This window comes from Pyrus communis, chromosome 2 (genome assembly GCF_963583255.1).
Source record: "Pyrus communis chromosome 2, drPyrComm1.1, whole genome shotgun sequence".
NCBI classification, from domain to species: Eukaryota; Viridiplantae; Streptophyta; class Magnoliopsida; order Rosales; family Rosaceae; genus Pyrus; species Pyrus communis.
In genome coordinates this window covers 368,134-504,590 of record NC_084804.1, presented here as the reverse complement: position 1 = coordinate 504,590, position 136,457 = coordinate 368,134, and the positions used below count along the sequence as shown (strand labels likewise).

The 136,457-nt window shown below is 36.6% G+C and overlaps 22 protein-coding genes and 1 pseudogene across 28 annotated transcripts; 13 read left to right on the top strand and 10 right to left on the bottom strand.

Annotated features, from left to right (window-relative positions):
• Positions 1 to 3,215: 3,215 nt before the first annotated feature.
• LOC137722376 (uncharacterized) lies at positions 3,216 to 4,458 on the bottom strand. Its single transcript, XM_068461365.1, has 2 exons — positions 3,926 to 4,458; positions 3,216 to 3,794 (listed from the first exon to the last, which is right to left on the bottom strand). Exons 1-2 carry the CDS (start codon positions 4,338 to 4,340, stop codon positions 3,283 to 3,285), a joined length of 927 nt encoding a protein of 308 aa, XP_068317466.1. The 5' UTR covers positions 4,341 to 4,458; the 3' UTR covers positions 3,216 to 3,282.
• A 3,970-nt stretch (positions 4,459 to 8,428) lies between these two features.
• Positions 8,429 to 10,927, top strand: LOC137725176 (alkaline ceramidase). The gene is made up of 3 exons (XM_068463769.1): positions 8,429 to 8,602; positions 9,302 to 9,637; positions 10,207 to 10,927. Exons 2-3 carry the CDS (start codon positions 9,384 to 9,386, stop codon positions 10,718 to 10,720), a joined length of 768 nt encoding a protein of 255 aa, XP_068319870.1. The 5' UTR covers positions 8,429 to 8,602; positions 9,302 to 9,383; the 3' UTR covers positions 10,721 to 10,927.
• A 246-nt stretch (positions 10,928 to 11,173) lies between these two features.
• LOC137725175 (phosphatidate cytidylyltransferase 1-like) lies at positions 11,174 to 16,591 on the bottom strand. 2 transcript variants are annotated; one of them, XM_068463767.1, is made up of 12 exons: positions 16,455 to 16,591; positions 15,297 to 15,454; positions 14,661 to 14,914; positions 14,396 to 14,547; positions 13,991 to 14,132; positions 13,751 to 13,907; positions 13,232 to 13,279; positions 13,047 to 13,133; positions 12,246 to 12,374; positions 12,096 to 12,152; positions 11,730 to 11,813; positions 11,174 to 11,624 (listed from the first exon to the last, which is right to left on the bottom strand). In XM_068463767.1, the coding sequence occupies exons 2-12, from the start codon at positions 15,378 to 15,380 to the stop codon at positions 11,541 to 11,543; spliced, it is 1,278 nt and encodes a 425-aa protein (XP_068319868.1). In that variant the 5' UTR covers positions 15,381 to 15,454; positions 16,455 to 16,591; the 3' UTR covers positions 11,174 to 11,540. The 2 variants fall into 2 exon arrangements, with proteins under 2 accessions (XP_068319868.1, XP_068319869.1); XM_068463768.1 differs by having other exon boundaries at positions 16,427 to 16,559.
• A 9,950-nt stretch (positions 16,592 to 26,541) lies between these two features.
• LOC137726194 (mavicyanin-like) lies at positions 26,542 to 27,996 on the top strand. Its single transcript, XM_068465078.1, has 2 exons — positions 26,542 to 26,886; positions 27,499 to 27,996. Exons 1-2 carry the CDS (start codon positions 26,697 to 26,699, stop codon positions 27,867 to 27,869), a joined length of 561 nt encoding a protein of 186 aa, XP_068321179.1. The 5' UTR covers positions 26,542 to 26,696; the 3' UTR covers positions 27,870 to 27,996.
• LOC137725168 (transcription initiation factor IIF subunit alpha-like) lies at positions 27,980 to 32,458 on the bottom strand. The gene is made up of 10 exons (XM_068463759.1): positions 32,345 to 32,458; positions 32,026 to 32,207; positions 31,754 to 31,912; positions 31,309 to 31,460; positions 30,762 to 31,141; positions 30,167 to 30,282; positions 29,345 to 29,479; positions 28,830 to 29,048; positions 28,517 to 28,726; positions 27,980 to 28,377 (listed from the first exon to the last, which is right to left on the bottom strand). The coding sequence occupies exons 2-10, from the start codon at positions 32,197 to 32,199 to the stop codon at positions 28,282 to 28,284; spliced, it is 1,641 nt and encodes a 546-aa protein (XP_068319860.1). The 5' UTR covers positions 32,200 to 32,207; positions 32,345 to 32,458; the 3' UTR covers positions 27,980 to 28,281.
• A 2,340-nt stretch (positions 32,459 to 34,798) lies between these two features.
• LOC137726065 (V-type proton ATPase subunit e1-like) lies at positions 34,799 to 36,602 on the top strand. Its single transcript, XM_068464927.1, has 4 exons — positions 34,799 to 34,904; positions 35,038 to 35,195; positions 36,061 to 36,108; positions 36,265 to 36,602. The coding sequence occupies exons 2-4, from the start codon at positions 35,098 to 35,100 to the stop codon at positions 36,329 to 36,331; spliced, it is 213 nt and encodes a 70-aa protein (XP_068321028.1). The 5' UTR covers positions 34,799 to 34,904; positions 35,038 to 35,097; the 3' UTR covers positions 36,332 to 36,602.
• A 3,526-nt stretch (positions 36,603 to 40,128) lies between these two features.
• Positions 40,129 to 41,313, bottom strand: LOC137727095 (long-chain-alcohol O-fatty-acyltransferase-like). The gene has a single exon (XM_068466028.1). The coding sequence runs from the start codon at positions 41,305 to 41,307 to the stop codon at positions 40,177 to 40,179; it is 1,131 nt and encodes a 376-aa protein (XP_068322129.1). The 5' UTR covers positions 41,308 to 41,313; the 3' UTR covers positions 40,129 to 40,176.
• A 1,682-nt stretch (positions 41,314 to 42,995) lies between these two features.
• Positions 42,996 to 47,408, bottom strand: LOC137726207 (uncharacterized). 2 transcript variants are annotated; one of them, XR_011067602.1, is made up of 11 exons: positions 47,320 to 47,408; positions 46,547 to 46,907; positions 46,192 to 46,436; positions 46,006 to 46,090; positions 45,333 to 45,518; positions 45,070 to 45,237; positions 44,766 to 44,966; positions 44,089 to 44,260; positions 43,837 to 44,008; positions 43,584 to 43,743; positions 42,996 to 43,253 (listed from the first exon to the last, which is right to left on the bottom strand). XR_011067602.1 is itself a non-coding variant. In XM_068465095.1 (10 exons), the coding sequence occupies exons 2-10, from the start codon at positions 46,901 to 46,903 to the stop codon at positions 43,650 to 43,652; spliced, it is 1,680 nt and encodes a 559-aa protein (XP_068321196.1). In that variant the 5' UTR covers positions 46,904 to 46,907; positions 47,320 to 47,408; the 3' UTR covers positions 43,286 to 43,649. The 2 variants fall into 2 exon arrangements, 1 of the variants encoding a protein (XP_068321196.1); XM_068465095.1 differs by lacking the exon at positions 42,996 to 43,253 and having other exon boundaries at positions 43,286 to 43,743.
• Positions 47,409 to 48,732: 1,324 nt separating this feature from the next.
• LOC137726882 (F-box protein SKIP23-like) lies at positions 48,733 to 49,815 on the top strand. Its single transcript, XM_068465833.1, has one exon. The coding sequence runs from the start codon at positions 48,733 to 48,735 to the stop codon at positions 49,813 to 49,815; it is 1,083 nt and encodes a 360-aa protein (XP_068321934.1).
• An 840-nt stretch (positions 49,816 to 50,655) lies between these two features.
• Positions 50,656 to 53,220, bottom strand: LOC137727006 (rho GDP-dissociation inhibitor 1-like). The gene is made up of 5 exons (XM_068465960.1): positions 52,420 to 53,220; positions 52,241 to 52,307; positions 51,430 to 51,648; positions 51,174 to 51,298; positions 50,656 to 50,981 (listed from the first exon to the last, which is right to left on the bottom strand). Exons 1-5 carry the CDS (start codon positions 52,666 to 52,668, stop codon positions 50,904 to 50,906), a joined length of 738 nt encoding a protein of 245 aa, XP_068322061.1. The 5' UTR covers positions 52,669 to 53,220; the 3' UTR covers positions 50,656 to 50,903.
• A 2,109-nt stretch (positions 53,221 to 55,329) lies between these two features.
• Positions 55,330 to 57,265, bottom strand: LOC137726611 (uncharacterized). The gene is made up of 3 exons (XM_068465547.1): positions 57,057 to 57,265; positions 55,924 to 56,145; positions 55,330 to 55,818 (listed from the first exon to the last, which is right to left on the bottom strand). Exons 1-3 carry the CDS (start codon positions 57,255 to 57,257, stop codon positions 55,609 to 55,611), a joined length of 633 nt encoding a protein of 210 aa, XP_068321648.1. The 5' UTR covers positions 57,258 to 57,265; the 3' UTR covers positions 55,330 to 55,608.
• A 3,118-nt stretch (positions 57,266 to 60,383) lies between these two features.
• LOC137726542 (uncharacterized) lies at positions 60,384 to 63,486 on the top strand. The gene is made up of 6 exons (XM_068465474.1): positions 60,384 to 60,970; positions 61,879 to 61,993; positions 62,130 to 62,301; positions 62,384 to 62,607; positions 62,863 to 63,007; positions 63,128 to 63,486. Exons 1-5 carry the CDS (start codon positions 60,474 to 60,476, stop codon positions 62,986 to 62,988), a joined length of 1,134 nt encoding a protein of 377 aa, XP_068321575.1. The 5' UTR covers positions 60,384 to 60,473; the 3' UTR covers positions 62,989 to 63,007; positions 63,128 to 63,486.
• Positions 63,487 to 64,918: 1,432 nt separating this feature from the next.
• On the top strand, positions 64,919 to 68,025 carry LOC137725395 (uncharacterized). Its single transcript, XM_068464060.1, has 8 exons — positions 64,919 to 65,173; positions 65,289 to 65,382; positions 66,066 to 66,185; positions 66,278 to 66,326; positions 66,479 to 66,578; positions 66,685 to 66,746; positions 66,898 to 66,956; positions 67,662 to 68,025. The coding sequence occupies exons 1-8, from the start codon at positions 65,022 to 65,024 to the stop codon at positions 67,764 to 67,766; spliced, it is 741 nt and encodes a 246-aa protein (XP_068320161.1). The 5' UTR covers positions 64,919 to 65,021; the 3' UTR covers positions 67,767 to 68,025.
• A 4,404-nt stretch (positions 68,026 to 72,429) lies between these two features.
• LOC137725600 (major latex allergen Hev b 5-like) lies at positions 72,430 to 73,660 on the top strand. The gene is made up of 2 exons (XM_068464340.1): positions 72,430 to 72,566; positions 72,927 to 73,660. The coding sequence occupies exons 1-2, from the start codon at positions 72,552 to 72,554 to the stop codon at positions 73,407 to 73,409; spliced, it is 498 nt and encodes a 165-aa protein (XP_068320441.1). The 5' UTR covers positions 72,430 to 72,551; the 3' UTR covers positions 73,410 to 73,660.
• A 2,471-nt stretch (positions 73,661 to 76,131) lies between these two features.
• LOC137724355 (E3 ubiquitin-protein ligase UPL5-like) lies at positions 76,132 to 83,191 on the bottom strand. Of its 2 annotated transcripts, XM_068463094.1 has the most exons (4): positions 81,031 to 83,191; positions 79,743 to 80,335; positions 76,763 to 76,850; positions 76,132 to 76,683 (listed from the first exon to the last, which is right to left on the bottom strand). In XM_068463094.1, exons 1-4 carry the CDS (start codon positions 82,928 to 82,930, stop codon positions 76,649 to 76,651), a joined length of 2,616 nt encoding a protein of 871 aa, XP_068319195.1. In that variant the 5' UTR covers positions 82,931 to 83,191; the 3' UTR covers positions 76,132 to 76,648. The 2 variants fall into 2 exon arrangements, with proteins under 2 accessions (XP_068319195.1, XP_068319194.1); XM_068463093.1 differs by having other exon boundaries at positions 76,136 to 76,850.
• A 2,407-nt stretch (positions 83,192 to 85,598) lies between these two features.
• On the bottom strand, positions 85,599 to 89,149 carry LOC137724356 (F-box protein CPR1-like). 4 transcript variants are annotated; one of them, XM_068463096.1, is made up of 3 exons: positions 87,804 to 89,149; positions 87,518 to 87,593; positions 85,599 to 86,260 (listed from the first exon to the last, which is right to left on the bottom strand). In XM_068463096.1, the coding sequence occupies exons 1-2, from the start codon at positions 88,991 to 88,993 to the stop codon at positions 87,554 to 87,556; spliced, it is 1,230 nt and encodes a 409-aa protein (XP_068319197.1). In that variant the 5' UTR covers positions 88,994 to 89,149; the 3' UTR covers positions 85,599 to 86,260; positions 87,518 to 87,553. The 4 variants fall into 4 exon arrangements, with proteins under 4 accessions (XP_068319197.1, XP_068319199.1, XP_068319198.1 ...); XM_068463098.1 differs by lacking the exon at positions 85,599 to 86,260 and adding an exon at positions 86,395 to 86,965; XM_068463097.1 differs by lacking the exon at positions 85,599 to 86,260 and adding an exon at positions 87,037 to 87,340.
• A 6,339-nt stretch (positions 89,150 to 95,488) lies between these two features.
• Positions 95,489 to 99,299, top strand: LOC137725801 (tonoplast dicarboxylate transporter-like). The gene is made up of 6 exons (XM_068464596.1): positions 95,489 to 96,020; positions 97,176 to 97,653; positions 97,945 to 97,988; positions 98,147 to 98,242; positions 98,347 to 98,857; positions 99,036 to 99,299. The coding sequence occupies exons 1-6, from the start codon at positions 95,598 to 95,600 to the stop codon at positions 99,074 to 99,076; spliced, it is 1,593 nt and encodes a 530-aa protein (XP_068320697.1). The 5' UTR covers positions 95,489 to 95,597; the 3' UTR covers positions 99,077 to 99,299.
• Positions 99,300 to 105,316: 6,017 nt separating this feature from the next.
• On the top strand, positions 105,317 to 106,350 carry LOC137726875 (cysteine proteinase inhibitor 1-like; annotated as a pseudogene).
• Positions 106,351 to 107,918: 1,568 nt separating this feature from the next.
• Positions 107,919 to 108,673, top strand: LOC137726271 (cysteine proteinase inhibitor 1-like). Its single transcript, XM_068465172.1, has one exon. The coding sequence runs from the start codon at positions 107,925 to 107,927 to the stop codon at positions 108,540 to 108,542; it is 618 nt and encodes a 205-aa protein (XP_068321273.1). The 5' UTR covers positions 107,919 to 107,924; the 3' UTR covers positions 108,543 to 108,673.
• A 662-nt stretch (positions 108,674 to 109,335) lies between these two features.
• Positions 109,336 to 109,701, top strand: LOC137726872 (cysteine proteinase inhibitor 5-like). The gene has a single exon (XM_068465826.1). The coding sequence runs from the start codon at positions 109,336 to 109,338 to the stop codon at positions 109,699 to 109,701; it is 366 nt and encodes a 121-aa protein (XP_068321927.1).
• Positions 109,702 to 110,905: 1,204 nt separating this feature from the next.
• Positions 110,906 to 114,784, top strand: LOC137725291 (putative MO25-like protein At5g47540). Its single transcript, XM_068463928.1, has 11 exons — positions 110,906 to 111,317; positions 111,716 to 111,877; positions 111,985 to 112,103; positions 112,533 to 112,607; positions 112,803 to 112,896; positions 113,320 to 113,379; positions 113,551 to 113,619; positions 113,834 to 113,932; positions 114,200 to 114,244; positions 114,325 to 114,427; positions 114,507 to 114,784. Exons 1-11 carry the CDS (start codon positions 111,198 to 111,200, stop codon positions 114,578 to 114,580), a joined length of 1,020 nt encoding a protein of 339 aa, XP_068320029.1. The 5' UTR covers positions 110,906 to 111,197; the 3' UTR covers positions 114,581 to 114,784.
• A 1,054-nt stretch (positions 114,785 to 115,838) lies between these two features.
• On the top strand, positions 115,839 to 118,699 carry LOC137724435 (inositol monophosphatase 1-like). Its single transcript, XM_068463177.1, has 12 exons — positions 115,839 to 115,999; positions 116,115 to 116,170; positions 116,277 to 116,327; positions 116,665 to 116,745; positions 116,869 to 116,972; positions 117,046 to 117,130; positions 117,300 to 117,354; positions 117,448 to 117,491; positions 117,697 to 117,765; positions 117,843 to 117,943; positions 118,024 to 118,080; positions 118,279 to 118,699. The coding sequence occupies exons 1-12, from the start codon at positions 115,987 to 115,989 to the stop codon at positions 118,373 to 118,375; spliced, it is 813 nt and encodes a 270-aa protein (XP_068319278.1). The 5' UTR covers positions 115,839 to 115,986; the 3' UTR covers positions 118,376 to 118,699.
• Positions 118,700 to 118,849: 150 nt separating this feature from the next.
• LOC137724434 (cytochrome b561 and DOMON domain-containing protein At5g47530-like) lies at positions 118,850 to 121,838 on the bottom strand. The gene is made up of 3 exons (XM_068463176.1): positions 121,024 to 121,838; positions 119,526 to 119,780; positions 118,850 to 119,427 (listed from the first exon to the last, which is right to left on the bottom strand). Exons 1-3 carry the CDS (start codon positions 121,657 to 121,659, stop codon positions 119,134 to 119,136), a joined length of 1,185 nt encoding a protein of 394 aa, XP_068319277.1. The 5' UTR covers positions 121,660 to 121,838; the 3' UTR covers positions 118,850 to 119,133.
• Between the last annotated feature and the right edge of the window lie 14,619 nt (positions 121,839 to 136,457).

Sequence of the window (136,457 nt, the reverse complement as noted above, 5' to 3'; positions counted from 1 at the left end):
GGTTTAACATTGGATAAAACAATTGATGATTCAAGAAAATAGGGGAAAAAAAACAAATTTTTACTAGTATAGTGAATTTCATCCTTGGATCTGCTCTCCAAACCTTCCTGCAGCCAAACCAATACACGAACCTAGTATGCATGATATTATGAATTCACCAAAAAGCCATGAAGTTGGAAAAATTTCCTAACCCATTTCTTCAACTGGGTTTGAATTTGCAATATACCCAACTTAGGGCGCACAAGCAAAAAAATAACATACATATCTTTTTTTCTTTTTTTTTTTTTTTTTTTTTAGATTTGAAAACTGAAAACCCTAAAATTTTAATTAAAACACAAATTTGCAATCAATTGAAAAAAAAAATTGGAAGAAAAATAGGAGGAGGAGGGCAGAGGAGTGAGAGAAGAAGAAGAAAAATTGCAGGAGGGCGAAACAGAGAAGGAGGAGGTGGAGAAGAACTTGGGAAAAATTGCAAGAAATATTGCAGGACGGCGGAATAGAGAAGAGGAGGAGGAGAAGTTGCAGGAGGGCGAAACATAGAAGGAGGAGGAGGAGGAGAATCTGGGAAATATTGCAGGAAAAATTGAAAGAAATATTGCAGGAAAAATTGAAAGAAATATTGCAGGAGAGCGGAACAGAGGAGGAGGAGAAGTTGCAAGCGATGCGAGATGGAGAGAGCAAACGATTCAGGACGAAGGCGATGAGGACGGAGAGAGCGAGAGAGGCGTCTTTTCTACCCGACTAAACAATACCAGGGGTTTGAGCGGTATAACAAAGCGGGTATCAGCCGGATATAAGAGTAGGGGCCGGATTATTTAATCTGGTGACTATTTAGTACATAGGAGCATCAAACACCTAATTTCGTATTATTAATCCTATTATGTGTGTTATACGGTGTACCAAACAAGGCCTAAGAACCCCTTGGAGTTCTTATTTTCGAAAGTATGATAAAATCTGCATATTCACAGTTCATGAGATGTGCCTTGAAACTAAAATACTAGGGGAATCATGGGATGTGCCTTAAAACTTGTAGTTCAAGACTCATGACTCTCAGTAATGTTATATCCATACCAAAAGACTCACTCCATCATGCATGAGAGCCCATGTCAACTGAAGAAGTTATATAGAGAGTTAGAATTCGGGAACACACATTTTTTTGACACATTTTTAAGGAACACTTCATAACATTTTTCAATGTTCCTACAATGTTTAAGACCTGGACATGGGCCGTCTGAAGGACGATGAAGGACAAGATTGATGTGGTGAAGAGTGGAAACGCACTTAGGCGTCTGAGACCTTCCTTGTTTTTCGATTGTCACGGAAACCTAGTCATGAAGGTTAGGTCATCACCAACCGAATGAGGGCCAAATGGCTCCTTTTAGCTCTATAACCCTACAAGAAATTATATTTTAATAAACAATGATAGGCTATATTTTATACCATCTCCAACCAAGGAGACCAAATAACCATAGGCCAAACATAGTCATTTGACAAAAAACAATCTCCAACTGAGAGGGTCAAAGAGCCATAGGCCAAACATAATTTATTATTTTAATTAAATTAAACTACCATATTAAAAATAAGATATTCAAACATATTTTGAGTGTCACTTGTCTCAAATGAATAAGCCCCTGGATTTCATATTTTTATATAATCTCAATAATTTTTTGGATAGGAATTCGAGTAACACATGTCGCTAACGTGAGTAACTCTTTAGATTTCTTATCTTTATGTAATCTCAATAATGTTACTCGCTAACGTGAGTAACTCTTTAGATTTCTTATCTTTATGTAATCTCAATAATTTTTCGGATAGGATTTTGAGTGACACGTGTTGCTATAGTGAGTAACTCTCTAGATTTCTTATCTTTATGTAATCTTAATAATTTTTTGGATAGGATTTTGAGTGTCATGTGTCGAAATGTAATTGGTTGTGCAAAATTTAGATATGATTCTTATCTGCGTGACACTTCTTATCTTCAGCTTGCAATGTTATAGGAATGGTGTAGGTATTTATAGGGAAAAAAAAAATTTGTCCAAAAAAAAAATAATCAAATTCCAATGATAACCTGACGACAACACAACATTAGCTATTGCCCTTTGGCTGGAAATGGCCAACTCGCTATCCTGATTTGGGGGTTTGGGCCCACAATCCCTTTGGCCTAACCTTCGGTTGGGGGACAGTTTTCGTGTCATTCCGAACTATTTTTAGCTCTATAACCCTTTGGTCGGGTCGGTTGGAGATGGCTTTATGCATGAAGCCGCTCCAACTCTTCCAGTCCATTAGTTTGGCCAACTTCTTGAGCTTCTTCCTCACGAACTTGTTTTCCACTAGATAGCCAGTTCTCACTGCCTCATGCCTCAAATCCATGACCTCGGTTGGAATCCTTCTTCATCAGGGTCGATGGGATCGTTACAAAATTTCGAATTCTTAAACAGAACAATAACAACTGTCAAGAGAAAACATGCTTGAACAAAAACCAAAGTGGCATCATATTTACTGTACTCCCATCACACATATCAGCAGAGAATTATGCAAATTTAAGGTTCGGTTACCCAAATACCTTGAACATTTAGATTGCGAACCCCTGAACCAAACAATTACAGGCCAAATTAAAGCATAACAAGGGCAATTAAATCACAACAATGATCATCAACAGTCAAGGGAAGAAAAACAGACATGCTGTGAACCGAAATTCCTATGCAAAATTCCAAGCAACCCACATTTTCTTGGCCAGATTCAAGAGCTTTCAAAGAAACAAATAAATTGGGTGCAAGAACCAAACAATCCATCTCGACTGAGGGCTTCACAACAGTTTGAACACGAAATATAAGAGAACGGACATAATATGGTTTTTTTTTTTTTTTTTTTTTTATCAAACATAATATGGTTTTATTATAGCTAAATTATAAATTGAATACACCTCAAAATGCACTTTGGACTTGAAAATTTGATGATTCTTAACATGGGTTTGGTTGCGAATTACGGTGCAAGAAGACGAACACACTATACTAAGTGCTTGACTTTAACTTACAATTGAACTGCAAAGTACATTTTGAAATTGAAAATTTTGATAAATCATCATAAACATGGGAACAAATTTATCTTACAGTTTATTTAAAAAATAAATAAATATTTATGGGTATTTTACATACATTTTCTCTAATCAATTATCAAAACCGAGATGGGTATTTACAATTGCAACATGGCAATTAGGACCGTAGCACCAAAATTATACTCTCAAATTTAATACAACAAAAATAAATCAAGACAAAACGACAGCTATAGCTCTTGAAACGCCGCAGTCAAACGCCCAACTCTCAAGCCATTCTTACCAGCAAAATCATCTCTGCAATAGTAAGACTTCGTAGGCAAGGCCTCAAATCCCATTGATCTCTTAACACCACTAAATCCATGGTTGGATTCCGATGTCGCATTGGCGGCGGCTGATGATGCTACTGCATTTGTTGTGCGCTTGTAGGATCCAAACCATTTGGCCTGCATGTACCCGTTTCGTCGCCATGGCGGCATTGACATGTCCACGCTCTTCATAGATCTTTTGATCGCCGTGCACATTAGCCTCACGATTTTCTTCAGCTCATTGACTTCTCCGACGAATGTGTTTGGAAAGACGTCAAGGAGAGATGTGTAACGTGTCGTGGGACGAGCAATTTCGAACTCTCTAACAAGGAATGGTTCGACAATGTAACGAGTTCCTTTGAGGTTGACGTCGACAAACTCGTAGTCTCCGGCTGGAAACCGGCTTGATTTCACCCACTTTGATTTGCAAAGGCCTGCACCAATTGGATGAATAATGTAATTAGATATCAATCTCAGTAGTTCTCAATGTAACCAGTTCCTTTTTTCTTTCAAATTTTGGGAACCAAAACATAAATAACACTACTAAGTTAAGAACTTCACTCACCAGCATCAAAACCCTTCTGGCGCAAGTGAGTCATCAACCTCCTTTTGAACGCCGGAGACGAATTGTCGTCCCCGATGCCCGCCAATGCAACTTCCACCTCAGTAACAATCTTCTTCTTCCACCCGTCACTTTTTACATTAAACAAACTCTTCATAGAATTCTTGGTCTCCGAATCCGACCAATCACCGGCCTCCGATTTCTCATCGACTAAGTGTTCCTTCTCGTTCCGGACAACGTCTTGGTCGTCACCCCCTTCTTCGAAATCCCCTCCCTCGATGAAGGACTTGACAAGATCAGACAAATCCGCAAAACTCTCCCCCGCCGCGGAGTACTCGCTCCCGCTGCTCTCGCACAGCCTCACCCGCGCCACCTCGTCAAACGCCGCCGCCACTCTCTGAAACCTCACCGCTCCCATTCTAATTATTTTCTACCAACCGTGTTCTTCAACTTGGTCGGAGAAATGATTGGAGTGAATGACACAAACGGGTGTTTTTTAAAGAGATAGAGAGAGAAGTGTTGTCATGGTTTGTTCATGGTGTTTACATAAAAGACAGAAGTCGAGAGAGAGAGAAGGAAGATGATGACATGATGTGAAGGCCTAATCGCCGCTGCGCATTATTTATAGGGAAGGTCGAGTTCAATGAGTTATATTGAACCTACCCGTTTTGACGTCTTGGTTCCGTTTGCAGTATTTCGTTTGTTGTGTACGCCGTAGTTACTATAAGCTCATTTGGATGTGATTTTAAAATGTTTAAAAACGTTTTTGGTTAAATTGATTTTGAGTTCCAAAAGCATTTTTAAATGCTTTTTGGAAGAAGCACACTATGTGTTTCTTACAGGAAGCACTTAAAGTGCTTTTTCACGATTCACTTTGATTTTTTCTAAGAATTTGTGTAAAAAAACATTTACACCAAAAGTGTTTTCAGTCATTTTAAAAGCACATCTAAATAATCATATAACTCGTAGATAATAATGTAACCAATATTTTGGGGATTAAGTCACGCTTGATTTAAATTTGCATTAAACTTTCCTTAATTATAATTAGGAGATAAGGATGACCAAAAATGAAACTGTAATTACCAAATAAGTGATGGAGTGATCATAGTTTATTCTGTATGCATCAAAGTTGTACCAATAAAGAAAATTGAAACAAAACACTTGTATTTTAAAGTACAAAGCTCCAAGCTTGATATACATTCTTTGGTCGATATTTTGACCGTTTAAGTTTTTCCTGTCGATGGTTGTCTATTAATGCATGAAGTTTAGTCTTGACTCTTGAGTTTTGTTTCTACACAATATTTTAGTTTCAATGAATTCTTGGTTGTACCAAGTCTAATTACTTTAAAAATTTAGCAACATCATTATTGCATAAAAACGCAATCCATGAAATATTTGTCTCAATTTAGTTCTCGTTTTTTTATTTTTCTGTTCAACAAAGATCTCCAAAACACAGTCCAAAAAAGATTAGTATCAATCTTTAGTTTATTTGTTTTGCGATTCAATTTTGATTTCCTGGCAATATTCAGTTCATGGTTAGCTTAAAAATATAAGGTTTGCTAACAAAAACTAGTTCGACACGGTTAGTTATCCAAACTAACATATGCAATAAGCACAGGAAGGTAAAATATGCTTCTATTCTTCTTCTTCCTTTCCCTCCATCGTGGTTTGTTCCTTCTTCTACAATTAGAATATGCTTCTATTTTGAAAGTTTCAAACTTCATATTTTTTAAGTTGATATACTAATTTAGGAATTGCATAGGTGTTCACGTGCATGGATTGGTGACTTGAGTGAGTTTTTAACGCAATGTGGCAAGTTTGGCACTCATTGGCCTACGCATACTCTCTAACGTGCCAAATACGTCGTTCGTTTTATTTTTTTTTCTTTTAAAAATAAGATCAGCAAGTGACTTTGTTACTGTAGTCCACTCTTCTGAGGTCAGAAAGACTCACAGACGTATTTCAGCCTTCTCCATCACTATTTTGTGATTTATATACGTCAAGAATCGAACTCAAATTATACCGTCTAAGATACAGACATATAATTCTTCACTAACCATTGAACCACCCGTGTGGTTCGTCATCGTTCATCTTGAATGTGGCAAATCAAAGCTGATAATCATTACTAATGTCCAGGTTCAATGAACAGAAATGTGTCCACATGCACTGAATATAAAATTTTCGTCGTTCTAAACCAATGTCATTGCAAAGTTACATTAGTTAATCAAGAAAACCGTGACCGTGTTAAAATATTTAACAGCTAAAGTAATCACAAGAAACTCAAACACATTCCAGCCGCCAAAGTGGATACAACTAAAAAGGCAAATTTTTGAATTTTTGACAGACATGCATATGCGTGTGGATGGTTAATAGAGTGCAGTATAGTGTTCAAGTTCACGAGATTTTTCATCGTATTAGTATTTTAAGTTAATAACGAAATTTTATTATTTTTGAACTTATTCAATAAAAATACGTAATTATTGTGGAATATTGTCATTGACGGCATAACAAATGTCCAGTCTAGCGAGAGTGAGGTACTGAAGGCCGGCAACAATACTACAGTCTGTTGCATCAGAGAGAGGAGCACCGTTGTACGTTGAGAGATTTGAGCCAGACGCAAAAGGTGTGTGATACAGGTTGGTGTCTTGTAGTGCAAGTAAGCGGATCTAAAGTTTATTTAGTTTGAATCATTATAGTATACAATATTATAAATAGAAGTCTTTCTCGTAATGTTAAAGAAACATTACTAATTGTATTCGTCTCAACTTAGTTGGAGGAGATTTCGTGTCCAATTTGAAGTTTCATACCTTGCCCTAGTTAGTTAGCTAAACATGTTACATAGTTTATTGTGGCAATATAGATGTGTGGTAAAAGTGCTTGTCAAGATCTGTCGCTTGTCGCCATCAGTCAATTTTGTCATCCATTTTTGGCCAACTGAAAAGGGAACATTATCTGCTTAATATCGCCCGATCGAGTACTTCCATTTGGTCCTATACATATCAAGCTTCATGGAAATTTGTTTCATTCTCTTTGAACGGATATAAATAAAAGCATATTACATCAGCTCTGGTATAAGTGCTAATGCATGTCTAAGATCATGTATACGACTGCTTTTTGAGCTAGATACATTGATTAATCATGCATGTTGCCCTAATCCATTTTGTTAATCGTTGATTTAACAAAGCTAAAAGGGACCATTATATATAAAGGTGACCCAATTCTTTGCCATTAGCGGGAAACATATGATAGTGACTCTGAACCTGTATATAAGAGAAATGCTAAATAAATGATCTTAAAGTGAATTTTTTATAGACTATTTGGCTCTTTAGTGTCTTACAGTTTAACGTCAATTTATTTATCAACATTGTATTAAAAACATGAGATAATATAAAATTCATGAAAAGTCTTACTGTTGAGAGAATCTCCTTATATAAATCGGATACTTTCCTTTTCATCCCCATAAATATTAGCCTTTTCTATGTATACTAATCTAGACGTCTGATTAAAAGAATTTCAAGGTTCGGGCTTAGATTAATTGGTCCCTTAATATTTTGACCGAATCAGGTTCCGATGGATCATTGTCCGAAAATAGTTTAGCATTAGGAACACCTTCTCATGATGAGGGAGGAGGGGGAGGGGGAGGGGGAGGGGGAGGGTTAATGCTTAAGGAATAATCTCGCTTCATCTTAGTGGTCGAGCATCACATCGGTGCAGTAGTTTAAGATAAGAGATTTCATGCAGGGGTAGGTAAAATGCTTTTAATCGCGAGTATAAAAGAGTTTTATAGTTTAAGTGACTGAGAATAATACTCTTAAATATGACCGTCTGTTTTCAATTATCTCTTATTAATAACAAGATAAACAACAATTTATTACAAAGTACACCTTTAATTTTCACGAATTAGGATCTTAGATCAAAAAATTGACAAAATAAATTACAACATATATTCTACTTGAAATGAGGCTGAACACCTGCTTTACTACTAGGTGATACGATGAAATTTTGAAATAATATCGGTGAGATCAATAGTGACCCCAAACCTGACTTTAACAAGTGGACACAATGTTTAAAGGGAGTTTTAACGAAAAGCCCACATTACTATTACTATTCACTTTAATGAAAAATCATATTTTTACACTAAAAAGTCAATCCTGGTACTATTCACTTTACCATTTATTTTGTCCTTATCATTAAAACTTAAAGTTTTCAAGTCATTTTCATTAGTTTTCTATGTTTAAGTTGGTCCACGTTACTAGCCAAAAGTACCAAAATTTTGACAAGTCAGAAAAACAAGAGTTCTTGAGTCAGTGGGCCACCACAGTTGCTGCGTAGACATTTAAATGGATTCGTTCAAATCTAAAGCCCATTTACTTAGAAATAAAGCCCATCCCAACAATGGGCTGGGCCATCATTTTAAGTCGGCACCGGCCCTAGCAAGAATTAAAAAGTTACTCCCAAACCACTAAAATTAAAATTAAGAAAAGAAAAAAAAAGAATAAAGAACTAAAAGAATCACAACGCGCAGAATCGCTCTCTTTTTTGTGCCTCCAACGCCGAAAAGAAAAAAATATTTCAGAGCCTCGAACGCCATTGAAAGTTTGGGAGGGAACGAGGGAGACAGAGAGTGCCCGCGCCAAAGCACGGAGGAAGAAGAAGATGAGATCTCTGTCGGCCAAGACGGTGTGTTTTGTTCCTCAATACCCAGACGTAATAGGCTTATTATTGTCTTATGCATAAACTTGTACTTTTTATCTGGTTTTTGTTCGATCTTTTGGTGGGTTTTTCAAGTTTTTTCTGTCACTTTCGTGGATCATGGGTCATTGGAAATGATTGATTTCTGGTGGGTTTCAAGTTTTTTGGGCAGATCACGTGAGCTTTAACGGTTGAGATTGGATCTTATTGTGAATTATAAATTTATATTTGATTGTATTGCTGGGATTTCTTGTGTTTTAGAGGATAATGGTGCTGGTATAATCTGGGTTAATGATTTGTTATGTGGGATCTGACTATACGTTTATCGGGGTGTGGGTTATTGGTGAAATTTGACAACCCTTATGTTGGAAATTTGCTGGTTTTCATTTGTCAGGGTTAGTTTTGATTTTGTTGAATCGATCAATATCTAGACATTTGTTTCGATGTAAGGGAAGTGTTTCTGATTTGTTCGGTTTAGTGATGAAGTTAAACAAGTTACGATTTTGTGTGTGATTAATGTGTGATTTACGGTTTAGAATCTTCGACTTAGTTGGTTTTAGGATAGTCATAACTGTCTGCTTTCTATGGAAATACATAATACGGTGAACGTGATTTTCGCGATACTGGGGTGGTGTTCAATGTGCATTAACTTTTATGCCAAATTGCTCACAACGTTATCTTGTGCAGGTACATGAGCTGCAGGTTTTATGAACTCTGCAACGGTTTAAGCAATAGACTCGGTTGAGAATATACAAGCACAGAAATAGGAATGGCTGATGGAATATCAAGCTTCTGGGGTCCTGTCACATCAACGATTGAGTGTTGCGAAAAGAATTATGCCTACTCTTCTTATATTGCTGAATTTTACAACACTATATCAAACATTCCAGGCATTCTGTTGGCACTCATTGGCCTTATAAATGCCTTGAGGCAGCGGTTTGAGAAGAGATTTGGCATTCTTCACATATCTAATATGATTCTTGCCATCGGAAGCATGTTATACCATGCCACATTGCAACATGTGTGAGTATGACTATGATTTATGCGTTCTGGAAGTTTTAATGAACGGATGGGTGGCTGAACTCATACCATACTGGACTATCAGGCAATGGTTAAATTAATATGTTGATAGAAAGGTGTAACTGGAGAGTGTGAATGACATGTTTCGAAACACGAAAAGATTCACATATTAGACCTTTATGAGTATACTATTTCTGATCATAAATCACATGGAAAGTTGCAATTATTGTAAGATTGTTTCTTTGAAGACGAAGCCTGTGCACTGGGGTAAATTTCATTAATCCGTAACAGTTTGAGGAGCATTTATGACATGTCATGAGTTGCAAAATAAAGGTAGTCTGGGTAGCTAATAATAGTGAAGTTCACTTTCCGTATGCATTCATGCACATATGCATAATCCACATTAGGTGTGAAGGTTTATGGGGAGTGACTTATCTGCCTCATAGTTGTCATAGTTGTTTTAGTTACTCATTCTGTCAGGTCCGGTAACCTTATTATTCAATTTCCTTTTCTTGTCTAAATTGTTGCATTGAAAGTTGAGGGTTCAAGACTTTTTTGGTATGTATTTCCAGGCAACAGCAGAGCGATGAGACTCCAATGGTTTGGGAGATGCTCCTTTACATGTATATACTCTACTCCCCAGATTGGCACTATAGGAGTACAATGCCCACCTTCCTCTTCCTCTATGGTGCTGTGTTCGCAGGTGTTCATTCTGTGGTTCGTTTTGAGATTGGCTTTAAGGTGCACTACATGATCTTGTGTCTTCTCTGCATACCTCGAATGTACAAGTACTACATATACACGCAAGACGTGTGTGCTAAGCGGATTGCAAAGCTGTATGTGGCCACCCTTGTTACGGGCAGTTTGTGTTGGCTCTGCGATAAGATCTTCTGCAAAGAGATATCCGGTTGGATGATTAACCCGCAGGGTCATGCCTTGTGGCATTTGTTCATGGGTTTCAATTCCTACTTTGCAAACACTTTCTTGATGTTTTGCCGGGCCCAGCAGCGAGGATGGTCCCCCAGGATTGTTCGTTTTATGGGGTTTTTGCCCTATGTGAAGATTGAGAAACCAAAAACCCAATGAGAGGTTCAAAGCAAATGGCAGGAGTATAGTTTCAGTAAAGATGTCGTCGCAGGTGAGGAGCGTGACCAAACAACCGGACAATCATTTTCTTTCTTTCTTTAGATTGGACCGAAAAGATTGGTTTTGATTGTTTTAGATTGGATCTTGTCTTAAATTTCCTTGTAAAAGTTGGACATGTAACATATCTATAAGCCCTTTTCTGTTGCATTGGTCGATATGACTTCAGTTTTTCGTTCTCTCTTTTCCGAAAGTGCAACTCTGGTGCTATCAATTGTTTGTTACTAAATTTTCGAGCGCACCAAGCCTTTTTTTTGGCACTGAAGCAACCATTACACGTTATGTAGCATGCGTATATGCACACGCCAAACATGTTGATTCTGAACAACTCTGGTCCCTAAATACCAAATACCGGTTGTATTAGAAAGAAAAACGAGAAAAAGAAGTAAGAATCCATCAAGGTATAAAAATACAATATTGTCATAAAATGCCAACATAAATTGGGCACTACTACAATTACCAGAAGCATCAACCAATTTTGCAGCGGGTATGTTACTTATCAATCCATCAAAAGCGCAAATACACGGGGAGGAGAGAAAGATGTAAATTCCATCTAGACTTAATAAACTTACCATGTATCAAACGACAACGAGAATATACAGGGTTTACGCGCACAAGAATGCCTCCAACCTAATGGGGGTTGCTCTACGAAAACAGAACACCGCCATGCACAAATATTCCCTTTTTTCGCCTCTGTGCCGCATGTACAAACATGCACGGAAGAGGAGAACAGATGACAGAAATAGAGGTTATTCACACACGATTATCCGACCAGCCTATCCTGCAAGACTTGTTTAAGCTTCTCAAATAGAATTTGCTGCTGCTCGAGCGTAAGGTTCATCAAAATCTAAATTGCAGAAAGAAAAAACAGTCAATCCAATTGCGATCAATACTTGTTCATTAAAATTTTCCAAGCCAAAAACATTACATACGACACTTGTAAAAAGGATACCTGGTCTATGATCATATCAACTGAGAGGCTCTGAGGGACAATGAAAGACTGGTGATAGATATAAGCAAAGATCGCCATCACCATCTACAACAAAACACAATGTCAATTGCAGAAGCACACACATAGGTCACATCATCATCATCTAAATCGTTGAAGCCAAACATAAAGACCCCATCGTTTAGAGTGAAAGAATTAATTAAAGTCCATTATCAAAAGCGAAAGATTCTGCATTAGGTCACTTCATGTAGCATCATCATAAGGTGGGAAATGGACGCAATAGTAATTAGTATGAGTGATCCACTCCAAGTAATTTAGAGTACTCTGATTGAAAAAAAATATTATAGTTATTATTTAGGAAAATCATACCTGGCAATCCATTCTGTCTGTGATTCCACCATGTCCCGGGATACTATCACCAAAATCCTATGACAAATGGAAGAATGTTAGAAATTATTTCAAACGGAAGCTTTACCGTGCAAAATTGCATCAATCCAAATCACATCGTCAGAAGTAAACCTTGACTTTAAAAGCCCTTTTAAAGCCACTTGCAAAGAAGCCTCCAAATGGAGCTATTATCGATGAAAACAAACCAAGACATAACGCATGCCATTGAACTGGCAAAATTGAAATCCCTTTCCAAGGAAACTGCATCACAAAAAATGATAAAGATTATATTTCAGTCATATAAATTAGGAAAACTAATGAAAAGGGTTTGAAAGCTTTGAGTTTTAACGAAAATAACAAAATAAAGGGTAAAGCAGGATTGACATTTTAGTGTAAAAATGTGGTTTTTCGTTAAAGTGAACAGTACCGAGAGCTTTTTGTTAAAAGTCCCTAATTTATAAGAATCCAACTTTATGTATCATGTTTAACTGCAAGCATGGCTTTTAGATAACTGAAGCAGTCTCTAAATACAATCATCTCACTGCTAATACTAAGAGAGAGCCTGCTGATCCACTGAAAGAACTGTTAGAATGAATTTTATGAGCATGGAAGAATAAGAAGAACATTTAACAACAGTAATCTAATCCCAAAAAGTTAAGTTCAAAACAGCAGTTTGAAAAGAAAAACAGACTGTAGAGACTAATTATCGTATAAAATAGGCATATGCATGTTCTATGAGCACTTAAAACAAAAATCTTTGGCCAAATAATGACTTCATTATCAAAAAGTGGAAAACAAGTCAAATAACTGATCTCCAACAAAAAGACTAAATTCACAATTTCATAGGGATAACATGATCTATGGTTTACTACAATACACAAACGGGTATGCTGTCATTGTAATTACAGAATCAAGAAGTGTCAGTTTACTCACCCAGTGTGGGAGCCATTCTGGAAAAGTATAATACTCTGGCTTAAACAATGGGCCAGGATCACAATCAAGCCAACCAGTCGATAAATCCTGCAAGTGCATCAACAGAAACCAGTGGAAAATTAGCTACAACTGAAATACCATTTCTTTCCTATGCCAATTGACTAAAAATTAATCAGAATCATTACCCCTCTTGGACACGTTAGCCACTGGAAACGACCCATGATATTTGCAAGCTGCATAAACAAATTTACATACCATGTTTGTATAACTTCAATTGAATAAATTAACGTCTTATCATGTATTCACATAGAACTCATAGTCAGAATGTTTATACATCCCAGAACATTGTACATCTGGCTGAAGCATGCAATCAAAAAGTAAATTTTGATATATTTAAAGAGGAAAACTTTTGGTTTGACAAGTCATCAAGGAAAAATCTTCTAAATATGTGCCCATGGCTGAGATATAAAAAGAGGCATGGATGTTACAATGCGCAAATAATACTGGCAAGATACAAACTTCTAAAAGTTGAGATGTATCGTGACTCTGGTGGCATTTCAAGTCATATAATTATCATACTGGAGCATAAGATCAAAAAAAAAAAAAAAAAAGAAATCATGGCAATCTGACTGAAACTAAGATTTCTCTTTCATGTAAGACAAGAGAAGTCTATTTGCTATCACCAAATTAATTAGCAAACTCACCAAAAATGCTGATATGATAGTTATAACTGACGCTCCAATGAATCCCTCCCAAGTTTTCTTTGGTGATATCTTGATCAAAGGGGTTTTTCCAAAAAAGAAACCACAGATATAAGCAGCAATGTCATTGATTACAATAAGTGAAGCTGGAAGAAGAAACCTGCATCAATTTTGTCTTCGTCTCAGAGAAAGAAACAAAAAAGAAGTAATGTGTGCGTGTGTTCCTACAGTAACTTGAATTACCAGAAAATTCCTTCAAAGATGTTTGCTACGAAGAAAGAGGACTGGGTAAACACAGTAATTAGAATCATGTGCGTCCACGCATACTGGCCAAACTGATACTTGTACATCTTCTTCTTTAGTGTAAGAATGAACCACATAAATCCTGAACCCAATCATGGGGAAAGGAATAATATCAGTATCATCTGAGTTATATAAAAGGGGAAAGGACAAACACCAACTAAACAATGTTCACCAATTAAACCACTATACAAATCAAATATAGTATTAGAAGCTGCTCAACAAGAGACAACAATGAAATCCAATTTCACGTCAACCAATTATTTGGCTGTAAAGAGAACTTGAATATAAGTTTCTTAAAGCTGTTTTGTGTAAAGTGTAAACACGAACATATCATGTGTAACAAACCTGCGATGTACAAGAAATAACAGACAACCATATGATACTTGATAAGACTGCTGACAAGCTTATATAAAACTTTATCTGAAGTTACAGTGTTGACAAGCCGTTGACTGAGTATGCGACCGTAAACAAACAGCATCGCAGTGAAGAAAAAGTGCCTGAGCAGAGAAGTTGAACTTGAATAAATATTACAGCAACACTCTTTAAATAACACCTGAACAGATTTCTGGAGTAAAATACACTAGAAAAAGTGAAATGCTACTATTCTGACCAATTTAGAATCCTGAATCCCGGTAGGTGCTTATCTTCATGAGCTTTCCTGAGTAGATTAAACAGCTCCTTTGCCATAAAGATTTGGATAACCACCACCATGGCAGTGATGCAGAGATGACCCAGATATATAATCAATGCAAAACCTCCAATCATCCAAACAGAAGAGTATGCACGTACCAACATTGACCTGTATTTATTACGGTCATTAACCAGTAAATCACCTCCATTTGCTTTACTAACATCAGGAAGAGCCTGCAGCCATAAAGTAAATAAATGAATAACCCCTTAATCTAAAATTCCTACATCTACTACTGCACATGCATAAAAACTTTCTTTTTCTTTTTATTTGTTTTGGTTTGAATAAGAGCACAAAATAAAAACACATTATTATACAGAAGCAACTACTTAAGCCCCTAACTTAAAAACAAGCAAATGATCATTTACAAAACTGAGAAAAATGTATAAAAAAATAAGGAGAAACTCGAATGTATGCTCTACATTATTTAAACTACCATACAAATTCATATTGTCCCCAACAATTTTATTAGATATAAAATCATACAGAATAAAGCTAGACAGCCCAGAACTCTACATGCATGAAAGAAAATAAGAAAAGTTTCAAATTTTAACAAACCTCAGCTGAGCGTCTACGATGCCGAAGTCGAGCAGTTGGGGACCTTGGGGTTGGTGGGCTGCCAACACTATTGTCTCCTGGCATGACTGTTCTAACTCGCTATCGCTTAATAGGTTAAGACATACATGTATCTGATTCTGATGCAAAATCACCCTCACCTGAAAGTACAAATCACATTCAGATAAATGGGGACAGTAATCATAAAATAAATGATAATTGTCTTGTCATTGTGCACTCCATACACCACGGATCCTTTTGATGACCATTTTCAGTTCCCTTTAAAGTGAAAACAACTTAAGATACTTTTTCGTTTTGTCTTAGTTTAAATTTCCGCCTTATACATTTCTTATGCATCTCTCCCAAAGGCTTCCTCCACCCTTCTATATCCCTTAATTCTCCCATGTATTTACCCTCTATCACTAACACAACAATGAAAATTGAACTAAAAACGCAATGGTTATCAAACGGGCTCTAAAGTATACGGAGCTAAAATCTTAACTACCCCTGCGACACACTAAACTAGGGTAATTTGTTGCAGGTACCAAAGATAGAAACCGAAAATGAAGGGAACCCACCAATGAGATGTCAATCAAATGGTTATGACTACAAGCTTAGCATTCCAAAACTTCGCGGAACACACAATTCATCCATCAATTCCAAACCTTTTGGGATCAACCCAATTTCAATACCTTCCCACCACATTCATCACTTCCTTGCTTGGAAAATAAGGTAATACATACATTAAATTTCACATTTCGACGAAATTAAGTAAACCTATTATAGTTAATTAAACGCCACCCACTCCTAAAAGTTTCCATTTCAGAATAACACAAACCTCCACCTTAAGCAACTCTGCGGAGAGGGTATTGCCCTGATATAAACCTCCAAATCCACAATAAATTTACCAAAGAAAAAAGTTAAAAATAAATAACAAGTCTGCAAATTTTCACTGCCCCAATGAATGATTCATGAAAAATCACAGCTTTGGCCCAACCCAGAAGATTGAAACACACATACATAGTGTAGCAGTGCAAAAATATAAAATTTCAACAATTTAAAAGCAATACACAGACACTGTTGAAATTCAAATCTTAAAACCAATAATTTGAACCTAAAGATCGAAAAATCACCAGAGAGAGAGAGGAGAGAGAACCCCACCTCGTTTCGTTCCTTTCTTGTGGGAAGTGACAGAGTGAAGCCCAATGGTGGAAACAGGAGACGAACACGAAGAGAGAGAGAGAGAGAGAGTGAAAGTGCCCTTCTCTCGCTACTGGTTTTCTGGGAGCGGAGAGAAGAAAACGACGAAAAATGAAATCGAAATTTTTACTTAATTCTATATCATCTCCTAATTATATAAAATGGTGGAGTTTTGACCGTCGGATTTGTGATTTAGGTTTTGGGGAACACGTGTATGGCAAGTGTTGAAATTTTAGATGCGCTGTCTTTCCTTCTTTTCTAATTCCTAGACTGCCCTCATGTTCTTTGAATTGCCATCCCTCGTAAAAAAAGTCAATCAATCAAATCCGACATTTACATTGGTTATTAAGCTTATTTTGTATTTTGTGCATGCATTTATATATTGTTTTTAAACATTTATACTATCGATAAATGCTTTAAATTAATTTAATTTTACATTTCATTCTCTTATTCGCAGAAGAATAAATATTTGATTTAATACACATTCTAACATTGATAAAAATAATAACACGTAAAAATGAAAATTTTAAAACGTCAAATGATAGTTTTTTTAAAATATAAATAAACTTAGTAGGACACTATCATTCTGATGGGGGTGCAACAATAAGCCATCATCATGGAACCCATGTGGACCATTAGGAAGAGGAAGGAGGTGGCATTAATATTATTAATTTAATATGTGCATTATTGAATATTTACAGCTCCATTCCATTAAGTTTAGAGAATTTTAACGAAAAGTTATTAATAATGTTTATTTTAACGAAAAATCATAATTTTACATTAAAAAATTAATCATGGTACTATTTACTTTACCCTTTATTTTGTCTTTATCGTTAAAATTCAAAGTTTTCAAGCTATTTTCATTGGTTTTCCTTTAATTTTAAGAAAAACAAGTTTAAACGAATTGTGACATGGTGGTGATTGAGTAATGAGTAGACAATAATTTGGAGAATAAATATAATTAATCTAATTAATAGAAGACATTTAATCACTATGGGGTGGTTAAGTAGTTGGAGAAGAAATCCAAACCTATATTTCGCACAACACATTCTGAATTCAATTTGGAACGCTGATGAATAACATATAATAATTAAGAAAAACTAAAATGATTTTGTGAGTCTTCGAGCTTTCAAAAAAAGAAGAGTGACACACAGCATAGAATGCTATGCGTCTTTCTTCCTTTTAAGATTCCCAGATCAAATCTCTATATTGTTCTTTCTTTCAATATATTTGGTGCATTCCCGAAAATTGACACTTGGAATATGATACTTTTCGTGCTCGTACTATGATAATTTTGTATAAGACAAGCTTTATCGAATTGACACCTAGCCCAACCCAGGCGCTTTAGGCTGCATAACCAAATAGTGTTGGGCCCTGGGTGTTAGGAGTTTGAATTTCAGCTTCTATTGGGCCTTTTGAGGTCCATAACTATTTTACAATTTTACGTAACTTGCGAAACCTAACACAACTAAGACTAAGAGAGAGTTTTTTTTTTTTTTTTTTTTTTTTTTCTTTTTCTTTTAGGAGGTGTAGTCAATTTGGATTTCAAATGATTTTAAAAGACTTTTTACAAGTGACAGATTTCAAATGATTCTAATAGATTCTATGATTTTATATGGATTTTAGCAGATTTATAGATTTGTATTATAGATTTCTATGAATTTTTATAGATTTCTTTCATGGATTTCTTAGGATTTCAAAAGATTTTAACCAATACAAACTCCTGCCAAATGTTGCTGTAGAGAAGAAAATGGCCAAGTTTTGCTGTCGTGAAAATTGTTATAATTCATGGCCCAAGTTTTGCTTACAATTTGGTAAGAACCATCAGCTCAAATATAACCGTTTGAATGCGACAAGGAAGAAAAGTACTCTTGGCAGGGAAGACAAGTCCTCATGGCAGGAATGCATTCTTGGTCTTGTCTTGTTTAGGTAAAGAATCAAATAAAGAGAGAATGGCGGAGGAAATGGAAATAAAATCTAGAAACATAAACAACTTCCATCAAAGCAAAGAAATACTCTAATGAAAAAAAAAATGGAAGAGTGAGATTCTGCCATCTTCTATCTGACTCTTGAGAAATTGTTTACGTTTGAGACTGTTCTTTTCACATTCACTCTTGATGCAGATTTCTGATGAATGTGAAAAGAAATCGGTTGATGTCATCTTGAAAACTGTTCTTCTTCTGTTTGAGACTGTTCCTCTTCTATCTATGAATCTGAAAAGAAATCAGAGGGGGTGGAGTGAGATTCTTGATGCAAATTGATATTTATACCACCCACCTTGAAATCCATCAAAATCCCTCTACAATTAAAATCCTAACAAATCTTTAGTATTTTGACTATCCCTAGATTTGTATTGATTTTTTTTTTTAAATCATGTTTGACTACTCATGGATTTTGTTGTATTATTTCAAATCCTACCAAATCTTAATTTGACTACACTATGATTTCAAAATCCTTTAAAATCATCTTATAAAATCCTAATTGACTACCTTTAGATTTTAAAGTCTATTAAAAGCCTACCAACTCCTAATTTGACTACACCCCCTTAGTATATAAGCAACAATATATATTAAATCAATCTAAATTGCGGAAAAGAATATGAGAAATTTTATTTGAACCCTGCAATCTTATCTCTGCATCCATTGTTTTTTTGAAAAAAAATTATATTCCAATTTTGTCCTAAATAAAAAATGGGTGTAGAGAAAAAATTATTGAATTAACAACCAGCAAATGGGTGGATGGCCGGAAATCAAGAGGGATTGTGGAGTTTGGTTGATGGAATAGGAGGAATGTTGCCAAAGTTGTATTAGATTCATAAGAGAAAAGAGAGCGGTTATGATGTTGCAGACGACAGCAGCCTCCACCTCCTCCTCGTCAGCCGCCGTCGAGTAGTGGGTCACCACTCTTTCTCTCTCAATTTTGGTCTCTTGTTGTAACCATAAACCCTAATAGAAAAATGTATGGTGCTTACTCAAATTCACCGTTGCCACCCCCACCCAAATTCTCTATTTTTTCACTCTCCTCCATCATCAAACCCAAAATCTCAAGAAAAACATCAACCCCATAATCAAAAACCAGCTTAGTCCACAATTCTCTCTCTATCTTCCAAGCAACAATCGGCGAGCTTAATTATTAGTTCATTGAAGAAAATAAAATATTCGGAACAAGATCCATCCCTATGGAGGTTTCTCAGAAAAACCAAACAACGACGAGTGAGGATAAAAGGTCGACAATAGTTGCTGCTAACGTGCTCAGTGGGTTTATTTGTCTGTTTATTTGAAGTTACTTTTTAGGGTAAAATAGGAAATCATGAGGCAAAACTTTTAAATTGGATGTTGCGAGATAATATTTGGGTTTAAATAAAATTTCTCAAAAAATATTGAAACATAGGAAAAACACTAAAACCGACGTTGGAAAGGGGCCTCACATTGATACAATTGCAACTAGTTAAGACTGCTAACTTTTTGGAGGAGATATGTATTGTCTCTTTGCGGTTATGATTGTAGCAAGACCTTGTATTCTAGAAGTTCAAGAATGATCCCCTCCTAAAATGTGATTAATGCGCCCTTGTGGTTGATGTTTGCATGTCAATAGAAAACAACAAAGACGACATAGGAAAAGAGGCTGCAATAACAATCATACATATCTCTATATATATTCATATACGACATACGTGCAAATTTTACATTGACAATGAAGAGAAAAAGCAGAGACAGACCCGTCACTACAGGAACTCAATGGTAACAGATCTCATTGCCTGTGAGAGTTCTTCTCCCTTCCCTGATAGTATTTCTCATTACCTGTGAACCTTTCAATCTTGGGTTTTTCCGGTAACATTGGCTCTAGTTTCTGTTGGAGTCGGTTGTCTGTGTCTTTTATTTTCCTTCTTCTCTCCTTGCTTCTACAGTTATCCTTTCTCAATTTTCTCTTTGGTCTCAGCTATTCCTCTACTCTTGAAGGTATACCTCTTCCTTGCCTATCTTCGATCCAATCATCAGCCATGTTTCTTTCTGAGATTGTGTGTAGAGTTCCGGTGATTGCTCCGGCTTGAGTGGAACAACCACCACCACTTTCTCCTTGTAATATGTCGGTTTCGACAGAGTCGTTCATGGGTATCCGTGAACTTCATTCTGATAGTCGGCTTTGCTAACTTGGCTGCCGATTATCCCTTGTTCATGGCTGTGCTCTTGTAGCAACTTGTGGTTGGAGGTGGCTTCTATGGAGGCGTTACTGGACGGAGGAGGGGAATTGGGCAGTGGACCTGTTTTAGTGGGAGAAGGCTGCGGAAGTTTCTGGCGGAAGTTGTGTAGTTTATGGGCCTTCCTGTTGTTGGATTTTTTTTTTTTCTGTTCTCCTTTAGTTTTAGGCCTTTTTTTTTATTGTATTTAAAGTGTGTGTTGAGCCTTTGTTGTAAAGTATGCTTTTGTAATAAAATTTCCTTTGACCAAAAAAAAAAAAAAAAAAAAAAAAAACAAGCAGTAGCTTAGCTAGATACTCCAATTGGATTCTCTGTGTACTACCTCCTGAAAGAAGACAAATATTCTGATGAGCTAGCAGATAGATATCTGCCATGCATCTCCTTGATTTGAATCTGATGAAAGCAAAGAGGGCAACGCAAGTATCAACCTTGTTTTTATCGCCATTTTTTTGTTGTCAAATTCCAAAAATCCAGCTTGTAAAATTTTAATTGGGTATTGGCTTAGTAAGATGAAGAATAATCCAAGCCACCTACGGCTATACGGTGGTTCTTGTTTGTAAGTCAACCAATGATCGTGTAATTAAGTGCGTAGTTTGCCCAAGTTATCATGCATGCAATTATATGAAGTAGCATTAAGTGGAAGCTCCCTAACACATGCATGACGATGATGTTGTGGATAAAGCGCACACAAAACAAAAATACCAAACATTTGACGTTACCTAAGCTTTCATAGTGCTCATGAACAACATTAAACCTCTAGGCATCTCCGTCTAAAATTTTCTTTAAAAACATAAACAAAGTCAATACATTTCTCATCTTCGACTTGTTTTCATTTCATCTGTGACGAACGTACGCTGAGTTAATTCTCTTTCGTTCGTTCGCGCATATATTGATTAGTTACGTACTTTGTAACTAGTCAAAGAGGCTAAGAGGGTCGGAAATGGGAGCTAATCAAAGCAATTTTAAGTCCTCATCGTCATCATCTGGCGGCCATGGTGGTGGGAATTCGAGTCCAGTGCCGTGGATCATGGAGTTTCTGAAACCGGACTGCTTAAAATCGGAGAACAAGAAAAGGAAGAGACAATTGGCACCAGAGAAGAAGAAGAACATTTACAAGAATTTCACAAAAAATACTGGAATTGTTGGAGCAACTGGGAATGGGACCAAGATGATAACTCTAGAAGAATGGCTCTTGACGTCTCCCGGCCACGTCAAGGCAGATCATAACTACAACATCAACGGAGGCGAATTGTATGTGCTTAGACCCAGCTCGAAAAGGATACACCCAGCTGCATCTTCTTCTTCGTCCAAATTGCCTCCTTTCTCTAAAGCAAAAGACAGCTTCTGCCTCGAGAGACCCGTCAAAAATGAGGATCAGAAATCTGATGGGGCAAACTTGATCATTGCTGATATTTCGACGTCAATGAGCTGCAGAAGTATTAATACACAACTAAATGAGTCTAAAACTCGTGAGTTGAAAAAGAAGGTGAAAAAGAAGGTGAGCTTTCGATTGCCTGAAGAAGCTGATATTATCATATTTTACCCATCGGACGACAGCGATAATGATGAAGACATCGATTAACACAAAATCTACCCCATTAAGATTTCATATCTTAATTAATCAAACACACCCAATTGCTCGTTATCATATTTGGTTTTGGGTTCCAGTATCACACAATAAGTAATTAGTGATGATGCGTGTGGAAGTTGAAGGGATTATCTTTAAGTAGTAGGACTTTGAAGAGTGGAAAATCGGTTGGACCAATTACTGATAATTGGTAAGCTGCGAGTCATGTGATATGTATATTGCTCCAAAATCAGTGTATCAAAATCTATAGATTTTCTATATCTCGCCAACAAGCAAATTTTTGTTTATTTATAGCATGTTTTGCGTTGATCAAACCCTTTTTTTTCTTTTGTTGGATAATTCTTCACAGAGTTGAGACTGGAGAGCATAAAACTCGGCAATCTTCTGTAGCCTGCATGCACAATTCCTCATTGATAAAAGACACAAGTCCCACGAAATTAACAAAGTATCTGACTGATGGATACCATAATTATTTGCGTACCAAATTAATGGAGGAGATTCCTACTCTTTGACTGTATATTCTGATGGGTAATTCCTTCTTATTTTTTTACTATAAAAGTGAGAGGTAGATACAGTAGAGTGAGCGATAAAAACAATAAATATACAACCGATTGCAAGAAATCTTCTCCAAATAGAGATTATACATAGTACCGTAGTCGATTTTCATTTAGGACCACAAGTTCATGTTGTGCGTATGAACGGAAGCAATCACATGATTCACATCACATGAGATCTGTTCATCATCCCGCTCTCTGCTCCAAAATTTGATTACCATGCATGGATCATGGTAGAGGGTACGTACGATCCTGGTGGTGACAGCTAGGGTTTCGTTGGGGAGTAGAAAAGAAGAAAAGCATACCTACCGTTCAATTTCAAACGCTTCTTCGCATTTTTATGGCGTACAATTTTTTTGATATTGCCATAACGGGTAGGGTGCGCCCTTCTCCTTTCGGGCGCAAGGTCTTCTTATGCAACGTTAATTTATCTGAGTTCAATTCATTTGATTTTGCTTACTACCCATGATTGGTAGGGTGCCCTTCTTATTACCTTCCAGGTATGGGTCTTCGTCTGCAAGCTTTCATTCATCTCAATTGATCATAAAGTGATTTGCTATCTACCCAAGGTAGGGGGTCCTTATATGACCTTCAAGGCTTAGGGCTTGGCTTAATTAGCCTTATCATACAATCAACCACTTTAATGCCCTGTTTAATTACAACCTCACACTACTATGCTCGGCTGGTGGACTCATGTAGTTAACTGTGGAATTCTTAGCTTTATAATTATCTTAACGAAAGAGCTTAAAATATTAGAGAAATGTAGAATTAGGACATTGGCATGCTTGTGCTTAACATTTATAATAGGGCATATAATTAGTATGTATAACATTCCAAATTCTTATAGTATGTTTTATAGTTGCATGAGATTGTTAGTAATGAGTATGTAATGAAGGTTTGGTAATGGAGAAAAAATCTTATGAAATGAACGTACATATGTATGTCGTCTATGACATTTTGAACCACTAATACAAGATCATTTGTACAACTCTTTTTACATGAAGTTAATTATATTAGTGACTCAAGAAGCCAAGGCAGCGGTAAAACTTATAATGCAAGTATTGCTCCAGGTCTAGGCCACGAACGAACGTCAAGGTTGGCATATGGTAATAAATTGGTAATTTGGTAATTTGGTGGAACGTCCTTAGTGCTACTACTTGCTATGGTACGGGGTATCCTAGCACAAGATCACACTCATTACTTTGCAGACAACTTTTTCGGTGTGTCAGAAACACAACCTGATATACTAAGTATCATGATATAAGTAGTTGAAATATTCTTTTTTAGTATACAGTCACCTGTCTTATGATATTTTAATATAAGTAGTTGAAATGAGCTGCAGAAGTATTAATACACAACTAAATGAGTCTAAAACTCATAAGTTGAAAAAGAAGGTGAGCTTTCGATTGCCTGAAGAAGTTGATATTATCATATTATACCCATCGGACGACAGCGATAATGATGAAGACATCGATTAATACATAATCTACCCTGTTAAGATTTCATATCTTAATTAATCAAACACACCCAATTGTTCGTTATCATATTTGGTTTTGGGTTTTGATTGCGCGTTTGCTTTATTACGATCGATGGCTTCCAGTATCACACAACAAGTAATTAGTGATGATGCATGTGGAAGTTGAAGTGATTATCTTTAGGTAGTAGACTTTGAAGAGTGGAAAATCGGTTGGACGGGACGTGATCCATGCAGCAACTACTGATAACTGGTAAGCTGCGAGTCATGTGATATGTATATTGCTCTAAAATCAGTGTATCAAAATCTACAGATTTTCTTATCTCGCCAACAAGCAAATTTTAATTTTTTTTTTTTTTTTAATTTTATTTATGGCATGTTCTGCATTGATCCAGCCCTTTTTTATTTCCTTCTTTTTTGTTGGAAAATTCTTCACAGAGTTGAGACTTGAGAGCATAAAACTCGGCAATCTTCTGTAGCCTGCAGGCACAATTCCTCATTAAGAAAAGGCACGAGTCCCACGAAATTAACAAAGTATCTGACTGACGGATACCATAATTGTTTGTGTACTAAATTAATGGAGGAGATTCCTACTCTTTGACTGTATATTCTGATGGGTAATTCCTTCTTATGTTTTTACTATAAACGTAAGAGGTATATACGGTAGAAAGAGCGATAAAAACAATAAATATACAACCAATTGCAAGAAATTTTCTCAAATAGAGATTATACATGGTAACGTAGTCGATTTTCATTTAGGACCACAAGTTCATGTTGTGCATATGAACGGAAGTGATCACATGATTCACATCACATGAGATTTGCTCATCATCCAGCTCTCTGCTCCAAAATTTGATTACCATGCATGGACCATGGCAGAGGGTACGTACGATCCTGGTGGTGACAGCTAGGGTTTCGTTGGGGAGTAGAAAAGAAGAAAAGCATACCTACCGTTCAATTTTCAAACGCTTCTTCGCATTTTTATGGCGTACTCATGTATTTTTTTTATATTGCCATAACGGGTAGGGTGCCCTTCTCCTTTCAGGCACAAGGTCTTCTGCAACGTTAATTCATTTGATGTTGCTTACTACCCATGATTAGTAGGGTGCCCTTCTTATTACCTTCCAGGTATGGGTCTTCGTCTGCAAGCTTTAATTCTTCTCAATTGATCATAAAGTGATTTGCTACCTACCCAAGGTAGGGGGTCTTTTTTTTTGGATCCAGATCCTGAGCCCAGGGATCAATTGATCCGACCCGTTGAAATTTCATTAACTGATCCCTAGGCTCGGCATCCTTAGATCCGGAGAGGATCTAGATCCTTCTTTTTTTTTTGTCAAACTAAGTTACTTTCATTAAATAAAAAGACTAGTATAAGGAGAAAAGAACCATGTTTAATCAGCCTCATTATACAATCAATCACTTTATACCGTGTTTAATTACAACCTCACATTGCTATGCTAGGCTGGCGGACTCATGTAATTAACTGTAGAATTCTTAGGTTAACGAAAGAGCTTAAAATATTAGAGAAATATAGGATTATGCTTGTGCTTAACATTTGTAATAGGGCATATGATTAGTATGTATAACATTCCAAATTCTTATAGTATGTTTTATAGTCGCATGAGATTGTTAGTAATGAGTACGTAATGAAGGTTTGGTAATGGAGAAAAATTCTTGTGACATGAAGGTACATATGTGACATTAGATCATTTGAACAACTCTTTTTACGTGAACTTAGTTATATTAGTGACTTGAGAAGCCAAGTCAGCGGTAAAACATTTCATGCAAGTGTCTCTCTAGTCTCTAGGTCTAGGCCACGAACGAACGTCAAGGTTGGCATCTGGTAATAAATTGGTAATTTGGTAATTAGGTGGAACGCCCTTTGTGCTACTACTAGCTATGCTACGGGGTACCGCAGCACAAGACCACACTCATTGTTTTGTAGGCAACTTTTTTTATATGCTAGAAACATAACTTGGTACGTCAAATATCATAATATAAGTAATTAAAATATTTTTTTTTAATATACGGTCTTTTATCTTATGATATTTTGATATACCAATTTCTGACTTTGAAGGCATTTAAGCACCTCCAAGTGGGGACAACAACAGAGGGGTATTCTCGTAAAAAAGGAGTAGGGTAGTGGCCCAGTGGTAGTTGTACACGTAGAAAAGGAGTATGAACAACCAGTCTTCGCTTGTTTTGGTTTAAACGAGTGGGAAATTGCTTGGAAAGTAATTCATTGCTAAAAACCGAAAAAGGTGCGCCTTTACTTCTCCCACACATTATCACTCTCTTTCTCTGTTGCATTTAGCTTTTGTTCAGATAAAAAGAGAGATAAAAAGCAAACTCTTTGGCTGGTGCCCAGACGAGAGACTCTTGTGAGCTAATGGCTGGAGCTGTAGCATTGAAGGTGGCTGTTGCTGTTTTGGCGATTGGTATCGCCGCCGTGAGCCTCGGAGGGAGCTTGGTTGGAGCACAAGTGCACCATGTGGTCGGAGGAGACCGCGGCTGGGATCCATCCTCCGACCTCGCTTCTTGGTCCTCGGGCAAAACATTTAGGGCCGGAGATAAGATGTGTGAGTCTTCTCTCTCCTCCTCTCTCTCAAGCTTAATAAGGGTTTGTTTGGTTTTACTTATAGGGCACATATAACTCGATTTTTTCCATGAATTATTTGCGTCAATGGATTAGTTCAATCCAAAACTTGAGATAAATGGGGGTAATCCGAAAAAAGATTCGTAAGTGGTTGTTAATGAAGTTGAAGTTACCAAATTCTAAGGAGTCGTATCAATTTATGTTTAATTGCTCTGCTTTTGAAATGGTTAAATCGCTTAAGATGTCGGTCGGGAGAAACTTAAAAGTGCTTATGCGTTACAAAAAGCGATATTGTGTTATGAAAATTATGTTCTAACATCGGTTAACTAAAAGTTTAAGAGTACTTACAAAAAAACTACTTATTAAGTTGAATTTTTGCTATTCATATAACGCTTCCTATAAAAGCAATCGCAAACCAGCCCTATTCCTCTCCCTTTGGTTTAGTTTTCTTGGCACCTCTAACCAAGCCATTTGTCTGTTCTGTTCCCGAATAAAAGGAGAATGAAGTGGAAAGAAAGTAAGGATATTTTCATGCATTTGGTTTATTATTCGAATTCTTTAATTTTTTTTTTCTCACTTTTATGAATATGAGCAGGGCTAGCCTACTCCGCGGCGCATGGGTACATAGCTGAAGTGAAGAGCAAGGAGGAATTCGAATCGTGCGATGTAACCAACCCAATCAGGATGTTCACGGACGGCCTGGATAGCATCTCGATGGACAAGGAAGGACTCCGGTACTTCGCTAGCAGTAACGTCGACAGCTGCAATAAGGGCCTCAAACTACACGTGGAAGTTATGCCTCAATCATATCAAGCTCCTGAAACGTCCAACTCCCTCGTGGCAGAATCAAAGGGCTCCGCGGTGGTTGCAGCTGAAGGGCCCAAAACCCCTTCTGGTTCGGCCCATCTCACTGCAAGCCTCATGGTGTTGTCATTTGGGTTGCTTTGTTATGTGTTGGGTAATTAGAGTTAGAAGTATGTCATGTGTGTTAATTCTAATTTAGTAAGACAGTGAGGATTGGTACTTATTTGGATTTTGGTTTGTATTAATTATAATCTAGTAAGAAAACGAGACTCTTAAAATTTTAAATCAATTCATTTCGAGTTAGCAACGAAGTGATTATCCCAAAAACACGAAAGAAAATTACAAATTCTGACGATTTAGTATAATTACAAGCACAATAGACCTATAAGCACAGAGTTGTTCTAGCCATTGATCTATGGAGAGCCCACAAAGATCAATGACTACAATTCTAGTCATGCACCCACGAGCGACTGATGCTAGCATCGTACAATCTCAATTATACACAAGACCAATACACTAGACAGAGTAGTCGTAATTCCTCAGAGAGGGCACCTCAGTGTATTGGGGGATCCAATCATCGTTCTTTCAGTACTATAAAGCTGCTGGTTCCGTTGTTGCCCTTCTTTATCTTAGAAATTCTCCTTAGAATACTCGAAAAAGCAGCCTTTTCCTGCACCATAGACAGAATGAAGAAATAAGGAAACTACCACAATTCTAATTATCCAGTCTACGTTCTTCAAATTCAAAACAGAAGAGGGCAGAGCCTGGAAAATGAGTCCAAACAATGGTACAAACGTGACAGATCGTACCTCAGACGATTTGAGTCTTCCCTTAAATCTAGAAACAAGATCATTCGTGGTAAGTGGTGTTCTCTGCATCAACACGGCCCTGATTTCTTCCTCGGTGACACGTCCACCAGATGATGATGGCTCTGTTTTCACCGGCGGAGTACCTTTTGGAGGCGCACTACTTTTAGAAGCAGGTACAGACACAGGCTCCTCTTTGATGGATTTTTGTTCCTAATTTGGATACAATATAAATGAATAGCATATCATTTGCGAGTATGGGGAGTTTCAAAGCTTCCAAAAATAAATCTGATAAAAACAAAGTAGCAAAACGTACATTTTCAGTCTTGACCTTCTTGGGAGGTGCACTGTTAGATGCCTTAGCATCATCGCCACTTGATTTTCTCTTTCCCTTTGAGGACTTGGAGGTTGATGTAGTTCCTCGACTGGACGCAAAAGGTGTTGGTTTTGAGGGACTGTTGTCAGATGGTTCCTCTTTGGGTGCATCCTTCTGCTTTGGAGCCAGCTCTGAAGGAAAGCCAATATCATCATCCATCTGGACACAAGAGAAAGAAAAGGCGAATTAGCGGGAGAAGAGCTGTGATGCAGTTTTACATACAAATCAAATCTTCAAAACTCCCGTGTCTATGAATAAAACATACTGGTAGCTTCAACAAAAATGTCCCATTGCTTTTCAAAATGAACGTAGTACACGGAAAAAAAAAAAATCATATAACAGATGCAGTTCTACATAGACAAGTGAAGCACTTGAGTTGTTATTATGGGAAATTGGAATCTACATCATCATCCTATTGACTATTGAGTATGCTAAAAAATAAATAAATAACTTACATCATCATCATCATCGTCGTCATCCTCCACATCTGAATCATTCAGCCCACCACTTCGCCCAAGTAGCTTCTTCAACTCTTTTCCTGATTTGCTCAGCCCACCCTCTTTGTCATCTTCATCCTCGTCCTCATCATCCTGTGAGAAAAAAACATATTTAAAAAAAGGCCATCTTTAAATTGCACAAAGAGCCACAATGTACAAAGCACTTGCACCATGGATAAAACTGACACACGTGTACAAACTTCCAAGGTACCACCAGATACATGGTGAAAACAGAACACACCAGTGCCAATAGAGGAGGAAATCAAAGCGTTATAATTTATGACACTCATATCAATAAAATTGAGGCTCAAACTTAAACAGATAATAGCACAAGGAATTATCAAGATGTGAAGGGAACTAAGAGAAAAACCCGAGACACACCCCCAAATTGAACAAGCAAGATAACTAGGTCTTGACTGCTGTACTATATTCCATAGCATAGTTTTCAAATATAAAAATGTTCAAATCAATTTGTATACAAATATCAAAATCCGTCTACCTATTATGTTCATCAGTATTAGTTTATAACTGAACTCTTAACAAATAGTGGTTGTGGGTTCTACATAATACAAAAAGAGTGCGTAGCAAGCATCAATGATTTTTTATAAATTAAAACCACTATACCTCCAGGCCCCCCTCTTTTGGTTCAACAGCTAAATATTTATATATATCATCAAAACCAGATATTTACTAGTAGAAGGCAGCATACTTAAAGATACATAATGCAACATAACGCACAATATAGAAATTAACCAATTGGGAGACATTTGTGCAACAAACCTGCTTAATTTCTGGAGGAGCTGGAATCTCTGGTTCCAAATCTTCCCTTTCCTCAGGATTGTTGCCAACAGCTTCATCATCATCAGTGAAAATTTCTTCGTGCTCCCAGTCATCACCTACAATAAGAGGCTACTTGATTATTAAAAAGGAAGACATGGAACAAACATAATCCAGACATGATTATAACGTACTTCATCAGGTGCCCCTGTTCTGTTCACAAAAAAAAAAAAAAAAAAGACATCTGGACAAGACTTATTTGATACAATATTCCCTACGGATGAAGAAACATAGAACTAACATTAAAACCCTTACTAATGAAGTTATCAAATACTTTACAGAAAAATACTCTTCACGAGACAAATTAAAAATAAAAAATAATAAAATAATAAAAAACAGTGAAATAGAGGCGGGTATCATGTCTGTATATGCAGCATCATTCCACGGCAAGTAGGTACAAGCTGAATTTCACTCTTCTAAAAACTTGTGGTGATAAATAATGGTATTGGGTAGCAATTCTTTAGGTTAGAAAGAAAAGAAAAAATAGCGCTCATGATATTTTGTATATAAGGAAAAACAAAGGAGGATAAATGTTTACCCTTCTCGATATCATCGTCATCCATGTCCGCATCACCTCCCCTTGCGCCTTCATCATCATCATCACCATCACCGTCACCACCACTTTTGTTCAATCTTTTCTTCCTTTCCAACTCTTCTTCATCATCCTCATCTCCTCTATCTGAACCATTTCCTTCTTCATCATCACCACCAGCAGCTGTCTTTTTTCGTCCCTTCCCACCAGCCACACCATTATCGTTGTCAAACCTCTCCACTTCACCAAATAAAGCAGCTCCATTATTTGCAGCTTTCATCATCCATCTTTCATATCCATCTGCAGTCTTTTTCCTATTACTAATCTTCTCTTCGGCTTCCTCCAATGTAAGTTGTTTGTACTGTGCAACCTTGTTGAAATTGAACCTAAGAGATATTGTCGAAACAACATTGTTTTGATAAGCTAATGGATAGAACAACCGTGGCCATAATTGGTAATTATGAAATGCTTTTACCCACATTCATGCCAAGACTATTAGTGATGAACCGTAAAATTAAAAAAGCGGTAGTAAAAATTGGTCAGGCCTGTGTACCAAGAACCAGCAGGAATGGCAGAAAACTCCTTTCCAGAGGGATGCTTTATTAGCAAGTAGTAGGTTGCAGTCTGTGCACCTTCAAGATGACCCTGGTACTGAGACCGGCCACTTTCGTCCTCCAAAACCCAGGGTTTATTCTTGTACTTCTCCTACATAACGAAATGTAATGTAAATACGAAGGAGGGCAAACGATCCTAATGTCAGTCCATGAAACATCCCACAACTTTCTAATTCCGAGAGGAACATAATGAAAGAAAATTACAAGAACAGAAAGCATTTGAATCTCAACTCGCGCTTTAAAATGCTGATACAATCGGGTCACAAACAATTCACAAGTTTATAGTGGTTATTAGCTATAGCAACACAATCTCCAAAAGATACTCGCAAAACGGCGAAAACCAAGCAAGTAATAGCCAATGGGCATAATTTGAATTGAAAATACCCGCATAGCATCACTAAGTTGACGTCCTTGTAGTCCATCCTTGTGGAGAGACCATTTATTTTCAGAATTCTTCGTCTTCGAAAAACTCGGCAACCCCGTCACAAATCTCCCAATGAAGTAGTTCTTGTCATTGACAGTACTCGCTCGAACATTATATTCCTATTTCAGAACAAATACAGCAATTAATCTTTATATATATATATATATATATATATAGAGAGAGAGAGAGAGAGAGAGAGAGAGAGAGAGAGAGAGAGAGAGAGAGGGCGAACTCGAATTAAGCGAGTGACGACGGCGCCGCACTCGTTGCACTTGGCGCGGTTGAGAGCCATTTTTTTGCCACAGTCGTCGCACAGAGTCAAGTGCTTGCAATTGCTTCCGTATAAATCCTTGGTCGTTTTACATCCGCCACACTCAGGTCTCAGTATCAAATCGGCCGTCGACATTTCACCTCCTGCAAAACCACGCAATTTTCCCGAGAAACAAACACCGATTCAGAGAGAAAATCCTAATTCCCAGGAAAACGAAAGCTGAATCCAAAACCTAACAACTTCAACAATTTACCAATTCATTCCACAACTCGATGATTACCTTTTGATTAAACAACAGGGATCGAGTATCGGTTGTGAATTTAGTTCCTTGTTCCTTCGCGTAGAGAGAATTTTCTTTTTTATCTTTTTGGGGTCGATTAAAATTTCTATTCCGGAAGGTAATAAAAACATATATATATATATATATATATATATATATATATATATTCATATAGTCGCCAGATCCGCGGCAATCCACGTGCTCGGTGCGCTTCCGCCGCCAATGTCTAAAATGTAAAAGGGCTATAGTTTTTTTGTTCTAAGGCCCAAATATAAAATGAAACCCAATTTGCATGTCAAGACCAGCCCATAGTGATGTCAAAATTAGTTTGCCCCGACCGGCGGGGCATCCGTCAATTGCAACAGAATTACCCATACACGGAATTCCGGTCATACATTATCACGTATAAATTTTTCGTTTTTCGTCATATGGTCATGCGTAACTGGATGGAGGACGTCAAAATGACGATAAATTCATTATGTGCAAGTTGTTTTCCCTAAACACTCGTTTGTTTTGCACCTTAATATGAATCTCTATGTGTGAATATCGTCAAACGAATGATGTGGTGCATATATTAATAGCATATTAACATTTGAAGACGATACTTTTCCGTTAATATTTTTTGATTCCGTGCACGTATTATTTTTTTGGTTTATGAGGAAGGTTGTTTAGGTCCGACGCCCCTTCATTATTAAATTTGCAAAATTCGTCCTGCCTATTGGATTTTAAATTTGCTACCGTAATGCCTTTATTTACAATGTCATTTAGGTCCCCCATAACACCTCCCGTGCTGAACAGGTTTTGAAAAATAAAATCGAAATAACCGACCTGGACTCTGATGTATATAATAGCTGGGAAATCATTTCGTAAATACATCATTAACTAAAACACTCCTATCACGGAGATTCAGAGATTCAAAGAGAGGGGAGAGAAAAAGGTGACTCCGGAGATCGAGAATGAAAGAAAGAAAGAGAGGAGATAAGACTCGGATAAGAAAGAAAGGTGTCATAGTCTGCAGGTGAATATTTATTTCCTTTCGCCATGCATGATTTAAACCTTTTTTCTATAGCAAAATCTTCTTCTTTCGCCATGATTAATTACCACTTACACATGGTGCTCACATTGCATAAGCGAGTTTGCAAATTCAGCTTCTTCGTTGCTCATTTTTGTATCCACATTTGCAAAACTTATTTGATATTGTGCCATCTGCATTGCCAAGCTACACCTTCTTCTATCACCCATCGATGAGATATTGATGATTTTGAAGAAACAAAAACACTTTGAAAGTTGGAACATTGGTAAATATGTTGTTTGATGGTTAGATATTCAACCTATGCTTATATAGAGGATGATTGTAGGTTTGCGTTTCATGTGTGTATGTTTGTGTTTCACGCGTTTCATTTGTTTTGAATGTATTTGGTATACGTTTCGTGTGTGTCATGTGTTTCACATGTTGGGTGTGTTATATATCTCTATCATATGTTTTGTATGTATTTGGTATGAGTCTCGTGTGTGTCATGTGTTTCACATGTTTGGTGTGTTATATATCTCTATCATATGTTTTGTATGTGTTTGGTATGAGTCTCGTGTGTGTCATGTGTTATACATCTCTATCATGTGTTTTGTATGTGATTCATATGTGTTTTATGTGTCTTGTGTATTTCATATATTTTGTGTTTATACATCTCTATCATGATTTTCATATTTTTCCATAATGTTTCATGAGTTTCATGTATCGATTTAGTGACTTTTCAATAATTATCGGAATTTAAATATTTTTAGGATAAAATGTTCATAAAATTAATTTAGGATGGTCTACATAATTTTATTTTTTTAAAGTTAATTTAGAAAAGAAAAAAAAGCCTAAATTCATTGTTTAATAATATGGGCCAAAAATTTTAGGTCAGAAAGTTTGGAGCAAAAAAATTATTTATGGGCTAAAACCTAAATTTTATGAACTAAAAATTTTAGGTTTTAGGCCAAGAGTAATTCTTTGTGATGAGCGTTCCTTTCTTCATATCATCCAAAACTTTATCTTCACAATTCATTCAAAAACTCTACCCTCTCTTCATAATAATAAAAAATTTAAAAAAGCAATACAGAGTATAAAGTGGTAATATTTTAATTTTAGAAGAAATAAGAGACTGATGTTAAAGTTCTAGAAGGCATTAAAAATAAGGATGGGAGATCAACACATTATTCTACATTTCACACATCTTTTATTAATTTATGTTATTTAATTTTTTTTAATTTATTTAATTTGGTAATCAAAAATTAAAAAAATATGTTAGAAGTACACACGCCTAAAAATATCATCCTAAGAACGTTTTACCATTGATTACCAAATAAAAATAAATAAATAAATAAAAAAAATAAACCTTTTACTATGCTATTGCGGAATGTAGAAGAAGACTTAAAGTACCAAAATGCCCTTCCAATTCATACGTTCTACTAGTCATCCTGTACCCGTTACAGCAAAAACCAGAGGTTGGAGCCTCAGGCAACGTAACAATTTGTTTTTGGAAGACAATTATCATTCATTTAAGACAACCACTAAGCAGTAAGCTCTCCCTTTTTCATTTCTTCTTGCATTTCTCTTTGTTGAAGATCGAATTCGATTTTAAGTACACGTTAAAATCGAATTGGGTTCTGATCTGTAAAAAGTTTTATAGAGAAAAAATTGCTTTTTGCAGATCAACTGTTTGCGGATGTGATTTCCGGAAGAATAAGTGTTGGAATCGGATAAGATCGAAATGGGTTTTGTGGTTACAACTCTAATCTTTGCAATGGTGGGCGTAATTGCTTCCCTCATGGTCAGAATTTGCTGCGGCAGAGGCGCATCAGCAAATTTGTATGTCTCGCAACTCAGCTAGTTTTTTTTATTTTGTGAATCCAAAGATTTTAGGTATTAAACTTATTTTCGAATTGTTGATTCGATAATTTGAAGTAATTTCGATGTTAATTTGGAAACTATTGATGTTTTGAATTTAGGGATTATCAGATTGGAACTGTTAGAGTCTGTATGCTGATTGTGCAATTAAAACTGATTTTCTGTGATCAAATTTGGATCTTTCAAGGGCTAGAAAGTTAGAAACTTGGGATAGTAATTAACTAATGGATAAACTAAATTTTAGTTGCGTTTTAGTGAATGGTGGATTTTGGGAAAATCTACCAAAGTACCACATAGATTGTTGGGAAATTACTAAGAAAAGAAGAAGATTTTGGCCAGATGCTTTGGCATGGGAAACATGAAACATGGTGCTAATCATGTTGTTTTAAATGATTCTTGGTGTTTATGTAATGAATGCTGTCGATGAGTTACTGTGAAACTTCTGTCTATCGTCGCCCGAAGAAGGTAATTGGTGGAATGTGTGAAAGGAAGACTGATAATACTGTTCTTCATCTTATTCTATACATGCAAGGAGATTAGTGAGAGTTTTAGTTAGACATATCGAGGAGATCCCGTTGAATTTATATTGGATGATTTAGATGTTACATTCGTGAAATATGTAAAGATTTTTTTATCCTTGACATTTGCATCTGCATCAAATGAGATAGGGTGTTGTTGCTTTGATGTTTACTCAAACATCGACATCTAGACTTACTGCTCAGTGTTGCATACACGATTAAGATTCAAACACTTCTGGACCTTCCTGCTGTTGGGGGCATCTTTCAAATCCTCTCACAGCTAAACGTATTGTTTTTTTCTTGTGCAGGCTCCACTTTACACTTGTTATCACTGCGGTAGTGTGCTGTTGGATGATGTATGTCTTTGACCCTTCCCCTTGATTTTTTCGGTGAATTTTTTGGAAAATTTAATCAATTTGTATTTGCTTCAGTTGGTGGACTATTAATGTTACTCCTTTTCAAACTTCCCGCTCCCAGATATTAACTTAGCATGCTCCTTTCGTACTTGGTAGGTGGGCGATCGTATACCTTGCACAGATGAAACCACTCATTGTTCCAATCCTAACCGAAGGAGAGTGATATAGAAGAATCTGTTCTTGCAGAATTGAGCCACGCATAATTGTTTCAGACTTTCCATTTAGGATTTGGATGTATAATTTTCGAGGAGAGTTGGTTGGATACATAGGTTTATTGGCTGATGTACTACCTTGAACCGGTATATTTGTTCGCTTCATCCTCCGAAAACCGGAGTAGTCCGGTCTGTTTTCTTTATAAGTTGGCCGTAGATAATGCGGTTTGTATGTACCCTGTTTTATTGATGTGAAATAAAAAAAGTTAGTTCCTTGGCATGTTCTATAGTGCATGAAACTCGAATTGCCTTCGAGTTGGGTTGTTTTTGGTTTTCCGGTTTCGTCTCATTGTTTTTCCGATTTCGAACTAATTACAGTTGTGCCATTCGTCTTAATTTGCCATGCATTTTCGGTTGGGCCTTTCTTCACAGAAAATTAATGTATTTGGGCTGCATTTTTTGGCCCGGGTGTGAAATGACCTTAACATTATTTGAGTCGAGATCCTCTCCCTATATATGCGTCCGTAGTTCAAAGATCCGAGGATTCTAGCTGTAGAAGAGAGAGAAAGGGAGATCTGGGCCATTAAAAAGAGAGAGAGAGAGAGATCCGGTCCGTTAGGTTGTGTGAGATGGGTTAGTTAATCTTTGAACTCCGGAAGAGCAAGAAAGCCTGATGCTTCTCTTTGACTCATGAAGTTTCTTATGTTCATTTCAATATCAGTATCTCAGATAAGCTGATATTGTAAATTACTCCAATCTAATGTTCCGAGATGTATTAGCTGTGAGCGTACTGCCCTAACTAACTACAGGCTTGATATACGTATGCTTAAGCTACAATTTTTAGTTTGTCTAATTTAAAATATAATTTTCTATATTTTCCTCATGTAATAAATTGCTTTACTTCCCAATATAACAAGATGAGGAAGGCAAAAAATTACCAGAGTCTATGCGTTGCGTTTTATCGCTGCTGGTTCGAGGCTATGCTGCTTCTATGCTCTCCTCACTTTTATTTGCTGAGTGAAACTCGGCTAGAATCCTACAGGGAATTGGTCGGGCATTTATTTATTTTGTAGGCATCAGCGAATAAGGATTTATTCAAACGAATGTTACCAAATTATAATCCTACTAGGAAACTGAATAACCCAAAAGTAATCCAAAACCTACGAGAAAACTATGATTCATACTTAATATGGGAATTGGATTAGTGGTAATCAAGCATGTATCTCTCTAAAAATATGAGCTCTCTTGTATTACTATCCTCACCCCTCTCTTCCTTGTAGGGCAAACTTTTTACCGACTTAACTGATGGCTCTCGTTTGTCCAATAAAACGTATGCCTCTCTGGTCGACGCTTCCTCACGATCTTATAGCTTCTATCGCCAAGCGCTTGTTTACCTTCGAAGATTTTATTGCTTTTGGTGCCGTTTGTAAATCATGGAAATCAGCCGCGACCAAAGAAAACTTTACTACAAGACGTCAAATTCCATTACTCATGCTTCCGGAGAAGGAGAAGGAGAAGGAGAGCACCACCACCACCGCTACCTCTACGGTGCGTGAGTTCTACAACTTGAAAAACGGTAAGGTATTCCAACTTAATATGCCAGAATTAGTTAGGGGAAAGTTGTGTTATTCTTCTCTAGGATGGCTAATGACTCAATCTGATAAAGACTCGAAACTCAATCTCTTGCATCCTTTAAACCATTCTCGTATCGAGCTTCCAGACGGTGAAACATTCAAGAAACATCACTCGGACTTGGACCTGTTTAATTTGAAAACGCTGTTTGGTGATTTCCTCGTAAGGAAATTTGTCTTGTCGTCGAGCCCTTCTTATTCGTCCGACTACACAGTCATGATACATAATTGGGAAAGACTGGCATTTTGTAGACCGGGAATGGGCGACCAACAATGGAACATCCTTACGAAGTCAGAAAAAGATGATCACTTGTATTTTGATATAACTTACTATAAGGGAAAGTTTTTATGCCGTGGACCCTTATGGTACAATCTTGGTATGTGAAATTGAAGATCCCATGCAAGCAAGGACAAGGGTTATTGTTCCAAAGTTGCCGACAGAACTTCGGTCCCCTTTCCTCTGCGAGAAAGAGTACCTTGTGGAATCACCAGGGGCCTTATTGCTCGTCACGCGTTCTTTTGTACCTACCGTTGAGTTTAGGGTTTTCGAGGTGCCATTGAGCAACGGAGATTGGTCCGACGGCGCTGAGGTTAAGAGCCTGGGAACTAGAACTCTATTCCTAGGTTATAATTCTTCATTTTCTGTCGAGTCCTCAAACTCCGGATGTAAAGCTAATTGCATATATTACACGAATCATCCGCCAGCACTTTTTCGTAAAGAGGAAGAGATAGACATGGGTATTTTTTGTATGGAAGACGGAAGGGCCGAGGCTGACCTAAGAGAACCCATCAATTCCCTAACTCCACATTTGTGGGTTGAGCCGAGCTTTTAAATGGAATGTCTTGGCATTTTTCCACCTGCAAACTTGATTATATATGCTTCAGTTATGTCCCTCGGACGCGTAATACAGTTGTTTATAAATTAGCTTTATTTGGTATTAATGTACATTGGTTTTTATAACATAAATTGTCATATGCATATCATATAATAAGTGATATTTTAATCATCTATAAATTTTAAAATACGTAAAATCAAATTTAATTAATAATTTTGATTATGTGGAATCTAATCAGTAGATTTTATTCAGACAAAAAATTATGTTGGGTTTTAAGTAAAGAAAATTCATTTTTAAGAGACAATCATCAAATGAGACTGGAGTGTGGGGGACCAAATACAAAAGAGTGTAAAGTGGAATGACCTCACGATCTGTTGGCAAACGGTAGAACCTCTCCTGGCGCTCACAAAGTCACATGCACCTTTTGGCTTGGTGCCCTACGGCTCCAGGTCCCTCGTGATCCGTGCGTACACATATGTTGAAAAAAATGGAGGTTTGAAAAAATTGTTGCCATGAAAAAAAGTGTGAATTCCAGAGAAAATAAATATTACTGCTTAATTTAAACAAGACTGGCATTGCGCTGGTCTCCACTTAGAAATTGAAGCAGTTAGGCTGGGCTGGACTGGGTCCACAAACAAATAAAGACCGTTAGACTGATCGAACCAGCAGAGTCAAGCTCCGGATTACACAAACAGAGACAAAACGAAGCTTGATGTTAATGTTCTGGTCGCCCGCTACAAAAAGTAGCTACGCGAAACACATTGCTATGCAATCATGCATAGAAGTTGAAGTAACAACCATGTTAATGCAACTTAATGTTTTGGTTCGAGCTATAGTTCTATATTAAATTAATCTAAATAATGTAGAAGATAATTCAAATTTGAGTAAGAAAAGTATTCATAGAAACGCACATGTCACGAATAAGAAACGTAATCATCTTGCATCAACTTTAATTAAAATACTCTCGAACTATATTGTTGTTTCTAACTTCACTAAGCCAAAATGAATTTTGACACCAGCCACAAACTTTAACTAACCAGGCAAAATTGGCACTTACTTTTATCAAAATGGAAGTGCTATTCGAGCAGTTAATAAAATAAATGGTACTTTAACGAAAAGTTTTCAGTACTATTTACTTTAACGAAAGACCATATTTTTACATTAAAAATTCAATCATGATACTATTCAATTTACGATTTATTTTATTATTTTCGTTAAAATTCAAAATTTTCAAATATTTTAGTTAGTTTTCTTTAAAATGAAAGCAGTAGATAACTTTTTCTATACGTGTCAACAAAATTACAAAGTTTCCAACTTCGATAATTTATTAAATTATGGGATTCCTCGGTTGCACTAACTAATTAATCATACAATAATGAAAGTGCTTTTTTATTTTCCAGCTACGATCAAGAAAGAAGAATTAACTTTAACAAAGTTACTAACACTTTTCATAAACTCAGTGAATGCAGTATATTCTCTGTACGCCATGGCGTCCGCTTCACACCGCACCATAAGAGACGGCAAAAACAACCATACCCCTGTCGCCACCACAAATGCCATCGCCAATGGCCCCGAAACGGCGGCAGGCAACCGCCACTTACCGTCAAAAGCCTTCTTGATCTCAATCTCAACGGCCAAACATATTCCGTGGAGGAGGAAGAAGCACGTCAGCTCCCACGTGGGCCACTTCCGTCCAATGTAATAGAAGATGAGCTCATGCATCACCGCCGATACGAAAAACGACGCGAGTACTGCAGGTAGTGGGGCCAGCTTTCTCCCTATGGCACGGGTGGAGATTTTCCGGATGGGTTCGTATACCGTCGGGTGGAGGATCTTGCTCACCATGATGTTCCATCTGCGTCCCCAGAAATCCTGGAGTGAGGTGGCGAGGTAGGGTTCGTCGAACTGCGGCTCGAAATCAACGCCAAGGAAGACTCGGGCCAGGGATGCGACCAAGGCGAGGATAAGTTCAAGGCCGGTGTACATGTAAATGGAGTAGAGGAAAAGTAAGATTTTAGGGTGAATAAACTGTTTTTTGTGATACACTTGTACTGACGTTGCAAAAATCAAAGCCTTGATCACATAGTTGAGAGTCGACTTCTGGCCTTTTGGGAGAGATTTTGAATTAGAAATTCTTTGCGCTGGATGTTCCGTCTTCTTTTCAGGGGTTTTGGGGTCGTTTCGGAATTTGATTGGAAGGCAAGCTAAGGGGATGAAATGATAGATGGAAGTGGGAGGGGTGGTGGCGAGGGGGCCTTTGTTAAAGGCAAAGAGGAGGAGCTTGAAGTTGGCAAGCCAAGCGAGGAAGAAAGACGATGGGCCGCCGAGAAAAATGGTGGTGAGATTGAGAGGGAGGTAGAAGAAGAAGAATACGACGGGGAGGATGGCGAGGAGTCTGGTGGTGCCGGGAGAAGTGAGGTTGCCGACGGTGTGGCAGTAGGATAGTGATGCCACAACCAAAATCCAGACCATGAAAAAGTTTGGGATTTCTCCTTCCAATTTCATCATTTCTGTAAGCATGTCTAGTGAAACTCCTAGAGTAATAATTTTTGAGGTGGAGGAAGATTGTGATATTGTATTTATATATTCTGTGAATCGATGATTTGATGGTTTTTTATTAGACGGTCGCCTACCATGACTCTTGGTCAGAAAAGTTGGAATTCCAAGTCCAGAAAGATGTAGGCATGTGCTATAAAAAGCCTATATTTTAGTTTCATATTAATTATATTACAGAGAGAAAATTGATTGAAACGGGATGAAGAGAAAGCTTTAACTATTACTTATATGTAAATAAAGAATCCAGATCCCTTTCGGATCTAGAAAAACTAAGTGTAAAAATCAAATGATTTGGATCGTTGAAATTTGATCAAATGATTATAATTATTATAATTTTTAGAGGAGTTCCGTGTTTGTAACGGTTGAATCAAATTTTAACTATTCAGATCATTTAATCATTAGACTCAATTTTTAAGGTCCGGATGGATCTCATTTCGTAAATAAATACTTTTAAGGATCAGAATAATAATTAAAGGCATCAAATAAGTTGCTTTTTCTTTTGAGTCAGCCGTGCGGAACTATGTCTTTAGAAAAACAAACTTTACGACAAATATTATCACATTTTTAGGACATTATACTAGTCGTATACAGAGAGGTGAAATGCTCCCCGGCCAAGCTAGAAATATTATTTAACTCTATGAATCTCGAGTGTTTCTGACACTTCTCTTTGAATTAAGTTTACTTGTTTCTCGAAACAATAAAAATAAATGACTTTACTAAACCAAAGTGTGAGTGGTGTTGTTTGATGATGGGTATTAGCTTTAATTTGGGGAAACTTGTTTATTGGCGTTGGAAGGAATCGAGAAAAACAGATATTAATATGGAGCAGCCCGCCTTTGGTCCACATGCAAATTTGTTTGTTTTTTTTTTTTTTTGGGTAAACTGGGAAATCTATTCGACGGCAAAGATGCCAGAACGTCCAGTGATGTTCTCTTCTAACTCTTTAGGTCGAATTTTCAGAGTGAATTTTGAGCGGCCCATGGTATTCCCCTTTAAAAGTCTTCAGCCATTTTCAAATTACCTCATCTGAGTTGCCAAACAAGTCATTTGTCTGATAAAGAAGTTGTATTGCAATCATTATTCAAAAAAGTATGGTCTGATTTGTGGCATGTGCAGAAGCTTCCCGACTTGACTCAGGGTGCCGGTCCGACTTTTCAAGGCGCTTATTCTACGTCACTGATTTAACCGTTTAAAGAAGTTTTAACGAAAAATTCTGAGTATTGTTTATTTTAACGAAAAATCATATTTTTACATTAAAAGTTCAATTCTGGTCTCATTCAATTTACTTTTTATTTTGTCCTTATCGTTAAAATTCAAAATTTTCTAACCATTTTCATTAGTTTTTCCACTAATTAAGTACTTCCAAATCAGTTTTAATTAGGTCTTCATATCAAAGTCATGACTTTCTATATATTTATGATTTATGATTCTATTACCGTGTGCTCATTTTTGTATGGTGGTGTCTTTTATATATTATATTTTTCATTTTGTCTCAAGCCGCAGGTTGAAAGTATATACAAATGACATCCAAATTTATATAAAATGGATTCATCATCGTGCCTTAATTCATTGACGCAATATCACAAAGTGAACATTTTATATGATATTATATTATTAAATTGAATAATTACGGTGATGACGAACTCATTCTATGTAAATCGTTATTCATTCAACATCTATTTGCATAATACATCGTGTTTACAATGTGGAGCAACGCTAATTCAACAGCTATTTGCATAATATATCGTGTTTACTGCGGCCATTTCCAGTGGCGTTTCAAGTAAGGGTCAAACCTGGCGTCTCCAATTTAAAACTTGTGACAACATCAACACCCAGCAGCAATTTTCAAAACCTACTCCTCACTACTAGCAGCAAATATTCTCAAACGTCCACAAAATTCTGGTAAAATTCTGGAAAATATAACACGAACGAATGTCAGCCCTCCGCCTGACGGCATCAAGAGTAATGCAACTGAATTAGAGTAGTGTAATACAGGAAAGCATCAATCAGATTACAGCTATTTGAATTACCCTAACTTGAATTACCATAGAAAAGCAAAAGCGAAATAATATTACTAATCAACACTTGGCACAGATCATTATCAAACAGTTCGCTACATTCCTTCCGGTACTTCACACCTCAATTACAAGACATTTTCAGACGCAAAGCTGTATAATATCGGTTGTTTTAATGTCAAAATTAGATCAAAACTACAAAATGTCAAATCCACAGAACCATACCATTCCGAATGTTTCTGAATTTCATGCAAATTCGATCTGCCACCTCAGTCCTCCAATCGGCTCATGTTACTGGTGCTGCTCGTATATCTGCATATATGTCTCAGACAGTGCAACCATTTGGGGAAGGGTTTCGGAGACGTGAAGGTCCTGCATCTCATACCTGAAAACAATGCCACAAGTTAGCCCTTACATTTTTCATTTTCTTTTGGTTTATATTAGGCCAACAAAATACGGAATACGGAATAGATTTTACCATTGTTCTTCGGACTTCCTTTGTACAAACACCCTGTAGGAACCCTCACCAGGTTTACCGTCATGTACAATGTTGGCAATGAGATCATACTTTGAGCGCAACCTCTCACTCTCATTGGTGGTTGACAATGGGATGTAGTCTTTCAATTCGAGATTCTTCACAGGAAAGTTCACTGAAAATTAATTCAGATACAAAATATGAGCATTACTGATTAGTCCAATGCAAAATATTTCGATAAACATATAATCTCACCTAAAGTCGGATTCTTCTCCACAAAGAAATTGTTCTTTGTAAAACGTTGCATGTGGAGAATAAGATACTGAGGTAGTCGGGTGACTCGATACCTCATCCTTGATATGCGGGGTCGGACCACTTCAGTGATAGTCTCTCCATCAAATTTCTTCAGAATGTTGAAAAGTGGGACCTAAACCAAACCAGACGGAACTGATAAATGCAAAATGCATTTTGAAAAGAAACCTCAAAATAACAGTGCTATAAAACATTTAAACAGAGAATGACGTAAGACTGATGAGGCATGCACGAAGGGCATGCTTTGGAATCTTCCGAGGCTCGGTTTAGTATTCAAGGAAAACAGAAAACCATTGCGATCAAATCAAGTAACGATGTGGAATTAAATTAACCCCTTAGTTCAAAGAAACAATTATCCTCCATTCTGACCAACAAAAATGAGAAATTGGCCAACTACCCACCTTAATGGCCTACACATTTATAACTACCCAAGATATATTATTACAGACTCCGACTGAAAGCAATCTAGCAAGTTGGACAAATGGCACCATTTAAAGTCGATGTATGTATTATGCAACTAAAGCAAATTCCAACATATTTTATTTAGCCCTGAGAATCCCCTCCACACGCTAGGAAAAAGTTACTCAAGTTGTCATACGCATGAAATAGTGTTCAAGTACCTGGGGTATTATATTTTTCTCCATCACATCTTTGAAAAGCGGTGGTGGGGGCAAATCCAATCCAAGCATCAAGAAAGGCATTTTGTAAGTTTCCTTAACAATACCATTATTTTCAGTAGCAGCACCTGTATTCTGGTCATCACCATTTTCTATTCTCTCAATACCTTTATTAGGAATCTCCTTCACAACCTCCAGTTCCCCCTATTCACAGAATATTACATATTATAATCTCAAAAACAAGTGCAGGTTAAGTTGACGCAACAACAATACAGCAAACAAAGGAAAATAAGAATAAGAAAGAAACCTGAAAGCACTCAAATATGATGCTGCTATTTTTCTTCGAAGTTCTAAGATCTCCATGCAGCTTATTAAGCAGCCATGACATGAATTCAACTGGGTCAGACTGTGCTCCAATTCGAAACCTTTTCTTACTGGCTTTCATAACTGCCTGTAGGAACTCATGCGGACTGACCTGTAGACATTACCAATTTAGAACATATGAACTTTTATGTTTAATAGCAATACCTAGTGACATGAATATGGAATCTACAAGAATCAAGATCAAACCTGTCCCTTGAAATTTCGTGCATGCCATATCTTTCTCGTTAGCTCCCCAAATCGATGAACAAGCGGAGACTTGCACTGTTGATAATTCTTAGGGATAAGGAAAAAATTTCTTAGAGGAGTGACTCTCATTAAAGATTGTATGGTGACATTCACGAAATCAGTCTCCTTAATGTTATTGAGCCCCACCTGTTTTTGGCAAAATCATGAAAACACAGGTACCAACAATTAGGAGCCAGAACTAACACCTCACGCGCTGTATCTTGCTAAAATACAAGTTGTACTAAAGTGCACCCATCATACAGATCAATTCCTAATAGATGCTGCAAGCATGAAAATACAGTACTTATGTGGTTCAACACTATCTAGTCTAACCTTATCGATGAGAGAGAAAATCTATATAATCTAACCACTGGAATCATGCTGACTGGTGCTTCCTTCGCTCATATAAAAGTCTATCAAGACTGTCAAGCAACTCTATGATAGCTCTATTTGTTGGCTAGCCACGTAATAGATTTATCATAGCTAAATACTTATTTGGCAAGGAATAAAGGTCCTTCCCCGAGTAAGTTAATACAAAGGAAAGGAAACTCTAGTATTCACCACATATGGAATTGAGAAAAGCAGCAAGAGAATGCATATGGAATCTTGTGCAAGTAAGATCAAAAAGCAATACCATTCCAGGAAGGTAATCGGAACCATCAAGTGCCCTGGACCATTGCTTGTTTTTGTCAATCTGCTCCACTTGTTCCTCAGTAAACCTGCATATAAAGAACCAAATGAATTAAAAATTATTTATTTAAGCATGCATACTTAAAAGATACTCAAGGAAGACCAGAAAAATAAGAAAATGTAATCAGACCTTGGGTTTAGGACATGCCGAATATCATCCAATGATGGGTCACTTATTTCATATCCATCGGGAAGGCAATACACTTTCTCCGTTCGAAGATTGATATAAACATGGTGTCCGGCTTCAAGGCTATGAGTATATGCATGGGACTTCTTCCCTCTGCCTTGATAATACTTCCCACAAACCAAACATGCATAAACATTCAAATTTGACAGGGACAGAGAGCAGAACTTCTCAAAATCAAAATCTAAAACCTGGACAAAGATAAACAAGCAATCAGTATCAATACACCAGATACTTTTGTCTGAATAATACACATACAAGCTGGAATACCATATTGTAACAGCTTAGAAGAGTAATATACCTGGCGATTCACGGCATCAAGATACGGGCAATCCCTCCTGACCTCGATTTCACGTCCCCGCCTTTGGTAAAGTCCTTGTTCAAGGTCATCATCATCATCATCCTCTACTTCTTCGACTTGACCCCCATTTTGTACACCCTTTTGATTATCGCCACCGTCCCCATTAGAACCATTCACAGGTGGCCTTCTGTGGTTGTCCTCGTCGTCCACATCGCCATAATTAAAACCCGGAAGTAGAGTGCCTTCAGAGGCAGGTGGCGGCAATGAATGCTCATTTAGTTTTTGCCTTTTTGGGTCCGATTCAAACCCTTCCACTTTCACACTAGCATTACCTTCATGTTCCCTCTTAGAGCTCATTCTCCTAACCCAATTTAAATCCCATTTCAACAATAATAGAAACAAATTAGGGAAAAAATCAAAATTTGAATTTCTGAAACCCTAGATGCATATCACGACGCAACCAGCAACAAGCAACAGAAAGATAGAAAACAGTTCTAATGTAAAACCTATAAAAAGTTCATAAACAAGAAAAAAACAGTCGACTGGAAACTTAATTGCAACATTCCGAGTTTTAACAGCAAAAAATAACGCATAATGCTCTGTTTGGTTGCCAAGAAAACGCGGGAAAGTGAGAGAATCACAGTGTTACCGTTACGTGCGTTAGGATCTTTCGTTGCTTGATTGACCGAATTAAATTGAAAATATCTTGAAAATTACATGTGTTTGAGAGAATTCAGATGAAATTAGCTTGGCGAAGATTGCAGAATTAGTACCTGGACCAGTTTGGTGTTCGCAGTCGGAGAAGACAGAGAGCTTTCGATTTTGTTTCGAAGGAAAACTGGAAGGGAAGATTCAGTCGAGACTCGAGAGGGAGTAGAGGAGTAACGGATTGGGCTTCCCGGAACCCTTCAGGGTAAATATGAGCCTAATACTTAATAGGTCCAAAGAGAAGTCCTGGGCCATTTTTTAATGTTATAGTAAGTCTGCTATGTGATGTTATGAATAAACGTATTATATCATTAATCAATAAATATTAGCTTGTTTGAATGTGCGTTTAAAATGACTGAAAGCTCTTTTGGTGAAAATATTTTTGAAAACAATCATTAGTAAAAATGTTAGTAAATCCTGGAAAAGCACTTAAAGTGCTTCCTGAGAGAAGCACATAACTAGTGCTTCTTGTAGAAGGCACTTAAAGTGCTTTTGGAACCCAAAAATATTTTCTCTAAAAGCGCTTTTAATCATTTTAAAAGCATATCCAAACGAGTTCTATGTGTTAAGTTAAACTTGGAATTATTTCATGAATTATAGGAATGTAGTTTCTAAATGTAATTAGTGTTCATACAACCCTATTGTAATATTTTACAGAAATCAATACATGAGCTATATTTCTACCTAGTACTCCGTAATTATTTGGCTTTAATTTGACAAGTCATATAACTACAATATGTGTTATAATGAGCGAACTGGTGACACCAACATGTATCGACATAACATTTGCATTAAAAAAATACTCAAATAATACCTTGATCATAACACATGACGGAAAAAGGAAAGGAAAAAAAAAACAGGAAAGAAGAAGTGCAAAAACCTACAAGGAATCTAATAGAGCGTATATAAATATAGTTCTAGAGTGTTGACATAGGGCAGAGCCACAATCCACAATTTACTCCGTAATTATTTGGCTTTAATTTGACAAGTTATATTACTACAATATATGTTATAATGAGTGAACTGGTAACATCAACATGTATTGATATAATATTTACATTAAAGAAATACTCAAATAGTACCTTGATCATAACACATGACGGTCTAATGCTCACGTTTCAAAAATCAGCCACTCAAAACCTAATACTATCATGAAATCAATCGAATTCGGAATTGGAAGAGGGCTAGTGCCATAGTGGAAATCAAGTGTTTTTGTGGCCCTCTTTACTCGAGTAGGCTCCCCCACTCCTTTTTCCCCACTCGCTCATAACCCTACCTAAATGGAAAAAGGAAAGAAAACAAAAACAAAAGAAACAGGAAAGAAGAAGTGCAAAAACCTACTAGGAATCTAATAGAGCGTATATAAATATAGTTCAAGAGTGTAGACACAGGGCAGAGCCACAATTTAGAAACCTCTTGTATTAGTCTCAACCCTCTCGTTATTTCTTCTTAAACAGTTTCTTTGAGTTACAGACTTGATGGCTCAGTGGTCCGATCTTCCTCATGATCTCGTCGTCTCCATCGCCAAGCGAGTGCTTCTCTTGGAGGATTTTATTGTTTTTGGTGCGGTTTGTAGATCATGGAAATCCGCCGCGACCAAGGAAAACTTTACTAGAACACATCAAGTTCCATTACTTATGCTTCCGGAGAAGAAGGGCACTACCCTCCGTGAGTTTTACAGCTTGAAACATGGCAAGGTTTTCAAACAAAATATGCCAGAATTAGTTACGGGAAAGTTGTTTTATTCTTCCCTAGGATGGTTGATGACTCAGTCTGACAAAGATTCGGAAGTTAATTTATTGCATCCTTTAAATCATATGTGCATTGAGCTTCCAGACGTTGAAACATTTAAAAATCTTCACTCGAAAGAAGAACATCGAAAACTGTTTGGTGATTTCATCGTAGGGAAATTCGTCTTGTCATCAAGCCCTTCATGGACATCGGATTATACTGTCATGATTCATAGTTGTAAAAGACTGGCATTTTGCAGACCGGGCTTGGGCGACCAACAATGGAACATTATAGATTCGTCGAAAACAAATGATCGACTATATTTCGATATAACTTATTATAAGGGAAAATTTTATGCAGTGGACTACTTCGGCGAAATCTATGTATGTGAAATTGAAGATCCTAAGGCGCCAGCAAAAACAAGGGTTATTGTCCCAAGGTTGCCGTACGAATTTAAAAGCCCTTACATCATTGAGAAACTATACCTTGTGGAATCGGCGGGGGCCTTGTTGCTCGTCAAGTGTCCTATAGAAACCATTGAGCACTTTAAGGTTTTTGAGGTGCCAACGAGTGATGGAAATTGGTCGAACTCGGAGGTAAAAAACTTGGGGAACAGAAGTCTATTCCTAGGTTGTAATTCTTCATTTTCTGTTGAGGCGTCAAACTACGGATGTAAAGCAAATTGCATATATTACACGAATCGTCCACTTCAACGTCAACAAGGAGAGGACATGGGTATTTTTAACATGGAAGATGGAAAGGTCGAGTCGTACGTAAAAGAATCACTCAATTTCCTAACTCCGCATTTGTGGGTTGAGCCTAGCTTATAAATGGTACAGATGTGCAAAACCCTAAACCGTACGTTCAGGCATGCAGTCCATGTAGATCACCAGCTCCAGAAATGCCAACCGATAGATGAGTCTATGAAATCCCATCCTCCGTTGCACCCCTATTCTATGCATGTGGGTCAGTTAACGAAATCATTCCGTTTTTTTATTTTAGTGCTGTATATAAATGAAAAGTATATGGAAAAAGGAGTGTGAAGAGTGTGAAGAAATTAGTGTACATTGAATGTCCCCGGCCGAAGGGACTTTCTCCCATGTCTTTGCACTCTATCTTTAACACGAGAAATCAAAACTAAAAACGAAATGATGATGTTGTCTCTAACACAAAAACATGTACACTAGGAAGAAGAAAGAAGAAGAGAAAGATTTGGAACAATAGAGATATGTACACTTTGCGCTTATCTATATCAGGTCAGGTCGTCGAATAGAGAGTTCGTTATTTTGGTTAGTACCTTTAAATGCGTGAAAGAGAAATATGGGGGTTTGACCATTGAAATCATAGGACTCGTTTAGAAGTACTTTTAAAATAACTAAAATGGCTTTTAGAAAAAATGTTTTTGAGTTCCAAAAACACTTTAAGTACTTTTCAAGATTCACTTGTATTTTAACTAAGAATTGGTTTCAAAAATATTTTCACCAAAAGAGTTTTCAACTATTTTAAAAACACTTCCAAACGAACTTGTAGTTTACTTACGCTTTTGTTCTTTGTAAGAGCAAAACCGAGAAATTTGCCATGTTTAAAGGATTTATGAGGTTATTACTGAGTGGAACAATGAGAGGGAGAAACTTCACTACTAATCTGAGAATATAGGGTAAGATTTTTTTCACCGCATTTCTTTCAGCTTTAAATTCCGCACGGAAGCAGTCAATTAACACGAGAAAATTAAGTTAATCATACAAACAATTGTAATCCCGGAGAATAAGGAGAGTTGTGCCAAAGCAAGCAAAGCTCAATTTGTTAACCAACATACACCTAGTAAGCAGTGGAATATTTTTCACAGGTTTACAACGAAATGCAGATCATGTCAGCTTGGGAAAACAATGGGCAACAAATCGATAAAACGGATAGACTTTTACGCCGATTGCCAGTCTTTTCGGATATCAAAGGTGTAATTGATCTCCAAGTAGCACTTGTTGTCATCGTCAACAAACTGCACCACAAAAGTAAAAGGTAAAAATGTGAGACAGTGAGCGGAGTTCATGTCCAAGAGGGCTTTCAATAGTGGGGGCACAATCCTAATGTATTTCATTCTTGTTCATTCTTTTCGCATAAGGGTACGGTTTTCTGAATCTGCTTTGAAAGATCTGAGACTATGGAAACATCAAGCGCCGGTTTAACTTACCTTGCTTCGAGCTGAATAAGATCCCCTAGCAAATATGCCCGAGGGGGTTGTGTCCTCAGGCAACACATGTGTGTAAGGCTCTGACTGTGGACTAAATGTTCCAAGCATCTCTTTTGTGCTATCAACTGCGAAGAAAATAATCCGTGAGAACAAAAACATCGAAACTCCTTAAGCCTTATCTATGCTGTTACATAATATGAATATGCGTGTGTGTGTGTGTTAGAGGGAGGGAGAGAGAGAGAGAGAGAGAGAGTACCTTTCACAGCAGTTTTCCAGACTGTGTTAGTGTATTTGAGACCTGAAACAATGTTATTGCTGACCTGAATAGTGAATTCGAGGCTGTAACGGCTACCTTCTTTCAAAGTAAACCACAACCCTTTGGGATTTCCGTTCTCAGGAATCGGAAGAATTATATCAGATCTGCCAGGGGATTTAATTGCAAGGCTCATGATCTTAACATCTGGTTCTAGAGTTTCTGCACAAACACACAGAAACACAAAGTAGTTCAATCAGAAAACATAAAGACCGCATATTGCTAGCCAAAACCAGTGTCATATTCATACAACGAAAACATTCCGAGAGAAATTAATCAAACATTACAAACATCTCTTTTACTGAACGTTGAAGATGCATCGATAAACAGATAAAGATATAAAGCAAAAGCATGCAGACAACTTATATACCTTCTAAAACATGAAGCAGATTTTAACTAACCCAATCAAAAGATTAGTTTAGACCAAAATTTACTCGCATTGCACTAATAAAGCGCACAATGTACGAATCAAGCCAGAAATATTAAAAATTACAGTTTTTCGCAGCATAGAACATGTTTGACCTCTGATGTATACAAGAAAGATAGGGTTCTAGTTGACGAAAAGTTCGTTTTCAGTTCCAAAATCTAAAAACTGAAATGGTTATCAAGCGGAGTCATAAAGTCATGAACTTTAGGTGTAAATTAAAGGGGAAAATTCAAAATTTAGTAATTTACACACTTTGATGCTCCATTATCCATTTGACAAAAAAAAGGAACTCGAAAGTAAAAGAATTTGGTTAGTTATGAAGATTACCTCCAACAGAATTAACATCTACACTCCCAAGAAGCTGTTCCTTCCACCTCCTCAAGCTCTCATCGTCCTAAAACCCCAAAATTATCACCACAAACAAACAAACAACAACATTAGACAGAAACAAAACCACAACACCATATTCTTCAAACACAGACAAGAAAATTAATTTAAACACGAACCGCGTCCTTCTCAATTTGTTCTTTGAGAGTGCACTGAGGCCCCAACTCAATCTTCTTTACTTCGTCATCGTCGTCCTCGTCCTCGGTCAGATAGAGGGAACCCTCGCTGGGTTCTCTAACCAACCCTGTGGACGGTTGATCCGCACTTGCCCCACCAGTTTTCGCCATCTTGTCGGAGACCTCGGCGGTGTTTTCATCATCCAGCCCCATGTTTTTGGAACTCGAAACAACTCCAACGGCCAGAGACATCAACAGGCCATCAACCCCAAACAAAAAGATCGAAGGGCACAGAGAATGTAGACCCAATGACCAAAGTATTATAAGTAGAAAGTGAAAAAACAGAACAAAATAAACAAAAAGAACAAGACAAAACACCCACTTGGAAGAATCCCTGTGGGAAACAACAAGAAATGTGGGAGATAAAAGCCCAATAAAATATGAGGGAATTTATTAAAACCCAGAAAAGTAGACAGAAGATTAAGAAAAACCCAACAAGGAAAAACCTTGCAGCAAGAAAAAGATAGCGGAAGTGGGAGAGAAGGGATTGTTGAGGAGTGTTCAAGGAGAGAGGAATGGTCGTGTGGTGATCCGAAATTTAGAGAGAGAGAGAGAGGGGAGAGAGAGAAGGGTGGAGAGATCGTGAGGGTCACTTACTTCTTGCAGCACTAGCTTCCACGAAGACCAGGATTCGAGGAGGGCTTTTCAATTTTTGAAACACAGAAACGAAGACATCGGATGAGACAAGCTAAAGCCGAAGAAAGGTCGACCAAAGATAGCAACTTTGACCCCTTCTTCTTGTGCGATTTTTATCTTTCCCAGTTTCACACTTTCACCATGCGTTTTTGGACGTGACAAGTACATAATCATATTAGTTAGAGCACATAATGTAATTATATTCTCTTAAGCACTTGAGCTCGAGTTTATTTTATATTTAAATGGTCGTGATGTAATGTTTACTCTCTAGCTATTACTTTTTAAAATTGTAGCTTTCAATTAAAGGTGCAAATAAAAGAGATCGATCAAATAAGTATCTTGATCAAATAGCCTATTTATATGTGCGAATGATTGATGGAATTTGAAACCACCATAAGATGGTATAATTTTATTTGTTAATTGATATGTGAGTCGTGACTAATAATGTGGCACTATACAGCCCCACAATGCTTTATAAAATTCATGGGCAGATCATTTTCCGTGCATGAGCAGCATGGCAGTATTTTCAAATAATTTGGGAGGTTAGCCTCTGATGATGGATTTAAATTTCTTGGCAGGGGATTATTTGAATTTATTTATTATTTAAAAAAAAAAAAAAAGGAACACTGGTGGCAAGTCATGATTATTCACCCCTTCCCGGGGTTGGGAATACTTACAGAAACATTTCAGCTTCCTCCTGGCCACAAATCTAGCTTCCACACCAGCAATGAGTTTCAAATCCGAGACCGCTATTTTTTAGTTTTAAGAAAGTTTCGTAATCCGCTATTTACCACTGGACCAATAGTTCTGGGAATTATTTGAAATTGAAAACTACTTAAAAAACTAGAGGATCCAACGCGGAGGAATCAAAGCAATGATTGGATTCTGATTGCACCCTATTATTGGAATCTAGTCAACCTTTATATTAGGCCATTTCACAGAAAAAGTTGAGGTAGGAAAATACATTTCCGGTGATATAAAAAGCTAATCATACAGTGGTATTCACGTCAATTTCTAACGTAACAGTACATAATTAATTGAGATTACTGCTACAGTTGTATCCCCGATGGATGGTCCATCGTGCTCAATACTGGCTATAAATTGCCGATACAAAGGTGGCTCTCTGCTGACAAACAATAAAGCGTATGCTAGGTGTTCATGGAAGGAAATACAGCTCGGATGATTGTGAAATAAGCCAATGAAATAAAACTCAAGACTTTATGGGGGAGACCACGACGTGTTTGGAATATTTCGTGATTTCAAATTTGAATTCACAAAGCTGGTCATTCAAATTACCAGAGAGCAAAACTTTCGTGAATTCCTTGATTATCCGAACTTTTGTGCCTAAATCTGGACAGTCCTTCAAAATTCGATGGCAGCAAATGCACCATGCCCATTTTCTTTTTTGCTTTTTTGATGAACTGTACTTATACAACGACTACAAAACCTTATCCTACTAAATGATGTCAACGGTGATTTACTCATAGTCCCCATAATTTACTCAGAAATTTACTTCTTGTGTAGTGCTTTCTTTTCATTTTTTTTCCTCGTAGTTTTATTCTGTTGGCATGATTTGTCTAATTCCTCAAATAAGGCAAAATTCTTCCAACTTGGGTTCAGGTAAATATATATAGGAAGCTTTAACGAAACACTCAGTATTGTTCACTTTTAACGAAAAACCATATTTTTACATTTCTCTGATACTATTCACTACACCTTTATTTATCATTTTTCATTATAACTAAAGTTATTTTTGGACTTTTCGTTAATTTTCCTATATATATATGCACTACATAGTCTATATTGGATGGAAAAAATCAACTCTAGTTGATAAATTGGACTAAAGTGAAAACAAAACAAAACAAAACAACGACGAAATGGAGCAGAAATGCTATAGGAATAAAAGTGAAAATACAAATTGGACTAAAGTTACATTTCCCTGATACTATTCAGTACACCTTTATTTGTCATTTTTCATTAAAACTAAAGTTTTTTTGGACTTTTCGTTAATTTTCCTATATATATGCACTACATAGTCTATATTGGATGGAAAAAATCAACTCTAGTTGACAAATTGGACTAAAGTGAAAACAAAACAAAACTACGACGAAATGGAGCAAAAATGCTATAGGAATAAAAAGTGAAAATTCGAGTAAACTACAAGGACTACCAGTGCAATATCACAGTGGGTTGGAAATTTTGTAAAGTGCCCATAACGAATTCCAACCTATATATCCAAGTATCATAGAAAAGAACATGGACTGATTCATTCTGCACACAAGGTCGAACAAAATAACATTTTATGTTGTGTTCAGTCATGTGTTCTATTACAGAATGCTAGGGCCTGTAAAGCTAACATACAAAAATCCTAGGTTGATCAAAGGTTCGGCATTGCGGCGATTTAAACACAGTCTGGACTTGAGATACAAAATATAGTGGTCACATTCTCAATGCATGTTGGGAGTGATCTCAAACCTGAAACAAAATCATCACTCCCTAGTCACTTCCCCACTTTCTCAGAACACTTTCTTTAGCGGAGACAGTGCCGTAGGCTTCCTTCATCGAGATATTATGGCCATCTGGTGCTGTCTTCCTCAAGATTCTAGACGTTACTAAAGCAAACCCATTTCTAGTCCCTCGCAAGGCATATAGCAACGGATTGAAGATGACAGCAAGCATCAGTTCTCCCTTTGCAATTATGAGATACTGAAAATCAAGAATAAGCATATGAGAGAGAAATAGAGAGGCCTACATATTTACCACACAATGGCATTGAGTTGAACCTATAAATTGGACAAGAAAATCTCTCACCATCATGATGATACCTATCACAGCAAGACTTGCTTGTTGTGCTTCTTGCCAGAAATTGCCATCATTTGACCATCCAAACCATCTACCCCACCCAAACCATCCCCCTCCACCATTGCTACCTCCTCCACCCACCTCCTCCCTTCTCTTAATTTCTTTGTCCCATTTCTTGAATTCATCTTTCTTTCCACCAAGTGCACCTTCTAATGCTTTCCTAGCTTGGTCCTGGAACCGTACAATGGTTAAGTTAAATTCATACACGAAAGAGAAACCTGCATTTAAATTGGTGTTAGGGACAACTATACTGATCATGACCATAACCCTTGATTAATCCTAAGAACGTTATAGGCAAAATAAGCTTTTCCGCAAGCTGAGTAGAACAACCTTTTGTGTGCATCATTAACTCAAAGAAAAGAAGGACTCGGCGAATGATAAAAAGGGGAAAGAGAATATAACAATAAATCATATGTATTATGTACTCAAGAATTCTACATGAAGGATCAAATGCCTAATTTTCATCTGTAATGTTTTTTGTAAAGAAAATCATCCACATATTTATAATTGTACGAAATAATGTTCTTGCTCACAACACTTGATTCTTTATTACAATTCTCCAACAAATTGAATGCTCAAACCACCAAATACTCGGTTTTTATTCAGAACTCAAACCAATGCATAAATTGCTCCTAAACTCACTAATCTTACTTCCCTCCGGCACTAAAACAACGCGGTGTATTCCAGACATAATTGACCGTTCAAATGCAACACTAACTGAGTATGCAGTTCCTCAAACCGCACAGGGCAAATGGCAAAGCAGAGACAGATACCACGAGAAGGAAAAAAAACATAATCACTGAGTAACTAACATTAGGGACTGCATAATTGCCAAACAAAATACAAACCCAACTGAATCTGATTTCTCAATTTGTCTAAAATTCTTCACAATTCACATTGTCAGCTGTCAAAATTCTGAAAATTGGGTAATTTTACCGTCTCTTCTGACAAATTAGAAACATAGGTTCTTCATTTCCCGGTAAAAAAAATATTCAAAACCATCCAATGAATGCAGTATAACATATCAGGGATATTAGAAAACAAAAGGGGGAAATTGAATTGAAATTTGGGAACTTTGGGACCTGCTTGCGATTGTCTGAGAAAAGACAAGAGAACCTGCCGCGGCACTTGAGCTTGAACAGCAGAGAATTCCAGCCTTGGGTTGCTTCATTTGGGCGGGAAATGACAGTCGGCAGTGGGCGAGTGGAGGAGGACGACGACGACGACTGAAGGAGTAGGGTTTGCGCTTGGGATGGCGGGATTAGGTTAAGAACCAGAGCCATCTTTAGCATTTCCTACCAAGTTTTTCTCCTGTATTAAACCACGTTAGGAGAACCTGACATTGAAACGCTGCGTTTCATATTTTTTTTCTATTTTTTTGTGTGTTGATTCTTTTTCCTCTTTGGGTACAAGGACTCATCATTTTTACCTTAATTGGTAGTATAATGTCGAAATTAATACGCATATGTAGGTTAAGTCGGTTGGTTCGAGAATGTGTTTATTATTTCGCACGCAAGTTAGAATTTATTTATGGTACATTACATAAGGTAAAAATAAATATAAGGATATCGAAAATAATAGTGGAGCCTTTACCTTGCTCATACAAAGTTACAAAGTAAACAATAGAATAGTAAGCGCACATTATCAATTGATTTAACAGTTTTCAATCTTGATTTGAGTACAGAGAGTATGTTCAACTCATATGGATACGAGAGAGAGAGAGAGAGAGAGAGAGAGAGAGAGAGAGAGAGAGAGAGAGAGAGAGAGAGAGAGAGAGAGAGAGAGAGAGAGAGAGAGAGAGAGAGAGAGAGAGAGAGAGAGAGAGAGATGTTTCTATGATATTGAATTGTGATTAACTGTTACTTGTTGCGAGTAAATTTTGATATTGAATTGTGATTGATTGTTACTTGTTGCGAGTGAATTGTACATTATCAATTGATTTAACGGTTTTCAATCTTCGTATGAGTAAAGAGAGTATGTTCAACTCGTACGAGTACAAGAGAGAGATGTTTTTATGATATTGAATTGTGATTAACTATTACTTGTTGCCACAAAATATCTTTGCAAATATCAAATCATTTATTTGAAAACAAAAACAATAGAGGATTAAGTTATTTTTATTACAAACGATATTTTACAATAATGTATACTAAAGGGAGAATAAACAAATTTTTTTCAAAAAAAATTGAGTTTAAAATATAAGGAAAACTAATGAAAATGACTTGAACACTTTGAATTTTAATGATAAGGACAAAATAAAAGGTAAAGTGAATAGTATCATGATTAACTTTTTAATATAAAAATATGATTTTTCTTTAAAGTGAACAATATTATAAGTTTTTCGTTAAAATTCCGTAAAATATAATGAATTAAAGAGAAAATATTTGACCACCATAATAATTCTCCTCTTATAAATTATCTCAAAATGTTAATGCAAATATTCATAAAAGCCATAAAACGTTCATAAGTCCACAGCATTACAAACCTTCTTTTTAGTCAACATCACACTTTGGGTTGGACCGTAAATGAAAGCGTATTGCTATTTTACGTTCAAGTTGGATCGGTATCCATGTTGGGTCAACATTTTATTGAATTCCTCGATTCAATTTCATGGGTCATGAATTGTGTGGCACTGGCAAAACATTAATTTGACATGATTGCTCTTATTTTAATTTCACGCATTCTTCATTTTAGTGGGAAATTAAGACTACTCTCTGACATAAAAAACCTTTTTGTGACGAAGCATTGCTGTTGCTTCTCTTATCTAACATAGCAACTATTTCCTATCGTTTTTTACATAATATCCGACATGAATTTGTTTTTCTTGTCATTTTTTGAACGCCAAGAATGGCTTGTTAAGTAGTAGTGAAGCATATATCTCTCAGGCTCTCAAGTATGATTAGATTTGAGACTTGCTGCTGTTGTACATTGCAAGTGATCCCACACGGAAAGAGAGGTATGTGGTAGGTAAAGATCTGAAAATGGTCTGTCTGCTGATAGATAACTCAAACTACTCTCTCCACCTTCGGATCAAGCGACAACTTCCAACAGTGGTTGACTAAACCGCACCAATCCCTATCAAACGGTCCATAGTCAAAACCATAAATCTTGTTTTCCTGACTACATTTGGCCTTCTAGAGAGGATCTCTTTGTGAGAATCCTAGCGGGATTTTTTTTTGTGAGGATTTCAGAAATCCTTTGATCATATCCGTTTATCATGTATCGTACGATTAGTTTTCGTCAAATACTGTTTATATTCAATTTTAAATAAAAAAATTACAATGATTTCTGACAGCACGATGTACGATGAATTGATATGATTTTAGGATATTCGGGATCCTGGATCTTATCCTTTTTCTTATCCACGATGCAAATGAAAGGTTTTTCAATGTGTCCGAAATACGAAATGCTATACTGCATGTCATTATATAAATAAAAAGATATTTGAAAAATAAATTTTTTTTCTCCATTTATTTTATAATGTACGGTATACCACATCGTGTTTAGAACACACTAAAAAATTTTCCGATGAAGGAAACATCAGCCGTTTTTGGTTGGAGTATTGCACTAATTCAATCGGCAACTTTCGTTTATGTATCTATAGACAAGACAAGTTTTATTCTCTACCTCGTTATCTCTTTATATTTAATTTGTCCTAATTTGAAAAGTGAAAACAAAAAAATGGAAAAAGAAAGAAAATCAGCTTTTAACTTTTGCAGATGACATAGTTGCCGCAAATCTTTTACACACAACAAGGGTACTTTATTATTTTCAAAAATTAAATTAGGAGAGAAAGAAGGAGATGATTTTTCGTGTACAAGAAGAGATGCAGTAGTGACAATGTCAAGATAATTATGCATTATCCTGGAAGAAAGTTTAAATATGTAATAACTAATAAGATATGATTAATTTTGAATATCGTTATAATAATATTTTGATATAAATAAATATTTTTTGTAAAAGTCTATAGGTGAAAAAGAATATATATTTTTTCTATTTATTTTAAAATAAGTTATTCTCACAAGTTTATTTTTTTCATTCATACTATGTATAATTAATTTTAAATACCGCTACAGTAGCTTTTTAGTATAAGTTTTGTAAAGATCTAGAGGTGACAAATATTTTTTTCTATTTATTCTCAAAATTTTAATTCTCGCACCCTTATTTCTTGAATATACACACTCTTAATTATTTATGATCTTTTGAGTTTATAAAGTAAAAAGAAGAAAAATTAAACAAAATGTGCACAAAGAAAAAAATGCGCCTAAATATCATTTCCCTTTTCTTATAATTTATATCTCAAAGAATGGGTATTACCGACTTTTTGCTGACAAAACAAACACAAAGGGATATTTTCGTCATTGCAGAATTATAAGAGAGAGTGGTTGAGAGTAGAGAGAGACAGAGAGAGGAGGAGAGAGACAGAGCGAGGGAGAGCAGACAGAGAGACATAGAAGGGCGTTTGATTTTCCGTTTATTCAGTTACTATATGTAGCGCCATGGCGTCGGACCAAGAAATTGCGGAAGGTGTGGAGACTGTGCTCCGTCAATCAGGCCCTAACGACGTCGCCTCCGTAAACGGCGTCGTTCAGCAGCTCGAGGCCAAGCTAGGGTTGGACCTCTCCCACAAGGCCGGCTTCATTCGCGACCAGATCAACTTCCTCCTCCGCCCCTACGCCCAACTGCCACAACCCCAACCCCCAAAAGCCCATTTTGCCCTCCATTACAACCCCAACCCCCATAGCCACCACCCTCACAACCAGCACCCTCAATTCCTCCCCCAACAATTCCCTCCCCAGTTTGCCCTCCACTCCCACCACCTCGCCACCGAACCCCACAGCTTCCACCCACCGCCACCGCCGCATCAGCAACTACGCGCTCAGCCTCAGTCTCAGCCGCAGCCCCAGCCTCAGCCTCAGCCGCAGCCTCTGCCTGTGAAGACCGAGGCTTTCCCCCAAAATGCTCCCACATCCGCCCCGGAAACCCCCAAAGAGAGGTTCGGATTTCATTTTTTCAAATTTTGAAATTAGAAAGTGTGGATTTTAGGGTTTTGTTTTCCTTTACGTTTCAAAGGTTGCATGTTTAAGAAAATCATTGGTGCCCATGTTCCTAGATATTGCAATTATCAACATTTCGTTAAGTTCAAATTTTTCGAAATTTCTACTTTTTTTTTTCCTGTTTGCTTCCACCAAAATTTGCTAATTTGCATATCTTAATTGCTATTTCTCACTAAACGTTTTCTCTTTCGGGTAAATTGAGCCTAATGTGAAAATCGATTGTAACAAATGAGGGAACAAAAATATTGAAATTGGCCTTTAAACCCTTCTTAGTACCAGTTTGGTACCGCTGAAATTTTTTGAAAAAAAGCTCCCAGATTTTTTTGTTTAGTAAACATTCAAAATCAGTTATTTTTTTATTTTTTTATTCCCCCCCCCAAAACAGTTTTGGGTGAAAAAAATCCAAAAAAGCCAAAGCAGTTAGTATTGTGATTGGAAACATTTAACCTTTTTCGCTGACGAATTGTCTTTCGGATAAAGGTCAAAGACTCAAAATGCTGTCATTTGTCCCTTTGCCAAAAACGTGAAATACGAACTAGTAGGACTGTAGGGGGTCAATTAGTAAGAGTTTCACTCTAATTAACGGCGTGGCTAATTAAACTAATTCGCTTGTCAGTTCGGTTGGGCGTTAATATTGCATAAGTTTGGAGGTTTAGTGGGTTAAAGTTTCATCCTGTTAATAGGCTTTGGGAATTAACTATTGGGAAAAGCAGCATCATCCTTTCATTCACCTATAGCTCAAATATTATCTTGTTGTTTTGAAGTTGCAAGTAATCTATTGTGCTTCATTTTATTTCATGCTGCAACGGATGAACTGATATGCTTGAGTTCCGAAATGTTACTGCAGTGCTCCGTCTTCTGGAACCAAGAGAAGAGGGGGGCCAGGGGGTCTTAACAAAGTCTGTGGTGTCTCACCTGAGCTTGAGGCTGTTGTTGGTGAACCGGCCTTGCCGAGGACTGAGGTTATTACTCCCAAATAAACCTGTATTGTCTTTTTTGCTAACTTATTATGTTCAATGACGTGCCTCAGATTTTGCTCGGTAAATCTTAATGTAGGTTTGTGGGTGTGTATTAAGATTTGATTTTTGCTTATTTCAGATTGTGAAGCAGCTCTGGGCATACATAAGGAAAAACAACCTCCAAGATCCAAGTAATAAGAGAAAGATAATTTGTGACGATGCCTTGCGTGTGGTATTCGAGACAGACTGTACTGACATGTTCAAAATGAATAAGCTGCTATCTAAACATATTATACCCCTTGGACCTAACAGTACGTAAACACTAAGTATTGGTACAGATACTGTTTTATGATGGCTAGATGAATTTTATATCCTTCTCCTCTGTATATGCAGAAGAGCCAAGTCAAGCTAAACGATTGAAGGTAGAGGCCAAGTCTACAACTGAGAATACTCAACCTCAACCTCAACCGCAAGCGCAACCGCAACCGCAACCAGGGTCTCCCACTGTAGGAATATCTGAAGCACTAGCTAACTTTTTGGGCTTTGGAGGAAGGGAGATGCTCCTATCTGAGGCAAGAAGACTTGTTTGGGAGTATGTAAAGGTTAACCGTTTGGAGGTAAGTATCCAAGTGCTGAATTTTGTACATCCTCTCCCTCGTAGATCTAAGATGATTATTTTATTGGGTACTTGTATTTATCTCCATTGTTCCATTATCAATCACCAGCTGGATTGCTTTTAGCTAGTGTGTGCTGTAATTCTCCATACCTTTCTACTTGCTTAACTGCCGCCTTGCTCGGCTTGAACCTTTCTTCCCCATCAAAGTGTATTTGGAAATAAGACTTACAATGGCGCTTTGCTTGTATTTCCATAGGATCCTTTAAATTCTACAGTGGTATATTGCGACGCAAAGCTCCATGAACTTCTTGGATGCAAAAGCATTTCTGCTTTGGGGATACATGAGATGTTAGATCGCTATCATTTATTCAAACAGTTATGATTTCTGGTAGTGTTGACTGGTTAGTATAAGCTCCATTTGTTTAATTCGTCTCATTTATTTCTTAATGAAATTGTGTGAATATTCAATGTCGATGTGTTTTAGACAATCAATGAAATGGTCTGTGTTTATTCTTTTGCAGGTGCATAGGACCTTTGCGACCTGTTCTCTTCTGATTCATAGAAAAGATAGGAAAGAACACTTCTTTATATCCGTTTTTTCTTCTTTTTCGTCGTCTCTTTTTGTGCATTGACGTGGTTATGTGTATCTAGGATTGCTATATGCTGTGGGTTAACGGCAACAAGCTTCTTAGATTATGCCATTGCCTAGGTTACTTCTTTTTAGTCGTCTTCTCCTAACCATAACTGTGACAGAATGATAAGAAGCTCTGTACAGCGTGGAAGGACCCTTGTAGTTCCATAGATGGCAGTAAATGTTAGTTTTAACGGCAACTTTCGTATCTTCTTACCTCGCGGCAAATTCCTATTTAACTTTGATTTATTTGCTTTGTGGCTTTCTTGATGGTAAATGAATTTTAGACAATTCAAATTGAATAATCTTTTAAAAATTTAAAGAATCAAGTTGAAAAAGTTGGTTATAACTCACAAATTTTGTGAAGAAAATTGAACTTTGTACTTTTAGAAAATATTTTGTGTGGGAGCTAAGAAAATATTGCAAGACTTTTAGATGTGATCCTACTATTTTTTATTGATTTTTGAAGCTGAAAAATAGAAAAAAAATATATATAAACTAAGAGTGGGCCCCAAATATTTTTTCATGTGTCGAAAACTTTCCAAACGTCCTAAATAATTTTTTAGAAACATGTGGTGCGATGAGAATAACTCAAATTTTGTATTATAGTAAATCTAAAAATTTATCAAAATTGATTTGAAAACGTGGGTTATAATATTTTGCGTGGGAGCTAAGGAAAATGTTGTGAGACATTTAGATATGATCCTACCGTTTATTAGATCCATAAACTATTTTTAAAGTTGAAAACTAGAAAAAATAATATAAATTAATGATGGGGCCCCCTGATATTTTTTTATGTGTCAAAAATCATCGGAATGTCCTAAATTAATTTTAAGAAACATGTGGTGCGACGAGAATAATAAATCTTGTAAAAATTCTCAAAATTGATTTTGAAATGTGGGTTATAACTCATAGTTTTTGTGGAAAAAAAATGAAATTTTTAGTTTTAAAAAATAATTTGCATGAGAGCTAAGAAAAATGTTGCAAGATCTTTGAATATTATTCTACAATTTATTAGATTCCAAAACTATCTTTTATTGATTTTTAAAGTTTAAAAATAGATAAAATAATATAAAGTAATAGTGAGCCCCAAATATTTTTTTTTAGATATGTGTTGCATTGGAACCCATCTTATCCATTATGCCAATCATAATTCCCATTATTTTCTGCAACGAATAATTAGCACAAGAAACTATAAACATAAAGATATTACAACCCAACTTATCAGTCAATGACTCCAAGGGGTCCAATATGGAGGAGTGGTTCCATAAACATCACATTTCTGAAAAGAAGATGAATGTAATTATTAATTGAATACCTACCAAGTACCAACTGGTACAATATTGTAGCTGTATTTTTAAGTCAATTAAACACGAATATGAACAAGTGATTTGAGATACCACTAAAGTAGTGCCTCAATTATAAGTAAGTTTCTCTTGTGCATTTATGCAAGATCGTAGGTGAGTAAACCGTTCGTGTTAAGTCTTCGAAAAATATTTGGGCTGGTGCCGTATTCGAAAAAGATTTTGGGTTTGAGTACAATTGGGCTGGGCCTGTTACTCTCTCTTCATTGGGTCAGTCAGTCAATGAATCCAACCAATGCTTAAATACCAAAATACCCTTGACTTTCCAAGAAGGACACCAATTTCCCGCTCCGCCTTTGGTCTTTTCACTTTCGCATTCCTGACACGAGAGGCAGACCAGGAGAGAGAGAGAGAGAGAGAGAGAACGCACCCAAAGACTCTCGTTTTGCTCTGATTGCTGTGACTGCCCGCGAAGGTCCAATGGCGGCAGATCTGGTGCTCGACACAGCCATCAGAGACTGGGTTCTCATCCCTCTCTCGGTGGTCATGGTCCTCATCGGCGTCCTCCGATACTTCGTCTCCAAGCTCATGCGCTCCAACCAAGTCCCCGATGCCAAAATCGTCAAAGAAGGGTATTACACTTGCTTACTATACTACATGGATCTGTATGTATGTAAGTGTATGTGTATGTATTTGGGATATATTAATATGTCTGACTTCATGAATTGCTTTTCGTTTCGAATTCAGGCAATTAATTATTAGGGCTCGGAATTTACGTGCTGCTGCTAATTTCATACCTCCAAAGTCGTTTCGTGCTCGCCGATTGTATTACAACAATGAGGTTTGCTAATAATTCTTCTTGTTTGCTAATTAGGCATGCTTTTTTTCTTTTCTTTTTTAAGAGCACTCAAATTGACATGCTTTTTGTTCATCAAGAAGCCGTAAGCCGAAAAGGAATTTTATTTGTTGATGAGTTAGAGTTTAGCATTGGGCTTATGTAATCTGGATTGGAAATTGGAAGTTGTCGGACAACGAGAATTCTTCGTCTCCTTTTGTTGTCGAAAACTTACAGCATAGTTTATTGTAATGAGCAGATGAATATGAGAATTTACATGGGATTTTCACATAGAAAGAAACCCATGAGTATGTCAATTAGAGCATTACACTTTAGAAGAAAGCGCTTCAAACCCAATACTTCAAAACTAAGCTAGCTGAATTTGTAATGGGAGATGAGTAGCTTTCTGTAATCTCACAACTACGAATCAATTAGAACAGGGCATGTGGATAGATGAGTTTTTATTTCCTTTCTCCAATTGAGCTCTTGAAGTGTTTTTTGTACTAAATTTCAATGCTTCCTAATTTACTAAAATTCCATTGCCTTCTGTGTGATTTGGTGTCAAAACTTCGATTTATATTAACTTTTCAAGGGTTCATTTACAGAAGATTCGCTGAAACTAGCTTGTAGTATGCTATTTCTTGTTGTCATTCTGTTGATACTTGCGTTAAACATGTTTCACCTGGCAGGAAAATGGGCTGTTAATTGTTCCTAAGGGTCAGGCACAGAATCCACAAGCGCAAATGTTCTCTGATCCCAACATGGCCATGGATATGATGAAGAAAAATCTGTCCATGATAATACCCCAGGTATTTCAAATTGCTTGAGATTGTACTGTAATTTGACTTATTTTTGTCAGATATGGGAACTATTTTTTTATGACTACCTGTCTGTTGGCCAGACTCTTACTTTTGCATGGGTCAATTTTTTCTTCTCTGGATTTGTTGCAGGTATGTTTCAATTCCTCTGAAACCGATTTTTCGGTTATATGCTTGCATAAATTTATCATCGAACTTTTTCCTTTCCTTTATGCTCAGCCTGTATAATAGCTTGTCATTGAATATATCATGTTATGATCAGTGTTTCCTTGTCTTCTCCGCAGCCAAAATTCCCTTTCCTCTTACTCAAAGGTTCAGGTCTATGCTGCAGAATGGGATTGACTTGAGCACTGTTGATATTAGCTACGTCAGTAGCCGCTCATGGTACTTGTTTATATTTTGATTATCTAGTTATGTAAAGTTCATTTTCCTCCCCTTGGTTTTTTTTTTTCAACTGATTGTCTCTGATTATTCAAAATCATTCTCTCAGGTACTTTCTTAATCTGTTTGGATTAAGAGGTTTGTTCAGTCTCATTTTGGGAGAAGAAAATGGTCAGTTCCTCCTTATATGATTGTTAGATCATGATATTTTTCATCCTCCAAGATGGATGTTTTTTCTCTTTTCACACATGCAGCACTGCAGCTATGAGATAGAGTTTATATGGTCTAGGAGGTTGATAAACTATTAACTTTTGCTATGCAGCCATGGATGATACTCAGAAAATGATGCAAATGAGTGGCTTTGGCTTTGATCCATCAAAGGTATGAACTTAAGTAGTTTTTTGTATTCCTTAAGGTTTCAGAGTCATTAATATTTGAAGATTTCTGATTCCATTATTATTTTTCTTTAATTTTGTTTGACAAATCTATTTATGCACTGTTATCCAACTAAGTTTCTTGAAAGTATCCACCTTAGACCTTGGAGTCCATGCATTGCCATTGTTCTTTTAGTACATTTATTGTCAAGTCATGTGAACGTTAAGGTCAGGCCTTTTTCCTTGTGGGACAAATATGTTGGGGCTTTATATGCTTGTCCAGTCGACTTACTCACTTGACAATGGATGCCCTCTCCTTATTAAACTTTTTATAGAATGTGAAGCACCCATCACTTTGAATGGTCAAATTTGTAACAGAACGACTATCTTTTATCTGTAGCTTTAATAGACTTGTGCTTTTGTAGTTTGATATACCTGATAAGAAGCATTCATGTGAAGTTCCAACCATTGCTATTCTGGATATTCGTGTGCATCGTGTTCACATTTAAATATTTTGGATGAAAACATTTGGAAATATGATTAATTAAATGCAAATCTGAATTAAAAGTATTTGAGCATTACCATATTATTTGTTAAATATATGGCTTTAACGTTTCTGGAAAGAAATTTGACCCAAGTCAAAAGTACTCGTGGCTCTGTACCACGAATTCTAATTCAAAGGCTTTTGCTGTTTTCTTTTTGAATTGATCAGAGTTTGGGAGCCGAGAAGGACAGCCTCGATATAGTCCAGCATGACTGGGCCTTACCAAAATTTGAGCATCGCGCTGAAGCAGTATTGAGAAAACGTGCCAGATGAAGGCTGAGATTATGCAGTTGGCTGCTCGACTGAAGCATCGTTTCTGCTCACGTGCTCCACTCCTGGGTTTCGTCCACCCAGCAGTAAAGTCAGTTGACCTACGAAAAAATCTAGGTAGTTTGTAGAAGCTTAAGCTTAAATTTGTTCTGATCATTAAACAAGACACTCTTTTTCGTTGAACAAACACATTGCTGCTTGTAACTTGTAATTCGTTTTCTTTTTGTCCGAAAAGTAACTCTTGAAATGATTTTTTTTCAAATTTGCCGGAAAAAGAGAGTGCAAATAAGTGGGTGAAGAACAGAAGTGTTGGAAATAGTTTAATTAACATGATTAGCTTTGAATATGGTCTGCAACTTTATAGATGCAGTAGAAGAAAGAACTAAGATTCAGTTGAAGCTGCAGCCTTCCCCTTCCTTCATTAGTGCCCGAAACTTCGGAAGTTCTTGATTGTCAAACAAATCTTTGTCGTTCGAAGAAGGCCCGCCGTTTTTTGTGGTAGACCAGCTGAATCGACAAAGAGAAAATATGCAAGAAAAAGAAGGGGGCAGAGTGCCTACCGAAGGAGTGGAACGAATTAAAGGGGAGAAAAAGATGTTTGCGTTGCCCAACTGTTGCAATTCCAATGCAAAGGATAGAAGTGAACGCATATATATGGCAAAGATTGAAAAAAAAAAAATGTTTACCGAAAGCTATATATAGTGCCTGATTAAGCTTTAGATAGTTTGACAAATTAAAACTTTCTAGTTACGTTAAAACTCACCGCCCTTCCGTAGAGGACAATCTTATATGTAATTAACTAGTATCTCTACATCGCTCTTCACAAGTTTTATAGCGATGGTTCTGTTTTTTTCTTTTTCTTTATAAACAAACCAAAATGATCCGGAATGATTTGGTGGATGTTTCCCTCCAATTTTACAATTTAAGCAAAATACACCGGATTTCAATTTTCACAATGATCAGAATATATCAAGTTCACGCTTAAAGTTTGCTATTTTATGTAAAAAAATTGCTTTCCAAGAAATATAAATAGAGTAAAGATGAAACCCAAGTATGCGAGAAACCTCGAGTACCGTTTTCAGCCACAATTGATCGGTGCTAGCTTATAGAAACGAAAGATTGGTCTTTCTCTTAAAATCTTGCGTTATGATCTACTAGCTAATAAAGAAAGAAATTTGGACAGGCGTATGGGCAAAGGGGATGATCATTTCCTTACTACTTTTACACTTCCAGAGTGGCCAAACTCAAGCTTACGTGTACACACCTTCACTCAACTTGGAGTCACGGAATTGGTGACTGGACGTTGACTCGTGGGTCCCACTTCTTATGGAAGCTTTGACATCTTGAATGACTCAAATCAATTCAGAACATGATGTGTAACAGTGTAACCAAACACATTAGTTGTTAGACTCGCTTAATTTGTTACAGGATAAAACTTTAGTAGGGTTTAGTAGGGTTGTTTGATTAGTCATTCCATCCATTCGGAACAATTAGAAAAAAGAAGTGAAGTTAGAAAACCGTATAATAGGCGTTAACTATCTTGTACGGTTTGAGGGTAATCGGCATACTCCGATTAGTGAGGGAGAACTTTTGGCTCTATCGAACATACAGGAAATTTGAGTAGCATTATACCGATATTAAGTCATGAACTAGTCCCTTCAGCCTTTTTTTTATGTGTTGGCGTTCGATGTGACCATAAATGAAACGGGACTCCTCTTGTGAGAGAGTTTGATCATTTAGTTGGTCAGACTCTCATACAAGATTTTTTTAATTCTTTAGACTAGAAGAACTTCTAAGCATAGACATGGCTGCAGTCATAGTAGATCCCAAGTTGATCACAAATTGCTACATGAGAAAGCTATAATGTATAACATTGAATGATTAATTTGAGATACTCACAAGTGAACTTTTCTTATATATAAAAAAGCAAGTAGTAAGTTGTATATTTTTTTTAATAATGCTACATTTACCACATTATTCATATCATATTTGTACAACCATTCTAATAAATATAAGGTTCTCAATACAAATAGGTCTCACTTCTAATATGGTATAAGTAATTATTTATTTATTTATATTTATTGGTTCGATCACTTGTAATACTAATTCTCACGGGGTCCACTTGGTGTGGGACACTCCCCACCGCCCCGACTTTTAGCTTTTCCTCAACTAATTCACCTTGCAGTACAAATTTGGAAAAGATGATGTTCCCTTTTGGAATCCGACCAAATATTGGACAATTTTACCTTACATTCGTATTAGAAATTAATAACGAGACAACAAATTTAAAGATTGAATGTTGCTAAACTAATTCAACCAGCATCAGATTATTAGCGTTGCGATACTCATATTGAAAATTAATTACAAAATAAAAAGGTCGAAAATTAAATGCCGCTAAACCAAATCACATCAACAAAGTATCAATTTGATGAGCGAGATAGCACACAAGTTGAGTGCAATGCATCGTTTGTTTTTGTTACTTAGTGTCCAAAATCAAGAGTTAATTTGGAGAATCATGCGTGTACGTATTACTATTATTTTTGTTGTTATAGAGATCCACAATAACATAGTAAATTTAATTTTTGGATCAAAATTCAATAACGAATGCGTCCTTTTCTTTGCGTATACTATGCATGGCACATGCATGATGAATCCAAGAGGGCAGAATAGTACGTGTGCAGTAGAGGGTATAATCAGAGCGACCACTGTATTCCAGAAGGGCACACCAGACGAGAGGTTTTTCAGTGTGAACAGTACACGAAATGGTATACATCATGTGTCATTATATAAATGATGTGATATGTGTACTAAAAATTTAATAACTTAAAAAATAAAATTTTCCACCATTTTTATTAAAATACGTGATATAATACTTATGTTTCCATCGCAATTAAAATTTTCTCACATTAGGAGGCTGCAAGTGGGGTCCCCAGTCACGAGCATCCGACCTGGAAAGCATCAAGACCATGGCCCGCGGGGGCCCACGCATTCGCTCATCTTTAGAAAGGGCGGTTGCCCTGCCTTGCCTAGCAGCCTAAGCCAAGAGGAATGGGCTGAAAGGAAAGGAAAAGCAAGCCACGGCAGCGCTTGATTTGTTTACATGCTGGTCCCACACGGGCATGAGACGGTAATGATCGTAAGGGGGTGATGTCGGGTCCCCACCCCCTCAGGCACCGGCCTTTTGATAGGTTGTTTTCTTTTGTTTGGCTCACGTCCATTGATGGATATGACCAAATGACGAGAATTCTCTTAATGCAAATTTGGAAAATAATCAATCATGTTTGTTTATTATAAATTGTGTGATTAATTTTTGTTAAGTTCTATTTATATTCAATTTTAAATAAAAATTTTAAAATAATTTTTAATTGCACAATGTACGATGAATAGATACAATTAATTAATCATTCGAATTCCCACAAAAAAAATTTGAAGAAGATCCTGACGACATCCATCGAGTTGTTTTCTTTTGGTTTCAATTCAATGGACGGAGTGATTAAGATGATGAGTTGAAACCTTAAAAATGGTAAAACAATTTGACTAGAAATAGTAAAAGTTGCCGCCACCTTGTTAACTATTAAACAACAATGTAATCAAGTTTGTACCCTCTCTTTTTAATTGTCTACGAATCTTTTGATTTTTAAATAAATGGAATTATAGCTGGTGACATGCTTATTTTATTTCATGTTCAATGGCCCCATGTCATAGTTATTCAGAATTTTGTATTTGATAATGCAATACACAAAAAATGCGATTGAACTGAGTATGCAAAGGAACGAATTCATTAACTTGATCAAAATAATTTATGTTGTAAACAGTTATGACATATTCATTAGAAAATCGAACCACATGCGATTGAAATTAATATTGTGAATTAAACCTCTTTTTTAAAACGTAGACACTATTTAAGTAACTTGTGGAGGTTTTTCATTTAGTATTTTGGGAACCAATCTAAAGATTTTTTTTATATTTTCTTATAGATGTTGAAGAGCTTAAATAATGACTCATCTAACTCACATTTATCATGTATATCTTGTATTGTATTGACTAAACGGAGTTATTAAACATTTTGCTATTTTGCATCAAAAAAAGGAAAGGTTTGTTTGTATATAAACTAGGCTAAGCTTATTTAGTGATAGGTTAGGCCTACTAACACAAAAAATTAATGGGAAAAGAAACGAAGGCACAATACAAGAACATGAGTGCATGATGGTCAGCCACATACACACCCCATTGCACAAAACACAAAAACCCACTCAAAAGAAAGATATGATGCTGATATGAGACATGGCCTCCACCATTTCCCATTCCAATTCATTGTCTACAAAGCTAATATTTTATTTTCATTGCAATTTTCTTCCGGTGGGATTCTTCATGAATTATCTGTCATTTCACAATTTAACGTTAATTCTTGTGTCAACATTATAAAATATTGTACAAAAAACATGAACTGACAGATAGTCCATGAATAGTCTCACTTTTAAAAAAATCTTCTTAATATTCCTCGAAAAAGTATTAGATAAATATATAAAAATCAAGCAAAAAGCATTTACAACTAGACAAGTTAATGTCCTTTTTAATTTGGGTCAGTGACATGAGGTGTCAAAAAAGATTCTTCAAGTGCTCAAACTCTCTCTTTCTCCTATTCAGTTTTTTTATTAGGTTGAGGCACTCTCGCATCTATATATAGCTCTCACATTTGATCATTTCTTTCACTCACTAGCAATTAAGCACCCTTCATTCCTCCCATCTTTCCAAGGTTTTTTTGTTCAGTTTTCATTTGCTATAGCGATGGCCACTGTTGAGGTAATGCCACGACAGGCATTCTCACCCGACTACCCTCGCAAAGCGAGGAGCCTTGTTGGTTTGGGATCGCTCTTTTATACATATCTATAAGTTCATGCAATTAGTTTCCTTATATTTATCATTTGCTCTAAGAAATACCTTCACTTATTTGCATACAAGTACAATCTTGAAAGCTAATTGATCCGTTTGAGAACTTAAGATTATATGATTTGCGGTATAATGTATATCAGAAGTTCTTTTTGCAGAACCTCCGTTCCTTTGGACGAACTATTACGTATATTAGATCGTCTTAAAACTTTGTTGGATTATTAGTTTTGCAACTGAAATATGACTGATTTTCAACAACATTGTGTTCTAAAGGTTGCACCAGCAGCAGCGTTGGAAGAGAATGAGCCAAAGACAATCGAGGTGACCAAGACTGAAGAGGCAACCGTGGAAGAGCCTGTAGCTGCAGCACCAGCTGCCACAGAGCCTGAGGCTCCGACCACCGAAGAGCCAAAGGAAACAACACCACCAGTAGAAGCAGAAGTAGAGAAACCAGCTACTCCTGAAGCCGATGCTCCAGTTCCGGCTGAAGTTGAGACCGAGGAGGAGGTGGCAGAGGAAGCGAAGGTGGCCGAGGCAGCTGAGGCGGAGAAGCCAACAGTAGAAACGGAGAAAACAGAAGTAGAAGAGCCTAAAGAGGTGATAACAGCAGAGCGTGTTGCCCTGGCTGAGGAGACCAAAGAAGAGACCATTGAAACTGAGGCACCAGCAGCTACTCCAGTTGAGGAAGAGAAAGCAGTTGAAGCAGCAGCAGAGGAAGCAAACACAGAAGTTCCAGTCGAGAAGATTGAAGAGTAGAAGATGAACTTGTGACAAGATGAGAGAAGTTTAAATTGATGGGGTTTTCAGCTACATTTATGTTTGTTATTTCAGTTTACATTATAATTGAGGTAAGGCTTTAAAATTAAATTAATGGGATTTGGCATTTGGATTATTATGATCTCCACTTAATGTATGCATCTTGCCGTATGACTATGAAACAATGATGTAATGCATTTGGTGATTAGTATGGTGTGAAAATATATGATCTGTCTCAGTTTTGAATGAAATTTTTGCTTTTGATGATATTCATCCTATGTTGTAACAATTTGACGGATCTGTGGACTTGAACTGATGTTGAGATCGATGACATATCATCACATTAAAATGCATGATGTTACTGTTGCTAGTTCCTTTTATGTCGTTCTGATGTGCCAGTCGGCCATAGGAAGCAGGTTTGAGATATAAGAGTTGAACAAACGTATAGTTTGATTGAGTTTTACGTGCACCTAATTTCGCTGTTTAAGAAGAACATAATGCACTTTTTCAGTGCTAATTTGCTTCCAAAAGCTTTGGCCGTCGAACCATTGTTTTGGATGGCTCGTGGAGATTCGATGCACCCTTCCTTGGACATGATCTTTAAATTAACCTCACTGATTTAAGTGATTTTCCTCTGGAGAATATTGCTCTTGGATACATTTATGCCTTGGCAATTACTTATAAACATATGCAAGATCTATCCTCTTATCAATGTAGGATTCAATATCAATTTGCCCCTTCATTTTTTTTAGAATTCTTTCTCCCACACACCCTTGCCCTCTTTCTAAGAGAATAGAGCAAACTCAGCATCACAAAACCACCCAACCACTCGGATTTTGGAGTACACGGTTCATGATCTTGCATATGGGGTTAAGGTCTCTGAAACCCAACCACAACTCCAACAAGAGTAGGCTCTGAAGAATGAAAAAAGTATGTATAAAGTATAAGTACTTATTTCTTATGGACGATTAGAATCCGGTTATAATAGCTTCTTACGGGTAGAAGTGCTAATTTAGTCTATTGGACCCTATAAGATCTCTATGATGAAATTGAGGTTCCACCATAAAACCAATTGGCCATATGGGGGAGTAACCCAAGACTATATAAGCACATAGCAAACCTTGTCTCTCACCGATGTGGGACAACTCTCAACACGCCCCCGCACGTGTGGTGGATTTTCAAGCCTACACGTGGACAACAACTAGGTGACGTGGAGCGCGTGTGGCTGTTTGGCTTCACACTAGGACAACCCACTCTAATACCATGATGGAATTGAGGTTCCACCATCAAACCAATTGGCCATATGAGGAGTAACCCAAGACCATATAAGCACATAGCAAACCTTGTCCCTCACCGATGTGGGACAACTCTCAACATTCTAGACTCTCTTGAGTCAATGTTACCCTCTTCTCCAATGCCTAGATGACTGTCTTGGCTTTCTGTCTCGACTTTCTTCCTTCTTGCTGTCTTAGTGAACACTGTGGTAGTATCGGTTTTTTGCTTTGTTGATTGAATATCTCGTTCCTTGCATGGTTGGTTGAAGCTCCAGTAAGTAGCCACTCCTTTCTCAAGAAACCATACATGAGACTTCCACATCATACGGCTCGAGATTCCTTTGTGAGACTTTCCTGTATTTGACTTGACTCAGCAACCTTCCTATTTAGGTTAGGCGAGTGACAATTTCAAGTCTAACACGTGGACAACACAATTCAAGTGACGTGGGTGGCCATCGGGTTTCGCTCGCATTGTGTCGTGTCATGCATTTTTCGAACACTTTGACATGCTAACTCTCACATTGTGGCACGCCAAAACATCGCTATTAGCCCTAACACTAGCCTCGCTTCTAAATTATTCTGAAATAGTAGGCAAAGTGTTGGCAAAATGCAGGTAAAAAAAAAGGATCTAGGAAAGAATAGACCTTTTAGCCTTAAATTATTTTTTAGGAAATTACTACAACATAGTAGGCAATTATATATGAAGGGTTCTTACTGGTAAGAACACATTTACTAATTGAGCTAAAAATTTACAAAGGTTATTACCGGTAAGAACGCTTGTAAATATTTGAGCTCAATTAATGGACACGTTCTTATCGGTAAGAACAATTGTAAATTTTTAGTTCTGCTAATGAACGTGTTCTTACCAGCAAGAACAAGTTCATATATGACTAGCGTCCTGTTTTGTACTAATTTATAAATAAAAAAAATAAATCTTAGGCCCCGGGGTCTACTCTTCCCTACAATTTTTTTTTAAAAAATTATTCCGAAATAGTAGGCAAAGTGCTAGAAAAATGCTGGTGATAACAAGCCTTGCGAGTTGTCCCAGAATGAAGGCAGTAACATGTTTTGACAAGCAATGACTTGTCTTGACACCTTAAACCTCCCATCATGGCACGTCATAACGAGCGTCGCGAATTGTTGACATAATGCATGGTGTATCATGACATGCATTCTGCCGACAATTCGCGATGCTTGTCATTTCAGGGTCAACATCGATGTTATGGCATGCCATGATGCAAGGGTTAGCATGTCATGCTATGTTCTGATACCATAAAGAAAGTTAAAGTTTTACCACATTTTTCATATCAGATTGGTACCACCTCTCTTGTAAGGGTAAGATTCCCCAACACATGTGGTTCTCATGTCTATTAAAAAGATGATACAAATGTATATAAAAATGTTATAAGAATGATACACTACAATTTATATAATCCCTTTCAAAACACTACAATTTACTGTCTCTGAAATTTCTCGGACATGATCCTCAAAAAACATAGCATGATACCATCTGCCTGCCACATGGACGGACGAGATGGGAAAATAATTTGCATAGACTTTTTTGCATAATATGTCATTGCATGATCCGTTTGTACTTAACAAATTAACATGTCATGAAAAGCAACGTCCGTTAAATCTCTTGCCTCCAAATTTATTTATACTATTAACGACGCTATACAAACAGTTGCCAAAATAGCAATGACACTGCAAAGTGCAAACCTTTAACAAAGAAAAACACTAACATCAGTACCTTCTTCTAACATTAGTCAAGCGACAAGAGACGACGACGACAACAGCAGTATCCTATAATCTGTACAATCTTAGTTCCGAATCTCTTTTATGTGCAGTCAAGCCCCCGCCCCCCCTTATAACCCCCAAAATGTAGATGCACCTAATATTTTTACTACCATGTCCCGAAGCTACTGCCGACATGTTCCTGGGTGATGATGTTAAGGCGGCTTTTCATCACTGCCTTCGATGGATATGGAGGGAAACACAATCTGTAAAAGCATGTATGAGACGAAGGCAGGCGACTGTAAGCCTCTGAGGACTTGTAAATGTAAAGCCGAGAAGCCAAACCTCGGAACCCCTCGACTGGAAGATACTTCACTGAGGTCCAAAAGAAGAGAAGAACCTTTTTCTGCTCTGCAGACATTTCCCCAACAATCTGCACAAATTTCAAGAAGGAAACAAATTTAGCCACATTGTACTTCTACGCTCATAACCTACCAATACAAAGCAACTTTTAGCTGCTTTCCTTATCTTTCAATCATGTTTATATCAAGAGCATAATGAAAAACAATGATCAGAACTTGCAAGGGGATGCTGAACCCCGATTAGGTTGTCCTCTCTCGTAAACTCTGAACCTTCCCACAAAGTTCTATAGAATCTGACCATATACCACTTGATTGCTTCCTACTTGGCAAATCTAATCAAAGCCTTACAGCTTTATGTGAGCATGTAACAGTGCCCGTTCTATAGAACACTTTACTCTGTTCAACCATATCAAATTTGAAACAAATGAAGTTTCAGTTTCTGATGCTATTAACTTCTAAAGAAAAACATTGCTAAATAACTAATGGGGCTTTTAGATCCAAGTCCAAAGTATAGGATGATATAAAAAGTAAAAATATGTAATACAATTAATCTGTGTAGGTAGACTATGAACAAAAACCTATGGTATAGGTAGATAAACAATTAAACATATATTATGCATATAAGCGAGATATGAAACCTAACTAAAAGATATAAAAACATAATATATCTGCAAGCAAGACACGTTAATAAGTGGTACAGGTTGATTATAAAAAAGTCTTTCATATGGATAGATAAATACAATTAACCTGCGATATAGGTTTATTATAAAAATTAAAAATAAACTCTATAAATGGGGTTTAGAGCAGAGAAAGAAGAAGAACAAGAAACAACCAAAAAGAAATTAAAGAGATAGGAAGAAATTAATTTTTATAGTAAATCCTATCAATCAATAAATAGGGTAAAGTACAAAAAACTACCTCAACTATTGGTGTCACGACACTTTCATACCTCATCTTTTAAAATTGATAATGTCATACCTCATCTTTAGAATTTGGTCCAATGTTATACCTTCCGTTGCCGTTTACTTTTCAGTTAAATGCTAACGTGGCTTGATTCGAGGTCCACTTTCTATTAAAATATTATTAAAAACTAAAAAAAAATTATTTAATATTTTTTAAATATTAATATTATAAAGAAAAGTAAATAAAAAAAAAAAAAAACCCTCAATTCGTCCCTCCCCCTCCCCCCCTCCTCTCTCTTCTCCCCATCTTCATCTTCTTCCCTAAACCTGCAACCCCAAAAAAAAAATCCAATTTGTCTTCTCCCCGCACCCTAGTTTGTCTTCCCCCTCCCCACCACCCCCCCTGCAACTTAGAAAAAAAAAAAAAAAAACCCAGACTATCGGCAGAAAGATGGGTGCGCGGAGAAGGTGGAGGATGGGTGTGGAGAATGGATGAGAGTGGTGGATTTGGAGTTGGCAAGGGGTTGGGTTTTTGGTGGTGGTGATGGTGGGGGAGGGGGGGGCGAACTGGGTTCACTTTGGATTATTATTTTTTTTTCCTTCTTCTTTCTGGGGGGGTTGGGTTTTTTTTTTTTTTTTTTTTTTTCTTCCTTCTCCTTCTTCTTCTTCTTCTTCTTCTTCTTCCTCCTCCTTCTTTTTGGGGGGTTGGGTTTGTATTTTTTGGAGTTTTTTTTTGGGGGGGGGGGGGTGTTCCGGGTTGGATTGGATTGGGTTTTTTTTTTTTTCCTCCTTTCTGGAGGGTTGAGTTTTTTTTTTTTATTGGGGTGGGGGGGGGGGGGGTGGGGAACTGGGTTGGGTTGGGGTTTTTTTTTTTCCCTTCTTCTTCCTCCTTCCTGGGTTGCAGGGGGTTGGGTTGGGGGTTTTTTTTTCTCCCCTTCTTCTTTGCAGGGGGTTGGTTTGGGGTTTTTTTTTTTTTTTTCCTTCTTCTTCTTCTTCTTGGGTTTTCAAATTTTTTTTAATACTTTCTTTATTATTTTAAAAATATTTAATCTTTTTTTTTATATTTTAATAGAAAGTGGGTCCTGAATCAAGTCACGTCAGCATTTAACTGAAAAGTAAACGGCCAAGTAATAGAAGGTATAACATTGAACCAAATTGTAAAGATGAGGTATGACATTGTCAATGTTAAAAATGAGGTATGAAAGTGTCATGACATCAATGGTTGAGGTAGTTTTTTGTACTTTACTCAAATAAATAATTATTAATAATATAATAATCCTAAACTTAAGGGATTTGATTTATTTTAATAAACTGGATTATTCCTAATATTGGTTTAGCAAAATTGGACTTATATAAATTTCCCAATAGTGAGCCCAATTGAAACACTGATTTATTTGTCACTTCATTGTTTTAAAACAATCACAATGTATGCTTTCATTAATTTGAATATCATTGCAAAAGCTTCCATGGTCGATCTCTATCATTAACAATTAAAGCCAAACTAGTTCGCCAAGACTTTTCTATGAATAAAGCTGATTGTCAATTGATATGCTATATGGAAAAATACTAGACACAGCTAAGAAGAGTAGACATGTAACAAAAAAGTAATTAGATATTTAACCAAAAGAAACAAGACGCAAGTCCAATTTCTACTTTCAATAATTATTGGTTGATTCAACTAAACAGTTTTAATACGAAAGGGATTAATTGGGTAAGTCCTAATTGGATTGGGATATCTTAATGAACAAGGATTAGGGGTTGCTATTCTAGGCTATCACTAGTTTTATACCAATTATAATTCCAGAATTCTGATTTAAGAGTTTCTCTTGGGTTTCATTCCCTACAACTCAGTTATCTTTGTTCCATCTTGGATTTTATTGCTTTTATCTCTCTATTTTTTCTGTTGTTTATCAGTTGAAATCTGCTTCTACTGCGATTTGGCTCTATTTTACCCACTGGACAGCAGCTTATCACTGCTGCCCTGCATCACAAGAAAGAAGCAAAATAAAAGGCAAGAATAGCAAAGTAAGAGCTAATAAAACCAGAATCGAGCAAGTTTACCTTCCAGAACCAAAGTATATGAGGATCAGTCTCTTTATAGCCATTGTAATCAGTATGTGCTTTCCAATCTTCAATGCTAATAGCACTTTCACTTCCGTGAAGCATCCAATCAAGATCTTCTAGCTCTAAACTTTGGAAAAACACACTCTGGAGCCTTGATCCACAGAGTATATCAGAAAAGCCATGCGCAAATTGGGACACCTGTTCAGATATAGATGTGACAAAACGATGCTGAATTAGCAGATTAACATATTCCCCCCTGTTCTTGCTGTTCACAACAATGCTTTTCCCACCAGGGCAAAGCTCCACAGTTTTCATGAATCCTAACTCCTCCACTTCTCTAACAAATGTCAACCCTAGAGCATCTGAATCAATAAAATCGGCATCCATTTCTAGTATCTGCTTGCAACTATTATACAAGAATGGATCTGCATCTCTTATGTCTTCCAAAGATAAATATATATCTCCTGCCAGTTGCTGGAAAAACACACGATCAAAGACTATGCCCACCTGCACTTTATGCATCAAAGCCAATGCAATCACCCGGCCAGCAAAGGTGAAATACTCGAGGTGCAGAGGATCAACCTTAGATGCTGTAAAAATAAAAGGCGTGTGACTTATTAATAATTTGTAGGAACTTTCAAGCATAACTTAAAAAGTTGACGCACGAAAAATGCCACAAGATAGGATACAAATCTTTCAGAACTGAGTAATGCTAACAGAAGTGGCAACATTCATGCAATTGGATTAGCATTTCGCAATTTTACCAGTATTTTGGCCACCTTCTTTCTGCCTACAGAAAGTCCAACAGTAACACTAATACGCTGACAATCCGTATTTTCTGTTTGTCATTCCGTAATATAAACATTTTTAAAACCTAGGCACAATATGCTAAAGAATTTGACCTTACCCTGGTGTCCAATGTTTCTACACATGCCCGCATCACTTAAGAGAGATCTAACAAAGTGAAGCATGCACATGGGATCACACACTAGACAATAAAAGAATAGAGCATCATTATGTACTAAACTATTCTATAATACTTTTGGTGCTTGAGCATATCTGCCGAGTTTCAAACACTATTATGTTTGTCTGCAACTTAAAGTTCAAATCTTGGATCAATACCCAATTATATTTCAACACCTATCTTTATATGAATGCTATAAATGATTTAGTAAACCAATTATCATCGCAGGCTGGAGGTTAATGTATCAAGACAAGCAAAATGAGAAACAGAATGTAAATGTTGTTCAAGAACACCATGCACTAAAGGCTGAAGGAAGCACACCTGGATTAGGATAGAACCTTCTACGGTCGTTAGGGCATGCCACAAAAAGTGCATTTTGGGGATTAAATATGGCCTGGCATACCAAAAAGAACCACTCCCGCAGTACACCTGGACCTGTAGCTTCCTCATTTTTGAATTCCATAAATAAACCGCCATGAAGTGACTCAGGTTCCGCACGCCCTATGTACTCAAACGATTCTGCCAATATTTGAGACCTATCAATGAGCATCTCATGCAGCTCCTCATAGTCTTCTTTAACATCAGGGAACATCATCATAGCCAAGTGCCTCCGAGACTCAAAATCTAGAACATCTTTGTGCTTAATAAGCCACTGATGATCATCACTTCGCGTTGCATACTTGACAACTAGAGCACATAATGGAGCCCTTCTAAGCCTCAAAATAGTCTTAAATTGTTCTTCCCAGCTCTGGTAAAGCATAGAAATTCCACTCAATTCCTTTAAAACAGCAAGATACTGAGACCATCCAGAATGAGCAAAATCACCCTCCACCTTTCCTTTCCCAGCCAAAGACTCTCCCATTTTTCCAAGGCATTCATCCATTTTATTTAGCAAATCAGCATATATAACGTGAAGAAGCTCAATCTCCTCTCCATACAGGGGATGCCTAAAAGTCCTCCCCTTCAAGGCTGCAGAAATAGAACCCTTGAAACACACTTGATCCGCAACTGCAGTGCGCAAAGGGAGCAAGAACGCTCTAAAATCACGTACATCATCCGACAACGGCCTGCCACTCGCAGGAAGGTCCATACTGACTACCAAATCCCTAGACAAAATACTTGACAGCTCCCTAACAAATGGAGAAATCTCTTTCAACCCACCAATCAGTCCCTCCACAGGTTCTGAGTCCTGAGAATTTCCATCACTTTCCAACAAGGAACCGAGTGAACCTCGGCATAGGACGTACAGAGGGTCCTCCTCCCCTAATCTCCTAAGAAACTTACAAAACTCTAATACTATTGGCGCGCAGTAATTATGCAAGTGTTTCGGCAACAATGTAGGGTACGAATTCAGGAAATACTTGATTGAATTTTCAGCAACTGTTCTGTTAGCTGGCAGGGGAGAAACATAGAGCATCAACAGCGCCAAGGGGGCCGAGGACGGAACAAAGACCCGGATATGGCTAACCCCATATCCGGCTGTCGTCTCCTTCTGAGCCATGGTCAAGTATTGGCTCATCCTGCTCTTGATGTATTTCGACGGCTCATGAATCTCTTCGCCTCGGCACATTCGAAATGCGGCGGAGACTATGTCCTCCAGGAGTTGCCAGGCCTGAGGGTGATCGGTGCTCCGCAAGCGGCCGACCAGTTGCAAACTGGCGTCGTTTTGTATGGCGCACTCGGCCAACGACTGCTCCGGCTGCAGCTGTTTGCCACCGTATATAAGCCTCTGTTCGAAAACCGGAATGCCGGTGATCGTTTGGATGCGATCGAGTAGCGATTTCACCTTGTCCTGAGCATAGGCCTGTATTACCAAATTATTGCCCCCTGACATGGTTCTGATGAAGAATTGGAGCATTGTCCGGGACCGAGTCGACTCAGACAGAGCAGACTCGCCGTGAGAGGTCGGTCGGGCATTGGAAACCCGGGAATTGAGGGCGTCACTATTGGCGGAGGAGTGAGGGTGGGTGGGGGCGCCGTTGGACGACGAATCGGCAGCGTTGGGCTCGTCCTTCCTCATCCTGACGTGGACTAGGCCAGAGATAACAGCGTCGTCCTCGTCGTCGGAGAAGGTGGGCCCGCCATAGTCGTCGAGTTTGCGCTTGGAGGACAATCGGTGGTGGAACTGATCCACCGCGGCGGCGACGGCAGTGCTGTCGCTGCGCTGGTAGGCAGCGCAATCGACGGTGCTGCTGCTGGTGGGGCTCCCGGTGATGGACATTTACAGGGTGGGGCCCACCCGCCAGCCGGTTCCTACCTCTCGAGAGAAGAAAATTCACGCACACGGTGGGCGTGGGTGCATGGAAATCGCAGCCGGTCCTCCGGGAAAAACAAAAATCTGTAAATTAAAATAAATAAAATTAAAAGGGAGAATAAAAATACCAGGGAGGGTGGGAATTGGGGGAAGACGATGATCGGGGGAAGGGGTCGTTTGTCTCTCTCTTTGTCTCACGTCTGGGCTTCACAGCCTTCATCTACAATGACTGTAATCGGTAATCCTACGCTATTATATATTTTCCAACTTTTTTTCCGATTTATTTAATGCTGTGTTTGGATTGCAGTATATTACAAAAAAGCCCTCTCGCTTCCTACTCTGCATGGCTGCTTTAGAGCAGTTCCACTGAACACAAAATTGCTCAGCACCCTGTCCAAAAATCAGCCCAGCACTCTGTCAATCTGCTCCAGCCCGCAAAACAGCCTAACACCCAGCTCAAGCCAAGCAACAGACTTGCCCATTTCGGACAGACCCAGAGGTTAGCCTATTTGGTTGGCGAGTGCAGCACACTCACGACTGGGCGTAAGTAGGAGACAAGGGCGCATGCGGCGGGGCCCGCTTGTCAGCCCACTTGTGTTCACCCGGATTAGAGCTACGTGGCCCTCCTCAATGCCGTTGGATTTCCAACAGCTAGTTTTTGTAGACCGTTGGATTTCCAACGGTAAAAAAAAATTAAATAAAAAAATGCCCAACGGTCAGAATTATGACCTTTGGCCACATGGCAGCGCCTTGGCTCTTGGATTTGAATATTTTTCAAATCCAACGGTCTAGATTAATTAACTATATTAAAATTTATTAAAAACTATGAAAAAATACAGAAAAATTATTAAAAAATACATTACTTTTTTTTTTTTTTTTTTTTTTTTTTTTTTTTTTTTTTTTTTTTATAAATACCTAACCCTCATCTTCCACTTTACACCACATTTCAATATTTTCTACAATTTCTACCAAAGCTTTCATATACTGTTTGTGTGAAAAAAATACCAAAAAGCTCATCCTTAAATTTTTTTTGTCCATATAAACCATACATCCCTACATCCATCTTCATTGTTTTCAAATCTTGAGTTTTTTTTACAATGTCTTCTTCAAGGAGAGTGCATAAACAATTTGTGGAAGATGACGTGTATTATTCTCCACAACATGATTGTGGAAGATGAGTATGATTATAATGTCGTCGATGAATATGAACCGGATCCGATGAACAACTCAAGAACACGTATCTACTGTGCTCATGACCGGACCGAAGATCCCGTGCAACACGAGCCGTTGGAACGGGATGGACGTTACAATGAATTGATCGTTCAGCAGTACACTATTGTGCAAGAGCCATACTGGCATGTAACTCGCCAGAATGACTTGATTGAGCACCAGTGGGGATTGCAAGAAGGTGAAGATAATTAGAATAAGCTTGTGGTTGAAGAATAAAGTGTATTTGATGAGTTTATGTAATTTTATTTTAGTGTGTTTTTTTTAAGTTTATTTGATGAGTATGTAATTTTATTTTAGTTTGTTTTTATTTAAGTTTATTTGAAATTTTATCCGAAATTGGTTAAAAATGTTATCCGAAAATAAAACTATTTTTTTTTATTTATTCTTTTTAAAAATATATAAAAAATTTTATATGGGTTAGGTGCCAGCGCATTTTGTAGGGGTGGAGATCGTTTGTGCCATCACATTTTTAGACTGGGTGGCAACGCATTTTTTTAAGGGTGGAGATACTTTGACCTATTACTGTTCATTGGGGTCTATTACTGTTTACTTGAGTGGATAAATGCGCTGGGTGCTAGCGCAAAGTCTTTAGAGGTGGAACTACTAGTGTGCAGCGAGCGGTTCACCACAGGCGTTTCTGATACTTAACGGCTCTAATCGGATCCCACTAATTTGTTTTTTTTTTTTTTTGTCAAATATCTCACTAATCTCTATTAATTGATAAAATCCTCTTTGTCAACCAAAAGAGGATAAAAAGACTACTTAGTCTTCTATCACACAAAAAAAATATGTGATGGGCAATAATGTAATTTCACAGGTCCAAATTTTATTGAAGTCTCACCGTGATTTTAAAATACCTTCAATATTAAAAAAAGTAAAAAAAACCAAAAACAAAAACCTCCCCACGTTCTCTCTCTTTCTCTCCCTCTCCCCTCATTTTCTAAAAAAATGTGTTTATGCACATAAAATGTGTAGGCAAATTGCTAGTTTTATATTAGGAAAACTAATGAAAAAAACTTGAAAACTTTGAGTTTTAACGATAACGACAAAATAAAGGGTAAAATGAACAGTATCAGGATTAACTTTTTAGTGTAAAAATATGATTTTTTGTTAAAGTAAACAGTACAGAAAACTTTTCGTCAAAATCCCTTTTTATATTTGGTTAGTCTCAACTTTTAACTCAATTAATTTGATGAATAGTATATTATTATTGGGTAATTTGTCATTTTGTCAGTCACCGGTTTGAACTTGTGATAGTGTCATGGACGCGTTTTCATTACAGTTATAACATCAGACACTTCGGATCCTTAATTTCCATTACAGTTAAAAAACCAGACACTTCGCATCGTTAAATTGGATGTGCAATCACCGTCACAACTGATTTTCTTTTGAATGAAAAATGAGAATCTCTTTGAATAATGACTCTGTAGTCCTGACCACACCAAAGAGTATTTGATGAACGAATTGCATTATCTTGCAACTAGACTTGATAATACAAATGAAGTTGGACGGCATGTGCGTGTAAAACTGTGACGGGAAGGAGCTGGAGCTGCTTCCAGCACTTGCTGCTCAGTCGTCGTAGCGTCACTGCACTTCTGCCCTCTAACTTACATGCGTTCTTTGCCCAAGTAATTTTCTATACCAACTCTTCCTAGTAAGGAAGAAAACATCGGATTTTCTTACATAGATTTTCTCGTATGCTCCGGCTAACTTATACCCCGCAGTTTTTGGCCGTTAGATCATTGGTCAAAGATACAATGACCAATCTCCAACAGCCAAAAACCCCGGAATGTAGGATACCCATGAACATAATAGAACTTTCGTTTCTTACAATACCATCTCCAGAATGCCAATCAAAGTCACTTAATAACACACTGCAAAAACAGACTGCATATTGCCGCAAGAAATACATTTCATGAGCTCTCAAGGGTTGGAATGAACGACGTCCTGGTGACGGCAGCATTTCAATCAAATACTCCAACGTGATCAAACGTGAAGGTCATAGCCCTAAAAACAAAACTCAGATTGGCCCTCAAAGTGTGAGGTTGTGAAGGAAATCTTCTTCACCTGCAGATAAGTTCCAAAATGAAACATTGGTGGTGCACTTCAATGAATTGTGAGTCGTTGATCAGTTGAATCCGTATCAGTAACGAGTATTTTTCAATACTACAGTTGAAGCAGGTAACAAACGAGACAAAAGCTATTTTAATCAGCTCACCACAAGAAACAGAGCTGGTCGAGCTAGTATACAAACAAATTATGAAGAAACATCATGTTTATCATCTATTACTGTTAAACATCTTGTTGAGTATGCCTAATGGCCCTAATTACATCATCCATAGGGTGCGTCTAACAATCAACCGGATCCATAAATGGGGAACCACCCAAGTTCAGAGCCCCCGGTTGATTGTGAGAGCGCCCCTATGGATGGCTGCCCAGGAATTTCTCTCATTATTCTATAGAGAACAGCGAAGCCCACCCCAAATGATAGTCCCACCCTAAATCTAGACTGTTGCCTTTTCCTCCACCAAACTGTTTCAAAGATGGGACACATGTAAACTCGAGACTCTGTATGAGAGTAAACACTAAACTAGAAGAAATGATTTCAAAGTATATGAAAAGTTCTTTTCAACCTAATCTAGTGATTCGCATTGCTGTCACTCCAGCCACTATTCTCACAATGCGGTATAGTGACTGTATGGGACATCCACCAAAGAACACTCACGATCATTCATTGATGAACCAAGTAAGATCAACGAGAGAGGAGAACACCTGTGGTGTATATGTTTTAGCAGTGAACCCCGAATGTCAAATCCTAATGTGATATAAGTAAGAAATTGGAATGAACCACAAGAAAGCTATAATTGTAGATTTCAAAGGTTAGAAATTCTTACATACTCATTTCTTATGTATACAGAACTAGAAGAAACATATAATACTATTTTAAAAAACGTAGTGACTATTACATTCAACATCGCAGTGACTGCATCAGATAGTAGAGTGATTATGGCATCCACGATATCTTACAGAAGTTCAAGTTCTTTAATGAAAAAAAGGTATCATAGAGAAAGCACGTCCTTATTCTTGGTTAGCAGCTGTTGAAGAAGAAATGCACCTGATATGGTAACGATCAGACCAAACCTGACCCTAGTATGTTCATATAAAGGAAGTTTAAGTATTCTAAGTTAACCATGCATTCTATGTTGATCTTACTTTTCGGTATCTCAAGTAACTTGGGTTCCTACCTTATATACAAGCAAACAACTGAAAGAAAAAAAAGGAGTTGTCCAAACCAGAGTACCAAGCATAATTCAGACAAATTACCTCTCTGCTCTTCGTTCTCGTCTTTGTTCTGATTGCCTATAGCACCAATTTGAAGCCTTGAGAAAGGAAATCATCCCTAACAAATACAAGAACCAACTCAAGTCATCAATCATCAACTTCTGACTCACATTATAGTATAAATAACAACATTGCAGCAAGTTACCAATTAATCGAAATTTCAAATTCTAATGAAAATAATGCCCAAAATAATCTCCACAATCACAACATGGATAGTTTTGCAAATGAAACAAATGGGCAACGAAATGTGAAAAAGCATGCTATTTACCTCTTCTTATTCTTCACGTCCCCTGCTGCTTCCTGCTTTTTCTTATCCTCTCGTCTACAAGGATGAACCGAAACAAGGCTTTCCATACAAACTACAGCCTCAAATAGATCTGGCAAGCCACGGACCTTAACACTCTTGACCCTCTGGCTTTTCAGGTCAAACCAAGCGAGATTTTCGTGGTCTTGTTCGAACAAAACTTCGCTGCCATTCTTCGAATACACCAAAGGTCTAACACTCTTGATTCTTTGAGTTTGCGATACGGTAAACAATTTACTCCAAGACTCTTTAACCCCATACTCCTTCAATGTCCACACATCAACACCCTTATCTTCATATTTAGCTACAATGCAAAGACACCCTCCCAAGTATCCCACATCAATCTGACACTTCTTGTCCATGTTTTGCGGCATAGGCACCTCACGACAAGTCTCATTTGTAACGTCAAATGCAATGACCAATTCCGTTGGATGTTGATCTAATTCGAGGTTCCGAGTTACCACCCAATGCACACAACCGTTAACAAGAATACCCATTTTTCGTGTGTAACAGAGCACATAAGGCATGTCTTCGAGTCGCTTCCACGCGTTGTTTCTCAGGCTATAAACCCTCACCTCAGACACAAACGACAGGTAATCTAATCCAATAAACTGAGAAATCCTCACCAGTTTATAATCATCGTGAACGGCGTCATATCCGAGACCATAAACCCTAGCTCCACATAAACACATATTCGAATCGCGCTTTCGATCTGATGGCAGTGAGGGCAAGATTCTGTATTTCTTCGTCGAAGGGTTCCAGAAAGCGATATCTTCAGCCACGTTACAGATGCACAGGAGGCCGTTGCAGGATCCCAGCACGCGAATCCGATTGCTGTAACACATCAGTGGATGATTGAGCTCGACGGCGTCGTTTAAAGAATCGAAACTGATGCAGTAGAGATCGGAGTCCTTTCTGAGAATCAAACAGAGATGCGATTTGGACTCTGCCGATTGCGTGAGGTGGAGATCGACGAAGTATGAGCTGTCGATGAGCGATCGCCATGGTTTTGCGATCGACCGGAAACGGAGGAGGAGGCAGACGGGTAAACGAGAGAGTATGTCGACGATTACTTCCGGCGGGAGTTCGGCCATGGCCATGGATGCTTGGATTTGAAGCTGCGTGGTATCTACGGTGGATTTTGGAGTCTTCATCTCTGGAATTTGGCGGCAGGCTCTAGGGTTTCTCACCTTCAGTTTCCTTCACAGCTTTCTTTGCAGTCGTTGGGGAAGGTGCGAGTGGAGTTGGTGAAATGGGAAATCTCGCGAGAGCGGGCGTCTCATTACAGATTTATCCTTTCGGATTACGGTTTGTTTGAGTGGACGAAAAAGGTTTTTCTGACTTTATCGTGAACGGATAGTGGGGGCCACGCGATGTCATGAAAAAGATGAAGTTCCAATTAAGGGGTATTATTTTTGGTCAATATTCCGGTTAAAGGTTGGCGTGGTCGTGGAGCTAGCAAATGAGAACCACGTGCAATCACGAAGCCTATTTTCTCTCTCTTTAAATTTAAAATTTTATTTAGGATAATACTTGGTTTCTTTCGTGTTAGAGCAACTTCACCGTTGCTTATTATCTTAAGGATAGGCAACCTAATTCATTCTCTCCCTTCTTTACAACATTCCAGCCCACTTGGGCAATTGGACTCAAGACGAGCCTGATGGAGAAGTCAGACAATAATTGCCTAGGTTAACGCTTTGCCTATGTGATGTCATCATGACATTAACCACAATTTATGTGACAACCCGTCCCTAATTTTCTATGTAATTTTCTCCCCAAGTATGTAAATTATCAATTATGCCCTTGTTGGCAAAGTAATGTGGACGTAGTTATGTGGCTTTTAAATTATTTTTCTCGTATCGTAATTAAATAGTACTCGTTGTTACGAACGCGTGAGTGCGAGTTAGACCCGAATCGGACTTATAACGAAAAAGTTACGTTTAGTTAAAGTGCGTTAACAACGGATAGAATTATACACGCGTGTGCAAATTATCCAATGTTAGAAACACTATTTTTGATAAGGGGACATATTTTATGTAATCTGGAATTGTACAAATCCTATCCCTTTTTAAAAGTGTGTTCCGTGACCATAGGTACCGTTTGGTACGTGGGACAGGACGGAATAGAGTGGGACGAGGCATTCCATCTCACGTTTGGTGCGCCTAAAACGGGTGGAACGCCTTGTTTCACGGGACGAGTTTTGGGTGAATTTTCATTCCGCCTTACCCCCCTGGAACGACTCATTCCACATCCGTGGAACACAAAATTATAACATTTTAAGACAAAAATGCCCTTCTCCCATTGTCTCCTTCCTCATCTCTCAACCTTTTCGTATTCTTCTTCTTCTTCTTCTTCCTTGCTTCCATCTGAGCCCTAGTTTTCCATGGCATATCTTAATATTCAGAAAATGGGGAAGCCATCCAAAGGTAAGAAATCTGAGAATCTGTGAGATGGCTGGGGAAGCTAGTTGGAGAGCTTCGCTAGCGAACCAGAGCTGCCGATGACGACGAACAAGAAGAAAAATTAGAAGATCCAATCTCATTTAGGTCGTACAACCAAAGCAATGGCTTGGTGGTTTTGGCGTCCCTATAGCCACCGTTGGATGAGTTCACTTTGAAAGTTGACTCGGAGCTAGTGAGGGAGGAAGAGTCGCCGTGACCGTATCTGGAAAAGTAGTGGCCAATCAGGGCTGCGATCAGAAGGATGAGAAGTTGAAGTCAGCAGCGGTTCCGATAACGGAATCAACGACTGAGTTTAGGAGGGAGCCCGAGGTGGAGTCGTAGCGGGTCAGATCAGTCGTGTTTGGTCTCGGGCCTATGGGCTTTTGGAGCAAGAAGGATGAGTTTGAGGGATACATTTATGTATGCTGCAACAGTAGCTCAACTTCTAGAAGCTCCGCATTCTCTGCACCTCTGGCTGCAGCTCCGCAGTCATTCCGTTCCGTCCAACATGTAACAAACACAGAACGGAACAATTGTCCTGTTCCGTCCTGCGCGTACCAAACATATACGGAACCTCTATTCCGTCCCGTCTGCATACCAAACGGTACCACACTTCACCACCAATCAACTTTATTCCCACATTTTCTCCCCCAATCAGACCCTCTCTCTTCTTTTCAGCCAATCAGAAAACACTTCACTCTCTCTTATCTTCTCATTATCTCTCCCTCACCGTAGCTCTCTTCTTTCCTCCACAACACCAAGGATCACCATTTAAACTTCATAGATCAATATCACCATCAAGATACTCTCATCCTCACGAACCCATTCGTACCAACTGATCCTAAAATAATCGAGTTTTGAGTGTCCAACTCAGAGAACTAAAATTATCGATGGTTATTTCTTCAACTGATCGAGCCTAAAATTATCACCATCGATATTTATTTATAAACATGTAACCATGTTCTTCTACTTTATATTACATTTCAATATTTTCAAATACTTTTAACCAATCTTCTATTATTATCCGAAATTTAAAACTAAAGTTATTTTTTATTATTTTATAAAATAAAATATTAATATTTTAATACAAATTACCTTGGCTATTCAGTTTAGGAGTGGAGATGCACTTGGACAGTTACTGTTCATTTAAGGTGATTGAGTTGTTTATTGCTTCGGGGGCCTTCCTACAATGGAAGTGCTCTAAGAGTTCATTCTCCAATTTTGAGTAACACAAATTTAATAGGAAATCATTTAGTCATTAAAATGTCTAAAACAAATCGCCGATAGAAGTAACAAGTGACATATTCAATATAAATCATTCATTTATTTAATATCTATAAATAATTGAACAATCTTGAATTAAAATAATTATTTTTTGTTGAAATGATCTTCAAAACAAAAATAAATTGAACGATTAAGTTTATGTTGTTCACAATTGGAAAATGAACTCATCACAAGAGAAAAAGCAAGTATTATCCTAAATAAAATGTCAATTTATTTATATGCATTTCTTTGACTCCACATGTTCATCATCAGCTCCTCGGTTCTCTCATAGGAACCAATGTATTCGCTGCCAACAGTCCTCAAAATATCTATGGGCAATGGTTCACATTTTTAGCTATGAACAGAATATTGGGCCTACAAATATGTAGTGAAACGGAACTGATTAAATTCGTATGTTGGGCATACAAAAGTAAAGCCCGTCTTTTTTAACCTAAATAAAATCAGTCTTCGCCGCCGACGCGTGCAACTTGCTTCCGTATTCTTACACCTCTACCCTTCTCCTCGCTCGACTCCTTCTTCCCCCCGATTTCGACGAATTACATAATATTTTGTGATTGCCCACCAGCATAAGAACCGCCGGATATTGACGATTTCTGAGTCGAGTCTTCCGATCGGCATCCAATGAGAAACCGCCCCTGGCGAGGTACTTGGATTATTTATTCTACTTTTAGAGTTTAGGTTTACCGCTTAAAAATAGAAAATTTTGCACAAGTATTATCTGAACTATTGCGCGTGTGCGTTTAAATGTTTCACAAACTCTCTGTCTGTCTGTCTCTCTCTCTCTCAAAGTCTGAAACAACAGACAACAACAGTCTTTGTACGACTGATGATAAAATATGATCATCTGAACCTACAACGGAATGCATACTAGAAAACAGAGAAGGAAGCTTCCTAGTCACCCTCATTTTCGAGCTTTTCGATTTACTCGACCTTTCCCTCGCAGTGAACGAACAGATGAATCGACAGTTCAACTCACGCGGGGAGATCGTGGCTAGAGGAAATGAAAGTGAGACGGAAACTTAAACAAGAGAAATGAAACAAGTTATTCGGTGGGTGGACTAAGTTAAAATTATTACTTTGAAATCAAATTTTTAATCACTTGTTGCGTATATGAAGTTATACAACTTGAAAGTAATAATTTGAAGTAAGAAATTTATATTGTCACTTAGTACTACGATATAATGGTATTCCTCTTCACTTGTAAGTGAGAGATCTTAGGTTCGATTTTTGCCAAAGACCAATTTGTAGCACATTATTGCTAGCCCATTGTGGATTGAAGTTTTAATTTATTACTATTAAATTATAATATTGGTTAAAGTGATGAGTTTATTTAAACCTTAAGATTCAAAATTTTCATTTGCTAAGTGGAATATGACGGTTAAAATCATAAAATAGTCCAAAAAATTAATATTTTGAAGCTTAAAAATTCAAAACACTAGCATAAGGGAGCCTTGTACTTTTGGCTTGGCCAGTGATTCCAAAATAAAACCAAATGCACATGGCCTCACATGAAGGATTGGTTGGCGCCCACACGTTACCATTTACTGATCCCATGTGAAATCGATATTTGGAGAAGAATCATTAAGGCCTTGGCCATTATCTGGTTTACTTCACTTTTATTAACCATACCATACCATAGTGATTGTGTTTGATTGAATTATTGCTCTAAGAATGGCAATTTTGTCGCCTCGATAGAAACCACAACAGTTGGATAGCTATAATGTGTGCTCCACAAGGCAATTATGGGATTTTATTCTTTCTTTGTGTTTTCATTTTCTTCTTATCCGCATCTTGACACACATACATTTTTGTAGTTCAAAACCCACCCTTGTACCTTAAAATATTATTTAAATCCCTAAATTTAGGATTACTCCGTCCACTATTCTACAAATTTCCATCTAACATCATTTAGGCGTTTGAAAATTAAAAAATAGTGTCTATATTAGCCTATGTGTCCTCTTAGACCTGCCTAAGTCGCGACTCTCACTTAGACAAAAAATAGATAACTTTCATTTTGCATTTTATTTATTGAACAAATTGTAGGATACTTGTTAAATACTTTGATGAACACTCATTATATATCGTATACACTTGGATGAATATGTTCCCCATATTTTTCAGTATGTTCAAATACTTTATATAATTTATATGTCAGTCAACTTTACAATTTATGTATCGTAATACAATTATATATTTTTTTAGTATAATAAACATTTATTTATATGTTATATAATAAATTAATTAAAAATAATTACCTAGACTCCTAAGCATTAAAAGGTTTCTATCCACACGTTAAACATCTTTTAAAATCTTAACTCCAGAATCGACCACTAAATTATGAATATTATTTGAGGAGTAGATTACTTCAAAGGTTCAAGGTCCACCTTCTAGAGGTTGATATGAATTATTTTGCCATATGTCCCCATCAAATTATACTAATAATACGATGCTCCCGTGACGTATGTAAGCTTAATCTTCGGCGAGAAAATTAATTTGTGCCTGCCACGTGTACATACACATCATTATAAGTTGGAGAAAAAATTATAATAATCAAATTAATTGTGATTAAGCTTCTCTATCCCTCCACCAAACCCATATCATTCAAATTCCGCAGTGGCTTCTTTGTTTTTTGACATCGACATATTCCATACATTCCACATGTCACATGGTTTATAATACAATCATACATATGCATATGATGGTCTGGCTGGACCTTGCATTATTATCAAGTCCATGGTTGTGGCAATTTGCAGTCCTTTTCTGCACACGTGGCTTTACTTCGTGGCCTCTTGGCCCCCACTGGATTTGAACGACAGGTCATCTACTAGAAAATGTCATACTTTTCCATGTCTTGGATATAGATTTGCTAACTCTTAGCAAATAATTGGCATTTATTAGTAGCAAAATCCATTTTAATTACCAATATCAAAATGAAAACCATCATAGAATGAAAGGCAAACTTGTCTACTACTTGTGTGTTGTAGAGTGACGAGTCATCACGTTTAGATACGATACATTGCATCACTTAAAAATCACACAAATATAATATTGATATATACATAATTAGTAATTTTGATATATTAATGAGAAACTAAAATGATATGTTATGTCAATCTCGAAAACCAATTTAGATTAAAAAAAAAAACCAATTTATTAGTTATGACAACGGTTGCAAAATCAATTTAGTTAGCACACCAAAATGGAACATCACAAACGGAAAGGCAAAGTTGTATACTATTTTACATGTTAAATAATCTAACATCAGTATTAAAGAGTGTCTGTTAGTAATATACTTAAAGATACTTAAAGTTGTATACTTAAAGATATTTTACATGTTAAATAATCAATTTAGTTATCACAAACGGAAAGACCTGATACCAAATTATCACATCCCGGTCTCCCACCTTGAAGATATTGTCCGCTTTGGCATTCCCTCTGGACAATGTCGCAGCAGAGCTACCGCACGGTTTTGTTCTTGTGGCCGAGTGTTAGTCCGCAGACCACATCTCCCACCACAAAAGGCCTCTTCGAAGTTGAAGCACCAGGCATGGATATATAAGGCCCAAAGACCACGCCCTCACGGGCGGTGTGGGATACTACAGTCTGTTAGTAATATACTTAATTGGTCTAATTAGATTATTAGTTTTTGTGGTGATTAGTTTTTAGCTTCACATGTAAGTCTCATGTGTTAACAATTAATAGAGATTTGACGAAAATTTTAATTTAAGGCATAAATTTTAACGGACTTCACTATAGGGGCTTAAATCCTAACTTTTTTAGCCCATGACCATCTTCCAACCACTCTACCACCAAAGGAACTAGTAATCCAATTAAGCCTAATTAATTTTATACTTTTAAATGTATACATAAAAAAATAAGACAAACTCAAAATTTAAAAGCATCGACAAACTCAAAATTTAAAAGCATCCGGCACACTGTACTGGCCAATCAATCTTGCTTGTATACAAAAGCATGTATAAAAGCACCATTTCCTAACCAAGTCATTTCCTAAATCGATTCCAACATCAATAACATGGATCATCATCCAGCTTCCGACGACCCCAAAACTCCACTTCTCCCTCTCCACGATCAAATCCAACGGTCGCAGAGCTTCCATTCATCCTTGAAATCCCTTCTAACACTCAAGAACTTCTTCGTCCTCCTGGGACCTCTTCTGTGCACCATCATATGCCTCTGTGTGAAGCTAGATGGCCGGGTGGCCAGCCGGAACATGTTGGCGGTGCTGGTGTGGGTGTTTGCTTGGTGGCTCACGGAGGCCGTGCCCATGCCAATTACCTCCATGTCCCCACTCTTTCTCTTCCCTCTCTTTGGAATATCCTCTTCTGATGATGTTGCTCAATCTTACATGGATGATGTTATTGCCCTTGTTCTTGGAACCTTTATATTGGCTATTGCTGTTGAGCATTATAACATCCACAGAAGATTGGCCTTGAATGTGAGTTTCTCTAGCTACTATGTTTTTTTATTTCATAATTCATAATTAACCCATATTAAGAATAATACTTCATTTATCACATTTTTTAATATTATATTTATACCATCTCTTTGATAAAGGTAGGGCCATCAATACATGTGGGTTATGCATCTGTTAGAAAAGATGGTATAAATATTGTATGAAGAATGTAATATGAGTAACATTTTCATTAGTGAATGGAATAACACTCTCAATGTGAGGTTTATGTTCTCAATACGCTCTCTTTGCATGTACTATACCATAAAAGAAAATGATACTCACACAATCATTTTTATCTTACACACTCTTGTTAATTTTTATCGATGATCTTCTTCAATTCATTCAATCCGATGACCAAATTTTGAAAGAGTTATGTGAAAAGTAAAAAAATAAATATGTAGATAGCACTACCCTAACATAAACTGCAAATATTTCGCAAAAATGGGGAGATTTAAAAGCTTTTTGTACATATTGTATAATGCTGTGTGAGCTGTATTATGTATGTATATGTATATATATATCCAAGTATTCATCTGTGGAAAAAACTCTTAGTACTACGTTTGTGCTTATATTGTTATTTTAGTCCAAAGTCTAAATTGGACTCAGGCCTAGTCAAGTTAGTTAAAACGGTGTTTTTTTTCTATATTACTATTTAAAATTTTATTTTTGTAATTAAAATTAATTTAGTGTTACTTTAAATTATGTATGCAAATTTATTAGCACTATCATCTTTTCATTTGTAAGTGAGGAATTTATGCTTGACTCCCACAACTTTTCACCGTCTAGGAAAACTAATGAAAATAACTTGAAATTTTTGAATTTTAATTAAAAGAACAAAAATGTGTTGTAAGTGAATAGTACCAGGAATAACTTTTTAGAGTAAAAATTTCACTTTTGTTAAAAATGAACAGTACCAAAAATATTTCGTTAAAACTTCATTAAGTTATCCGCATGGATTTGTTTGTTTTTGGATGAAAATAACTCATAACACATGCTTTAAATTCCGTAGCTTCTCTTGAATAAGTATTAGTCATTATCATGGCATAAGATAATTATTAAGAATCTCAATTATTGTACTAAAATATTCCTCAATTATTTGAGTGAGTGTGAGTCACTCACGTTTGCGGACCACCACAGATAACCATGCTCTTCTGCGGAGACCCGCTTAGCCCTCCCCTGCTCCTACTGGGAATATGCGCCACGACAGCATTCGTCTCCATGTGGATGCACAACGTGGCGGCAGCTATGATAATGATGCCGGTGGCCACTGGGATCCTCCAGCGCTTTCCCGTGGGCCCGGACCAGTCCGTTGCCGTGAGCAGGTTCTGCAGGGCGGTAGTGCTTGGGGTGATATACTCCGCGGCCATAGGAGGGATGAGCACTCTCACTGGGACAGGTGTGAACTTGATACTGGTTGGGATGTGGAAGAGCTATTTTCCAGAGGCGAAGCCCATCAGCTTCAGCACCTGGTTCTTTCTAGGGTTCCCTCTGGCCTTGTTGATATTCTTGGCTTTGTGGGTTATACTTTGTTGCTTGTATTGCCCAAGGAATTCAAGCCAGGCTCTCTCTGCTTATCTGGACAAAGCTGACTTGAAGAGGGAGCTTGAAATGCTAGGTACAAGTCCATAATTAGTCTTTCTTCTTCTAATTGAACATGCATGTTTACTTGTCGGGAATGTACGTTAGAACTTTTTCGGTTTCTTTTCTTGCATTTGCTAACACATAAGAAATTAAAATGTATGTGCGTTCCACATTACAGTCCAAGAACCAGGACCTGTGATAAAACAAGAAATTAGATTAATTCTTGATTTGTTGAATTTTGATTCATTTTCTGTCTTGTTTCAAGTAAGTAAATATATCGTGATTTTATTTACATGTCAGCTCATAAGTGTTGATGATATGACAGGTCCAATATCTTTTGCTGAGAAGGTGGTACTGTCTGTGTTTTCGGTACGTTGTCAATCCAATACTTTAACTTTGCGGGGTATTTTTTGGGGCTTCTCCTTTAGCTGCTTGCACTTTAAGCTAAATATTTTACCATTTTTCAATAAACCAAAAATTGTGTGTGTTAATCACTATCCAAATATGACAAGAATATTTTTGTGCAGATGCTGATAGTTTTGTGGATGACAAGGAGCATAACAGATGATATTCCTGGGTGGGGATCCCTCTTCAATGGGCGTGCTGGTGATGGAACTGTCAGTGTGAGTATTTACCCTTCTAATTAAATTGGATTAATCAGAGTTTGGAGTTTAGGGAAGTGTAATTTGATTGAATTAAAGTTGGAATTGACAATGTATATATGTAGGTTATGATGGCAACTTTGCTGTTCATAATTCCAAACAAAAAGCAAGAGGGAGAGAAGTTGATGGACTGGAACAAATGCAAGAAGCTACCATGGAACATCATATTGTTATTAGGTGCTGGTTTTGCCATCGCCGACGGGGTCCGAACTAGCGGCCTTGCAGACATTTTATCGAAAGCCCTAGATTTCATGGAGGCTGTCCCATATATCGCCATTGCGCCGGCTGTGTGTCTCATAAGTAGTACCATCACTGAGTTCACATCAAACAATGCCACCACCACTCTTGTTGTCCCTCTTTTGATTCAAATAGCCAAAAGCATGCATGTGCATCCACTCCTCCTTATGATTCCAGGAGCCATTGGAGCACAGTTTTCTTTCTTGCTTCCGACCGGGACCCCTTCGAATATTGTAGGGTTTACCACTGGCCACATTGAAATTCAAGACATGATTAAGACTGGATTGCCACTGAAGATTGCTGGAACTGTTGTGCTATCCCTTTTGATGCCCACACTAGGTAACTTTATTTTTTGACTAATTTGCGTAAATTATTCCAACATGACGTCGACAACATGTCATTGTTGCTAAACAGTATGGACATGTTATTGATATATTTTCAATATATCGATAACATCCGTTCTTTATTAACAAAAAAATTATGTTATTCGTATTCATTATAATTTTTGGCACTGCAGGAGCTTATGTATTTGGGACAAATGAACCTGCAGTTCAGTGACTTTAGACAACAAGATGATACAAATATTCGCTCTTGGTAATTGGCAAAGAGGAGCTTCACGTGTATATATAGTCACATTGCAAGCGTACAGATACATGAGAAAAAAAGGAAAGAAAGCGACCAAAGGGCAACATATTACTTCTCTCTTCATTCCTTGTTTGGTAGAAAGCTTTGTGTGTATCTTGATTGCAGCCATAGTATATTACATATGATAACTTTGTTAGTTTGCCCGGAAATTCATTCGATTTGAGAAATCTGTCATTTACTAGTTTGCCTTTCTTGTCACGGGAGAAAAAAGATAGTTAAAACTTGGCCACATCCAAAAAAAAAAAAAAAAAAAAAAACTCTCTAGAGACCTTGTCTTCCATTCACTAACCCCATTGACATATAAGTATCTTATTGAAATTCTAAAAAATGCAAAGATATATATATATATATATATATATATATGGCTATTTTTTATTCCTAAAATTACGGCACTTCTACCTAATATACAGACTGACGAGCAATGGCGGAATTATAAAATTTTCACTGGATGGGCTAGTTTAAAGTTTAAATCTACATAAACAAATAAACTTAACACTGTATTTTTCACAGTATCCACTAACTTAAAAGATGGTTTGTAAACTGTATTATATAATTTTATATGATTAAATCAAGAGAATTAGGATTAGTGACTAAATATATGATGGGCTACTTTCGAAAATCAATAAAAATTACATGTAAAGGTTTCATTTTTTATGGAAAGCTACCTGGGCTATAGCCCAGGGTAGCCCTTAACATGGCTACACCATTGTCGGCGAGGATTATATTATTGTTGACACAATTTTGGATAACATAATCGTCGTCGATGTGTTGTTTATATTATGAGTAATGCTACATTTACCACATTTTTATATCATATTTGTATCTTATTTATAATATAGATAGGACTCACCGACACATATGAGTCTTATCTTTATTAAAAAGATTATACAAAATGTGATATGAAAAAAATGAAAACTAATGAAAATGCACTACTACAAAAAGGGATATCATTGGCGGTGTAAAACCAACATTAAATCGTGCAATGTCGGATAGAGGAACCGACACCAATACTACCGTCACCAAAAGGGTAATGACGTCGCTTAACCCCCTTAATCCGCCACCAAGAAGCAAAGTAATATAAAATAAAAATGAACAACAGCGTCGCTTAAAAGCAACATTGGCTCTTACGTCGCTTTTAAGTGACATGAAAATCTAATATGATGGCAGTCAAAATTGACATTAAGTAACAAATAAACAATAAAAATATCACACTTACTGTCGGTCCAAACCGACATCACGTAAGTTAAATAAATAAAATAGTCGATCTACTGTCGGTCGTAACTGACATTACCTAACATCTCCATAAATAAAATAATTATGCTGCTGTCGTCCATAAAATCACCAGAACTTCACTTATTTTGAGGCCAGCTCTTCACTTCTTTTTCATTTTCTTCTTAAACAACCAAAAAAATCACCAGAATATTCACTCACATCTAGATCATCATCACCATATGCTGGATTCGACCAACCATTTACCAAACCTAGTAACCTCTTGACCACCTGAAGCAATGGGTTACAAAGAATATGATTGAAAAAATAAACAAATACACACAATGTCAGCCAACTCCGGCATAAAAGCACGTCGTCGTTAATACAGTTTTATCCGGGTTTGGATTGCACTTCAGCATATTGGGCACGATTGAAGATCTTGTCCGCATTTGCAACATGTCTACACCGAAAACATAACACTAAGAACACAGTACTAAAAATATGATCGTCTCAACTCATCTTGAAACTATAGTTCAAAAATGTACTTGATGCCAACAACCAAAGGCCATGTCTTTAGGATTCGTAAGGCAAATGAGGCAAACCCGTTCAACACCATATAAACTGTTAACCCACAAAAGCGCTACAAACCCATCAAAATTGTATTTAGAGGTGGCAGCTGAGAAGTTTGCATACTTGATTATCATAGGTAAAATTGGGAGCAGGTGGAGCTATACCGACGGAACTGCTATCCGTAACTAGTATGGGAAGGTTTCGTGAAATATGGCGAATTGAAACTGGTAGCACAGGAAGTTTTTGAGCTGCTGAAAGATGACACTTCATACACAGGAAGGGGGAAAGGAACCCTCTGGGGAATATTGCCCTTCCGGCCACTGCCCATTTCAAGAAGAAGAAATTATATTGTTACCCCAATATATTGAGCTCTATTATTGATTTTCTCTGACACATTGACTGAAACGCACTTGGCGTCGAAATATTTGGACTTCACATCGGTTAAAACCGACACTAAGTCAAGTAGTCTGACACACTTACTGAAAGGCAAGTGGCGTCGAAATAGAAAAAAAATGTGTCGGTTAAAACCGACGTGAGCCTGACAGACTTGATGAAAGTGGCGTTGAAATAAGAAAATTTTGCGTCGGTTCAAACCGATGCAAGCCTGACAGACATGACAGTGATTGCAAGTTGCATGGAAATAAGAAAACGTTGTGTCGGTTCAAACCGACGTGAGCCTGACAAACTTGCCCAAAAAAAAAAAGTTTAACCCAAAATTAAAAGATAAACAGTTATGTTATCCCATATAATATTTTAATAAATAAAATTTAATTTATATATAATACTTAATAAAAAACATAAATATAATTTTGTGATAAGATATCATCACACACGAATTGAAACATAGTCTAATTAATACATAAAATAATTAATATATTTATTCCCTGTCATCATCTATTAGCTCGTCGTCGGCATTTGCATGATTAACGAACTCGGTAGGCAACGGTAATGATTCAAGAAAATGAGTCTCTTCCACACCAACCCTTGTATGGAAATTTTCATTATCAAGAATTCAATCATCCAAAATATTAATTTTATAATTTTATAACCCTTAAAAATACTATAATAATTATATATATTAATTTAACAATTTTATACCCCTAAAAACTATAATAATTATATATATTAAATTAAATTTTAAAAATTGGTGACCATTGGATCAGCTTAAATATACATACCATTCAATTTCTTAAGTGCTATACGTGCAAAATAAATAAATTTAAATCTACTTAATAAATATATGTATACACCATTGAACTTGATGGGATACAAATTCTACAAAACTAATTGCAACCATCCAACCGTTAAACTTGTTTGTATATGCTTCAAAATCTCATACGCCAAAAATCACAAAAAACAAACATTCAAATATCAAGTAACGGGACAAAACTTTTTCGACGGTTTTAAACGAAAAATCACGATTTAACGGTTATTTTAACTCCAATTTTGATTATTTTTTATAGCTACACTCATTGATCTTACGTGAATACAATGAATGAATTCGATCTTCAATTTAAAATATTTACACTAGTGAATACCACAAAATCTTATGTTATACTTAATGAAAGTGTAAATGAACTCTAAGTGTTAGTGAATCTATCGTTTTGATGGGATACGCATTCTATGAAACTAATTTAAACAATCCAACCGTCAAACTTGTTTATATACGCTTCGAGATCGCATACGGAAAAAATCGCAAAAAACTAACATTCATAGATCAAGTAACAGGACAAAACTTTTTGACGATTATAGATGAAAAATTACGATTTAACGGTTATTTTAACTCTGATTTTGATGATTTTTTACAGCTACATTCCTTGACCCTATATGAACACAATGAATGAATTCAATCTTCAATTTAAAATATTTACACTAGTGGATACCACAAAATCTTATGTTATACTTAATAAAAGTATAAATGAACTCCAAGTGCTAGTGAATCTATCATTTTGATGGGATACGCATTCTATGAAACTAATTTCAACGATCCAATCGTCAAACTTGTTTATATATGCTTCGAGATCGCATACGCGAAAAATCACAAAAAATAAACATTCAGAGATAAAGTAAATGGACAAAACTTTTCGACGGTTATAAACGAAAAATTACGATTTAACGGTTATTTTAACTCCGATTTTGGTGATTTTTTTTACAACTACACTTCTTGACCCTATATGAATACAATGAATGAATTCAATCTTCAATTTAAAATATTTACACTAGTGGATACTACAAAATTTTATGTTATACTTAATGAAAGTATAAATAAACTCTAAGTGCTGGTGAATCTATCGTTTTGATGGGATACACATACTACAAAACTAATTTCAAAGATCCAACTGTCAAACTTGTTTATATATGCTTCGAGATCGCATACACCAAAAATCACAAACAATAAACATTCAGAAATTAAGTAACGGGACAAAACTTTTCGACGGTTATAAACGAAAAATTACAAATTAACGGTTATTTTAACTCCGATTTTAATGATTTTTTACAGCTACACTCCTTGACCATATACAAATACAATGAATGAATTCGATCTTCAATTTAAAATATTTACACCAATGGATACCACAAAATCTTATGTTATACTTAATGAAAGTGTAAATAAACTTTAAGTGTTAGTGAATCTATCGTTTTCATGGGATACGCATCCTACGAAACTAATTTCTACTATCCAACCATCAAACTTGTTTATATATGCTTCGAGATTGCATACGCCAAAAATTGAAAAAAAAAACATTTAGAGATCAAGTAACGAGACAAAACTTTTCGACGGTTATAAATGAAAAATTACGATTTAATGGTTATTTTAACTCCGATTTTGATGATTTTTTACAGCTACACTCCTTGATCCTATATGAATACAATAAACTAATTTGATTGTCAATTTAAAATATTTATAGAAGTGGATACCACAAAATCTTATGTCATGATAATTGATGAAAATTGAGGATTTTGTAAAAGGAGTAACATACAAGCTTTTAATTCCATTGGCAAGGTTTAAACTTTTGAGAAAGGCTTCACAACATTGAAAACAAAAACTCTTTCATTTTGCATATCCTTGCAAATTTAACATTTTGTAATAAAGTAGTAGTGTATGAATGTTTGTTTATTAGGCTCTTATTTTCGAGTGTAGATGTAGTACTTAAACGACAAATGTGTTTTAATATTTTGAAGTAATATTTATGTGGCAACGTGTGGTATGTGCAAATTTAAGAAAAAAATTTATATTTTTCTTAATGGGTCATAACGGGTCGCCTATTAAAGACCTGTTAAGATAATGGGTGAGACATGACAAGACCCGTTAAGATAACAGACGTTACACGAAAACGATAGACGCGACCCGTTTGTCAAGCCTAGTTGTGTGTCACATCATAAACTCATCCTTAAGAAAGATGCAAGAGAGGAAGAAGAAAACATGGGGGATAACATATAAAGACCATCAATCTATCGCTTACAACCGACACCGGGTTTCAAAATATTAAAAAAAAAATTCTTCAGAACCGATGCAGGCTTAAAAATATTTAAAAACAATAATTAGTGTCGGATCGAAACGACATCAATACTTTACGTCTCTTAAAAGTGACATTATTTTTTTTAAAGCGACACCATTATTTAAAAATTATTAAATGTATGTCGGTTATAAGCGACATTAAATGTTTACGTCGGTTAAAAGAGACATAGACAGGTTATGACGCTTACAAGCAACAGTAACTCCGACGTCATGTTCAGTAGGTGTCGCAAATGTCTTGTCTGGCACTATATTATATTAAAGCAACATCACCCAGTGACACAATAAATCTATTTTGTAGTAGTGAGGGTTTGAAAACTTTGAGTTTTAACGATAATGACAAAATAAAGGGTAAAGTAAATAGTACTAGAATTGACTTTTTAGTGTAAAAATGTAATTTTTCGTTAAAGTTCCTTATGACAAATGTGGTAAGAGTAGTATTTTTTGTTATATTATTGATGTAATTTAATTCGATTATTTATATATTTATAGTTCGTTGATATATTGTGATAAAAGATGTTTTTGTTTTTGGGAGTTTTAATGAAATATTCCTGTTACTGTTCACTTTTAACGAAAAACCATATTTTTATCTTTTTCTAGTATTGTTCACTCAACCTTTATTTATTATTTTTCATTACAACTAAATTTTTTTTTTTGAATTTTTCGTTAGTTATTTATTTATTTTTGTCAAGATGATTAAAGATGTTTGGTGTTTACAGTTTTTGTTGTCGTAGAAAACTTGTTAGGAAAATAAGTGACAAAATAATAACACAAAACTATCGATTACTTTGTGTCACACTGAACACTACAGAATCGTGACTTTTGGCTTAACTTTTTAAGCAGTAGACACGTAGGCCATGAAAGCGATTGACTCCCAGTTGATTAGAGTCACGGGAATAAAATGTCTCATAGAGTCATACACTTACGGATTGTACATTAAAAAGGAAAAATTAAAGAAAGAAGTTTGAAAATTTTGAATTTTAAGAATAAAGATAAAATAAAAGATAAAATAAATAGTACCAAGATTGATTTTTTTAGTGTAAAAATGTGATTTTTCGTTAAAATAAACAGTACTGAAATTTTTTTTGTTAAAGTTCCCTATTAAAAATAGACAAAGGAAAATTTGTTTCTATCTCTTTTTTTTTTTTTTTTTTTTTTAGGGATTAGTCAGTGGATTTGCCACACAAGTCACTTTTTTATAGTTATGAAGATTCACAGATGCATTTTATTTTTTCCGGCCGCTATTTTGTGATTTACCCACTCTAGAAATTGAATCCAAAATGTGATGTGTGAAATACGGATCTAAAATTCATTCTCAATCACTTGACTTTTTTTAATATTTTTTTTTCTGTTTCCGCTAGTATACAGACAAAATCCTACACCTAACAAAGTTATATATTCCAAACTGCCCTCCTCCATTGCATGCATGCCATCACTCGTCACTTGTGGAGTGCAACTGTGTCAGTCAGTCAAAGAGAAGTTAAATCAACGGTCACCATGCGCCCTCAGTGCCTCCTCCTTCTTGTTGTCCTCATCCTTCCTCTGGCCGCCGCCACCAGCACAGTCCAGATCGGCGGTTGGAAGCCCATTGAGGACGTCAGCAACCCCGTGGTGCGAGAGGCCGCAGAGTTCGTTGCGTCGGAGTACAACACGAAGCAAGCAAAGGATCGGAACAAGTTGGTGTTTGAGACGGTGCTCCGGGGTGAGACGCAACTCGTTGCGGGCACGAACTATAAGCTCGTCATTTCGGCCAAAAATGAGTCGTCGGTGGCAAATCCCACCAGGGTCATCGGCACCGCTGCCGCAAATAATTATAAGGTCTTCGTCTATGACAGGGCTTGGGGAGCATCACAAGGAATTGGTCTACTTTCATCGTTCGAAAAAAAACTAACTAGTTTTAAAGATTGCTTGAAGTTTATCACCCTTTATATATTATTATAAGGGTATCAATAATTAGAGCAATTTGAATGGTTGATCTTCAATCCTTATTTTTCTTGAATTAAAGAAAAAGTGACTCCTCGTGCCAAGATTACATAAGATGGATATCCTCGAATAATATGGCTATTCTCGAATACCATGTTTTTGTATCACATTTTCATACAATCTTAGGTGACATTTGATGTGAACAGCCACATAATTTAAATTAATAATTTTTTTTAATTTAGTTCATTATTTAATAAACTAATAATTAAGAAAAACTAGTTAATTAAATGATGATTGTGGTATACGAGGAATCTTTCTCCTTCATTTTCTTGAGTTTCGTAAATTTTTTATGATGTGGTTGTCCACATCAGATGTCACCTAAGATGGTATAGAAATATGGTATAAAAACATGGTATGAATAATGTTTGTACCATACTTGACCAATCCCGAAACTACTAAGCACCGGTCAACAACATACCGTTAAGGACCCACAAGACTTTGAGTAATCCCAGAAGGCCAATCACAACACGACACATGTCTGTATCAGAAGCCAATCACAGCGCGACACGTGTCGATATCAAAGGCCAATCACAACACGACACGTGTCAATGTCATAACAAAGCTAGAAACTCTCTTCTATAAAAGGGGATCATTCTCCCACAATAATCCCTAATGTCATTTGTACTAAACTATTCACTAGAACTCACTAAAAGAGAGCTTGAACCTATGTATTTGTGTAAACCCTTCACAACTAAAGAAAACTCTTCTACTCCGTGGACGTAGCCAATCTGGGTGAACCACGTACATCTTATGTTATTTGCTTCACTGTCTCTATTCATTTACATACTTATCCACACTAATGACCAGAGCAACCTAACGAAGATCAGAAACTTAACACTTTCTATTGTACCTAAGTCCTCACCGATTTTGTGCATCAACAAATAACATTACTCTCCAAACAATTAATTATATCCTATTTTTATGTAAATGAAAAACACGGAAAAAGAAGTTTGTTTTTCCCATACGTGTAATGCATACACAGCCAAAAATGATTCCTTTTTAGTTTTTTAATTTTATTTCTCCTATTTCTACAAGCATACAGACAAATCCTTTACCCAACAACGTCCATACATCCAACCATGCCATCCTCCATCGCAGCATGCCCATCACTTCACTTGTCCCTTGTGGACTTTATGTTGTCAGTCACGAAAAATTTTAATCGACGGCCACGATGAGCCCAAAGTGCCTCATCGTTCTCGTCGTCGTCGTCATCATCCTTCCTCTGGCTGCCGCCCGTATCACAACCCTTGTCGGCGGTTGGAAGCTCATCGTGGCCATAGATGAGCAAAGTACGCATTATGTATTGCTAATGTTTCAGGCCGCCTAACATCAATCTGATTATTGTTCTCATCCAGGATGCTTTGTAATTGTGATTTCAATCAATGTGTCGGTTATTCCTAAAAAAAGTAAAGAGTCACAAATGAAGAAAAATATCAAAAAAAATTAGTAATTAGACCATGCCGTAAATATATCAAGAAAGCAATGTCGAAAGAAATCCCTGCACGAGCCAATATGGACAGTAATATCCAGGATAGCACAAGTCAATACCTAACCTTCCATATATGCCAAACCCTTTACCTTCCTGCCCGTTATGCACATCCAAACCTATATTATCTTGCCATCCCCCATTGCAGCTCATCGGTCATCAATTGTCATTCGTGGAGTGGAGCCAGTCGTAGAAACTTAAACAAATTAAAGAAAGCAACGGTCACGATGCGCCCTCACTGCCTCCTCATCCTCGCCCTCGTCCTCCTTCCTCTGGTGGCCGCTGCCGCCGACCGACGGGGCCTTATAACCGGCGGTTGGGAGCCCATAAAGAACATCAGCGACCCCCATGTGAAAGAGATTGCAGAGTTTGCGGTGTCGGAGTACAACAAGCAAGCCCAAGGCCAGAACAAGTTGGCGTTTGAGAGGGTCGTCCGGGGCGACAGCCAGGTGGTGGCGGGCATCAACTACCGGCTTGTCATTTCCGCTAAGAACAAGTCCGTGGCTGATCCCGATGTTGCCACTCCCGCGGATTACGAGGGTATTGTGTGGGAGAAGGCTTGGGAGCATTTTAAGCAGTTGATGTCATTTCATCGATTGTCAAAGCCCAACTAGGTTTCGGAGAATATGATCATCTTATATTTTAGTTGTTGTGTTTATGCAATCATGTACTCTGGACTATAGTTTGCTTGAAGTTTATCATCTTTCATTATAATAAATAAATCGAGGGAATAATTGATCTTCAATTCTTAATTTTCTTGATTCTTTTTCGGCTTTGTCATATATGTATTCTTGGTGAATTGGGTTCTAAAATTATCATGAAGACCACACACACAACATCAGTGTTGAAGATTTGACCCAACCCAAGCAAATTCTTTAATTAAATTTGCTTTCACACATTTTGTAATTTTTTGGATGTCTTAACGCCCCTAATTACTTGTTTGTTAACTACAAATTCAATGCATATTAATAAAATAATATAATTATTGATGTCTTGATTACTATTGTCAATTATTTACTCATATATAACAATAATAACAAAAAGTTTAGTAATACATAAAAAAGCAGTTTACCTACCACCACGTATAAGAATATTATTTGTATAAATTTAAATTGAGAATCTACAAAATATGGGAAAATTGTTTACCCACATATTTCAAATATGTGGTCTTAGCAAGTCAACTTTCAAAATGTAATTTTAACATAGGAAATAAATTCATGTTTAGCAATTAATTAAATAGGAAAAACAATTTTGGAACTGTTATAATCGCCTCAATCTGGATAAAAGCGGAAATGGATCATTAGAAAGGAAAGTGTTTTAACGCCATAATAACATCACCACAAAATTCAAGAACGAAATTCACTATAAATTCTATTGCACTCTCAATGCGTCTCTTCATTCCAAAAAATGACCAAATTATATAGTATCCTGGCAATTGCAACACTGATCTTTTGCCTCCTCTTTCCTCCCTTGGTCACAGCCCAAGGCGGTTATTGGCAGCCGATCACGAACATCAACGACGCATATGTGAAAGAGATCGCAGAGTTTGCTGTCAATGAGTACAACAAAATAGAGAAGAAGAAGTTGGCATTTCAGAACGCCTTTCAGGGTCGGATGAAGTTTATCAATGCACTTAACATTCACTATTGGCTTCCCATTGCGGTCAGAGATGAGGAGTCGCCTACCCTCACATCAAATTATGTGACTATTGTTTGGGATAATGTGGAACATTCGATAAAGGAGTTATTGGTCTTTCGTGAAGTTAGTAGGTAAAAGAAATTGGATGATTTCATAATATGTTTCTAGTCTTGTAAACCATCCTCTACAAATCTCACGTAGAGCCTTCTGCCTCTTCTTTAGTGTTTAGTATTTCAGCGGTGATAATAAGGACGTTGATGGCGGATATTAGGGTTTTTTGTTTCTCTGGTTATTTTTTTGTTCTGAGCTCTGTTTTAGTTTGGTTTGGAGGTCCATCTCTATATGTTGAGTTAATGTTGTAATTTGCTGGTTTGATAATGAATTTACCTTTGTCTGAAGAGAAAAAAAAAAGAAGTGAAATTGATGATTTCATAAATGGTTATTTTATATGTCCTTGCATTTTTGTTTTGGGAACCTTTACCTTATCGCTCTAACACCAACCTCACATTCCTTAGAATCTCATACTGTATACCTTCAACAAATTGACATAAAAAAAACAAAAAAAAAGAATATCCCTCCTACAAATCAAAGATAGAAATGAAAGGAGGATATCTAACGGCTTATTTGTAAATGTTTTTAAAATTACTAAAAATGATTTTGGTGAAAAAGTTTTTCAAATCAAACTTTTAGTAAAAATTTAAGTGAATCATTAAAAAACATTTGAAGTGTTTTCTACAAGAAACACATATTTAGTGTTTCTTTTAAAAAGCACTTTTGAAATACAAAATCAATTTCATCAAAAACACTTTTAGTCATTTTTAAAATATTTTCAAACATTATGGAAATGGATCATCTCCGGATCTCTTCTTCTTAATCCACCATATCAGAGAATCTGTGACGTTGAAATTTGATCAAACAGCTGAAATTATTATAACTTTTAACGTGGACCATTGTTATCAAATTTGAACGATACAATTTCCTATTTGATGAATTAGAAAAAAAGAATCCGGATATGATCCTTTTTCCTTTAATATAACTAGGTATGGACCTAAGATTTTCCATCTTGTTTCATGCAGCCTATAAAAATTAGGGAAATTATGCTTTTGTCCTTTTCCGTGCAGATGCCCCCACCAAAGCGCCTCTCTGCCAATCTGTTTATCCAGAATGCATAGAAGTAACGGCCACCCGTCTGTGGGATAAGGATTTACCCAATCCGCAGGATAAATTTTTACATTTTTATTTTCGATCTTCTTAAAAACAAACAAAATGATTTTAACAGAAAATAAATATAAATTAAAAAATTTTAATTATGCATTCCCCACTAATAAAAGAGAATTAGTGGATTGATCGGTGAGAGGCTAAATTGGGTTGGGAGTAATTTGGGGAAAGGGAAAAACACGATTAAGGAACCGTCAGAACTAACCTAAACTCCACGACCGACCCAAACAAAAATTGGAATCTGTACATCTAACCAAGGTGGGGAGCAGCGGAGAGCCTCCTCCAGCCTTCTTCTGACGGACCCGAGGCTCTCTGCTCAGCCACCACCGCAACCGCCGCAGCGGCATCGACAGCAAAACCACCATCAGCAGGATAAACTGCCCCGTCGCAGCCAAAGCGCCAACAGCAACAAGATGAAGGGGCTGTTCAAGTCCAAGCCCAGAACCCCCGCCGATATAGTTCGGCAGACCCGAGATCTCCTCGTCTATGCTCAGCGCGCTCCCGATTCTCGTGAAAGCAAACGCGAGGAAAAAGTACCTATTTTCCTTCCGTTATTAATTCTGTCAATCAAAATCGATTCAATTCCATCTGATTGAAATTTTGATCATATTCTTCCTTGCTTCTATATTCTATTATCTGAAAACATTGAGAAAATTGGGATCGGTGGTGTTTTCGATGGGCAAAGTTGATTGGGATCGGTTCAAGATCAAAGTTTATATTTTTGAAGTTTTTTGTTCGTACGGATTTCATTGAAATTGGCGATTTTGAAATCTGAAATTGTTAAATTAGTTTGTGAATTCTTCAGTTTAATTAGTTTTTTCAAATGCAAATTGTGATCGTTCATTCTAGTTACTTCTTCTTCGATAGTGTTTTGTGTTTGTATGTCTTGGGCATCGAAGTTTATTTGTGTTGGGGTTTTGTGAATGAGCAGATGTCAGAGCTCTGTAAAAACATCAGGGAGCTGAAGTCGATTCTCTATGGAAATAGCGAGTCTGAACCCGTCTCAGAAGCATGTGCGCAGTTGACTCAGGAGTTTTTTAAAGAGAACACACTTCGACTTCTTATTACATGTCTTCCGAAATTGAACTTGGAGGTAAGCTTTCGATGCCTTTGTTCCTTCACTCTATATTGTTTTGTCTGCCTTTTGTTGAATCCTTATGTTGAATCTCTTGTTCTCCATTCTCGGTTTACTTTGCGCAGGCTCGAAAAGATGCCACTCAAGTGGTTGCAAACTTGCAGAGGCAACAAGTTCAGTCTAAGCTGATTGCATGTGATTACTTGGTAGCGAACATTGATTTGATGGATATTTTGATCCAAGGGTAAGCCACTATTGCGAAGTACCTTGGACACTTACTGTTATTATGTTGCACTGTTCCTTTTTGTTTCTTACACTCGTTATTGATAGCATATGTCTAGTATGTTTGGTTCACGTCAATATGCAATGATTCTTTGAACGTTTTCATAAACATGCTGATTCATTAAAGTCTTTAATGCTTTGGGGTTCTGAGTTACATTTTCAAATTTTTTTTTGCGGCTCAATATGTTGAAAACACGTCAATTATTATGTTCTTTGTAAATGACTCTTCAAGTTAGAAAATGGTCTTGATCTCTGTTCTTTTTTTTTTTCAAAATTTGTATTCTTGAATTATATGAAAAAGGGTTGGAGGTGGGGTGTTTCAAAAAGTATATCGTCTTATATTGATTATATTATTATTAGGCATCTCATTGTTAAAGTCCTCATTTTGTAGATATGGAAACACTGACATGGCTCTACACTATGGTGCAATGTTGAGGGAGTGCATACGTCACCAAAGTGTTGCAAGGTGAGCAAACTGAATCTGGCTTATTTGTTAAATTTCAATTTGACTATGTACAAGATGTTATTAAGAAGTGGGATCTGAGGTTGTTTATCATTTGTATCATTTAGTGGCTAAAACTCATTGCTTTTGTTCACCTCAGTTGTATATCAACTATTCTCGTACGTAATTGCTTGTTGAACTAATCTGTTTTGTTTGCAGATATGTTTTGGAATCACAACACATGAAGAAGTTTTTTGATTATATACAGCTCCCCAATTTTGATATTGCTGCAGATGCTGCTGCAACTTTTAAGGTTGAGTTAGTCTCACAGTATGGTCATGTGTTTGTTTTCATAAAAATTAACACTTTTAGAGTTTAATGAACATTGTTGCATGCCTTTGGATAAACTAAACACTCAAAATGATTCATGATTCATTTGTTGTTTAGCCAATAATGCTTTGACCTTCATGCATTTGGGAATATTGAATACACTGTCTGCTTCCCTGTATGATAGTAGATTTTTCCAATAGTGCAATTATGGTCAACAATGTTCCTATCTGAAACCTCAAAGCCTGATACAGATTTTGTGTGGTTTGCTGATCTATATAGAGCAATTTTTTTAATTTCTTTTTCATTATAAATATTTCTTGTTCTTAAAGCCATTTATTCGACTCATGTACTTGTCTGGTTGCAGTTGTACTAGAATCATTCTGATTTTTGTAACATCTCTCTGTAGGAACTCTTGACGAGGCACAAATCCACTGTAGCAGATTTTCTTTCCAAGAACTATGATTGGGTGAGGGTTACTTTCTATGGAACACATGCATGTGAGCAGTAAGAAACATGCATCAACAGTTACTGAATATTTCCATTAGAATTACTTCAAGTGAAGATAAGAACTGGAAAAGAGGCATACAAGTATTATATGCAAATTAACCAAAACTTGATATTTCTATCTTTATGACAGTTTTTTGCGGAGTATAACTCAAAGCTACTGGAATCCTCCAATTATATTACCAGACGACAAGCTGTCAAGGTATGATAAATATTTGACCACAAATAACTCTCGTAAAGAGTATATTGCATGACCTTGATGTGCTTGTTGAAGTACCTCGTATACTCTTGTTTCATCACATTTTTGAAATAGGCTGCATGCTTTGGACGTTTTTGAAATAGGCTACATGCTTCTTGTGACGTTTGCTGAGATGCTCTTATGATGTTTGCTGAAGATGCTTGTTTATTAATTACAGTTGTTAGGAGATATTTTGTTGGATCGGTCAAACTCAGCTGTGATGACTCGATATGTGAGCTCAAGGGACAACTTGAGGATCCTTATGAATCTTCTCAGAGTATGATATACCTCCTTTATTGATTATTGCTGATTTCCATGAACTTCCCCCCTCCCCTCTTGTTCCAGGCCATTGAATAGTATGATATGCTTTTACTTGCATAATATGTTTTAGTGCAAGCCTTTGAAATTACCATTTGCTTTGCATTTGGTATACCTATTTCTTACATGCACAATATGTATTAGTGCAAGCCTTTGAAATTATAATTTGCGTTGCATTTGGTATACCTATTTCTTACATGCATAATTTTGGGGTTTCTATCTGCAGGAATCAAGCAAGAGCATTCAGATTGAAGCATTTCATGTCTTCAAGGTTTGATTACCAAAATTTGATTTGTTAATGTTCAGGGTTACTCTTTAGCTCTTCTCGTTAATATGTTTTAGTTTTTGCAGTTGTTTGCTGCTAATCAAAATAAACCCGCCGACATTGTGAGCATACTTGTTGCCAATAGAAGCAAGCTTTTACGGCTGTTTGCTGATTTTAAGATAGATAAAGGTAGGTGCGAGTTTTTATTTAGAGTTTGTTGTTAGTAGTTTGGCACTTTGGTTACATTTTTTCAAATGATTTGTTGCAGAGGATGAACAATTTGAGGCAGACAAAGCTCAAGTAGTGAGAGAAATAGCTGCCATGGAACCCAAAGACTCATGAAGGAACTTGTCTTGTATGTGGAATGTTGAGTTTCTTGTTCTATTTGTGAGTTTTAGAGTTTTCATAGTTCTTTGTGTTTGTTTGACGCTATTTAATTTTTTGAAGGAGCCTCATCCCCCTTGTTCCTTGTTCATGTGTAGTTTCTAAATTATACTTTTGTAAAAGGTAGATAAATAAATTGGTAAAATGTTTGATGTTGCTGTACTTGGGTGATGCAAATGTTTAAAACGGTTGAGCAGCACGCATGCTTGTAATGTATTCAAATTGGCCCCAAGTGTCGCACTAGTGCCATATTATTTAATGGACGCATACCTTGCGCATAGTTGGCTTCTAGACCGACCGAAGAAGAGACTCGCGTTTGAACTTTTCATAAACATTGCGTGTTGAATTCCGCAGTTAATCTAAAAACAGATTAGAGGTTCCTCATGATCAAGGCATCGTATCATTTTCTCCCGATGAGAATAGAATGGTCATTTTCTGGTGTCTGATTTGGGAATACGGTTTCTCAAGGTGGCACTGGCACTGGCACGCACTTGTTCCACATTCCAATCATATGCTGTCCTTAACCACGAGCTGGTGGTCTAATGGTAAATGGTGGATTACGATGCTTTCTTAAAACTAAAAACTAAAGGTCTCAGGTTCAAAACCTGCTGGTGGTGTGAAAGTTAGATTGTGGTCGGGGAAGGTTAAAATACATCTGTAAGTCTTCTCGATTCTTAAAAAAAATAGACAACCGTGACTTGTTATCCAAAAAAATCATATGCTGTCCTTACGAGAAATATGAACAATGAACATCGAACACAGCATACGGCATAATTACTCTTATTGCCTTTTTCTAAATTTCACTTAAAAATAAAAATAATTATCAATTCACTTTGGACCTGGCCCTGTGATATATTCACACGTCTCACGACACGAACTGGGTCAACATGACTTTTGAAAAACGACAAGATTCGATAGATCTTTGAGCGCAATAGAGTACTTAAACCTAGTACCCTCGTGTTAATCGGAAGAAATTTTTTATTGTGATCGGAATACAAGTGGTACATCATGTGTTTTAGTAGAAATAGTAGGCAATTTTATTTTCTAAATTATTAACATTTTAGTACATATATTCTATTATTTATATAATAACACATAATATACCACTCTACGCCGTATTATTGGTGTCGGCATCATACTTTATTCGATAAACGAATAGCATTGGCATTATACTTTATGCGATAAATGAATCGCCTATATATTTAGTTTAATTATTTAATCAGTCTCAGTCCACCTGTTAGCTTCATGTGCTACGTGAAGGCTCCAACACTACAATCTGAACACAAATCCATCGTCGACAGTACTCGTTAGCATCTCCGACTATTACTCAATCTGCATTTCCTTCTCTCATCAGACCGTTAATAATGGCGGCAAATGGTAGATTCTCACCATTTCGTTTAAATTCTAATAAAATCTCCAATTTCTGTCATTTTTTTTTCATATAAAATTAATTTGCAATTTGTTTTGCTTAATTTCTGGTGGTGGGTCGTAGATTCGCTTGCTCAGTTCCTCTCCTCCGCCGTTGATGCAGCCAAGAAAGCCGGCCAGGTTAGTCCCCTCCGCCCCTTTAACTAATTTTTGTTTTTATCTAATTTTTACTCAGCAGTAATTGAAACAAAGTGTGCAATCTGTGTGCTATATGATTTCATTGCAGATGATTCGAAAAGGGTTCTACGAGACCAAGCATGTGGAGTACAAAGGCCAGGTCTTTTGACTTGTTTTTCTTGTTTTTTATTAATTGGTAAATCAAATGGGTGTTTGGCAATTCGATCTTAGAAGTATAATTGCTGATTCAATGTTAGTGTAATTTTTTTTAAGTGAAAGATTTAAAATTTGATTACTTGACAAGCATCGAAGGCATGTTAGTGAAAGAATTTCGAATAACTTTTCGCCTGTGGCAGCTGCAGTTAGAATTCGAATGGAGAAATTTATATTATGTGGTTTGAGATAGCTCAGTGTTGAGTGCAAGATGTAGCAAAACGAAATTTCGTGATCAAAACCTTATTTTTCTGTTAATCTTCCAATTCTATTGGGGAGTGCAGGTGGATCTGGTCACGGAAACTGATAAGGCATGCGAAGATCTCATATTTAATCATCTCAAGCAACTTTACCCCACTCATAAGGTTTAACTCTTCATCCCCATGTATCAGCAAAGTTCCTCATTTTTGCTTAGAATATCATTGTATCTCCTAAGACCAGGTTTTTCTCTACATGCTCTCAATTATTTTAGTTGGTGTTACCTTTAGTTCATCGGGGAAGAGACTACTGCTGCTAATGGTGTAACGGAGCTGACTGATGACCCCACATGGCTAGTTGATCCTGTGGATGGAACCATTAACTTTGTACATGGGTAAAAGTCGCTTCTTGTGTTGTAGATGATTGTTTATTTTCTCTGTGCTGATTGCTTCTCGTTGCTGTTATAGATTCCCCTTTGTCTGTGTGTCAATCGGCCTTACAATTGGAAAGATTCCTACTGTTGGTGTTGTTTACAATCCAATAATTGACGAGGTTAGGATTCTTATCTCCGCTAACGTTTAAACTCCAGTGGTTAACCATGACTCTTGTTCTAATAGATGTTAGAATTGTAAGTTTTACAGCGAATAGCTTCTGAGTTGAAATATGAAAACTTGCTCTCTAAGTAATACTAGCTGAATAAAGCGTGTTAACTTATACGTAGCTCTTTACTGGCATACGTGGAGGAGGTGCATTTCTCAATGGAAATCCTATAAAAGGTGATTATTCTGTTTTTAACCATGTACTTTATTGTTTTCCAAGTGGTTACAGAATTTCCTAGTTAATGCTTAAAAATGTTTGAATTAGTGCAGTATCATCTCAGACCGAACTTGTGAAGTCTCTCCTTGTCACTGAGGTATAGAGCTCTCTGATTGATGGATGGTAGTTTATTATTGTTATACATAAATGGGCTGATTTGTTGTTTTTCTACCCTATCCCTGTGTAAAATAAAGCACACCGCGAGCGTTTTACTTAAATGATGAGACTAGAAATTGGTAAGGATAAATGTGTAAACTTCTTAATCTTAAAAACCATCATATGTTGTTGTACTGGAAGAGCAGGTTGGAGTAGAACGTGATAACGTAACAGTGGATGCAACCACAGGGACAATTAATCGCCTACTTTTTGAGGTAGAAACAGAACTTTCAAATGCTGATCTTCAGTTGTGTTGGCATCCCAATTTTAAATGAATCCCTCTTTTGAGCAGGTGAGATCTATTCGCATTGGAGGCTCCTGTGCACTGGCCCTCTGTGGAATAGCATGTGGGAGGCTTGATCTATTTTACATGCACGGCTATGGGGGTCCTTGGTATGATCTTCTTTCTACCATGCTTGTCAATTTTAGTGGTAGCCGGTAAGTGATTGACATTGGTTTTTCGTGTGCCTCAGGGATGTTGCAGGTGGTGCTGTAATTGTTACAGAAGCTGGAGGGTGTGTTTATGATCCGTAAGTAACTTTATCTTCAGCTTAAGATCATTCAAGAATTAATTTGAGTTGGAAATATAAATAGTTCTCTTTGAAGCGTGCACTACTGACAGATCGATAACATCTGTCTTTTTGTTAACAAAACTTGAAACTTGCATGTGACATCGTATCTATGCATTTTTACTTATGTCGAGAATTGGATGTAATTTTCTGCATCAGATCTGGTGAGGAGCTTGACATGACATCTCGAAGAGTAGCAGCATCAAACCCTCTGCTTAAGGAAGCATTTGTTGAGGTTTTGCGAGAATCGGAATGAGTCAGCTTCTTCACCCTATGAAATCTTTCAAGTTAAACATCCTCTCCATGAAGCATAAAATTGGATTACTGATTTGATTACATGGGTGTTAAGTTAGTATCCTTTACACCATTGAAATCGTATTTAGGGCATTTGAAATGCCAAATTAATTGTCGAACATATTTTGATGATACATCGTTGGCAATGTTTGTATTTGCTGTATGTTCTTAGCTTCAGAAATAAATTAGATGTTTGGAGTATATGAAAGTGAAGTCATGATTGAGAATGCTTTAGCTCAAAAACAGAAAGTTGAATGTAGAAACAGAAGCCGAAGGATATAATTTCCGCACTCTTACCTTTGGTTTTTGTCCCTTGATTCTCCGATTGATTCAATCCAAGGGCTTAGAAAATAGAGACAAGTGCAGATGGTGAAAAGGATAGTGCGAAAATCATTTCCTAAAAATTAAATCAAAGTCGAAGGAGAAAACACAGGTATAAGTGTCTAAGTAACAAATATATTAAATCTCCCTCTGGTAGCATGTCTAACAGAGTTCAGGCAGGGACCGCCCAAGACCTAATTTACCAAAGAATAACCTCTAATCCTGAACTCCCCCAGTACATATGTGTACACAAACACTCACGTCATCGATATACAAAAGGGTGCAACAACAAAAGTATTCAGTCAGAAGGGCCGCGAAAGAGGAGGAAGAAACTCGAAAGAGCCACCAACTACCTCTTAGAAACCATCCTGTGCGCTCTGCTTTTCGTCCCTCTGACCTCTAAGCACCATGGCCGTTGACACCGTTCGAAGCTTGCGTTTCCTTTTCAGACTTCTTCCTCTTCAATACAATATACCATGTGTAAGCTTCCAACAATGCAGCTTGGACACCTAAAGCAATGATCACGCCGATGTATGCTTTCTTCCACTTATCGTCAGGGTTCAAGATGTCGAATCCTTTGAAGATGTTGACGATGCTGAGGATGATAACAGTGTACCCGGTTGCGTGGTGGTATATGTTCCAGTAAAATCTGAACTTGTGATCCTTGTTGGGTCTCAGAAGCAAAGCAAACACCTGCATCGAGATTCAAAGCTATCACTAAGTACATGCTAGGGCGAAGATCAAAGATACATCACACATATTGTTAGGGTTGAGATGAATGTTGAATTTACCTGAAGTGTTCCAAGAGCGAAGAGGGCGATCCCAAGGTTTCTGTGCGTGTCATACTTGATGCCGGCAGAATCGTCGCCGAGTTTAATACCGGTAGCCCATCCTGCGACGCCAACGGCGTATGCCGAGGTCTGGCAAGCGGCATGAAGGTAAAACCATGCAGGGTCCGCGGACTTGAAAACTTTCAAGTACCTTGCTACCATGGCACCAAAAGGCATCAAGATTCCCCAACTCACTGCATTCAGCACTCCGTGACGCTGTAATTTGTTTCAAAAAAGACCAAAAACACTTAGGGGATTTGACTAATTCTGATGAAGTTAATGAGCAACTAAAAAGCAATTGAGAATTTCAAGGAGAGAATCATATTATATAATAAAAAGACCTTAAAGTCAAGACCTTGATTAAAACTCTAATTCCAAACATGTGACTACCAATTCGAAGAAATCTTAGCACAAGAAAGCAGATCCTCCTCAGCTACTAAAATTAAAGATTAATTTAGGTTTCAAAAAAAAAAAAAAAAAATTAAAGATTAATTTATATTTTCGCAGACGCGTACGTAACCACATGCTCTAGAGCGGATTTCGCCACTCGAGTTCTAATATCTCCTCGGTAGTTTAAATTAATTTACAGTTTAATATTTTTCAATAATTTATAGTGTGCTATCCGTCTATACCTTAAAGTCCCCACATAATTCAATTTATAGCTATTTAAGCTATTTGTGCGGGACGTTTTTTTTTTTTTTTTTTTTGTCCGGATTCAAATATCCGGCAAGTTTTTATCTAGGCCTTTTATGTACACCATCATCTTATGTTGTATTTATTCTCTTCTAATAAATGAATATTGTACTCTTAAAAAAAAATATAAACGTAATTAAAAACTATATATTTTTGTATAAAAAAAGATTAATTTATATTTCTGAGTATAGTAAAATATACAAAAATGGAAACTGTAAAATTGTCGCTAATATTTTTGGTGTCAGTCTTTAAACGTTTTTCTTTTTTCTGTTGAAGAGGATATTCATATCTTTAGCGAATGCTTTAGTATAACTATTCCGTTATTAAAAATTTATCTTTAGAAAAAAAAAAAAAATGTGAAAGAGAAAATGGGTCAATAAGGTCACTGGCTGTGAGGGTTAAATTATTTTATATTTAATTACTGTATTGCTTATGACTTTTATTTTGATTAAAATATCAAAAGTTTTAGTAAGAAAAGATTTGTGAATTTGTAGTTGGCCTTCTGCCACAGTGATGATAAAGAGTGTTGTTCTTACATCACTGCAGCGCAAGTTCAAAGTCTATCGCTCTCTAATCAAACACTTAATATAACAAGTCTATGGTTTGACAAAAAAAAAAAAAAAAAAATTGTGAATTAATTGAAAACAACAAAAGATTTGTTCAAATTTGGTAATAAAAACCCAAAAATTAGTTTAAGAAACAAACTTCAGGACATGCAGTTTAAGGGTCAGAATTAAAGACAGAAAAATTGAGTCAATTCACTTACGTTTCTCTTTCTAGTGGTTGAGCTGCTACCACCGGTGGATGCTGTCTGGCCGGAAAGCAAATCCAAAGTCCCCTTGGCGTTAAGATTGGCGGCGACGGTTTCGTGAATGCCGGGAGCGCCGTTCGAAACGGGACCCACTTGCCAGACCTGAAGTATGGTGGTAGAATTGGTAGGAAGAGTCCAGGTTGCAAATATGATCATCTCATCGTTGTTCAGATACTCCGCCGTCAAATCCGTAACCTCGTACGTCAGGTTGCCCTCCGCCAAGTTGGTCGAGTAGCTCTGGATCGGCGACGTGTACACCCTCGGCTTCCCACTGGACTGCGGCCAAGCGACAAGCGCTTGGGCGCCGGGCATGGCGGCCGACGCTTTGCTGAGGTCCGGATTGATGGCCCACGCGACCCAGCTGGAGGCAGAGACGCCGGTGTGCCTGTAGGCCATCTGGAGCTTCCCCGTTGACTGTTCAAAGCTCCAATGGAGGAAGGAGCTGAGATGCGGCAGGCTGGTGCAGTAGGTGAAGACCTTGTTGTTGTTGAATTTGTAGTTCCCGCAGGCTGTCGTTTGGGCGTAGGAAGATGGTGAGAACAAAGAGAGCAGAATGGAGAAGACCACCGCAAGCCTCAGCGTGGAAGCCATGGTTGTGAGAACTGAATAATGCTTTTGAGGGAAAATCTCAACTGGGTTTTATATATTTTGAGAAGGGGAATTCAGATATTGGAAAAAGTTGAGAGCTTGATAGAAGATCGTACTTCTTTTTCGCTAAAAGACGGACAAGGGGCGTGAGAGGAAGTTGGGGGTGTTGAGAGGGAAATGGGGTGTAAATATAAGAGTTGGTGGTGTGCGTGGAGACTTTTAGGGTTGTTGGGTAGTCTGTTGGGAAGGTTCCATTTTTCAGAGTGGTTTGAAACTTCTTATTTTTTGTATTTGTTTTCTTTTTTTTGAAAAATATACTTTCCTTTTGTTTCTCTTTTCGCACCTGCCTTCGCTTTCTTGCCCAACCTTCGTGTTCGATTTCATATTTCAACGTTTCAACAAGAAGAGGGACATGTGGGTGTTTTTGGTGATTTCGATTGATCAAGGAATCACCGATGCAAGACAAGTCGGTCGGCAGTGAGAACAAAAGGCTCTCCCCAAATCCTCCAATCCAATAACGTTTTCGATCTCAAAGTTTCTCTTCGAAACAATGTTTTGGAAACGTTTAATCTCACTAAAAAAGTTTTCTCTCTTTTTTAATTTGGTCAATCTTAAAAAAAACCTTGAACTACATCAAAAATGAAAATTTGTATTAAGAACCATATATGAAAAGGAATTCAATATCCAACCAGAATTGTTGATAGTTTACTATATCAAGAATGAAAATTAATATAAGAATGATATATGAAAAGGAAATCAATATCGAAAATCAAAATCATTGATAATTTACTATATTAAAAAAGAAAATCAATATTAAGAATCATACATGAAAAGAAATCAATATCAAAAACCAAAATCGTCGATAATTTACTATATCAAGAAAGAAAATCAATATTAAGAATCATATATGAAAAGGAAATCAATATCGAAAACCAAAATCGTTGATAATTTTCCATTAACTTTCTTTTAATTGAGCTGCAAGTAACTCAACAAAAAGTTTTGCTGAACTCTAATTAATCCTGTTATGTCATAAATTGATTAATTAATCAAGATATCACCATCAAAACAAAAGTTCATAATTCTTTTCCTAGGATTTTCATTTCACTGGTTTAGGATAGAAACTTAATAGTTAGAAGAGCCGGCTAATTAGAACAAGTGAGTATGTATTCAGTTTTAATAATCCAAATGAGAATTAAAGTAAACATGAAAACGATAATAAATTTTATGTTGTACTAAAACATTGATGCGTGGTATCTCTAATATCACGTGTCAGAATAAATTTTACATCTATTAACCCATATTACAACATGTGAATTGATTTTACAGAACCTAAACCTGACCATTAATTCCAACGTAATTACTCTAATTAGAGCAATTTCTTAGAGTGGTGCACTAAAGACTTTAGACTGACAAAGTCAAAGCGACGGCCAGGGTCGAAGTACCAGTCAAGCTGCAGTGTGTACGTGTTGAACGGGTGTAAAAAACCAGGTCCATTGAGCCGCTCAGGCGTCGTACATTTGTGCTTGCTTGATGCTTCCTCCGACTCCGGTCTCGCACGAAACGATTCGCTGGCACTACTTCCACGGAGGCGTATTGAAAGAAACAAAGGGATCGGTTGGGGTTAGGTATGGTTGAGCAGGTAAACACAAAACCTCGACAATTGAAGCCTGGCCATGCCTGGTCAAATCAAACCAAACCAAAGCCACACGGCACCGTATCATTTTGACACAACGTCCCGTTGGGACCCACAACAGCTGGGCAGCGGCCCCCAAAAGCCGTTTCCCCGTTTCCAGGTGCTCCGCATTGCCGCGGTCTTTGACGTTCGTCGTCCTTGTACGTGTTCCCGGGAACATGGCGAAGGTGGTAACAAAACCCTAATCATACGTACTCTGGAGTTCGATGTGTTCCAAATAATTAAGTTATTAGGTTTTTTTTTTTTTTTTAATTTTATTTTATTTTTAGTATAAACGATATATTTTACACAAAGAGAATGAAGAGTTCGGTTAAACCACATAATAGACAACTTAATATGGTATTGAATTCGTCATCCACAAAATTCAAACCTAAAACTATACTTACAAATAAAGAGAAATAGTATCAAACCGTAATACTGATTAGCATTAAATTATTAGGTTAACTTCGATAATTATATGATTAACAGAAAATGATTACATATTTAAGACGATCTCTATAGAATTATTTGTAGTTATATGCAAATACATGTCTTGCATGTGTTCTTTATACAGGCAAGCTTAACTGATAATTTGTGAATACATAACACTTGCATAGCCCTAAGATTTTGGGGCTCGGTTCGAAGACTCAAACAGAGATCCTTCTAAAGTCTAAACTTTTAGTTAGTATATATATTTTTATAATTATTTTATTGTGTGTAAATTAATACAATGGAAAAGAAATAAATAAAACTAGCATGGTGTGGTCTAGGTACCTACATGCATTTACCATGTTTTTTGGGGTTCAAAACACCTTGTTTTTATTTATTTTTTTAACAAACAATATTATCTACATTAAAAATGAGAGAGTGGGCTTAGCCTCACAAAGTGTTTGCAATAATGTAGTTCAAATTCGCTTTTGTCAAGAATTGAACTTAAGACCTCTCACTTGTAAGTGAAGAGAAATACTATTAAAACGTAGTACTACGTGACCGAAACGTCTTGCTTTTAAATACAATTGTTTTTAAAGTAAACATAAAAGAATGTGCCCTAGGAGGTACTCGAACCTAGTTGGAATTACAAAGATAAAAAACGCAAAAACACTTACGCTAAGAACTTAATTTGATTAATTGATGCTCCTTTAGACATATACTTTATTTATACGTAAAATAATATAAAAATAAAAGAAAATTTAACGAAAAGTTTAAAAAAACTTTAGTTTTAATGAAAAATAACAAATAAATGTGTAGTGAATAGTACTATGAAAAAGGTAAAAAAATGATTTTTCGATAAAAATAAACAGTACCGGAAGTGTTTTGTTAAAACTCCCTATAATAATTTGGGAGCTTTCCGAATTAGGAGCTTTGTGCGGTGGCACAACCTCAGAGACGACTCACTTGCGTATAGCGTATAGCATATAGCATATGCATATCCGTGTTGCATGTTGATGTCGAGTATTGTTATTTTGCGTTATCATAATATTGATGCCAATTATTTGAAATTAAATGTAACAATGGTTAATTATCTCAAAATAATAGTGATGAACACCAATTAAGATTTATGGTAAGGGAATAGGAAACAGCGTGTGAACAGAGAAGCCGAGGTACGAAGTGCTTTTAGAGTCTGTAGACTTGTACAAGTCAATGGCCACTGTTGTTGATCCATATATCTTGTTTGTTATTATTTAGCTGACGTATATACATACGTATGCCTGAAGTGATGGTTTATAATAATATATACACACACAGAGGATCAGGAACAGGTATAGTCAACGCATGCATTCACAATTAACGGTGAGTTTCAGCTGAAGGAATCGGCAAGACTTGACAATGCGTCGGTCTATATATTCTGAAGACAATCATATTTGTACAGATGGAGTGAGATTTAAAAAAGAAAGGGGGAAATGGAGTTTCTTCTAATATGTACGGAAATATTGAATTGAATATATGACGATATGAGACTAGTATTCTCTGTAAAGAAGTCAAAAATGAACATATTCTGTTTATGGACTTTGTACATAGCGATAGCGTGTCTCTCTTGCTTTCCTTTTTGTTTTGAATTTGTAATTTTCTAGTATCTTCTCTTATGTAGTTATGAGTCTGCTGCACGATGCGATGACTTTTTCCATCCAGCTAGCCGATTCCAGATTGTACGCAGTAAAATCCACCTGCGGACGGGCAAAAATAAATATTAATTTTAGCCGCCGTTCATGCAGTAGAGAATTTCACAAAGTAGGAACCCTAAATATTAATAACTTGCGTCTTAAGAAGACGGCAAGGAAAAATAGAAGAGATCTTTCGTCGAAGGTGGAAGTGATTTTCACAATCCTTAATGAAAGTATAGCAAGTTATACACTCTTAGTTGTTACAGTATTCAAAATGAGATTAGCACTAGGCTCAAATGAATCATAAAGAATTAGCCCAAATATTGTGTTTAATTGTGATTTTATTTTGAGCTCCGTAATAGATAGAGGAATAAAAAACAAAATAGAAGGGAGGAATAGTTGTTTCTATAAAGGGGAGATGGACATGACATGAGCTAGCTGGGAGTGGAGTCGGCTAGGAAACAAAACTAAAACTCACCTATAGTATTTACTTTCCTGAACTAATTATAGGGATGAAGACCAAAAAAACAAACGGAGAAAGTATGTTCCTTTTGATCGTAACATAAAATAACAATAACGACAAGATCCTTTTGATCGATCAATAGATTCGATAAACACTACTGTAGATAATCTGGGCACCTATGTTCAGTCGCATGTAGGTAATAACAAGGTTGAAAGCCTGTTGCTTCCTTTCTCAATATTTTCTATGTTTTATGAAGATCCGTATCACGCTGGACATATTCAAAAGTAGGTATGTACCCTGGTCTAGTCTGGTGTGTGTTCTAATTTCCAATTACCAAATACAGAGCATGGAATCGAATTACAAAAACGACACAATTTCATACTATATAAAATGCATGCCCAAACAAAATAAATGTTTTTCCGTTACGATCCATTCCTTGGCAGCGTCAGCTGTCATTTTTTATTGGCTATTAATTAAATAGGAAGTTGGTTTTCAAAGCTTTGTTGAACTTTAACCATAGCTTAACGTGCAACATGTACCAAGTTCTTTACCGGCGGGGCCGTCCCTCCTCTCTAATTTATAACTTTAGTCGTATACCGTACTCAGTATTTGATGTTGCTTTTGTATCAAATTTTATATACAACAAGATGTAATACTTATATTGGAAAATGTTTTCCGCACTCATTTTCTCTTTATTCATGTTCTATTCATTTTTGTTTCTTGATTATCTTTTGATTTCTTCAATATAACGGCTAAATGTAAAATAAAAGTATGGAGGTAGAAAAAAATGATGGGTGAATTATATACGTGTAAAATAAGAATATTAATTGTTGAGTCTGCGCAAGATCGAGGAGTTTTCACAACATTATTTTTTTAGTCTTACTCGCTTTAGATTGTGAACTCGCTGAGGGACTACTCAACTAATCTCTCTCTAGTTGGTCAGATTATTGAGGACATCAAAGCGCTGCTTCCTACAATCATTGAGACTTGTTTTTACCCATTCTCGTTGCCAAGCTAATGAAATTGCCTACAGACTTGCTCGATACAGTCTTACAGTTAATCATGATTGTATTTAGATTGAATCCCCTCCGGATTTAATTCTAGATTTTCTCATTGAGGATGCTCCTCTGCCATAATTGGCCTTTGTAATGATCTTTTGCTCATGACGATGAATCAACTATCATTTCATTAAACCACTCAGTGCTACAGTCATGTGATATTCCTCTTCACTTAAAAGTGAGAGATCTTAGGTTCCAATCTCATGGATGATAAATTCAGTACTAAAAAAAAACTATCGTTTCATTAAAAAAAATAAAAGAATATAAGTGGAAACTTACCCATTTTAGTAAATTATATTTTATAGAAGAACTATGAAAAGAAACAATGACGATATTAGTGATGCATGCATAATCTTAGCCATCAATCTTTTTGCCTTGGTGGAGTAGGTGAGATTAAAGACTAGTTAACAGACGATATTATCTTAGCTAAGCTGAGATTAACAGCTTTCTTGTACAATAGAGCTATGACGCATTCAATGAGGAGGATGACTTGAGCCATTGAGCGTATAGGTGAGCAGTCTTAATTTCAACCAAAAACTAAAGAGCTTCGTGAGTTTTCTTACGAAGATTACTCTTTCCATATATAATAATTAAGTACTCAGCAACCTATTAGTAATGTCCATGTATACTTGGAAATCCCTCGAACCAGAGTAGTTTAACACTTTGGCTTAGGATGTTAATGTTTTTATTCAAATTTAATAATATTTGCATTTCGACAAAAAATAAAATAAAATAAAATAATCCATCCAACTAAAAGCTGATTCTCCTCACCTATTGTTTCTAGAGTTCAAATCTTCTGCACTTTGTTTGTATGTAGCCTTCCTAGGCCTCTATGATGACACGATCATAAACTTAATTAATATTAATTATATTATCATAAATTTAATATGTATCAATTAATACTAGAAACTAATGTAATATACAAAATGATGCAGAATGTTTCAGCTTCTGTTTCTATTCTTTCTCAATTATTTAGTTGAAGCCGTCAACGCTTCGGTAAGAATGGCATTCCCATTGGTCTGACTTTTATTTGGAAGCCTATAAAGCCATCATCACGTCAGAATATGGAAGCTGTACACCGTACTCCCCATATCACGTGAAAATTAAGGTTTCGGAATATGAAATTAGGGTTTTTTTGATGTAGAAGCGCTTCTTGGTCATAAGGCTTTTTTGGAGAAGAGCCATACATGTTTTTCTTCATATAGCACTTCCAAGTTTGTTTAAAAAAAAAAAAACACTTGGATTTAAAAAAATATATATTTTTAAGAAAAATATATAAGATTGTTTTGAAATAGTTGAAAGCGATTTTTGACAACGTAAAACGCTTTTGACATAAAAATAAGAAATTGCTACTAGTTCATAAAAACACTTATGAAAAGTGCTACTAGTTCATAAATTGCTTCTTCACGAAGCTTCAACGTGTTTGTACTAACAACCCTTAAAGCAAAAATGCTTGAACACAAATATTTCCTACAAAACAATACGCAAAATCACTTCGAATAGTTTCAGCTCATTAAAAAAAAAAAAAAAAGAAAGAGAGAGAGACGCAAGACCCATTGTGTGCTGCCCTAGGGTTACGCAATACAACGTATTGTCTTCAGCATGGGCTTGATCGAGATAGAATAAGTCATGATGGGCTAAATTGCAGGCCCACGAAATTATAACCCAGTTCATAGATAGGCCCCAGCTCGACCTCTCCCGAGTGCACCCAGTTGGGTCAGTCCGGGCCCATATAAACTCAGAATTCAAAGTTAGCAAGGAACTGTCCAGATCTATTCTGTAAAACCCAAAAGGTCATTTGATTAGACAAGGTGGACCATTTGCCAGCAGTGAGAATCATTATGGCTTCTGTCGAAAGTGATTACTATACATCCACTTTTCAAGAAACCTAATAAACACGATTTCAATTTGCAACATCCCACACAAACAAATTATCAAACCAAAAAGAAAGTAATTTCCACGCATAATTTCTTTCTTAATTTACACACTGATATATTTTTTCCGATTTAATTAAATAAGTCAAATAAAATTAATAGACGAAAAAAAAAAAATGTGTGTAAAAAATTAAAAATTACTTAGAAGAACAAAATAAAAAAAGGACGTGGATTTTCATGTTTCATGTTTAGGACTGTTTGTTTTTGGTGAATAAGGATCAGAGGATCTGATGAATAAAGAAGAAATGTGTTCTTTGGGATTTGCGCATGCGAGGCCAAAAAGTTAGGTACCAAGTGCCAACCAGAAGAGGAGAGAAGAGGAGGGGAGTCGTAGATTCCAAGAACCATGCATAATGCATTTGAAATTTGAAGGCTTGAGCCTCCTATTAATCTATTAAGTTGTAGCTTTCGGACGGGTCAGCCATCCCCATCTGCATGCCCATGGGCCACATCTGTGCCCAGCGGTTCTACGAGCAGCTTTTCTTGTACGGAGGAGGAAAAATTTTCATGCACCCGAGATGCAATCAAAGAATTTCATGTTAATCACAAATTAACACGTGAAATAAATTATAACACATAACATTGACAGTGTAAGTTTCTCTTATGACCTAAAGCCAGACATCGTTGTCTCCTAAAATACATATTTTGAAAGCAAGAAAGGGGCTTTGGTCACGGCCGTAGTCACTGTACCCTCTAAGTTTAATTAACTAGCTATATGCATGGCAGCATGGCATATTATGAATTTATGATGAAAGACAAACGTACGTGATTACTTATCTTTCAGTTTCCTTCAAGTTTCAGCTTTGCCATTCTCAGGAAATGACCAAAACCTATTTACCACGATGATTCGCTTCGCAAGTTATGTCAAGAATTGGCATGCAGTATGCACTACTACTAAACAGTTCCATTTCCAAAAGCACTCTTAATTTTAAACGTATCAAAAACAGGTTGGTGGCTACGTTCGATTAACACCAGCAGTAAGCTTATCAAATACTACTATTGTGTAAAAAAGGAGGAAGACTTCTGACTACTTTATTTATGACACTTCTTATAAAAATACAAAATTCTTTGTATTTTAATTTTACGTGACGATTCTAATTAATGTGAGAATTACCCTAATATGACATTTTTACTGAAAATTTACTTGGTAAAAAGGGGTTGGGGCTGGTAGCCTAGACTCTCTAGTCACTAGAATATTTAAACTATGTTTGGATGGGAGACTTTCAAATCTTCATGTGTCGTTGAGGCCAATTTAGTTAAAAAAAAAAAAACAAACAACAAAATGTGATAAGACGACTAGAAATGCAAATCCAGTGCTTGCAAGTAGTCATTTGTAAATGAGTCTCACATGCTTTTATAATGATCATAAATTGCTTTTTTAATCCTCTGTATCTGACATTTTATAATTCTTTTCTTACTAACTTGGTCTCAATTCTTTACAACTTAGAAAGTCCATCACACAAGTGTCTATATATATATATATATAGGAAAACCTTTAAGGGAAGGGATCTCTATTTTTTTTTAATAAAAATGGAGATTAGTTGTAGAGTCCACACCACATCAAATTTTAACGATTTTAACCTTATATTTTTCAAGTTGCACCTCATAGATCATCCTTGTAAAGTATTAGCCAAATTGAAAATGTTTAAGACATCTAATTGAGTTCAAATAAATTAACGAATACTTTGTTATATAAGAAACAATGAAATTTTATCTTGATAATTAAATAGGCAAATGATTTCGGATTGAATTGAATTTTTGTAAGGATGATTTATGAAATGAAACTTACAAAATAGACGGTTCGGATCATTAAAGTTCGAAATAGAGTGGATCCCACACTTAATCCTTATTTTTGGAAAAAAAAAGAGAATTCTTTTGCATAAAGGACTTGTGTGTGTGTGTGTGTGTAGCCACACAGTTCATCACAGAAATACAGCCATACAGTTTTACAGATTCAGGTAATCTTCAAAAGACACGAATGAAAGATTTGAAGTAGGGAGTGAGAGGACTCATGGGCCATGCATATCATTAAAGATAAACAAAAGTTACAACTTCATCGATTAGTTTGGCAAAGGAAAGCAATATTTGCGGATTCCAGGCGCGTGCTGTGAAAAGTGAATATATACGTAGAGTAATGCTAGTGATATTAAATATGTAAATAAAATTTGCAAACAAAATAATATATCGCTAATAAGAATAAGCATGTTTATCAATGCTTAAGTAATATTCAATCATCAACTTATATGTTATTTAGTTTACAAAATTTTATATACAAATTTTATCTCTCTAACATTACCTATATATCATCGCATGCGGTTAAAAACTTAAATATCACCGACTTCAAGTAATGTTTTCATTCGATAACATCAATCAAACACGTGTATTAATAGTAGTTAAGCTTTCAATTCTTTAACTATTCAAACGTTAATATTTTACATCAAACACAGTTGGTTCATATATATACATGCATTATTAGTATTCACTAAAGATCGATCGTATTCAAAACGTCTTCGTCTTTACGTACACGCACTACACACATAATCTAGCCTCTTAATCGATTTGCATTTATATTGAAAGGGAAATTAAGTATGCATACATACATACATACATATATATGAGGAAAAGTAATATATTTTTTTGCCTTTCAAATCTGTTGTGCTGTTTTGAGATAATTTAGATACAAAACAGCTCGAAAACTCACCGACTCGACATGCATATAAACAGATTTACATATGTGTGTATATACATGATCTGGCTTTAACTAGTACGCAAAGGTCTTGTTTGGTAGAGAGTATTGGCTTGAATATGACTATTATATATTGAAAGCATTTTGAAGGAATAAATCGATGACAATTTTTATATGCTGTCTAAGTTGAAGGCCATTCATGAAGAAAAAATATCCATACTAATTCCCACGAAAAAGGTATAGGACTAAAACATACAACTCTTATTCATAAACCTTCAATTTAAACAAAATAAAAAAAAATTATCTATTTCTTTCTTCAACATGCCTTTAATATAGTAAACAGTTCTACCAAACCGGCCAATTCTATCTAACAAACCAGGCCAAACGGTACGGAAACACAAATCCATAGTTTCGCATGCATGTAAACAAACTTGTCAGTTTCAAATGGATGAGGATGAAGCCTAGTTAACAACCACACACAGTTTCTTCATCAGGGTTGACAATTTTTCATTTTAATTAAATTATAATTTTTTTTTTATAAGATGAATATAGCGAAGGTTAGGGCACACACCAATGCACATTGCTTTTGAAATAAGACACCAAACCAATCAGCCATACACAAGTCACAGCCAGCTAGCTAGAGTTTTCAGTTCTATACATACCATCAAAATCTATAAAAACCCGAGAGTTATCTTCGAAGCCCAAATTTGTACATATAAAACCTAACCCCACAAATTAAGGGCATCTCATCCTATAATGTGAGGGATTTAAATTTGAGGTTGCATTTAAATTTAAGTCTTTTATATATCAATTAATTTTGCGTTGGCGAATTAAAAAACTTTAAAGTTACATGAAGTTATCTTTTGCTAATTAAATTAATTTCAGGATGAAATCTCTTCAATTATTTACGTGTTAGAGTTAAACAATATCCTACATGTGGGGTTCATGAGACTCTAAGCATTAAGAATTAAGGAACCTTATGATAGTTTATAAGAAAGTGATCCTCTTATGTAATGAAATAATTTTAGAATGAAACCTCGACTACCTTCATTATGAACATCCTCATTAATTTTTTATTCCACGTGCTTCGTGCTAGCTCTTTTGAGGAGTTTTCCGAATGCACCATGATATCGTGATCGCATCGTCATGTTCTATACTATACAGAGTTGTAGTAAAACTTTGTAAGTCTTTAACACATGTTTGGGACACTAAAAGTGTTTCCATAATCATGATTAGAGTTATTATGTCAATCGGCCTGGCTTGCAACTCATGGTGAACCACAAACATCAAAACTCATTCGCGAAAAAGCGCACAAATTTGTTGCAAGTCCACGCAGCCATCATGATAACCTCTCGTCTTAAAAACCTAATAAGTAATTTCATTTAACTTAATTATAGTTTTGTATAAGGGTAATATTAGATAAACCATCTATTTAAATTATGTTAATAATAAAATTATGATTACTTAAATATTGATTAACGTAATTACATTTTAGTGACACTCATATAAATTGCAAGTTTGATCTAACTAGCATTGCTCTTTTGTATAATCGTGTGTTCCAAGTAATGCAAAATTATTAAATAAATGATGGATGCATTCATATCATATAATTTCAGTTTAATTAATCTCCAAGTTCCAACATTTACGATATCATTGAAAATTACTAGAAGTTCGTAGTCAAATACGCGTTATCATAAAAGATACTGTATGTGGTGAAGTGAGTTCATCAACTAACTGAAAATCATGAATTAATACTTTTGACTTGATAAACCTAGGACGGATAGTCATCAAAATATAATTTTTGTCAATGTGTCATATTACATGGTCCTAAACAAGAACAATTAAATATAGCAGGCAGACTATTAGAACCTACTTAATTAAAATTTTTGTAACGTGGCATGATCTGATTGATCTACGTCAATAAGTTTTGTACAAATAATCTCTGAAAATTGTGTCGTACAAGGACAAATACCATCTTTTGCAAATTTCAAAACTGCAGTTAGGGTGCTAAACAACTCAGCATGTTGGATTAACAATGAGCTTTATGGAAAATGATCCTTGCGGGATTCTTTTTCTAGGAATCTTAGAGATTTTGTGATTGTGATTGTTCATTGTATATTATGCAGTTAGAAATCATTTGAAAATTTAAAATTTAAAATTAAATATAAATAGTACCTAACGATGTCTGACCGCACGATATACAATGAATGATCATGATCACTGATCTTCACGAAAAGGATCCGACGAGGATCCTTTTCCTGAGCTTATAATGAATACTGAGGAAATAAACAATATCTATTATATGAGTTCCACTTCTATGCTTGTAGTATTAAATGTTACGAGCAGTGAATGATTTGAATTTACAAAACTATGAAGCAATAATCCAAACTAACTTAGATCATATAACAATGCTCGTAAGATGAAAGAATTTTCTCTATTATGTATATATGTTGTTCATAAAACATCTGTATAATTGCATAACATTCATGCGTGCGCACGTTGAGTAAGGATTATAATATATACAGACTACCCTTTGTTGAAGGGTGTGGCGCTACCGAATTATCAACGAAAATTTAAAAAATAAATTGATTGGAGATATACATAAGAAATGGACAGTAGATCAGATGAGACACAAAGAAAAGTTGATTAGGTGCTGAAAAATACAAGACAAACTAAATTATATTATTTAGTTTGATAATTAGGTGAGCCAATTCTTTGGATCTATGCATGGAAGATCATAATCAATATTAAGTTTATATTGGTGAGCAATGTTTTCAATTTGGAATAATTTTTTTTCCTACTGTTAGTTTGTTTTTTTTGTCAAACTAATGTAGTTCGTTACTGTTGTGCATATGTGAGCATGTTTAGCAGGTGAGAGGAAGGAGATAATTTTAGCGTGGCTGGAAAGCACGTTTTGATACAATAAATATTTTCATACAAAGTTGTTGGATATGTTCACCAAAACAAAAAAAAAGTTGTCGGATGTTTGAAGAAAAAAATTTAACTACTTAAAACATAAATCACGTTGATGGCACATTAAACTTTTTTTTTCGAGAGGAAGGTCGTACGTTGGAGAGGTAGGCACCTTTTGAATAACAAATCCATTAATCTTTGTTTGTGGACTAAATTAGTAATTAGAACTTGACCATAGTGATCGGTATAAATAAGTGGGCACTTTTTCACTTTTTCACCTTTTGCCTTTTTTCTTGGATAAAATCCAAACCCTAAAGAGTAGTCGTGATTAAAGCAAAAGGTCTTTCATCTCTGGCTCTGTGTTGGTCGGGCACGTGTGGCTGACCTGGCTGCTTTTAGACTCACCAGTTACTTAAGCTGCAGGCTAAAGTAAACAGATTGTAGTTGACTTTGGCCCACTTCTCAAGACCCTCCCATCTCCAACACCAGTACCACCGTCCTCTTAGCCAAACTACTGATCGTCAGGAGTATCGGACGGCTAGATCAGAAGCATTACAGGCTGATGCAGCTGGCAACACGTATCATTCCCCATCTATTTGAATCTTGTCGAAAACTCCGACTGAAAATATTTATACACCGTATTATGAAAGAGACTTACGTAAAACTGAATAGTCGAGCAATATATGCTTAATCACGTTACACGATATCATATGATTGAGCGGAATATGATCATTTTATATATCCGTTTCATGTAAACTATTTTCATCATTTGTTTTTGTTTCAATCTAATAATTCAAAGATGTACAAGGAGATATGAAATGTTGAAAAATCACTTCTTTTACCTGTTTTGTTTTTTGACCCCAACTCACATGTCTACGTGCCAAGCCTTCCAGTTTTGACCAAAGCTGGAAAGTTCACAAAACGACGGCGTCGTACCTTTCAGGTTATCGCCGACGGATAGGTCCAACCGAACCCATCCCATCAAAAAGAGCCAATTGGATTTGTGACCACTGCCCACAGTCACATCAGCTCCCCACGCCAATTCCAATTTTTTAGTTTCTACCATGAGTTTCTATCGCCAAATGGTGTCGTTATCCTCAACCCTAAATGTGTGGTCTATGACCATTTTGCACAGGATGCTTTGCTTGTGACTCCACCTTCCTTCAAACGCAAAACACCATCCATGTACACAAAGAAAAGTTTTGAGAGTTATTGTCACAAACTTATTGTTGTTCCTTATTCACGAGTTATATCAACAACTTAAAAGTGCTTACGATTTACAACAATAATTGAAAATACTTTATTGAAGACCCATTTCTTAAGGAAACACTTAGTTTTCATCAAATTTTTACGTACTTTTAACAATCAGGTTGATAATAAAATTCTTAGGGGCATGAAAAGTCATGGTCAGCTTATAGGGTGTGGGAGATGTGCGACCGCATAGGGCTCAATGAACCTAAGGGCCTCTAATTGCAGAAAACTACAAAAAGGATAACTTGGAGCTAGAAAGGCCTCTATAAGCATGCTTTGATTTTGGTCGGGGTGTGTCAATTTCAAAATTAGGTGTTATTTTTGTTTCCTATGAAAAAAAGCCTCAAATTATTTGCCCGGCAGAGCTTTCAAAATTTATTGACAGGTTATTAGCTTAGCTCGTTTAGAAGTGTTTTTAAAATGACTGAAAATGTTTTTTGCATAAATATTTTTAAAATCAATCCTTAAAAAATACAAATAAATAAGAGTGTCAAAGTTAGTTTTCATATCATTGTTTGCTCCATAGCATAGCTAGATACATCTAATTTTTTAGAATGATATTTTATTCTATGCGAATATTAAATCGTAATTGTAATTTATGCCAATCAAACCGAAAATCTTTCGTTTACAGTTGCAAACGAATATCATTATATTTTTATAGGTCTCTGACAAAATAGAAAACAAGGGAATATGCACACTTTTTTTCTTTTTAAATTTTTAAC

What these genes read in the sequence shown, in the direction of transcription:
- LOC137726542 (XM_068465474.1), top strand. Translation starts at nt 60,474, where the DNA reads ATGGCGTCGGACCAAGAAATTGCGGAAGGTGTGGAGACTGTGCTCCGT. An exon ending in TATACCCCTTGGACCTAACA is followed by an intron (nt 62,302 to 62,383) that starts GTACGTAAACAC and finishes CTGTATATGCAG; the next exon opens with AAGAGCCAAGTCAAGCTAAA. An exon ending in TAAAGGTTAACCGTTTGGAG is followed by an intron (nt 62,608 to 62,862) that starts GTAAGTATCCAA and finishes GTATTTCCATAG; the next exon opens with GATCCTTTAAATTCTACAGT.
- LOC137725801 (XM_068464596.1), top strand. Translation starts at nt 95,598, where the DNA reads ATGGATCATCATCCAGCTTCCGACGACCCCAAAACTCCACTTCTCCCT. An exon ending in TGGTACTGTCTGTGTTTTCG is followed by an intron (nt 97,989 to 98,146) that starts GTACGTTGTCAA and finishes ATTTTTGTGCAG; the next exon opens with ATGCTGATAGTTTTGTGGAT. An exon ending in CCTTTTGATGCCCACACTAG is followed by an intron (nt 98,858 to 99,035) that starts GTAACTTTATTT and finishes TTGGCACTGCAG; the next exon opens with GAGCTTATGTATTTGGGACA.
- LOC137725395 (XM_068464060.1), top strand. Translation starts at nt 65,022, where the DNA reads ATGGCGGCAGATCTGGTGCTCGACACAGCCATCAGAGACTGGGTTCTC. An exon ending in GCCAAAATCGTCAAAGAAGG is followed by an intron (nt 65,174 to 65,288) that starts GTATTACACTTG and finishes TTTCGAATTCAG; the next exon opens with GCAATTAATTATTAGGGCTC. An exon ending in CATTTTGGGAGAAGAAAATG is followed by an intron (nt 66,747 to 66,897) that starts GTCAGTTCCTCC and finishes TTTGCTATGCAG; the next exon opens with CCATGGATGATACTCAGAAA.
- LOC137726207 (XM_068465095.1), bottom strand. Translation starts at nt 46,903, where the DNA reads ATGAGCTCTAAGAGGGAACATGAAGGTAATGCTAGTGTGAAAGTGGAA. An exon ending in TTGATGCCGTGAATCGCCAG is followed by an intron (nt 46,437 to 46,546) that starts GTATATTACTCT and finishes ATCTTTGTCCAG; the next exon opens with GTTTTAGATTTTGATTTTGA. An exon ending in CACGAAATTTCAAGGGACAG is followed by an intron (nt 45,238 to 45,332) that starts GTTTGATCTTGA and finishes TAATGTCTACAG; the next exon opens with GTCAGTCCGCATGAGTTCCT.
- LOC137727095 (XM_068466028.1), bottom strand. Translation starts at nt 41,307, where the DNA reads ATGCTTACAGAAATGATGAAATTGGAAGGAGAAATCCCAAACTTTTTC.
- LOC137722376 (XM_068461365.1), bottom strand. Translation starts at nt 4,340, where the DNA reads ATGGGAGCGGTGAGGTTTCAGAGAGTGGCGGCGGCGTTTGACGAGGTG. An exon ending in CCAGAAGGGTTTTGATGCTG is followed by an intron (nt 3,795 to 3,925) that starts GTGAGTGAAGTT and finishes CAATTGGTGCAG; the next exon opens with GCCTTTGCAAATCAAAGTGG.
- LOC137724355 (XM_068463093.1), bottom strand. Translation starts at nt 82,930, where the DNA reads ATGTCCATCACCGGGAGCCCCACCAGCAGCAGCACCGTCGATTGCGCT. An exon ending in AAGGTTCTATCCTAATCCAG is followed by an intron (nt 80,336 to 81,030) that starts GTGTGCTTCCTT and finishes TTATTTTTACAG; the next exon opens with CATCTAAGGTTGATCCTCTG. An exon ending in ATATACTTTGGTTCTGGAAG is followed by an intron (nt 76,851 to 79,742) that starts GTAAACTTGCTC and finishes AAATTTGTGCAG; the next exon opens with ATTGTTGGGGAAATGTCTGC.
- LOC137724356 (XM_068463096.1), bottom strand. Translation starts at nt 88,993, where the DNA reads ATGAAGACTCCAAAATCCACCGTAGATACCACGCAGCTTCAAATCCAA. An exon ending in GACGTGAAGAATAAGAAGAG is followed by an intron (nt 87,594 to 87,803) that starts GTAAATAGCATG and finishes TGTATTTGTTAG; the next exon opens with GGATGATTTCCTTTCTCAAG.
- LOC137724434 (XM_068463176.1), bottom strand. Translation starts at nt 121,659, where the DNA reads ATGGCTTCCACGCTGAGGCTTGCGGTGGTCTTCTCCATTCTGCTCTCT. An exon ending in CAACCACTAGAAAGAGAAAC is followed by an intron (nt 119,781 to 121,023) that starts GTAAGTGAATTG and finishes AACAAATTACAG; the next exon opens with CGTCACGGAGTGCTGAATGC. An exon ending in TCGCTCTTGGAACACTTCAG is followed by an intron (nt 119,428 to 119,525) that starts GTAAATTCAACA and finishes ATCTCGATGCAG; the next exon opens with GTGTTTGCTTTGCTTCTGAG.
- LOC137725176 (XM_068463769.1), top strand. Translation starts at nt 9,384, where the DNA reads ATGGCTGATGGAATATCAAGCTTCTGGGGTCCTGTCACATCAACGATT. An exon ending in CATGCCACATTGCAACATGT is followed by an intron (nt 9,638 to 10,206) that starts GTGAGTATGACT and finishes ATGTATTTCCAG; the next exon opens with GCAACAGCAGAGCGATGAGA.
- LOC137725291 (XM_068463928.1), top strand. Translation starts at nt 111,198, where the DNA reads ATGAAGGGGCTGTTCAAGTCCAAGCCCAGAACCCCCGCCGATATAGTT. An exon ending in AAAGCAAACGCGAGGAAAAA is followed by an intron (nt 111,318 to 111,715) that starts GTACCTATTTTC and finishes GTGAATGAGCAG; the next exon opens with ATGTCAGAGCTCTGTAAAAA. An exon ending in TGATTTTAAGATAGATAAAG is followed by an intron (nt 114,428 to 114,506) that starts GTAGGTGCGAGT and finishes GATTTGTTGCAG; the next exon opens with AGGATGAACAATTTGAGGCA.
- LOC137724435 (XM_068463177.1), top strand. An exon ending in CAGCCAAGAAAGCCGGCCAG is followed by an intron (nt 116,171 to 116,276) that starts GTTAGTCCCCTC and finishes ATTTCATTGCAG; the next exon opens with ATGATTCGAAAAGGGTTCTA. An exon ending in CAATGGAAATCCTATAAAAG is followed by an intron (nt 117,355 to 117,447) that starts GTGATTATTCTG and finishes GAATTAGTGCAG; the next exon opens with TATCATCTCAGACCGAACTT.
- LOC137725175 (XM_068463767.1), bottom strand. Translation starts at nt 15,380, where the DNA reads ATGCCAGGAGACAATAGTGTTGGCAGCCCACCAACCCCAAGGTCCCCA. An exon ending in ATCGTAGACGCTCAGCTGAG is followed by an intron (nt 14,915 to 15,296) that starts GTTTGTTAAAAT and finishes TTATGGCTGCAG; the next exon opens with GCTCTTCCTGATGTTAGTAA. An exon ending in TTGATATGATCATAGACCAG is followed by an intron (nt 11,625 to 11,729) that starts GTATCCTTTTTA and finishes TCTGCAATTTAG; the next exon opens with ATTTTGATGAACCTTACGCT.
- LOC137726611 (XM_068465547.1), bottom strand. Translation starts at nt 57,257, where the DNA reads ATGGCTCTGGTTCTTAACCTAATCCCGCCATCCCAAGCGCAAACCCTA. An exon ending in TCTCAGACAATCGCAAGCAG is followed by an intron (nt 56,146 to 57,056) that starts GTCCCAAAGTTC and finishes GTACGGTTCCAG; the next exon opens with GACCAAGCTAGGAAAGCATT. An exon ending in TGATAGGTATCATCATGATG is followed by an intron (nt 55,819 to 55,923) that starts GTGAGAGATTTT and finishes CTTGATTTTCAG; the next exon opens with TATCTCATAATTGCAAAGGG.
- LOC137726872 (XM_068465826.1), top strand. Translation starts at nt 109,336, where the DNA reads ATGACCAAATTATATAGTATCCTGGCAATTGCAACACTGATCTTTTGC.
- LOC137725168 (XM_068463759.1), bottom strand. Translation starts at nt 32,199, where the DNA reads ATGTCGACGGCCGATTTGATACTGAGACCTGAGTGTGGCGGATGTAAA. An exon ending in ACGACGATGATGATGATGAT is followed by an intron (nt 29,049 to 29,344) that starts GTAAGTTATTTA and finishes TCTTGTGTCCAG; the next exon opens with ATGGATGATGATATTGGCTT. An exon ending in GAAGACTCAAATCGTCTGAG is followed by an intron (nt 28,378 to 28,516) that starts GTACGATCTGTC and finishes TCTATGGTGCAG; the next exon opens with GAAAAGGCTGCTTTTTCGAG.
- LOC137727006 (XM_068465960.1), bottom strand. Translation starts at nt 52,668, where the DNA reads ATGTCTCTGGCCGTTGGAGTTGTTTCGAGTTCCAAAAACATGGGGCTG. An exon ending in AGATGTTAATTCTGTTGGAG is followed by an intron (nt 51,649 to 52,240) that starts GTAATCTTCATA and finishes GTGTTTGTGCAG; the next exon opens with AAACTCTAGAACCAGATGTT. An exon ending in CTGGAAAACTGCTGTGAAAG is followed by an intron (nt 51,299 to 51,429) that starts GTACTCTCTCTC and finishes TTTTCTTCGCAG; the next exon opens with TTGATAGCACAAAAGAGATG.
- LOC137726194 (XM_068465078.1), top strand. Translation starts at nt 26,697, where the DNA reads ATGGCTGGAGCTGTAGCATTGAAGGTGGCTGTTGCTGTTTTGGCGATT. An exon ending in TAGGGCCGGAGATAAGATGT is followed by an intron (nt 26,887 to 27,498) that starts GTGAGTCTTCTC and finishes GAATATGAGCAG; the next exon opens with GGCTAGCCTACTCCGCGGCG.
- LOC137726882 (XM_068465833.1), top strand. Translation starts at nt 48,733, where the DNA reads ATGGCTCAGTGGTCCGATCTTCCTCATGATCTCGTCGTCTCCATCGCC.
- LOC137726065 (XM_068464927.1), top strand. Translation starts at nt 35,098, where the DNA reads ATGGGTTTTGTGGTTACAACTCTAATCTTTGCAATGGTGGGCGTAATT. An exon ending in AGAGGCGCATCAGCAAATTT is followed by an intron (nt 35,196 to 36,060) that starts GTATGTCTCGCA and finishes TTTCTTGTGCAG; the next exon opens with GCTCCACTTTACACTTGTTA. An exon ending in GTAGTGTGCTGTTGGATGAT is followed by an intron (nt 36,109 to 36,264) that starts GTATGTCTTTGA and finishes CGTACTTGGTAG; the next exon opens with GTGGGCGATCGTATACCTTG.
- LOC137726271 (XM_068465172.1), top strand. Translation starts at nt 107,925, where the DNA reads ATGTCGAAAGAAATCCCTGCACGAGCCAATATGGACAGTAATATCCAG.